Source organism: Rhopalosiphum padi, chromosome 2 (genome assembly GCF_020882245.1).
Source record: "Rhopalosiphum padi isolate XX-2018 chromosome 2, ASM2088224v1, whole genome shotgun sequence".
In the NCBI taxonomy this organism is placed as follows: Eukaryota; Metazoa; Arthropoda; class Insecta; order Hemiptera; family Aphididae; genus Rhopalosiphum; species Rhopalosiphum padi.
The window spans coordinates 36,169,103-36,313,281 of record NC_083598.1 but is presented as its reverse complement, the minus strand read 5'-3'; the positions used below and the strand labels follow the sequence as shown (position 1 = coordinate 36,313,281).

Here is a 144,179-nt window from a genome sequence, read left to right as displayed (position 1 = left end):
TTTCCACACGCATCAAACATTCATACCTATATATTGCGATGCGTAGAATAAATACGTATTTAAAGCTTGGAAAACCCGTTATGCCGCCATAGTGTTGTAGGCATTGCTTATATGCATTCACGCATGACTAGACGGATAAAAGTCCACATATAGACACGCCTGAATTTAAGACATACGGTTTTCACAGGCTGTTGTTATTTTTTTTTTTTTTTTTTGTTATATTTAATATGTGTTTATAACTTTATTTATAACTATACATTTATTGAATATACTTCTTAAATTTTTTAATTAATACGCGAAAAATCCATCATTATTTGATTTGAATATTTTTAATTTATTGAACATAATATATGAACGATAAAAATTAAATTAAATTACATGAGATTTATTATGTTATATGAAATTTAAATTTTCCTGTCTCACTGTGGTCTGACTGATGTAAACAATTGTAATTAAATGGCAGTACGAAAATTCATGGTTTTCGGTACGGATACAATTTAATCTATTAATTTAGCCGCAGTCCCACATAAAATATTGGTGCTTTTAAATCACCAATCGCGGTTTTGTAGATTGGTAGACGCCTTTACACATGTTTTAATCACGGACACAGCTAGACCTTACATTTGGAAGGCGCAAAAATTATGCAAAGCAAACGATAGAATTTACTCTTTATTCTCTTAATATTTTTTAATAATCGATCACCCGAATAAAACGTTAACAGCAAAGTGATGATATTAAAGCAGTTCTCCTATTCGTGAATAATATATTCAGCATATAATCGGATTGTTAAATCTGTTTCAATATTTAACGGCGATAAGTTTGAAATCAATCGTTTTTGCGTCACACCAGTCCGATAGAGCAACAATAATGGATCCGGACGGAGACACGTATACCTATGGCTACTATTATTTACAAACTGCCGATCCGTCCATGTATTGTATATTATATAAATACGTGGCGCGCAATACCTATAATATACGTCCGCATATAAAGATGCCCTTAGGAAGGTTCTGTAATTTCGTTGGCGCCATCGGACGTTGGATTGGCTGCGAGGCGTTACTTTTGGCGAATGGTGGTGGGACTATAAAATAGTAGGTATGTATGTATATATATATATATACACACACGTGAAGAGCGGGAAAGGGTAGGCGGGGGATGAGTGGTGTGCCAGAGGGGAGTGTAAGGGCGAGGGTGTCTCGGGTGAGTAGCGTATATATATTATTATTATTATTATTATTATTATTACACACCAAAGGGCTGCCGCCGTCGGCGTCCTCGGGGCGCGACGCTGCGCCGCCCGGCAGTCAGTCACCGGCCGACCGTGTTGCGATGACGAGACCACCGCGTCAGCGAAGCGCGCCACGCGCCGCCCGGCATTAGCGCGGACCGCCGCACGCGCCGCGCGGTCGCCATGTGGTCGCCGGCCACCGTACGCCTGTTGGTGTTCATCGGCTTTTACGTGTCGTTCTTGGCAGTCGGAGCATTTGTGTTCTCTGCCATCGAGGCACCGGAGGAAGCGGCCCGAGTCAGGGAGCTCAAGGACCTCCGGCAAGAGTTTCTCGACGGGCACACGTGTGTCAGAGGTATACATCACAGGCAGATCTAGGATTTTTTTTTTTTTTTTTTTTGAGGGGGAGGCAAAATTATCATATTATTATTTATTCATCTCATATAATTTGTTAAACACAATATTTAGGATTTGATTTTATAGGCCTTACATACGTAATATAACTGCAGTCAAGGAGACGGGAGCCTTAAATCCGCCACTGCTACCTATGATGCACATTAATATTGTATTTTTTATTTAAACATTTAGAACAGTACAATATTTTTACAATAAGGGCAAATTATGTTTATAAGGTTCATAAAAAATAATAATACCTTAGCTAAAATTTCTATAGATTAAGGACTTCGAGGACATCTATTGATGGAACTTCATGACGCGGGATAGTGGAAGTTAGTCAATCAGTAGGTTTCGACACCGTGTTAGATTCGCTTTTCGGGGGTCATCTGGAATAGTGGGAACGGACAGTTCTGGGATTAGGAGGATGCGATGGTTGTGAAGATTTTAAATTGTATGTACCTAGGTAAATTAACTTTGTTTACTGTTCGGGTAGAAATATCTGTATGGAGAGTTTAATTTGAGACGTAGTACGAATGAGCTTTGGTTATTTGATGAAGGCATTTGGATATTGGAATAATTTAATTTTATTGATGTTGGTGGGTTTTGTTTTTCATCATAGCTGAATACCATGTGATGGTAGTTTTCTGTAAAAAAATGTGAGGTAACAACTTACGTACATTATTTTTATAGGTATTAGGTATAATAGTGTATAGTGTTTTTATTTCATAAATTTAGGTATTAAGAAAATAAGAACTTAATAATTTTATTATTTCATTAGTTATATCAGTTAATAACCAGTGAATATCAATATTACTATTATAAATTATAAATATATTAACACGCTTGTTATTCTAATATTATCTTAGTTTACCTTTATAAAAATATTATGTTACACCTCCACTTGTACCCGTGGTCAAATGTTATTAAAATAATGTTATTGTACACATGAAAACAACTGAAAAGAGAAATTACTCAATTTGATGGTAAAAAATATCGTTAAAATATGTATGTAAATTAAACTAATCATTAGAATTTGCCGGGTAAAATTAACGAGTTTCCATCTCTAATTACGAATCCATATTTATTTGAATAAGATTCTTTTATAGAAAAGGTTTATTTTTGAGACTAACGGAGTGAGGTGAAGACGTATTTGACGAGAACGGTTGTTTAACGTGTTTAGTGTGGATATTAAATACCTAGTTTAGTCTACAGTCTAAGTGTTAATCTAGATAATATTATAATATATTTTATACTAAAATACTATTACCATATACAATATACACAATTTATTAACACATTTAATGCATGTGTATATTGATTGATGTACTTATGAAAAAATATTTAACGTACTTATGTTTTTCATCATATACTGCATCAACCGGTTCAAACGGTTAATAATAGTATTATGTAATAGTTTACAATAATTTTCAGTCGACAGTCGTGTATTCAGTAATGTGCATACCATTATCCAGTGGCGCTATTTGAGATATCAAAATTTAATCAGATCAGTTTTTTTCATCATTTGCTGGTTGCTCTTTATTCATCGTATTTATTCAACATAGGTATCTATTTTATGTATAAATGGCGCATATATGCAGAAGTTATTTATTTAATATTTTAACGGATTAAAAACAATTTGAAAAGTTGGATGTTAGAAATGGATTTTTTCATGCGTATGTGTAATAAATATCAAGTAAAGTAATATACCTGTATATGTAATATATATCTATATGAATAATAAATATATATTACCTCTAGACATATCATATTAAATTCTACGCATTATGGTTTTTATATAATATTTTAACTTTATCACGTAGGCCTTCATCACGTTTGTATATTTTATGGCAGGCCAATAAGATGCAGTAAAGTGCATTGCAAAGTATACCCTTTACCCCCTCAAATGGCGCCACTTCTATTATATATATATACGTCATATTATACAGTCATACGTGCTGAAAACGGACGTCCGACGGAATCCTATACCTAAAAGTTCAGTTATTATACTTATTATAATTTATAAGGGACAATGATACGATATACACATCGTTGAAAGTTGTGTTAACAATTTTTTTATTTTTGAATTCACGTTTATTTTTTATACACATTATCTTCTAATGATATTATTGATCGTACTCTATTCAAGTACCTATCGACTATAATTAATAAAATATGATATTTAAGTTACGCCGATTTACTTGAGCATTGCAATCTTCTACTCTGTTTTATTAGACATTATTAAATGAGTTAAATAAATCGAAAAAAAAATACTTACTCTCATTATATTTGGCGTTAGGAGTTAAACGTTTAAATTATATACAATTTGTATTGTATTATTTATTATAATATTATTTTATTTGTATCATATAAAACACATAATATTAGAACAGACGATTTACAATGTTAGTTATTAGTTATTACAGGTAATATCGTTTTTTAATATGTATTATATTTACACGATATGTATCTATAAGCCTTATGGTATAAGGCATTTTTTTATTTTAAAAATACCCTTGAGTCTTGACATCAGTGGCCATTGGTAGTAGTTAACAGATAGTATCATTAACATATTGATTACATAAAACATTATTATCACCATTAGTGAATACATGATATTAACCACTTCAGTGATCAGTAAGTTAAGAGATACTATTTAACATATATACATTATATTAATATATCATATAATGTCCTAATGTAATATCCGTCGTAAATATATCATTGTATAAAATATGTTATGTGTCCGGATTGTCAAGTTGTACGTGATAGACTATGTTATATTGTACGTGTATGGTGTATACAAGAATCAGCCGTCAGCAGCAATTTGGACTTTTGAGAAACAAAAGTGTATTATGGTAGGTATTACTGTTTGATATAACGGATATTGCTATAATGCGTATTGCAGACATTTTGGACAAAATTGTTGGTTTTTGTATAAAATGTCAACAATATGATAGATTTTTTTCCTTTTTTTAAAATCATTTTTATATAAAAAAAAAGTGAAATTCTTTTGAAATACAATGGGTTTTTAAAGAAAACTTGATAAAACCACTAGTAAGTTCTATAGTATGTATTATAATATTATAAAACTTATTTTATATTATAATTTACATATTAAAAAATATTAGGGTATCTACCTACTATACATAAAAAGACATTTTCCATTTTTTAAATGTACTTAATACTTAATTTCAACTTTATAATATCATTATTTTATTTTAAGTTTTTCTAAAACAAAAATAATAGGTTGTTATTATTACAAAATACTTCTTAATAGTTGAAAAATCAAATAAGTATTTGAAAATAATATAATATTTAATAATTAATTTACTTTAATATATTTTGTTTTATAATGTAGTCTGTTTTTAGAGAGATTTTGGTTGTTGACTATTAAGTCTATTACGAAAGTAATTTTGTATCTTACTTAGAAAATATTATACTAGAATATAAATTGTAGTTAACATAGAGTACTTTTTACTTTTTACTTTACATTTGTAAGTTTTAGGTAACTATACAACCAACGCATAATTCTAACTACTGCATTCAACTACTTTTTTTGTAGAGTTATTATATATTACATCAAAATTAACTTAACAAAATTAATAACTTCAAGTTTTACTCATAAAAATAATATGCCGATATTTTCTTAACGTTGTATATATTATAAATCATATCTCTAAATCACACCCACTGGCATCTTCTGTCTAGGGTATAATAATAATAAAAAAAAAATGTATACAGATATTCAAATCATACTATATCTCAATAAAAGTTGCCGAAGATCAAATATTTCTTTTAATTAAGGTATTAATATAAAATCACTAAGAAGTAATAATAAAATTAATCAACACAACATAATAATATTGTGTAATGCTCAAATTGTTCTTAAAATAATACGTCAATATAATATGATATATTACTAAAAAAAAATAACGATTTAAATAAAACATTTTTCAATAAATTATATTAGTGTACAAGATACCACTAAATAAATATAATATTGAATTAATGATGTTAAAATTTTCTAAAGTTTTTCAATATCCATTTCTATTTATTATTGTTAATAATCTGACACAATGTTGGAGTAGTACTATGCACATTGTATAGTTTAGATTAAGTCAGAAGAATTTAAAGTTTACCACAGCACCGGGATAACTATTAAATATAATATATTATGTAGAGTTAAGAATCGCTTTTAATAAATCGAAAAATATTCATAAATTAATAACTTGATTTTTCTTATACATTTTGTAAATTTTAAATACTTAATCCATATAAAATGAAAAATTATGTATTAAATTATAATAAATATATAAATATGCTTAAAATAAACAAATGCGTAATGGCTGATTCGTGAATATTACGTAATTTAAAAAATTAATTTGGAACATTCAAAGTTAACAATAATATTCATTAGTATATTTTTAAAGTAAAGGATAATTTTAATTAAATACATGTAAAAAACATGTTAAAAATGTAAAAAGGCCAACCAGTGTATTTTTAATTTTTAACAAAATAAGTATTATTAATTAATGGTATAGTTTATTTATCTTATATATAAATACATAATGAAAGACATTAATCGATATTTGAGTATATATTTTTTCTAGTAATTTGAAATGCAATGAAATATTAACAAATCTATTTTATTTTATTTTATAAAAATGAATAATTTTACAATTTTGAGCTTAATTTTTGTATCAAGAAATTTATCATTATTGATTTTCATAATAAACCGATTTTATATCTCACATCTTTGTATAACAATCAAAAGATAAAAAATTAGGATAATTATCAGTGAATGAGGAATAGTAAATATTCATAAACATTCATTTATATTTGCAAATAGTCAAAATTAATAAAATAAGAAAAGCAAAATCCAATTTTATTTATTTATTTTGCGTAATATGAATCAACTTTGTAGCTGAAAAAGATTCGTTTTAGACAAGAAAACGTCAAAAAATCCTATAAAGTACGAACTTTTATTATCAACTATCAAAATTAAATGTACATTTTATTATAAAATCAGCAATAACAGTAGTATTTATATGATAATTTTTTTAACGACTGTATTTAAAACTACGTGATGTTTTTTTTTATATTTGAGTATGAAAAATGTGAGTTTAAATTTAATCGAATTATATTATATTATATTGAAAGCATTTCTTTTATCTTCTTTTATATTTTGAGCAGACAATAAATGTTTTGATTTTATAATGATGAGTTTTTTTCTGATGTTTGGAAACATAAAAAGCAGAAATAATGCTTAAATTTTGAATGTTAAGTGTGGTATTTATTGGAAAATTAGATCGAAAAAAGTAGAAAATTCCCAGTACTTTTTTCATTAATTGAGAAAAATAGTTGAAAAATATCAGAAAAACATAAATATTTTTAATTTTTTATACATCAACTTTTAAAATAATCTATCTTGTTCTTTTATGTAATTCAAAATGAAAATATAATCGAACTTAAATTGTCCATGAAAATCTTTATATTAATTTTCTAGACATAATCTAATTTTCAAAGTATGTTGATACTTTTTGAGCTATTTAAAGATGTTTAAAATATTTGATTTAAGTACAATCTTGATCAAATTTTTATTTTTTAAAGCTAGTTAAAAATTTAAAAAAATATAATAAGTATATGGTTCATTATATATTTTTGTTAAAGTAGTTAAATATTTTTTTTATTATAATCATTTGTAGCTCAAATGTTGATAACAATTATTATTTAAGCTCTATTTTAGCTTAGTTTAGATAAAACATTTAAGAAAACTCTTAACTGAACTCTTTCAAAACCTTTTATAATAAGTCTTTTTATAAATAATTCATATAAAATTAAGATGGTTATAAATATATAGGTACATATATTATAATATATATTATGTTAAAGTGAAAATAGTTTTGTCATTGTAGCATACACGCGACGCCTTAAAGTGCTATTTGTTTCTAAACTTTTTCATTATATATTTTTACCGACAAAAATTCATAACACGTAGTATAGAATGTTTACAAAAGAATAGTTCATTAGAAATATCTAAGATGCCTTTTGTTAAAAATAAGAATTATATCAAAGTCAAAACACATTTTCTATGGCATATTTCTTAACATACTGTGTTTTGGTAAATATTTTCAAATATAACTCTAGTATAACTCTTAAAGTAAATAAAAAAAATATTAAACATTCTTAAAATATTTGAATAATAGAATTTTTTTTTTTTTAATTGTCTATTTTCCTATTTAAAACGGAAGTAAATTTAAATTTATCTAACGAATATATTTGGATTTAATATTAATTTAGTTTTTTTATTATATGTATAATAAATGAATACATATAAAAACATACACGTCATTGTATAATCTATAAATTTATTGCTCTTCACAGAATCTAAAAAATAGTCTTAGGTTAACTCTTTTTTATGAAATAGCAAAAGTGTAACAAAATCTTCGATTGACTGTTTGGCAGCATAAGGCTAACTAATGATTTAATAAGTTGACATAAAACTTTAAACGTCAATATGTTTCTTTTATTATCATAGGTAATCGTATTTAACTTATAAGACTTATACTATTTTTTTTGATATAAGCCTTATTTTAAGTTTAAATTCTGTTTATTAATAATTTATTTTTAATTAAAGAAATAGTTAAATGATTAACAAAATTTAAAGTTTTACGGGCATAGAAATGTATTAAAAATATGTGATTTAGCACACTCACTTCTACAGTATAATGTTTAAATGCTTGTATAGTATAATATATTGGTTCAATATTTTACTTTAAAACGTTTTGAAACATATTTTCCTTTAACATTTTAAATAAAAAACAATTAATTAATAAAACTCAATGATAATAAATCAGATTTTTTTTATATTATTTATGATTAAATTATATTATAAATATTAAAAAAATTTTTTTTTCAGAAACGCTGATTATAACTGTTTTCTCATATCATTATTTTTATTATTTAATATACAATATACATTATACATATGTAATATAATGTCCATTAGTTTTTATTAAAAATATTATTAATTATCTACTTCAGGTAAAAATCATACATATTTAATTTATTTAAATTATTTAAACAATTGTTGATTTCTAAATAATTTTATTTTCAATGAAAATTTAATATTTTTTTTTATCTGTAAAAAAAGATATATACATAAAAATAAAAGAAAAAATTATAAATTATAATTAATTAAAAGATACATATTTTTAAAGAAAATATTTGAATAATAAAAATAATTAATTTTTCAGTACACCAGATATTTTAATAAAAATATGCTAATATAATATCAAGACATAATTATTTATTTCTATTAAATGTTTTTAAGATCTAAATTATATTTATTTATCAATTAAAATTAATCAAACTAATATGGATACTTTAGTTTTAGTCCCTTAAGACGATCAAAATAAAACAGTGAGTGCTCTGCTTAAAAGTTTACTTGTTAAAAGCTTATGTTTATTAATTTTATAGCTCATAAATATAAAATCTCACAGAATAATTTTGAAAATATCTTTATAATTTTTGAAATTTTATTGGAATAACATGTCATTGTGGATTAATAGTATATTTTTGTCGTATAATGATATATTCTATAACTATTTTATTTATTATCATAAACACTAATGAAGTATTATCAAATACTCGAGTTTTAATAATAAACTATAAATTTTTCTATAATTTTTTTTATCATAAATGAAAATCACAAGTAAGTATTGTTATTTATTATGTAATGATTAAGTAGGTTATAATATTATATATTTATATCGTCTTGCTTATATATTATTATACTTATTATAATATATTATAATTTTAATAAATTAAATTATTATTACCATTTATTTTAAATTCATTTTTTGTACGGTCAAAGTTTAGTTGTATGTCCTAAGTGTTATAGCTTGAACCTCAAGAGCTACAAAGTATTATCATTCTCCTGATGGTGCTAGGGAATAGGTATGTTACTATGTTACATAGATTCCCAACAGGCACCACCTCTAGTGAAGTAATCAAAAGTGAAAACGGTGTGAGTGTGTTTTGCCACCGTAAATTTAATTACACAACAAAATGAAACTTTAAGCTATCGCAATAAAAGAAAACCTAAAACCTTAAACCAAAAATAAATTCTCGACACTTATTTCATTTAATAAAATATATTCTATGGGGATCACAAGTGTTGATTTCTTAGATGTTTTTAGCATCGATCGTTAATATTAAAGAATAGCAATATTAAAAGTTAATAATTTTCGGTAGTGTAAAAATATCTTTTAAATTGACGGACAGTTATAAGACCTTATATTAATAAATCGTATTACTTTATTCATCTCTGCTCAATATATAGTCTTGTGTTTAATGATAGTTTTAAAAGTAACAAATAGTATTTAAAAAACAATTTTGAGCGTTGGAGCTTAGTTAAAACTATCACTTCTACAGTTTTTCATAATGTTTTGACATTTATCGGTAAATCTTCTTAATATTTAGTAAAATATAAATATAACACTAAAATTTTTGAAAACTTTTGAAAACTTTTTTAAAACAAATTACAAATATACAAGTATTCTTCACCTGCTCTGAATCTACAAAAAAAAATTAAATATTTTTAATTTGTCAATAGCTAGGTATATATTATTATATTGTAAAATAACGTTTAATATTAAGTAAATGGAACAGTACCAATACAAGTTTTAATGGAATTTTATAATAAGTGGAGAAGATTATTTAATTTTTACAATTTTTAAATATCAAAGTTTTGTTATTAAAAATAAATTGAAGTTCAATTTCGCTTATATTTATTATACTTAAAAAACTTCTAATTTTAGGATAACTACAAAGCTAACTAACTACAAGTATTTAAATAAAACTAAAAGTTTAGATCACTGAACATTTTATATTGTCATTAATAAAAAATAGTACCTAATGAAATATTTAATTCTAAAGATTGTGAAATATACATTTTAATTTGTGTGATATAGATTATAGATATAAGATATAATAATATTAATGTTAACGATCATAATTTAAGATAAGTTTTTTTTAAACTTAAAAATATGATAAGCATTATTATTTATAAAATATTTTAATGTTAGTAGTTTGACAGTTTTTAATTTAAAAATAAAATATCTGAACATTTTATAATTTTTAAATATTACAATTAGATCAAGATAAAGTTATTGGTATAGAATCAATAATAGTACATTATTATAATGATAGCATATTATTATTTTTTTATTATTATTATTTAGATGCTCCTCGGAAAATGTGACTTATTGGATTGATTATATAATTTCACATTCATAATTATAACATTACTTTAAATAAGTACCTATAGGTTAAGTTTCATAATTTATTCATAATATATTAATATGTATAATACTATAATTAGGCCTTAAATTAATTTAAGTAGTTTGGATATTCTTAAAAATTATAATCTTATTATTCACATATAATTGTTAAATACGTCATTTTATATTTTTATTACAAACAATTAATATCCTGATATAACTTAAATCTGGTCGATTTTAATTTTATATCATTAAAATAATAATGCAATTGTAGGTAGATCATTGAACAATTATCATAATATATGTTAATAAATTATGTGTTATAGACTTAAGTCAACCATAATATTTCGTATTAATTAATCTTAGCTTATGAATCATAAGCTTATCAGATCATAAGTTATGATCAACTGATGTGTTTTGAGTTTATTGTAAAACTGCTGCAAAAGGCTACGCCTACTCTCTAGTATAATAATGTTATATTCGATTCTTTTTTAGGTTACACTTGTAAAATATATACATTTTGAATAAAAGAAGGACTAGAAAATCGTAGAAAAATGGTTAAAACGAAAGATAAGTCGATAAGGTTAACAGTGGTAGTGGGTAGAAGGTATTTCTCGTGGGAATTGATGACTTATAAAAAGTGAAATAAAAGATGGGAATAGAGAGGAAAGATATTTTTGTTAGGGCATGCAGTAAACATAACAAATTGCTGTAGCGCATTAAGCTACTACAAACCAAAAATCTTAAAGCTTCAAGCATCAATATGCTTAAGTGAGATGAGTATACATAAGCACTTCTGAAAATTTTCAGATTATTTGACTATTTTAATTAAGAATCGAATTGATATTAAATAATAATAACAATAAAATATTTTTAAAATTTATCATTATCTAATAAACTTAAATTTAAGTTTAATGATACTAAAAATAATTTGATTAACTTTAAAATCGTGTTATCATTTATTAAATCAAAAGGTGCTACTATAATGATACTATTAAGATATAAAATGCATGTATCATATGTACTATATTCAATAATGAAAATTAAATGAGTATTTAATATTTATATACATTTATTAATTTATATCATATAATATTATACTATGCTAAATATTTTTTTCAGCGCACGAACTAGAAATTAATCATTTTTCTATTATTAATTAATAATTTGTCTCTTAGTGCCAATCTTATTAAGCCTTTTATAGTGCAAACCCGAATCAAATTCAAGGTCTTGCATTCGAAATTCAACTATAAAGGTAACACAAAATATTCATGTTACCTTTATATAAAAGCAATGAATATGTAATGTATTTGAATACGTACCAATTAATTTCTACTTTATCTCTCAAATATGGTTTTTGTTATTACACCGCAGATTCAAGTAAAAATATCTGTAATAATATTATTGTCAAAAATGTTTAATTATTAATAATTATTTGCCCCTATATTTATAATAAATTCAATCTAAAATGCAAAACTAGTTTTATAAAATCTAAATACTTGTAATTTCTATTAAAAACTAAAATGAAACAATTTAAAAGTAATATAATTATACATAATGGGTACCTATGAATAACATTTTCTGCAAAGTTTATAATATTTTAATATATTTATATATTACAATCATTCAATTTATTAAACTTGCTCTATTATGTTCTAAAAATAAATTATAAGTAAAAGTTCTTTATTTTATCAAATTTATAAACATTATTAGTTTGAAAATATTACATTCTTAGACTATAACTCAGAGATTAAGTTTTTTAAATTTGTATAATTTTTTGTACGATATAAATGAGATAATTATTCGGAAATCTTCACTAAACTTGAAGATAAAATATCTCATTAAATTAAACCATGGCAATATCCGTGTAATGAAAAGAAATATTAAATTAAAATAAACTCTTTATTTTATTGTTTTAATAATGTAAGGTAAGAGACAAATTTCACTCTGTCTAAAGTAATCATGAAGATTGGTCAATTAGATGATGAGGATTAAATATAAATGATTCATTAATTTTAAAATGTGTATCTTAGCAACAATCTTTTGGCATAAAATAAAAAATAATACTTAAAAAATTAAACAACATTAAACCAAATAGTCTCATTCCAACTACTTCAGTCGATAAACATATTGTATATCGTAGTCAATAAATAAATAAAGATAAATGAATATTGCTATTGTACTTATAATAAATACTTTTGCAATTAATTTCCCTAATATATGGTTTTTTTCCAAAAGATCCGATAAAAAATGTTTACACATAAGGTATTTATACAAGCATTTGTGTTTGATGATTAAATTTCTTAATTTTTCATAATAATATAACATAATATAGTAATATGTCATTCTATAAAATGAAATAATATTGTATACATAGTTATACAAAAGTAAAATATGCATGTTATATAAAATTTGTTATAAAGAATATTATAATATTATAGTATATTATGCAAATAGTTAATTTTTGTAGTTTAATTTCAAGTGTTATACATCGAATCGAAGGATTATAAGACAATATTATAATACGGTAGGTACATATAAATAATAAAATAAATTATTATAAATGATATGGCATTTGATAAAGTGTTATATATAAATGTCTCTACCGCCAATGTGGGCTTTTTACACAACTAAATATAAAAGATTTTTTTTTATAGAGTTATATATTTTGAAAGAAGATATAGCCTTTTCTTCAGCATACACTAAAAAAATGACTCCATCTCGGAAAGTACAAATGTCATGACTTGAAAAAGGGGGTGCCAGAGAAAAAATGATATACATATATTTTAATCTATTAAATATAGGGTAATTTTTTTCTTCGATTTCAAATAAAAATTAGATTCCCAAAAACCGTTTGTCGTGATATCGGTGGTTGAATAATTCAACTGTTCAAGGAATATCTAAATATTGATTTTTTTAAATTTTTGTATAACAACATTTTAACCATGTTGAGTTAAATATTAAAATCGTAACATTTTAGTCAAATTGAAAAACTACATTTTTCAAATCTACTATATATTCTATAAATATAAATAAAATGAGTTGAATCAATTTATTTAAATTTAAAATTGCTGTTCAGCAGAATTTTTATGAATGTTTTATCGGAATTTGAAGATTTTGTAACAGTAGCTACGGTATAATATATCCATTTAGAATCCAAAAGAGTGGTACCCAATTAACTGCTCTATATAACGCCTCTTACCCAATATAAACAACACAAGCATAGTGGTAATTGCTAAGTGGATTTGCTTATATTATAGGTTAAGTTATTATTAATCATATATTTCGTTTTATGAATAATTATATAGTTATTAGTTACACTATTTATGAACAATTACCTACAGGTCATAGGATATCTATTTATATGCCGTCCATATAATCACACAATAACAAACAACGACATATTTTATTTTGTTACTTATGCTAAGTGTAGATTTTAAGAAATTTAATATGTGGAAAATAATTATTCATTCGCACACAGTCCTAAAAAAAATATAATTAACGTTTCTATTATATTTACATTGATTTATTAAAAAAATATATTTATATTGTTTAAGATTATAATACATATTGCTAACTACATTTAAATGATTATAACTATTAATTATAACATAATTTCAATTTTAGATTGCTAGCTAGAGTTTGGATTATTGAATTAAAAAAATGTAAAGCAAAAATAATATATTTATATGTATATTAAATTAATAATTATGAGTTATGTTTTCATCTATCATCAGTTTTGATGACGCGTAATACAATTAGACATACGTTAGATATATTAGTAATAAGAACTATTTAAGCTTACATGCCCGAAACGTTCTATTTTATCTTTTCAATTTTGTGCAACTTAAGATATTCTTAAATTTGCCTACAACCATGTTTCGTATAGTTAAACTATGTGGTTAACAAATTATCATTATGTAGGAACCTAAAAAGTTGTTGAAAAGATTCAATTACTTAAGTTAGATAGCTATAAGAATATTTGATTATTAATAAATGATTATTAGTGAAATTGTTTTACCTTAATAATATGATTTAATTGGGTGAGCAAAAATAAAAATTCAAAACGTATTTATCACAAAGTCAGCAAAGAATTTTGTGGTAGTAGTCGCACTTTAAGAAATTAAGAGCCTAAGAAACTTATTTATTTAAAGTGATATAAATTAATAGGTAGGTACTACACTATGAAATGCATTAATATTATTCAGTAAAAACAAAAAAACAATGCCTATTTCATGTTTTGGAATAAAGTAGGTATATTTAAGTTGTTATTTTATGATAAAATTAAAACGTAGACAATTAAACTTTATAATTTATAACTTATTATATGTATATAATATATATGTATATTTTTTGTAACTTTAAAAACTGTTCGCCGTATATACAGTTATTCGAATTTCGATACATATTATTTCATGTATTTTTTTTTTTTGTTTCATTTATTCTTGTTATGTACGTTTCGTTAAACCACTACCAAATAAATATATTTTTGCCAGTCTACCGGTTTTGGCGATAAAACTCACGCAAACATAACTTACCGTGTAATTTCTCTTTACCACTTGAAAATATGCGCCATTTCAAAATTATCGAAGCGTTTAGCTAATCGTAACGACCCACGGTGCTATGAATTGAGGCATTATACAATTTTCTATTCAGTATTTACTTTATTTTGTTTGAAGTGATAACAACGTATATCACTATTCCAATAGAAAGGTTATGAAGTACAAATAAAGTTTATCTGGCGGCTACTAATCTATTGGGGAATACCTATTAGGTACACTTGTGCATATATCGTAATAAATCTTTTTCAACACACTTATTATTTGTTATATCACGGACATCTCATTAAAATTTGACACTTTTGAATAATGCGTACAATGTATCTTTCTTAATGTTTCGAAGAAGAATAAAACCAATTTAATTTACAGCTGCTTTTCCTTCTATTTAAAGTCCTACATATGGAAGTCGGAAAATGACGTTTGAAATCTATCTAATATATATATATATATATATATATATATATATATATATATATATATATATATATATATTTATATATATATGTAAATTTATTGATTAGAAAGTCAAAAAATGTTTCTTATATCAAAATCATTATAAATGAAAAAAAAAACAAAATAATTGATTTTAACAACCACGATGTCAAATGTTTATACTTCTTATAGTTTCTGATTTGTAATACGTTGTCAGAAAAATACATATTTGTATATATATTATGTATCTATTTAAGTAAAATTATAACTATGAATAAATTTAAATTATCATAAAGTTGTCAATATTACTTTATTAAACTTAATTTTATTAAAAATTTTAAAAACTGTATAATATTATGTTTTATACTTTTATCAATTATTATTACTTTTAATTTGGGTTATATCCCTGAATGGCCTCTCTCCTTATATATACAATCATATTCTTTATTGTTTTATGTAATATATATATATATATATAGTTTTCTTATTATGACTCGAAGCATAGTTTGTAAATATTCTTTTTAGTAAAAAAATAAAAATAAAAATAAAAAATATTAATTACTATTTATAATCATTAGTTTGATTAATTTTTAATTTAATTTCCTATAACTATTTAAAACCGTCTAATAAACACAACTTTTAATGAAATTATCAATTGTATTTTTATATTAAATAAAATATTCTCTAATAATATCGTAACAAATAATGCAGATATGAAATAAAAACTTATTAAAATATATTTTATATTTGTCACATATTTTCTCGTGGGATGCATCATTTTTATTCCTACAATCTTACAAAATATAGTATACTAAATTTAAGTAGGTACCAAAATGGCTGCAGTAGGTAATAAAAATGTTAAAAAGATGTTTATTAGGTACTTTTTTGATATAAATATTAAAACGACAGAAACTTCACAGTTAAACACAATTTTAGAAATGCCAAAGACCAGTAAATTTGAATCAATATATATTGGTGTTACATTATTTATAAAAAATGTACTTATAATTTTAAAGTAGATATTGAAAATAATTGTTACCTGTAATTGAATACAGGTGAATCACTACCATTCATGTTTATTTTCTTTGCTTACTTCAAAAACGCATTTATTCAAAATTGTATTTTAGGAACATTTTAATATATTTGATTAAGATAATAAGATAATATATATTATTTAAGATCATACATTCAATTATTAAGAATTTTTGTACTGGAGTGTGTTGTTAAAATGCAAAATTCTGTTTTTTAAACGAAAACTTCCCTTTTGGCTTTTTTAATGTAAATTATTTAGCGGACAATATTGTTATAATTGTTATTATTCGTATAATAATATTGTTAACGGATCAAAATAAAAATTCAAACGACAATTTAGATATTTCAATTTATGTACCAAGGATAACATGCCTATGATAATGGGTTTATTGTGATATATATTTATATAAAAATATACATTTGTATATAAAGGAAAACCATTTTTAATAAATAATATTAATCTATAAATATTAATAATTTATAAAAATGGTCCAAGACTCGAAGTATGATAAATAATAGATACAACATTACATTTATTAAACAATTTTTTTAAATATTTTTAAGACTTATCCTTAGTACAAAACATTTAAATAAGTAAGAAACTATTCGTATGAATTTTGAGTAGGTACATTAAAAAATATATTCAATAAATAATTTACAGTAAAGAATTGGGATTTTTATTTGAAAAACTAGAGTTTATATCAATATACACTCCTTAAGTACTACCAAAAATCTAAAAATGAATTAAAAATATAATCTTTATGTGCATTTAAAAATTCTAAAAATTCGAATCTGAATAAATTAAAGAGAAAATGGATGTGACAATGCTTATATATTATACAACTAATTATATAGTATATATGTATATATTTTATTGATAAAATATTTTGAAAAAAATTTATGTTTATGGTCGTGCTTATTAATTATTTATGTGGATAATAATATAATATATTATTTATAAGGAATACTAATATTGATAATATTATTCAAGAATATGTTTAACAATTAGGTTTATGTACTATATTCTTCTAGTAAAATATTTTGAACATGTAATTATTATGGTACTTATGTAGGAACATAATAAATATAATATAATATTTATATAAATATACATTATATATTTTGTAATTTTGGAACACGTTTAATTAAATTTGACAATTTAAATAAATGATATCACATAATATAATAAAATCAGCTTATTAAAATTTACGTTTAAGGTTTTAATTCATTTCAACTAACTATGCTACATTAGATATTCATGTATTCAAATGGTTTACGGCGAATATCCTTGTATTAGGTATTTCTTACCTGCAGACCACGGATTTAAATCCATGGGTAAATTGATTCTAGAACCTTATATTATCCTGGATGATATTTCATTGCTATTACACTTTTTCTCTTTGCATGGTTTTTCGTCATATTTTATGCGTATCCGCTGGGATATTAAATTGGATTTAGGTAGGTAACAAGTGTTTGTCTAAACAATAAGCTCAACAACACGTTCGAACCCTTAATTCTTGTTAACCACTGTTCAAGTAGGAAATGTAATCAAAATTTTGATTTTTTTTTTTTTTTACACCTCATAGTAAATCATTAAAGTCAAAGAAATATTTATAATATTTATGATTGAAGTTATTATTTAATCTTGATTGTAATCATTTGTTCCATTGTAAATTTGTAACCATAATAATTGGGATGGGAGACATGAAGAACAAGTGTTATTAGTGTTATCTATAAAAATAATCCTTTAAAAAATTTATGTTCTGGAACTTCAACTGGTAATGAAACTTATATAAAGTATAGTTACAATAATACATATTATAACTGTAAAATTTGATTAAGGTCGAATTTCAATTAATACGATTTGACTCTAAAGCAACATCGTGTATCACAGACTAATTAATTTTCCTTATATTATAACACGTTAGGTATTCGATTTCCATGGACTAAATCCATAAAATTAATATTTTAAATCAGTTCTATAATTAATAAGTTTTTAGATTTATTAACAAATTATTGTTTAGTTGAAAATGCATAATACTTTAGGTTTTGGTAGCTAAAGCTTGAAAATTCTATAAAAGTTGGCTTTAAAAGTTCCTTATAAGTTGTTTTTAAGACAAACCAAAAATATCAAAAATATTTATAATGCACAAATTTTGTTTACAGTTATTTCAAGTTAATATTTTTAAACAAAAAATAATGATTTTATAATTCAAAAAGATTATCGTTGGAACTTTTCGCTATTCCGTACGAATATATTATATTTTACCATACATGATAACATTTTCAAGATACTTGAAATGATTTTATTATAAAATTAAAATGTATATTTAATACTTTAATCACCAAAACTTAAAAAACTTGTTAATAGTTGATTATTAATGCATATAGTGGTTAGGTTGCCACATAACCCATAGAGGTATTGCTGTTTTTCCTATCAATTATTTAAAATATTAATTTATAAGATGAAAAATAAATAGCAATTCATAAAGATGTACTTACTGATGAATTTAAAAAATACATGATTATAGAAATTATACGAATTGATAACCCAAATTTTTTTTAAGGTACTCAAAAGAATACGTGACGTATTAAAAACAAATTCCACATGGTTTTACCAAAGTTTTGACCTTTAATAGAGCTTATCTGTTAATAGAGACAATTTATATTTTATATTTAAAATGTTGTTAAGATACTAATCCCAGATGTTTTATGTTGGCTGTTGAAGAAATAAAAAGCATTCATCATACATTATGATGTTATACAAAAGACTCATTTATTCCATTTGTTTAGTTTGCCATGTTATTTACGAACCATATATAAGTATACAATGTAGTTATATTGAACCGTATTTCAATACATACAACATGATAAACAATGTGTCACTCCAATAGCGCTGATTAAACTTAGATATTCAAATCCCACCGTATATACTTTAAGTAGAATGACAAATGATATGTAATAGATAGTAAACATAAATAAATTATATACCACCATATTCGTGGAAATTCCACTGTTATTAATATATTATTATGTTTTAATATTATTCTTTTCAATGGAAATATTTAATTAGAAGTAAAAATTAAGGTAAACAATAAAACAATAAGCTTAATAATTAATTACAAAGTTCTTTACATGTTTTTATTATTGATATTTAAATGATAAAAAACCATCAATATTTTTCTCGGGAACTTAAAATGGTTACGTACATTATAAATTTAACTAAACACAATGGCATTTTCAATATATATGGATTCATTTTAAGCTATAACCTACTATATATTATGTACTAATATTATGAATTATTCCCCCGCTATTTATATTTTAAGGTAGTATTGACTCAAAATGTAATAACAATTATATAATATAGTATAATTAAAATATTTTATACTATTATAATAATTAAATATTAATATTAAAAATGAATTATTATATAATTTATATTAATTAATTTTTTTTTTTTTTTTTTTTAGTACAATAATTATATCAACAAACTATAGTATTAATAGAAAAATAAATTATTTTATTAGCAATATCAAAACGTTGTCCTGAAATATATTTATAAGTTGACAGACCACCATCTCCGTTCAATTGTTGTTCATATTATACATATTATGCTTATAGCAAAGCGATACCCACCTACTCAAACTTATTAGAGTGAATTTATCTATAATGAAACTTAAAAAAAATAATATTATCTAGAGTACCTTACATTAATTTCTGTAATGAATGATTTAAATTTTAATATATATATTTATATTTGGGAGTCTTCATGAGAACATAAATTAATGAAAGAAATTTTTTTATTTATAGACAAAAATTTCATTATCCAGTTTTTACTTAGATTCCTGAATTACTTAATTTAATTAATAATGTGAGTTATGTATTGAAAAAGAACGTCATGTTTCCACAATTTAAGCATTTAAAAATTAATATAAGACAACGAATTGTAAGTTTTAGTTCGACAGAAGAGAAGATTTTACTTTTAAATAAGTCCTAATTGTTTTTTTCGCCCAAAAGGACAATAAATCAATATGAAACTGTTCAAAAGATATATAATATACACAAAAAATATATGTGTATATGTGTATTCATCGACATGCTCAGATTTTAACTCTAGATTAAATTTCCGTTAATCCTATGATTTATTTTTTTTAGATTTTTAATTGTGTAATTCATTGATAATTTCTAATTGAATTGATTACGTTATTTATATCCAAATCAATATCAATTTTTATGTGATTGAAATCAAACGTATCAAAACTATTCATTCTTATAATTTTAAAAAGTTAAAAAAATTATTAAAACAATTATTCAACAATTATTTCAGTATTTATTTGATTAATTTTACCTCACCAACAAAATATATTAATGTATTTGTTATTTGTAATAAAACGTAAACAATATTATGGTTATTGGCCTCAAAATAATTCTTTTACTTCATAATTATTTACTTAACAAAAAAATCAATACAAATAGTAATGTTTTATATAAAAATAAAAGATTAAAAGATTAAAAAAAAAAATTTTCATCAAAGTAATCGAAGTTGTTCTACGAGTTATACAAGATACCTAGTAGACGATAGGTATAGTAATATTAAAAGGTATAAATTTATAATAAATTAAATACAGCAAAAAAAGAATTATAAATAAAGTGACTTAAGTTATGAAGCCTGGGATTTAAAAAAAAAAACATATAACATTATGCTTAACAATAATATTCGTTAGAAGAGTTTTTTAAGTAATTTTAATATGTAGGTATAGGGAAAACCACTTGTAATATTTGAAAAATTGTTATAGTCGTTCACAAAAATAGCTGACTAAGAAACAATACATCATACTCGTATAATCGTATGTTTATCAAAAGAAAATAAGATTCAAACATTCTTTTTTTTGCTTTTTAGTTATAAATCTCTTATTTTTTTAAATTTGTTTGTTGTTACATATATTTTATGAGTTTGAAAAGTAATATAAATTGTAAAAACAATGATTAATTTAATTCAATATTTAAGTTATATTTAGATTTATTCTAGCATCGTACCTTCATAGTGGTTATAATATGTGCCGTTGTATGATTGATTTTTATAGATACACAAATTATTTTATTAACTTATGGAATTGTTAAAAATAATATTTGTATAAAATCTTTTATTTTCATGTTATTGTTTGTTAGGTTTTGAAGTAAATATTATATGCTCTTATATATACTGAAATATCTTATTGTTATAAGTCCCTCGCTCTAATTATAAGGCATCTAAATTGACCCCAATTTGAGTCAACATTAAAATAGATAAATCCTGTTTTAAAACAAAGGATACAACTAAAAGAGATTATGCGTTTGAAGTTGCAAATGTTGACTATCTGGAATGGTGACAGAAATTTAGCGGGGATGGGGAGGAATTCAAATCAAAATGGTAGGAATGTGTTGACAGTCTGTTATGATGGAAATTTATTAGTCGAATTACTTGAATTCATATAGGTACACACATTAAAATATACATTCTAACCACAAATACAATATTCAGCTGCATTTGGTTAGAAATTTTAATAATTAAAATTATAAAACAACAATTAGTTAACACTATTATATGTTACATGGCATATTGTATACGTCAAATTAATTATAGTAATTACTTCATTAATTTTAATAAAAGTTATATTAAGATCGATTGAAATTAAACATTCTATAAACTATTTTTTGTTTTACAGTGCAACTTTTATTAGTATTAATTTATCGTACCTTCTTTTTAAAAAAGAAAAAAAATCGTACAACAAAATGTCTAATTAAATTAGTTCAGAAAGCCTTACTAAAAAACCTTTTATATTTTTTCAACTTCCAACGAAAGAATGGTTATTGCATTATTTCTCACCCCGTTACCGAGTGATCCTATAAAATTAAGGTTTACCAAGTTTGGCGAAAACATTTCGGCACAACTATTATGACGATATCGTTTTGGTAGATTGATATCTGAATTATAAATAAATTCCGATATAGTGCTGAAAGGTGATAAACAGATGGAATTATAGAACTTTGATTAATACACTGATAGCAACAAACATAGGTTGTATGTATAGACTATACATATAGAATATCGATGGTTTATTAGTGTTACACAATATACGTATATAGTCCATGATATTACATAGAATATATTATATTTACTATTCATATATACAATATAATAGTATATTCATTGAAATTGAAGTTAATAGATAATTGATGTTGAAATTATTATATTTTCGGAGAACATTTTTAAATTCAAAATATTTAATTTTCCATTAAATAACCAAAAATTAATTTACATATTATTATTTAAAATATTAATTAATTAATTTTTTTAGAATTCGGAGTGATTTTATTAAAACATTATTATAACCGTCATGGTGTAGATTCGTGGTGTTGATCTTAAGACCATCAAATATTTTGAATACAACTTATAATTACATAATTAATTTATTATATAATACTGTTACCTATATATTCATTAGTTAAAAAAGGTATTTATTAAAATTCTTGGACACTTTACGAATATATTTAGTCTTTTTTTTAGACATTTTAGCTGATTTTTTTATTTAAATAAATAAAAAACCGATTACTTTAAATTATTATTGTGTAAAATATTAAATATATTATGCTGACAACCTTAATTAAATTTCATTTACATTACAAACATAAGTAAGCAACTTAATTATTATTAGAGTCTTACATATAGGATGTACTATTATTTAATACATTTTCTTTATGTATCAAACTTTATTTTAAAAAGCTCATAATATAGTAAGTACCTAATACCTCTAATAAAAGATTTTGGTTAACATTTTAGAAATTTATTAATAATACAATATAAATTATTATCATATATAATATTGATTTTTTGTATTGTTTTAAGGTTCAACACTATATTATACTATTACTATATAGTTCAATAAATACCAAATAAAATGAAAATCAACTATATTGATCTGTATTCAAACCATTAAACACTAACTAAAAACTGAGTTTAAAGATAATAGTCTATTTAAATAAGAACACAACGGCTCAGTAAATATTTCATTCAAATATAATACTTGAAACTTTATACATTTTCGGATGCGTAAATATAAGGAAATTTAAATATATAATGCGTTTTTGATAAGAAATGTATATGCAATATCTTATTTTAAAAAAACATCTAGGAATAAGATAAATATTATTTATGAATTTATCATTAAACCTAATAGTAAAATATAAACATAAAACATAATATTTATTAATAAATACTTATTAAAAATAATCTAATAACATAATTTACGTATAATATATTGTTTAATAAAATTTAAAAAAAAAATAGATTTGATGACTGGTAACAAGTAGCACACTAATATATCATAACATTTTGGGTCACTTATGCCCTCTTCAAATCTTTAAATAGAGTGAAATATCCTCTAACGGACACCTCCTAATAGTGGACGTTTTTTTGAAAACGGTGAAATTTCATTGTTTTTAATGGGAAAATCGCCGAATACATTTTAATCTTAATTTAAAAACGACAACCGATAAATGTACTTACGCTAGTATAATGATAACAAACTCGTTTAAAGACCAAATAGAATTTTATTTATTTATAAATGAATATGCATTCCTTTTTTGTTTTTTTTTTTGATATTTAATGAAATATGTATTGTTAAAATATTAAACTGTTTTGCTTCAAAATATTAAATTAAAAATTAATGTTTTCAATTAAAAAATTTAAAAAAACTTAGAAAACTATAATGATGAAAATTGTAAAAGTATAATTTTTCTCCAAAACATTATTTTCCAATGACATTAAATTATGTCAAAATAATATTAAAAAAAAAATATATCCTTTAGTACTTGAAAATTTTAAAAATTAGGATACTTCAAGTAATAAATGGGGATAAACATGGTTGGTGAATTACCTTACATATTATATACTTTTATATAAGTGTAATAGTATTTTGTTATTTAAATTTATATTATATTGTAAATACTTATTTGTGTACATTAATTGTGTGATATTTGTTACAAATAGGTAAGTTTTAAACCTTAAAAATTATGTAGAATTGTCTAAGGTAACAATTTTAAATTTAATTAAATGCATTCAGTGAATTTTAGAGTAATCTTCTATGATAACGTAAAGCTATTAGATATATGAATATATGGGAAATGCCTAACGTAGGAATTTAGGCAATTCAACTTCTCATGATGATGTAAATACTTTCTCTGCAAAAAAATGTAGTGTTTTCAAGTAGATATTTTATTATTTCTAATAGGTTTAATCAATTTCCAAAGTTCTTCTAGTACCTATGTTAGTAATCATGCCTTCATAAATGGTAATTCTCAAGAATTAATTATTGTATTCATTATATTTATAACATAAACAATTTCACAGCATCATAATATTATTTATGATAGATTCTTTAATTGTTGTTGGTTTAATTTTTTTTAAATTAATTTTATCATAAATTCAATTAGAAACAATATTAATATTAAATCCTAAAATATAATTATCCTTCGTTTACATAATAAACCGATTAGAAACACAATCTATAATATTATATAACATATCGTTTTGGTGACACTTTGACATTATCTTCTATAAACGATTCTCTACACATTTTCAAATCAAGTCATTATAATTCATAATCTATTTAACGCAGAAAACCTGTTGCTTTACTTTTGATTAATAATATTATTCATCAAAAGTAAATAATATTTGAAACCTTTTCTGAAAGGGGTTTTGACATGACCACAATATAGGTATTATAAAAATAAAACAAACAAAAATATGGTATTAGTACTATGTATAATGAAAGAATGTACCAATATTGGTTTATCCAAGTAAATTTTTCCAAGGGAATTTATTATTTTTTTTGTGGTGGAGGGGGGGGGATATTTTGATTTTGTAGTAAGTTTTTTTTCTGGATTATTTTCCAAAAGTTTTTTAACTATTGCTTTAAATTTTGTATAATATATTTGTGAATAGAAATAAAAACTTTTACAAATTATTCTTATATACGCTTACATATTTCTATTTATTATAGAAGCTTCCTATTTTTCAATTATTTTTATGATTATCAATAAACAATTTCAATCCCCGGCTCAATAACATCTGAAACAAAATAAGAATTAATTTACTAAAAATAATATATACATATTAATATATTATGATGGGAGTTAATTTGAAAACTGAGAGTTCTATAGGCATACTCAAGCTTTTCCTAAATCATACAAATGAAAATCAGTATTTAAATTAAGTAGGTATGAGTGTGTGATCAATTGAAATACATTATAATATTATTTTATAATATTATCATCAAATTTAACAAAGTTAAAAAAGTGTGTATTTACATAGTCAGAGATTACACGACGACTATCATGATTTATAACTCGTGACTCCATGAGCATTGGTAAATTCACTGGTGACTACTGTTTCAGTGTTTTTACTGAAAATTCGAAACTATTCTTAAAATAGTAATAAATCTAATAACTTAATGTAAATAATTTAATATAGAGTAATGTATAATATTTTTTTCATAAAACGTCTATAATAATAATTAGAAAATTGATATTTTACTCTGCGTGAAAATACAATAAATCATTTATATATTTTTGCGAATTAGCTTGGTCGGCGCAGAAACGTACACAAACGCGAAAATTATAGAAAAAATTGAATGTAAAATACATGATTATTTTATATTTATTTTACACTTGTTTACTTAAAGTAATTATATTCATCAATGAAATTAGAATACCTATATACCTATTACATTTCTCAACAGTTCTTTACATATTCATGAAATACTCTCTAAGAGTATTTTTCTTTTTTTCCTTAAAAAAAATTGGCCTGGAAAAATTAAGATCTATCAAACCTTTTATAAAAATATTACAATTTACTAGTTACTTGATACCATTCCTGATACAATTTGTATTTGATAGAACTTTGTTGAAAATACTATTGTAAAAACAGTCATTATATAGTTAAATAAGGCTTATGATATGGCAGTCCTCTAAATTTTATTTAGCCATTTCAAATATTTTAAGATTTAATATACGTCAAATCGTTTACAACAGTGTACATTTTGTCAGAAGTTTAATGGAAGATAATTAATATTAAGTAGAATATGAGGAGAAAAGTATATAACGTTAATTTTAATCTGTAGTACCTTATTTTTGTTATATAATTTATTATTATACTTGGTATAAAAATATTTAAATCAAATTATTCATAAAAAATAATACACTTTTTTTATATACAAAGTTTGTATTGAACGAATCATAACTAATTTGTCATTTTAGAAACAGTTAAAAGTCATAAATTGTAAAATGTATTAAGGATTAAAATGAATTTTAAAAATCTAGAAAAAAATTCAACATATTATTATTCAATATTGAACTTAGTATAATAGTATAGAAGAAAGCATTATTAAATACTCGTCTGATTCATTAAAAATATTCAATATTATATTATATCTACCCAATTTAATTATTAGTGTACATCAAACAACATTTTAAATTATTTTAACCGTAAAGGTGAGTGCAAAGTTTTAGGTCAAGATATAGCTAACATTTTTATAGTCCTCTATTCATCATACACCGCTTAGTTAAAAGTTTTAATTTGATCAACTACTAAAATCGTATAATAGCAAACATTGAAAAGTTCATATTTTCAATTTTATCATGGCTATCGCGTAAAAAGTGACAAAACGTGATTTTATAATTTATTTTTAATATTTAAATAATTATAAAAAAATTGTTTAAAAATTTTTATTTTAGTTATTATAGTTTAAAGTAACATAATGCATAATATACATTAATATTTACAGTTGTAATTATTATTTACACGTATGAGCGTCGTGTTAAAAATTAAAATGTCAACTGTGCGACAGTTCTCTCAAATCCAATCATTTACTGGCCGCCCAATCAAAACCTGCTGCCAGCGCCTAGGAACCGTGTGAAGTTAATGCGGTCTGCAGGTGCAACACATCTTAATATGGTTTATAATATTATGCTGATTATAATACGTTAATTCGCTTAATATATTTTCATCTACTGAATATATCAAAGTATTGAGTGTCTGATTATACCATATCATTATTAAAAGATTATGATGCTTCAACAATTATCTAAAATTAATTATGAATTTTGTCTTAAAGCCATAGGATATTTCAATGATAACATATTAGTATTTCTGCTTTTATAAGTATTTTGTATAAAAACGATATTGCATACATTTATATATTTTTTTATGCTTGCGTGCAAAGTAAGTCAACGGTCATTTGAACAAATCTTTAAAAGAGTGGAGCTCGTGTATATCTAGCAGTTGAAAGTATTTATACACAAAGACATAAACTCCGAAGGACTAAACGTTTCATCACAATAGTTTATAGTAAAATAGCTAAAGAAAAAAAGTACAATGAAATCTGATTTAATTCTTAAAAAATTCAAAATAACTTAAAAAAAAAAACAAATTGTATACTCATATTATATTTTATATGTACACAAAATACATTTTTTTTTGTAATCATATTTTGTATGAAAACGGAACCATTTTTTTTTTTTATTAAAATTTGATAATAAAATAGATATACCATATTATGAGTATGGTTAAGTATATGCTATATTTATTATGTTATTTACATCATTCCCGCAATAAATAAATATATGCTTTTAATTATTTTAAAGCTAAAAAAAGGATACATTATTAGTTTATCCGAGCAAAATTCCAAAACACTGTAACTGAAACTCAATAAATTAATTATATTTTAATACATTTACGTAATCATACCATGTACATTGTACCTTGTACCTATATAAATTTATTTGAATATTGGGGGAAAAAATATTAATAAATGAAAACAGTTAAAAATCATCGTAATTTTAAATTAAATTATAAAAAGTAAAGTCTACATATTTACATTAGAAGTTTTGTTTCAAGGAATTTCTATTATACGAAAATGCTTATAAGTTTAAGTTATGAAATTAGATACTTAGGTAACTATTATTTATTTTGAAACAATTTAAAAAACATTTTATAAGCAAATATAAAATAATCATACTAAAATTTGTAATCGCCTATTAAACTATACAATTTGGGCCTTGGGGTAATCAAATTATATAAGCAACTTAATTTCGTTTAACCTAATATTACGATATAAAAAAATAAAAATCTTCGTAAAAACTGCCACCTTGTGTATATTTAGCAAGGACGAAGCTTTTAACTAATCATACATTCATACATTTATATTTAATAATGGACTGTCAATACAAATCTATCAACAGCTGTTCAAATATACAGAATAAATATTATGATACTTATCTATATCTAGAATATAAAATGGACAAGGGTTTATTCGTTGTTGATATTTAAAATGCCTTTTTTGAAAAGTAATTGTATGATAATGAAATGGTAGAAATAACTTAAGAACTTCTGTTTTATAACATCTAAATTATCGGTAGGAAAAAATAAAATCGAGTAAGTCTCTCGGTTATTACAATGAATTGAAAGCATTTTAATTTAATTTAGTTTTGGATTTTATACCTGCAATATTAAAAAAAAAAAACACTCATACCTACATATACATCAAGTGCTATAAAATCTAAAAGTATTTAATTGTATTCCGTTGTTCGATATATATCATATAAATACATAAACATTATACTCAATATACTCGTAAAAAGTATAAATATTATATGAACAATTGAAATGGTTGTGAATAAATATCTTATCCCGACTGTAATAACCATATTTTTCATGTTCTATAAAATAATATGAAAATAATAATGTAATTTAGTTGAAAATAATATTATATCAACATTTACCGTTTACAATAAATTATGCATAGCAATTATTTTGTCTCGTTTAACGATGTATGTATATTTTACACTTTATTGAACTCGTTATTTCAAAAATGAAAACGTAAATTAATATTTTTTTAATATACAATAATCTTTAACAATTAACAATTATATATTAAAAATTGTATTAACCATACAAAATATTATCTATAATTATATTTGAATTAAAATTATTCTAAAAATGTATAATAAATAATACCTATAACAACTAAAGAATTTACATCAGTACTTATTAGAATATTTCTTATGAATAGTTCGTCTATTTTAATTTATATTGTACTTGAGGAATAAGACTAATACTAATAGTTTATTTTTCTTTCCACTTCAAAAGTCAAAACTTTCACCTTTCAACCAAAACGAAATAGTTTTTTTTTAAATACTGTAGTTTTTAAAAATATATGTTCAACAAAAATGATGGATCATTTTTATTTCATAAAAGAAATAAAAGTAATAATAATGATATTTATTTTCCGTTTATTATTGCACTTTTATACAACTTGTAACTACTACGATATTAGTTGATTATATTTAAAAGTTATATTTTATACAAATAATTATAATATTTTTATAATAAAAGAAAACAATTGACTTTTATAATCGATAGGTCCATACTACATAGGTAATTAAACGATTCTATTCATTTTATTTATAAATAAATAATTTTTTAGTTATTTCACCTTAAACTTGTTTAAAGTATTAAACCTCTCAATTAAAACTATTATTAAAAAGTTCAAAATCGTACCAAAATAAAATATTCTTCCAGTTTCATTCTTTTTATAAAAAATAATTTGGTTCCTTAGATATTTTACTATGGTAACCCAATCATATAAATTATAGATTTTTCAATTTTCCAAACACAATAGTTAAAATAATTAATTTACTGTATTTTGTAATATGTCTAAATTGACTATTGTTCAACAACACTTTTTTGATTAAAATGAGGCTTTAGTACTATATTATATGATTTTTGTAAATCTAGAAAAAAACTTTTAAATTCATAAATAAAACCAAAAATTGTTATACTTTGTAATAATCATCACTGACATCACTATTAAATCTATTGAAATGCATTTTATTTTAGAATAATGATTATAGGTATACTTATTTATTCAATAAAAAAATCTAAGCAATAGTAATTAGACTAAATTACTACCTTCATTCAATTATTTCTGCAAATATACCTGTTGAGCAAACGTGTTGCCTTGTAAAATGAAAATTATAAAATTCAACAAATTGTACTTTGATGAGTAAGAATTGAACGATTTATTCATTTAATTTGAGAATTTTAATAATTCAAATTATTATAAAAGTAAATAACCACTGAGCTATTAAATAATATAAAGATTATTATGAAGAAAAACACAGATATAAACTTAACACAAATGTAATTGGGTACTAAAAAATAAATAATTAATGAGTACTGTAAATTATTTTATAAACTATCTTATAGAGTTAAAAATAAATTCTTAAAATTTTGAATAATTAGTATATTAAAAAATATTTATTACTATCACAGGTATTACATTATATTAATATACTAAACTTATTTAGAAAATTTCACTATCACGAACCTTTGTTATCGCTTAAAAAACAAAAATAGCTAGCTGAGTTAAAAGAGTAAACCAAAACCATATCTATTATTATATTTTATTAAAATTATTTTAATGAAATAATACCATTATAGACATTACTATAGGAAACCACACGACACACTGCACACAAACCCTGCTTACTTGAGAAAGATTTATCATTCGGTAAAAATTTAATCATGTATAAATATAATTATGAAAATAAAAAAAAAATAATTACCTATATTTCAGTTATCAGAGTATAATACTATTTATATATTGTTATCAATAATGTCGTCTATACATTTTTTTACATTAGTTTTTCTTTTATTTCTGGTTATTCAAATCTTCTTTTTTATTCTTTTTATCTGTTTCTTCACATTTTTTCATATCTTCTAATAGTTTTTCTAACAATATTTTATCCTAAAAATGTATGTTATATTTTCACAGTATATTTTATAGTATATTTTGTGCATAATCATATGATAAATTACTTTTTTGTGAAAATAATCTTCTTCTAAAAAAGCTCCACGCTCTCCAATTTTTCCACCAGCTCCTCTTATAGTACCATGGTGCCCTCTTCTTTTATTTGCTCCGAAGACAATATTTAAACTTGATCGTTTAGCGAAACTATTTCATTTGAACGTTTTAATTGTTTATACGATTCAATCAATTTAGTTCATAATATAATATAATGTTTACCGTACAATACGACTCAAATTTGATATCAAAATCATGATTTGTATTTTAGAATACCGAAACTGTTTTATAAGCAAATAGAATATATTATTACATAAACGAAAATGGTAAATACAAAACTATATGTGCCTATAAACAATATAGCAGTTGTTTTCATTAGTTACTTGGTAATTAATTATTCAAATAAATAAACAGATTTACTTACAATTATTAATTTATAAAATTAATACTAGGTAGTAGGTATAACTTAATTATATTAAAAATGTTAAAAATATAAATAATAAAAACAAAATATGTTTGTGGTATAATGAAGGCAAAGTACTGAATAAATGAAACCATTTAAGTAATTGTAAACAAATATTGATATAAAACTTCAAAATATAAAAGTAATATCTGTCAGATATTTTGATAGTTACGTGATAATTATAGCATACTATGGTACCTATATATATATATATTCTGGTATTTTATAAGATTAATATGCGATCAAAAAAAGTATAAATGTTAGCGTTAAAGTATGAAATTCCGTAATTCTATTAAATAACTAGTTATTCTATAGAACTACCGGAACTTTCAGTTAATGTATTGAATGGATCCTAAATACATACTTCAACTAGTCATTCTACATACTAACCAGATATTTTATAAACTAACAATAAGGATTTAGTTAATGTATTTAAAACTTTTAATGAATAAACATTTTAATCAAATTATAAATTACAAAAAAAATCAAATGTTAGTATCAAGTCAAAGACGCTTTACATCTTTATATAAAAATAAATATAAATATAAATTTATTTCACGTCAATTTATTGGAATAATTATTATAAAATCTTAAACAAATTACAAAATAAAAAAAAAAAATCTATTATTATAGTTATAATTATTATTTTTTTTTTACAATTTACAATTTATTTATTAGTACAGGAACTTTTTGGATGGCATTTAGAGTTACAAAGTAAATTTTTTTTTAAACATATGCACCGTTTTGTGGACTTGTGGTACACTTTTGTTGGCATGTGCATTTGAAAAACCCTCGAAGTCTAGTTTATGCCGAATGGTGTGGTTCATTATCTTATCTTGTTATTATTTATTAATAAAACGAAAACGGTAACAAATCTTGTATATTATCTAATCCAGTCCCGGCCATCTATCTAATTATATAAATTTCATACATAAGCAAAAACCCAATCGGTATTTTATATATTAACTAGTAAAACGGTGTAATTTATATATTAACGAGTATATTTAGGAATTTTATAGAATAACTAGTTATTTAATAAAATAACGTATTACATACATTACCGCTAACATATTGTATCTATATATAGTAATTTAAAAAAAAATGGTTGAGTATTGTCCGCATTTTTATGAAACTACTTTGTAAAATATAATGATTAGTACAATTTTAATTTACTCTTTATACGCGTAATATTTCATGTAGGTACTGTAACGTATTTCAGCAAATCTTACTTACAAATTACTGGAAAAATGCATCTACAACAAAAATCTCTTATTGAAATACATCAATAATATATTAAGCTCACCTATTAGTTATACCGAGAAAATGGACCGCACAAAAACAAGGTTTGGTACCTATCTAAAAAGCCCTTATATATAACTTATACATTTTATACTTTCAAAGTATCAACTTCCGATACTATAACTTAATATTATGATTCAAATTAAAAGTTTGTAAGATAGAACACTGTTGTTTTACTGGAGTACTAATGTATAACTTAGAGTTTGTCACATTCAGTTTGTTAAACTTTTTCCTTGTAGCTTAATGGAATTTCTTTAGTCAATATACCTAGTTTCTAACATACCTACTCTTACTTACTTGAAAAAAAAATACAAAAACTGTGGGGCATATATTGTATTAAAGTATTCAAATGACTTTATTTAATCAATTTGTTATTCCTTTCAGATGATTCAATGGAGAATTTTATAAAAGAAGTTTTATCTGCTAGTAACAGAGGTGTTTCAGCAGCTAAAAATGTTTCAGGAGAACCAAACTGGAGTTTTGGCCAATCTTTATTTTTCGCTTGTACTGTAATAACAACTATAGGTAAGCATAAAAGAATATGACTCAAAGCAAAATGAATTTCCTTTTAAAATATTTTTCTGTTAAAGAATATTTTGTTACTCGTTATAAGATATTTTCGTTCTAAAAATAATTGTTATTCACATTGACATTTTACTTTGAATTGTATTAATCGATTATTATCATATTTATTTTACATGATATGGACAATATTTTAACGTAACACTCGTTAATAAAAAAAACTTATTTAAGATTAAAAATTATTGTTTTTATATAACTTGAAGTCAAAATTAAACAAAACTTTTAGAAATAATAAAAATAAGGTACCTATCTTTTATCAGGTATATTTTTAAGATTTTTTTAATTACATTAACATGTGACACATATTTTTTTCAGCATTTTTATTCATGGATATCAAATTTCTAACGAATTATTAATTCAAATTTAGATGATTTAAGTGGTGTGACACTAAGGTTTCTGAAAAATAATAGTTATCTAAATTTTTATAATGTCAAATTTAAATACTCCTTATAAGTTATAAGTTATAATTAAAACTAATTAAATAATCATTAAAAAAATTGATTTTTATGTATCAAAATACCTGAAGAAAAATATATTGCTTCAGAATATGAAACTAAAACTATATGTTGTCAATTAAAAAAGTATAGAACTTAGAAAATAAAAAAATAGTAATAAACATAAAATTACATTACATTTAAAAAATATATATATATTATATTAATGAATACAAATTATTAAAAAAAATATTTTAAAAATCTTATACCTAGTTTTGAATTAATAGGTGTTTCACGTTAATATGATAAATCGATAACCAAAAACTATAGAATATTTCGAAATAAATTTAAATTTATTTTTCTTGTTAATATAATTGGTATAATTATATTATTCAGGCCATTCAGGGTTAATATCTGGTAAACATAACTGCTAATTAGGAATTAACTAGGTAAATGTAATATACTAATAACTTTTGTTCTTTTATCAATATCGTTTTTTTTTTTTTAAATACCATTTTAGTTCATAAAAATTAAATTTGAAAAATATGTATTAAAAAATTATTAATAGAGACCGGAATTATAATATAATAATATAATTATAATTATGCATTTGCATATTCGCAATGAGTATATGCTCGATTATAAGGGTATGAAATGTGGGCGTTTTAAATCAAACTGATTTCATAGACCAAATTTTATTTTGCATATTAATGCATATTTTGTTATTAAAGTATATATAATTTGCATATTTTATACACTCTTAATAAATAAATGAATTCTTTCCTCTTTTCAATATAAACGAAAATTACTATGTCGATCAACAATTAATTAAAATTATCATGGAAAAATGTTTGATAATCGAAAATAATATTTTTTAATTTTGTAAGAATATTTTTTTATTGCAATTATAATATCTATTGAAAACAAAATTATTACATGGCAACTAAAATGGTTTATATTAGGGGTCACCAAATTACGGCCCGTGGAAGAACTTTGTTTAGTCCACAGAAAATAAATTTTTTTTTTTTTTATGGTGAATTAATTGAGGTTTTTATTAATTTAAATTAAAATTTTTGTTTTTGCGTTTACTTTCTTTGGATAAATATGTACATACGATATTTTGGCTTTTTGAAAACTTTCTAAATTCTTAATGTGGCCTTTAAAAAATATCAATTGGTGATCCCTGATTTATATGATAACTAAGCTTTGGCTGGCCCTTGGTATACTTGTCTTGTTATCAATATTTATTTAATATTTTTATTAGTTTTGTATATACACCATTTCTTTTAAATTTATATGTTTATTGTTTAATTCATAGTTAATAACAGTTATCATTTATTTCTATTTCATAATGTATACTGAAATACATAGAAATACATAGTTATTGTGTTGAAAATTATCTTTCAGGTTACGGGCATGTTACTCCGCTATCTCAAGAAGGCAAATTATTCTGTATGCTCTACGCACTTTTTGGTATACCTTTGACACTAGTGCTATTGACCGCACTGGTCGATCGGTTGATGATACCCACGACAAAGTACCTACACTTCCTCAACAGCCGTCTAGGACATTTATATCCACCGTTCACTATTCGGTTATTACATTTTGGCACTATACTCGGCACACTGATATTTCTGTTTTTATTGTTGCCCGCGGCAATGTTCACATACTTGGAACCCGAATGGAACTACATGGATTCATTGTATTATTGTTTTATATCACTTACTACCATTGGTTTAGGGGACTACATTCCGGGCGACGCACCAGATCAAAAGTACAGACCACTCTACAAACTAATGATAACCGGTAATAATGTCGATAAAATTAAAATAAATCGTAGGCACAGAAACGTAATAGCATTATTACATTTCTATATATACATATTAATATATTATCTAGGCTACTTAGTTGTGGGACTTGTATGTGTGATGCTAACGTTGTCTATTTACTACGACATCCGGCAATTAAATTTTGGCGTGCTTTTCATGTTGGAAAACGACGAAACCCGTTCAATTGATCCCGAAAAAATGCATTTACAAGAACCCGGAACAAACAGGACCAAATATACAAATGAAAAAGATTCGCCCACAAGCTTGGAGGATACCACTCCAATACACAGCATCCCTTAAAATTAGGTATCAATCACTTACGAACATCATTGAAATTAATTTTTATAAGTTAGATAATATACATTTATAATATATATACAATATACATAAATAACTAATTTATGTTTTTGTTTGTTTTTAAGGTTGAAAAAATAATTATAACCAACAATTTTTGCTGTATACAGTGATGACAATTACCTATATTCGACCAAAACCAAAATTTCTATCCAAAAACTAATTATTATAATAATTATTAATTATATTATATTAATGTATTATTATTGTTATTACCTTTAGATTATAAATTAATAGATTAAAAGATATATTGTTATATATATTATTGATTTTACTGAACGAAACAATTATTAATCCAGCCACAAGATAATATTTAAATATGTAATTATACTTTTAATAGTTTGAAAAGACAATACCATTAAATTAGTTAAGACATATAATATAATATAATTAGATAAATAAAAATATATTTAATGAAGAATTTAAAAAGGTAAAAGTTTTATTTTTCTTCATATCTATAATTTAATATAACTGTTTATGACATAATCTACTATGAAGATAGGCAGTAATATAAAATGTCGTATATTTTACATGAGTAAGTATTCTCATAGGTAACACTTATTTTTCCATACATTTTTATTATTAGAATTTATACATAAAAAAAAATCAAGTATTTTTATCAATTAAAAATTAAAACGTTGATCATCAACTATGGTATAATTATTACAATGTTAAAAACAATTAAAGATTTTGTATTTTAAATTTAACAATAAATATAATGTTTTCGCATTCACAAAAAAAATATTAAATAATTGGTATAACTTGTTCAATATAATTCACTTTTAAATAAAAAGTTCAAAATTTAAAATAGAACTTTCTCACTTTTAACTGAAAACTATTACAATTGAGTATAGATTTTATGCTGTAGCGAGTACATAATATATTGCATACAACTTTTGTTGTTTGCTCTTTAAAGTTTACTGTACAATGTACATTTCAAATCTTGTAGGTTCTATATAAATAAATATACATAAAAGGTAGGACTAAGACATTTCGAGCCCAAGTGCAAGTATTTTTTCATTTAAAATATAAACGATAATTTATATACAATATTAGTTATTATTACAATTTATTTATTCAATATTTTGTTTATACAATAAACATTCATAAGAATAAAAATATATTATTAAATACTGAACCATCTAAATTTTGTTTCAAAAAAATTTTAATAGTAATATTCTTTAATAACAGACAATAAAATAATTCAAATAATAATAATACTATTGGTAAAATATCTTTAATATAAAAAAAGTATTTTATTATTCAATGTCTTATGCCATGTAACACAAATTATAATAAAAATTAAGTACAATAAATAAATAAATGATCAATAATAAATACTGAAATATAAAAAAATAGGTATCCCTCTACCGTATATAATATTTATGTTGTCTAATAGCCAATAGGTCATTATTATAGGTGTGCTTAATTTGAATTCAATGATACACCATTGTTTACGAAAATCGATTCAATATTTATTTTTACCATATTACCTATATCAACTTGTTGATTAGTGAATATGTTATTACCACGGTAGATTATAATCTGCCGTGGTTATTACTGTTACTGTTATTGATTATTAATTAATAACAACTTTCTATAATTACCGTAAAACAATAAAAATAGATTCGTATTATAAATAGATAAAATATTATAAAAATATCTCAAAAATGTAATTGCATATATAGTAAAATCCATAATAATATTATAATATACTTACGTCAAATTTTTAGGTTGGAATAATGTTTTAAAGTTATAAAAAAATAATTAACAACGTTATTTATCGTTTAAATAGGTAATTTCGTCTAAATTTGATTTTAAAATGTCTATAAAAAATAATTGCCAGTATATATTTCCAGTATAAACTACTTACCTAATATAAAAATATTATTTAATTTTCAAAGCTTAGATATAAAACGTAGTATTTATTAATTTTGAACTACAAAATAGTTTGCAATCCTATACGATTTTGAAGAATTTCATCAAAATTTTAAATTCAAAAGCGTATAAAAATATTATGCATATATGTATATTTTAAATATTTTCATACTTCACTCATAAAAGAACGACATAAAAATTTGTATTAAAAATTAAAGAACTTCGATCCAGTAAATAATGTATTGTCAATATATATATATAAAAAAAGGAAAAAAAAGGAAAAAAATTGAAAATTTGACATGCCTATAAATGTTTTCAAAATGAGTTAAATTAATTTTTAATTTTTTATATAATTTTAAAAAATAATATACAAATTTTAAGTATTTACACTTATTTGTTTTTAAAATACAAAATAAAAATTTGTTTGGAAAGAAATAATTATTATACGGTTGAATATCCTACTGTAAAAACTTAAACTTCAAATGCTCATAAAAAATTAATTTTATTTCCAGTAAAATTTATTTGTATATACATGATGAAAACCTTATAAAGAACTTTGTATTCAATTTTTAAATCACTAGTAAAAATATAACATTTTTTATGTATTTTTAACTACAAAATAACTTGTATTTTTTTCGAGATTTTCACTATGTAGGTTATCATACCTACATATATATACATAGAAAATTATGAATTATGATATAAATTTTTATTGAAAATTTCAAGTTTCTGTGGTTATCTTCATAAAGACCACTTGTATAATTTTAAAATTTCAATAAAAAAAATCATTACTAAATTCAAACATTTCAAACCAATAAATTATGCTATGGTACCTAATAAATATATATTAATTATAACTTAAATTTACCATTAGGAATTTCACAACTGTAAACTATATACATATATATATATATATATATTTATCATAAAATATAATTATATTTTTATTCTCATAACAAAGCTTTTCTTGACTTTTGTTTTAAAGATTGGTCACTACATTCATCTCATGAAATAGTTTCTAACAAAGAGTTTTCAATATTAAGAACAACGAATAAATTTAATTGTTCTTATACAATTGAAATAATTCTTCATATTTTTTTAAGTTGAAAATGATCTCTGTTAGAATCACAGAATAACTATAGATATATTATAAATATTTAAAAATAAATCTCTAAAAATAAATGTTTCAAAAATTTTAATTACCAATAGTGTTGAATAGAAATTAATTTTAAAGCAGTTAGAAAAATAATAATTGAACACAAATGAAATCACGGGTTCTCTCAACAGGACATACAATTGAAAAAGAAACGAAAAAAAAATATTTTTTTTAAGAATACAAATTCAATGTCTATAGTAGTCGTTAATTTGTTATCAATGGACTATCTATATGTTTATGTAGATCAAATACGTCGTAAAATTAGTAATTAAACTCTAACATAATAATAAAAATAAAAATAAAAATCCACCCTGCTGATGTTTAATAGGTTTAGAGGTAGTAACTGACCAATTAATAGGTCACTTTTATTATACAAATGAGTTTTATTTGAATTCATTGATAAATCATTTAACGATACAATAAACAATTCTGACTGGAGACGGTTAGTAGTAACCTTGTTTGACTGTATTTCTAAAGATATTATAAAATGTATTAATTTTACTACTGTCTACTGGTAATTTATTTTTTCTATTAACAATGGGATAGATTAAAATAATTTTTATACATTGCATTTATTATAATAATTATGGTAGTCATTAGCATTTATATAATTATTAATTATTATTGTTATTCATTTATTAGTCAATAATAATGTACGTTATGAATACATGGTGGTATTGCTTGGTAATGGTGAATAGATTAAAATCTCAATAATTAATGTTTCTTGAATTTCAGAAAATAACTAAAATCATTAAAGGAATAAAGTACTATAAAATATATTATTATCATTATATCATTAAAGAATCGTTAATTTTCTTAATCTGATCTCAAATGTCTACAAAAAAAAAAATTCGTAAATACTCATGTATGTAATTTCAATATTTTAAATTATTTTAAAACAATTTACGAAGAACCTTATGCTCTTGTAATCTTTTATAAAACTTTCAAGCTTTAGATATTTTTCTATAATCGAATATTGCATGATTTTTTTTTAATCTAAAATAATTTTTACATTTTCGTAATTATTTTAATACATTTATGAAAATTTAAGGTTTAATCTCATATAATTCATACTTAATAGTGGTATTGTGCAGTATAATTTTTAAAACACAATATCGATGCAAAACAATTCAATTTACCTAATTGTGATTATAAATATTATTCACGATATACTTTTGAATTAAAAAAAAAACATGCATTTTTTAAATACAATAAAAAAATATACTGAAAATCATATTACCTACTATTATTAACGATAGCTATAAAATAGTAAATTTAACATTTTCATTTTATTTTTTAAATTAATCTTAAAGTAAATAAAATAAAATATCTAAATTGTACTTAGTACTTACGAGAATAATCTTCAAGTCGAACTTCACATCCAAACCATTATTAAATAATTTAGATGAAGATCTATTTTTTTAAATCACATAATAATTGAGAATGTAATATAAAGACTATAATATCGTTTCCCTTAATCATCAAAAAATGAAATAGCACACAATCTGCAATCAAAATGCACACGTATATTATATTATGTTAAATAAAATAGGGGTGTGTGAAATTTTAAATCAGCACTAGCCCATACCGCCGATTTCAACGTTAAGGATTAGCTTTAAAATCTTTCACGTGGAATTCCATTCATTTTAAAGTAAAACCACTAACGTCTGGCAATTTCATATAAAATAGCCTTTTCTGTACGAACATATTGGGTCCCTTTTCCGGGTCTTGTGATAAGGTAGTGTTGAAAGGATGATTAACTACTGTATTTCATGTGCTCATCGAAATGAAAATGTATTTGGCATTATGACGTCTACTTATCGTATGTTGAGGTAACTAAGGTATATTCTTATATTTTTTAGAACCAATAAAAATTACGAATTAATGAATTACAAATATTGTAATGAATTTTATCAATAAGAGCTTTAAAGTCGTCGAATAATCATTGTTATTAAAATATCATTAAGTTATCATGTAAACTTTAAATGATTAGTTCGTACGTTTGTCCAACTGTAGGTCAGACATATTAACCTGTGAGACAATACGCCATGTTATAAATTATAATATCCTTAAATCAGTAATGATATTTTGATTTATGTCAAGTTTACAAACAATCCACAGCCGGCATAAGTTAGTGCCCACAGATATTATATATATATGAAATCTCGCAGACAACTGTCATAATGTCACTAGTGTTATTAGCAAAATATGCAAATCATGACTTAACTTTGTTTTCCACTGCAACACCATCAGCCACGAAAACTCACGGACTACATGAAAGCATAGTTATCGATATTTAAGGCCCATCTTTGAAGGAATAAGATGATTTCTCATAATATCTAGCCACTTTAAAGTGCCCCGATTATTATTCTTAGACCACATACTTCTGTAATTATTATCTATCTTGATATTATACTGACTTAGTTGCATAACTATGCGCGCATTTTCGATTTCTAAAAATAGGCTTGGTCAACCCGCATAATGATTAAAACTTTAATTTGCCTACTTAGTGCGCCGTCTTATATTAATATTGTATTAATATGAAATATTATATTTTATTTATCTCTATCAACGGGCGGAGCCCTATACAATAATTAAAAACATAATATAATTTATATAATAATTAATACAAATAATAAACAAGAGTTTATGTAAGATAATAATTGCAATAATAATATAAGTATAATAGTAGTATATATAATAGAAGCAGTAACACCTAATTTTAATTTTATCAGTTATGAAAAATAGTGCTCTCATTGGCCAACCGCATCATGTGGTCTAGTGGATTAGCCTAGTGGAGCAGGAACTACGAAAGGAACATGGTTTATTGTAGTGCGAGAAGGAACTCTGAAATTAACTGACGAAAGAAGTGAAGTGATACGACCGTCCATCAGTTATATTAAAAGTATAATATCATTGACAGGAAACTTATAGTACAACGTGCTAGCGTGCTTCTTTCTTTCATATCAATACATTTTTTGTTTTATTAAAATACTTTTATAATGTAAATTATTTAATTTACAAGGTACTGTTTATTTTATTAAAACTTGATGTAAATTATAAACGATAAGCCGGGGTGGATTGGCCTATCCGGAAATCGAAAATCCTTTCAATAGGCCGGTTCTTGTGAGGACCGCTATACTTATAAAAAAAAAGATTATATCTTTGTAAAATATGCATATTAATTAAAAAAAATCTTTTATAAAAGTATTATTTTGGTACTTATTGGTACATTCATAGTATTACTAGTCAACGGAGTTAGTACGATAACTGAAAAATACCATTATTTTATCCTTTGAATATACTTTTACGACGATAATAATATTAATAATATAAATATGAATGTAATCGTCAAACAATAATAATATATTTTACATCGATAATTATAATATAATATGTGATATTAAATCAAGATTTAAAGATAATAATACTACCTATAATAATATATTAATATGTACGACCGTTTTACAGTCACGCATATGTAAATATAATATAATATTATATATTCATATGCGAGTTTTTCGATTTATATTGTATAAGTTCGTTTTCGCCGACGGAAAAATTTGCAAAATGTGTATGCTCACGAACCTCGATTTAAATCGAAAAACACGAGGCTGTGAAACGGGCTTAAGAATGATATTATTACAAACCTGAAGCCGGTGACAATTATCCACGTATCAGCAACTCAGCCACTTAATATTTTATTGTTAAAAAAAAAAAATTAGTCGCAAACAGCAAAACGATACATTGTGATGAAAAATGAAAACGACGAGCTGAAATTCACATCGTACGAACAACGGTGAGTTAAATGGCGGTGATAGACATAGAACACTTAGCAGTATATACACTATATACATTTACAGTGTCTTATACCGATTACCGATGGATTGTTGATTGATGTCCGCAGGTAGCGAAGACGTTTCAAACTAGCGATTCACATAATATGACGCCATAATCCGCGATCGATACGTAGTACAAAAATACATTTTTTATGAATAATGGAATCTACGAAAAAAAAAATATTAGGAAAAATGTATATTTTATTATAGTGGACATTTACTTAATATCCCTTTAATAATATAGGTGTTTTAATTGTTGTATTAATGTTTTTCATTATTTATTAAATTATTTCATAACATTATATTAAATTATTATGCACCTAATTTATTATACTAGGTATTACATTTATTTTATTAAATTATTACATACTAGTATATGTCATTTAAAATATAATAACTATAATATTATAACAGTTTAAATAATACGATATTATATTATTGATATGGTTATATAGATATGTTAAAAAAAAGTGTTACATAATCATTGAAATAAAAGTTTATTGTTTAAAATATTAAATTTGTAAATACAAGGCAATATATTACGAACAGGTTAAATCAATAAGTTAGATTTTCTGTATAGATGATTAGGTGTTTGTAGGCATTTTAATTATATAATCATGCTACATATTTTTAAAATAGAATTAAAAAATTTAAGCGTTATCGTTATCTTTTATCATTTACCCAATTCGAACAAAACATATCAAGTCAAAGTCCATTTCAAAGAAAATGTTTTATAATGACATTCAAATTTGAGATACATTGACGTTGCTAACACCTATACTATAGTTAAATAAATTGATGTCATTGCATAAATCAATCCAAATTTAATATCAAAAATGTACTTTTTCTATTGATATTTTAGTGTATCTGTAAGGAAGAGTGTCTGGAAAATTGATTGCGTGCACTCATATGTGAATAAATAAAAACAAAATCATCGATAATGATCTAAAATATAACGTTGTCATCTTCAAAAATGACAAAATTCTATAAAGTTGATAGCTTTTTCTGAGTTTGGTTATTCGTTTTATTAGGTTATAATATTTATTCGGTGTATAATAAGAAAAAATTAAATATTCATGTTTTCATAAAAACAAGATTAGTACTAGTTATTTCTAGGAAAAAGATTTAATGTAAGCCATTTTCATGGACTTTTTCATCACCGTACCTACTCCCTGCAGGTGTGTGTTAATGAAAATTTACTGTTCTTGGTATGTTTTGAACATGTTTCCTTAATTTATTTTATGTACGATAATATTTACAAATGGACTTTTTACTTAGTAGAGTAATATATTATACTACATATTATTACTTAATATTAAGGTCACAATAAAAAAACAATGGAAATTAGTTCAATATTTTATGTGACCTGACTTAAAATATCAATACAACTCTTAAAAATTATTTTTTCAAAATGTTTGTAAGCTATTCTTACATTAATAATTAATTGGAAATAAAATTAAGATGAAAAAGATACATTAAATTTAAATGCTTGTTAGACCTATACAATCTAACGTGAGACGTGGATTAATATAATTTATTGTCTTCGTTATGTATATAGTATATAAGAAGTTGAGAACTTAGAAGTGATTTATTTAGATTAGTAATATTGATATTTACTGCCTTAAGTGTATTATGTTTCATAAATTCATAATACATGTTTATTAATCTAAAAAAGCTGACTTGATTTATATAACTACGAATAATTAATACTGAAAATATTTTGTAAAGTTGATGAGGAAAATATTAATTGAATACAAAAACATTGTAGGTTAATTTAATAGTGCAATACAACTAATACATCCAAATTTGTTTATAAATCAAAATAGTTGAAATTTATTACTGCGATAAATTATCCTACAAAATTAAAATTACGATTTGCATAATGATTAAACTTTGTCTCGAGGGATAACAAAAAACTGTAAAAAAAATTAGTTATTGTATATCCCATTTTCTGACCTCTACCGGTACCTACCTATATCATCAATTATTGCTTGTTCTGTAACGATGCTGCGGTAACTACCAAATATTTCTTGAGTTGAGAGATTTAAATGGCCAGCCAGCCACTCTAATTAATATTCTACATTATTCCATATGCTCAAAATTGTACAGTTTTCTCATGAGATAACTGACAAAGTATACAATATTATATACTGTGTCTGCCACTGTCTACAGCAGTTTCTAAATCATCGTTAAGATGAGAGTGCTTATATAGTATAGTGGCTAAATACACATAAACGACGTTCCAGGTGTATTACAATACACGCTAATAAATATTATTCATTTTAAATGTTCCTCAAAAATACATATACACACAAAACCAACTTAATCTATATATTTTAATGAACACGTTATTAATTTTAATGCTTATTATGTACAAATCTATCTTACTATTTCGTAAGTCGTACATAATTTTACATTTTTTTATCGTTTGCATTTAGATACCACAACTGTAAAATTGTATTTTATTATTATTTCTACTAGTCACTAGATATAGGTAGGTCATAGCTACATATTAACTATTTATTTAGTGCCAAACAATTTGTATTGTCATTTCCATAACAATTAAGAATATTGTATAAACAATTGGCCATATAAATTACATTTTAATCAGAAAAAATTAAAAACAAATCGAATTACACGTTTTTGAAAGTTTTTAGATTTTCTATTTCACCATACAAAAAAAAAAAAAATATTTAAATATAAAAATGCATTATCTTTTTCAAGAGAAAGTCTAGTCTTTGTAAACCAGAAGTAGATTTACATATTAAAATATTATTATATTTGTTTTAATTCAACTTTAAAATTATAGTTTTTTTTGGAAATTTACCAATATAACCAAAAAGAAGGTTAAAATAATCATCATACTGTACAATCCAGTATTGCCGAGTTTTGATTATTATAATTCAATATTTCAATTTAAAAGTTATAGATTTTTTTGGCATTTAAAAAAATACATTTTTAATTTTAGTTAAATGATTTTATATTTGTTCAATCTCATCATCTATATAATTATTATTAAGTACTAATGAGATAATTCCACACACTTTTTGAAATAAAATTAAAAACATAGATACATATTAAAATTAAAAATATAAACTTTATCACAGGTATAATAAAATGTTATGATATATAAAGTAGGTAAGTAATGTAGTTACACGATACGATAAATTTGAGTTTTTTTATTCAATGAAACACTGGCCATGTGAACCACGAGAAACATCTATAAACAGATAAAATTACATATAAATAAAATTATAATAATATAGAAATTAAATAAAAATTATTATATTTTTTAATGGCATTCGCATTAAAGCTACCTTTAATTATTTTATTTTAACACATCCGCTAAGCTTAATGAATATAACACATAAAAGATAACCTATCTAATTTTTTTTTTTTAAATATTTAAGTGTGCAGGTACGACTTTATAGGAACATTTTCTATATTTATTTTTATCCGAATTTAATGAAATATTAAGCTTTCATGTACTAAACTTTTATTTGAAAAATATAATATGTGTTTTCAATTAAAATATGCTGTGGATGTATTAAAACATCTAAAAATGTAGATGAATTTATGTACCTGTAACATAACATATTCTATAATGTTTGTCAGTAAAAGCAAAAATAGTAATAGTGGTTAATATTAATTATTGCAAAAATAATAACTGACAAATAGCATTCAAAACGACTAATTAAAACATTAATAAAACAAATCTATTCAATTTAAAATGATTTGCTTTAGTTTATTTTAATAGTAATGCATATAGACACAAAATTGTGGCTAATCTATAATTTAAAAAATAATTCATATTATTTTTTTGTTATATTAAAAAATAAATAAATAAAATCACATGTATGATATTATGATAAAATAATAATAAAAGACATTCATAATAATTACAATTTTATTTAGAACATACATATAATATAAATAATAATTAATAAAGCAAACAAAATATTTAAATAACATAACATTAATAAGTAGAAAACCTATAAGGCTTGAAAAGCAAAATATATAAATAAAAAAAATTAAACATAATATTATGAAGGAAATAAATTGCCAAGAATAATACTGGATAAAATAAACATATTGTAATAAGAGCATGCCTAAAAGAATAATGACGTTATAATATATAAAGTAAGTCATAAAATGTACCTACGATTATTAATAAGGCCAACGAGGGTGCAAAATGTACTAGTCATAATATACAATTTTGAAAAGAAATTTTCATTTTTTTTTTTTATTAATAAAATTATCTGTATTACATTTATATATTTATTATTATTTTATTTTATTTTTTAACTGGTTCAAAGTAATAATTTATTTGGTATTTTCTATTTGAAGTAAGAAATACCTACCCATAAATAATGGATTTTCTTGATGTAATAGTACTACTTAAGTATGTTAATTCCATAATATAGTTACATTATTTTATAAACGTGAAATAGATTGTTAAAAAGTGACATTATTTTCACATCGAAATAAAAAAATTTAGGATCTATGTATGTATCGATACCATTTTTTTTTATATTTTGAATAATAATAATTTAATTTATATTCTAGTATCTGTTTGTATTATAGATTTAATTTTTTTTCTTTTACGTTGTAATTAATAGTTGTTTTATTAAAAAACAAAACTGTAAATTGTATTTACGACTATTTCATATTAAAAACAAATGATATAACGCGTGGTACAATATGCAATAAATGATTATATTTTAAAAGGTTTAAAACAATGACAACACTATTTAATTTTATAAGCACACATGCATTTCTATTTCAATTATTTATTTTGAGTGGGTGAATACTTATTTATTTTTACTAACCGTGAATTATTTTAGTTTAGAACACGTAAAGAGAATTGAATTACGGATAACTTAAGTAGTGCCGCTGACACAAACAACATTTAAAACAATATTCTAACTTGTAAGTAATAAATAGGAAATTCATAAAAACAAAACAATTTATAAATTTTATAATTTTCGTACTTAAACGAATACATCTACAAACTTTCTGTCAGTTAGAGGCTATAATATAGGTATGTATACGTATTCGTATAGGCAAATTAGCTATAAAGTTAATTTATATTAAAATATATTTAGAGTTAAAAATTAACATATATAACTAAAATTTTTTAACTTATAGTACACAATGAATACAAATGTATACCTTTGACCTTGGTATAGGTATAATTACATTTTACATTTAAAACCTTCAAGTATAAATTTTTTTTTTTTCACAATATTTGCAAACTTGAAGTTAAAAATTATTTAGTTGTTTTTTACATTTTTGCTTTAGTCTTTGGTACAAATGTCTCTACTCTAAACTCTCAAAAAAATAACAACATTTTTTTTTTAAATTATAATATTCGAGTTTTCTCATTGGCATATAATACGCTAATTCACAGTAAATTAAAATAACTTAAGTATTTTTTAACCACATGAGTATTAGTTTTATATTATAAGATTGTGAAATTAAATTATCAGGAGTAGATGTTTAATGTGTATAATGGCAATACTATGTACATATTATAATAATCATACATTCATACTAATAGATTAATATACCTATTATATAATTTCATTATCTACAGATCGAATCTCGTTGTACCAAAGAAAAATAAGATGTTTTAAATTCTATTTGTTTATGCACATTTAATAACAGCTTAAAAGCCTTTATAAAAATCTTTTTTTTTTGACAGAAGGTACCTATAATACAGGTGTCGAAAAATTTCTTAAATACATTTATCATTTCGGATTTCACGAATTAACGATATAAATATTATCAGTATATAATAATTAGTGTTAAAAGAAAATAAGTTTATATCTTTATGAATTTCCACTTAGTTTTCGCACTTGAAAAAAAATGTGTATAAGTTAGCTACAAACAAACCTAAAACAAGAACAATTGCGCGTTTACCTCACGCTTATAATAATAATTTCTACGAAAAAAATGAATAAATAGTATAGGTACAGGTGTGTTACTGTTTTTAAATTTTAAAGTTTTTTTGCACGACTAACCCATTTATAGTATATGTAATTTCGTTCCTTCCCGCCGTCGGGTCTGGGAGTAGATATGATATGTATATACCTATTTATTACTATGCATGTATAATGTATATATACATATATTGGACAATTATCACTGGCACATTCGCTGGTAGTTTTCCAAAAATGAAAAATAATAATAAAATATCATCGTAACACAATATGATGGTATATATATTATAATTGTATATTATTATACGGTCATGCCCAAACACACGCGTGCAGCAGTAGACTTCAGCCGTCGTATATCGCAATCAGAGCGGCTGCTGCGAGAATACTTCGTACGTTGTTCTCATGGAACTGCTGCGACTCACGCTCGTGCTGCCACCGTTGGCATTTTTTTTGTTCTTCGGTCGCAAGCAGATAGACTTTACTAACGTCCAGTGCTGGAGCACGTACAGGTACGGGTCCAGTGTGAAGTGCATAGCCAAAAGCATGTCTGCAGCCATGGTGAACGGTCGAATCTTTGTCTCATCATCGATGAACCTGGATAACGGTATCGATATCTGTGGAGAAGTACACAAACGTATAAATGTATATAGTTGTCTACATAAATAAATCTGACATGAATTATTTACTACCTAATTGTAAGTTTAAAGATTTCTGGTCCCGAACTCAATAAAATTATATCAATAGATTTTTCGAGACTAATATAAAACGACTTTATAGCTTCTCTTTTCAGCTTCAATAGCACATTGCTATTGGGTGGCTAATATATGAATTCCGTTTTGATTCATAAAAATCGAATAGTTTTTTATTTATATATTGGTTATAAGATAAGAATACAGTTTTAAAAAAAATGAACCGTATGTAGCCGTACCTATGTAACTATGGGATTTTTTTTTAAATAAAATTTATTGTTTAACATTCGAAAAGCAATATCCTCATTTTGTAGCTTCTTATAGATTAAAAATGCAAATTTTTAAAAATTGGCTTTACATGAGGACTGAGGAGGTACAGATTTTTGGGTATAGGATTAGGTAGTATACCTATAAATTCTGTATGAACAACATTTTAGAATCATGAAAATGAAATACTTATCTGTGGATCGCTCAGCGTGCTTACAAAAGATGAGTAGAATTTTGAAACATCTAAACGTGAAAATTAGCAAACAATACGAGACTGGCATCTACCATTATGTAGGAATAGTAAAGTTTAGGAGTTTTTATAAGATGCCGGTAGATAGCTCTTAATATACTATATACCTGCGACGAGTAAACGAGTTTCTGTTTATTTTTATCAGTTCCTAACGCGATGATAATATATCTCGACAAAAAACATTTTTCGTATATCATACTATATTATAATAAGTCTAGTGGAGATTTACATAAAAAATGTATAATGATGTTTTATGCCCGAAAAATACTCTAGCAAATTTCTTGTTCACAATTACGTTGTTGCCACTTGCCATTAGTGGCTTAAGTCGTCTATTCTGTCAAAATACCACGTTTTAAAACAATAATAATTTAACAAAATTATAATATAATAAAACTAAAATATAAAATATTTGACGTAATATTCATTTAGGAACTCATTTTTTAATTTTAATTTAATATTTAAGTATTTTTTTATATTTTAAATTAAGAAATATTATCTTAGAATAAATGTTTTCAATCGTCTAATAAACACAATAGAACGTTTAAAAGAAATTTAAATTAAAGGAACGATGTCTGCAATTTATAATCTCCAATAAGTATTAAGATATTATTATTATTTAATATTCATATTATATGGTTTTTGACTTTCTTATTAATGCTATAATTTACTAATTTAAAATATCAAATTTAACAATAATTCATAATATTTACTATTACTTATATATTCACTTTTAATGCTTTGATTATGTATATTTTAAAACATCCTAAAAACTGATAAAATATGTGGACATGCCATGGTTTTATACTTTTATGGTGTATTCAAAAAGACATAGAATTCATTTAAGTTTAGGACACCTTCAAAACCTTCATTCTGATTTTGTTCAAAAGTCATTTTTTACTGATTACCAACTATAATTTAATAAATACACACATTTTTAGGAATGCAAATATAAATTATATAATCAATTTAATGTTTTTATTATCTGAAAATTATCAAAACGTGAAGATAATTTTATCGAAACAAAAATTCATCTATTGTTCAATTCAGGGTGTTAAATGAATACTGCAATTCTTGACGATTAAAAATTGTATTTAACGTGACATTAATATTCTTTTATAACAAGCGTTGTAAAAAAATAGGCATAGGTATACAGAAATTCTTGTATTATATATTTAGTAAAACCTAATATTAAAAAATAACGCCAAAAAAAATAATTACGCAATTTTAAATTTTCAGAATGCAATTTTACTCTAGAAAAATTCACGGAAATGAGATAAAAGTAATCTTATAATAATTAACGATTTATTAGGAAGATTATAATATAAAATTACATTATTCCACAGAAAAAAAATAATTAACACACAAATAATGTCAAATTTAGTTGTACTAAATTGTTTTGTCCCTCTATAAAAGATTGTGTAATTAATCGCGTTCGTAATACCAATATAGTTTCTATATAATATTATTATCTGGTACACAACAACAATAACTGATAACAAGAACATTTGTTAAAATTATAATTTCATTTGTACGTCTTTTTTTGAATAGATACGTCAACGTAGGTCACAAAAATATTGTATATTTCGTGTTTTTTTATGTATTTAATAAAATATATAAAATATAATAATATGTAACAACAATATTTTTTGTCATAAAATAAAATCTTCGAAATTGTATTTTTTATTTATGAACACAATATAAAAATATAGATACTGCATATTATATAAACTATATTAACCAGGACCGGTCACATAATTTGTTTACAATACTAGCTGGCCTCTCAAACAGGGTAATAATATTATAACGTATTATAATACTTGATTGAAATTCAACTGTTATGATTGAATGTGTGCAAGGGTCGACGGCAAATATGTCAACTCGTAGGTCGAAAATCAGAAATAACTATGTTTTTTACACTATATAACCATTGATTAAATATACATTAAAAATATATTCATTAAATATTTAATCAATGTTTTTATATTATATTTGTAACATTTTGTAATTTTGCTGTTCATAACTCCAGACTTTTTTGCAATAATATTGTTTATGCCAATTTATACACTGTACAGTAGAGTAATATTCTAATACTTAGTTCACACTATAAATGTAGAATTCTATTATGTATTGTAGTATTTACCATTTGCGGAACCCAACATATAACAAACGCGACACACAGCAAAAACATGAGCCAGCCGAACGCTCTTTCTTCTTTGGTAGCAGCGTTGCAAGTCAATGACGATCCTCGACTGATGCGTCTCATTAACACGTTGTGCTTGTTGTGAGGACTGTCCTTCATGCACAGAGCTTTCATTACGGCTAAGTTCGTGTAGACTATTGCAAAGCATAAAAATACACCTACAGCAATAAAACAAAAAATTTTATTTTTATTATGAATTGAAAAAGTTATCAGGAATCTTGTATTGAGCTTTTAAAACTCAGATATAAAAAAATGCTAATGAACTCGAAACTACAATTTTATTTGTAAATGTTTCAGATTTTGTGGAAAATTATAAAATCTACTATTATAATTAAAGTCTAAATATATTTTGACTTTGTATTTTTTAAATTTTTAACTGATCAACAATAATTTTATCGACAGTAATTTAAAAAAAATTTAAAAATCAAGAAATTCTCAAGACTTAACTATTGACTATAGCTCAAAAATCAAAATATTTTGAATATTTTACTATTTATATTGGTAAGAAATTAACTTAGAATACACTATAAACTTCAAAATATTTATTATAGTATAATAAATTATTATTTTTGTTAGGTACCTACCTGTATTTTATAGAAATAGGAAATTAATTTATTTTATTTTAAATAATGCCAAATCATTAGTAAAGGTTTTAAATTATTTGTAAATTTATAGTTAATTAAATGACCTAAAACCCGTTTTAAAGATTACCTACTTACCATGACCGAAATATAAGTAAGCGTATAGCACATCCAAAGGCTTCTTGGCATTCCGGTAACGCACACACGTCGACGATTTCTCATCCCAGTAGAGACCAAATCCAAAGTATGGTGCGCACACTAAACACAGTACTCCTAACCAAAGTATGACCATCATTCGTTTGAGTAGACGAAGGCTAATATGCTGGAATCACATTGGTTATTTAATTAGAATATTATATTTAGTTGAATATATTATATGATAAAAAATTATGCTTGATAGAAAATGCACAAAGTATTTACAATTATTTGGTGTTCTCGTCAATCATCTATTAAACTATTATAGTTTTTTAAGAAATCTCTGTCATATTTATATACTCTATAACCATTTATCTAACCCGATTAAAAAAAAAAAATAAGAATTTCTGTTTTCTATAACGATTATTTACGACTTGGAATTATAATACATCGATATTATTTATACATAATTAAAGACATATGCATTTGTTTATTATTTATGATTTTTAATAACATCAATGACAAAGAACCATTAGTTATATTATATATATTTTTAAAACCACTAAATAAGTTGTGGTTCGCATTATTTTATATATATATACATAATTATACAGTTTTTATAAAATTTTTCTCTTTTAAAAAACAAAAAAATTATCATATGATTGTCGATATTTAGGTCTGGTCCTAATGTTTTAAATTTGTTCGACATATTGAGGCTGGTGAGGTTGTTAGTGTATTAACGGAATTATTTGTTATTACATGTTTGACTAAAATTAATATTATTCCGCAAATTTTACATGTTAATTGGTAATTGTTTTCCACTAGGAATCCATGAGTTAATCATGTATGACAAATATATGAAGGTAGACTTATGAGTATATGGATTTTAATTGTCCAATTACATAGCGTAGGCTCATAAACCTAAATACTTTTGTACTTAAATGTTATAAAGTTAACTATACTTATAAATTATGTTGGCCTAAACTCACAAATATATATGCATAGGCATAATTATCCTCAAAAATCATCTTAATTTAAACGAGTACACATTGTACACAATATTGTGTAGGTAAAATGCAGTAAATATATCAAACTCGTCCAATACAGTCAGTGTTTGATGGTTATACAAGCATATACTATTATAAACTTCTTATTATAACACAGAAGACGTATTTAATAAGCAAAACAAACATTTGCAATAATATAATACATCATACTGTAGGTCCCGCTTGAAAATCAAAAGTAATATACGTTAAGTATTAGTTCACGTATAAAGTATAGCAACGTCATGTATAATATGCGCCTTCGCAAACAATATATTAATAAAGTGAACGGCCGATAAATCGATTTAACTTGTGTATAGAAATGCACATAATGCATATTACTATATCGTAATACATTATACTCGTATTTCTGTCGAAACGGAAACAGATTTTGACTCATCAAGTCGTATATATATGTATATGTATATATATATATAGGGCATTGACGCATATATACATAGTATGATGATATCAAATATATACGAACTATAGTAATAAAACACTATCGCTAAAATCATGACTACTTTTAGGCAAATATAGGACGTATACTTCACCTATATTTTATATTAATTAAAAAAATTATATTTATAGAGTATAGGTCGTGGCTATAGAAAATAAAATCCTTAGTAAAATTGACAAATCTGCCTGTGCCCAAATACATAAATTTCATTATTATTATTATTATTTTGAAACACGAGTATTTTTATGACAATTTCAATACTTTGTTAGAATGCGTGTTAAGATTTTTAAATATTAAATAAATCTTATACGACATTTTAGTATGTGATAAAATAGAAATATTTTAATAGTTAGGAAGAATAAGCTCGTGTAAAAAATTAGTGTTTGAAGAAGTGAAATTTGCGTTATTCGTACAATTAAAAACTATATTGTAATACTCCACTAGTCATTTTTAACGAAAAAAAAAGCATTACACTAAAATGTCTGAAGTGACGCATTACTTCCAACCACTGTGTATACATATTCACCCGTCTGCTGGTGACTCAACGGCCACCAACTCGACCTGATGACTTCGATAACTGTTGGTGATGCAACAGCGTCTCGCCATGTAACTATGTAACTATACCAAGGTAACTATTATGTGTATATATTTTTATATTATATTGCTAATTATACGCTCATCACAGCTTACCAAGTCTACGTGATCTACGCCACATAAAATAGATTAAAGCCACTGCTGTTGCGAACTTAACTATTCCGGTGTAGCGTTTCCGTCTCGCATTAAAATATCAATAGGTACTAGTTTAATATTGGCATCACACTATAGTGTTATTATTATTGTTATTATTATTACTACAAAAGCAAACAATATTTTTATTTATTTTTTTATGCCAGAAGATATATAATTAGATACTATTTATCTCAACGATTATGGTTAGGTTAGGACATTGTGTGTATGTGTTACTAAAATTCCAAGGTGGTCACCCATCCGGGAACTAGCAATGGAGCCGCTCGCTTAACAGCAAACAATATTATAATCGTTAACCGTTCGCTTGCGCGTGAGCAATTAAAACATTTCATAGATACACACAACGTAAAACACGTGTCATTTTTTCTTTATCGGATACGAAATGCAACACAATATTCATAGGCAAAGGTAGTACATTATATGTTAACCTCGTACAATAATAATATAACATTGTTGTATACAGGCGCCTATCATATATAATGTTATACATGTAGTTAAACCTACAGTTTTATATATTTATAGACATACACATTACACATAACTCTACGGTCTCTACGGTATTATTATGACGACTGAGTCGCCGTTGCAACGCCAATACTAACGAGACTAGCATATTCGCAATATGAATATCAAACACGAAAAAAGTCACACACATTTTCTTACTGTCATATTATTATTATGACTTGTTAGAATTTTTTTGGCGCAAAAATAAAAACTTTCATAATGGATAAGCTGATGTATCAAAACTTTCAGCGATGCTCCATCCAACTAAAAATAGCAAATAATAAATATTATATAGCTAATAATAAGCATAACCGAATCTTTTCAGAGCTATATCTTTAAGGCTATAGAACACGATAAGTCTATGGTTAGAAAAACAAATTTTTTAAATAATATTAAACAAACGTTTTATTCTTTTGAAATATTTTTTTAATGTTTTTTTTTTGTGATTTTTTAAACATGCTTTAAAAATTATAAAAATGCTTTGTTATTGGTGTATATATAGTATATAGTATGATCTACAAATAAAATATATATTTTACAGAAAAAATTCCTATACAATTTATTTTTTTATAAAACTTTTATTAAAATGTTTTAAATGTTTATTAAAGCGTTTTAAGCACATTCCAATCCTGAGTCAATAACTATAATCTATAAAACACAATATTATATAGTAAGTGAATAAAGCAAATAAACAAACTAAAGTATAGAAATGAAACGTTATTCGATAAAATTAAACACGTTATATAGATTTGAACAATAATTATATTGTATAAAAGTTACAAGTTATTTTAATGGTCAGTGACAAAAATTGATTCTTCCGTTCAAAATTGATTTGATTTAATAAAAGTCAAACGCCACAAATATACACGATTTAATTATATTTTTAAATAATATGTGCTACGACTGTAATGAGTCAATTTTCGAATTCTATTACAAAAAGACACGCACAGTATAATATATAATATAATATAAGTGTCGTGACGAATTAATTATATTTAGTTCCTCCTTCCTGCCACGCTAGGTAAACGGAAAAGAAAAGATTTCTGTGCGTGTGTATCTATACACCTTATATAAAAACACATGTATATAGAATATTTTGTTTTTACTAACGACCTTCAATATCATTAATCCAAGACTTTGCAGCTTGCTTGTATATTTTATAGTGTCACAAACAGAATAATAATTTTTAATCGGCAAAAATAGAATATAATAATTGCGTTGTTTTGTTTTCATCGCTTTATGTATCTATACGTAATGCATGTCGTGTTTTCATCAACAGACATTTTCTCAAAAAAAAAAATAAAAAATTACGCGTCGTCAACCGTACACTGTTTATCTGTTTTTCCACACTGGTGGTCTATATATTATATATATTGATCAAAGGTCGTATATAGACTCAAATGCATCGAAACGTCTTATCAAGATATTTGAGATATTTTTTTAGCAGCTCCCGTCCATTGCTTTTTCAATTAATCCCCCGCGGGTTAAATTTACCAATTTCAAAAAAAAATAAGCCAATTGATTCGATAATAAGGTCAAATGAAACCAAACCCCAATACAATATATTATATATATATGTATAAAATAGTGTCGTATTTTAATAACTGATAAAATATTGCAAAATGTAAACAAAATATCAAATAATATTGATCACATCGTAGTTTATTAGTTTATTACGAATGATAATTATATTTATTGTATTATGTCACAATGCTTCTATTATTTATGCATATGTTATGCAATATATGATAGATATTATTTAATTATTAAACACGATTTTAATTAATTAATAACAAATTATTATATTATTTTAATATCACGCAATAGGATGTATAAGTACTAAGTACCTATGTCTACGAGTATAAATTTAACATATTATTATATATTTTTATTTATATTAGTTAATAGGTAAGATAAAATATTGTGTATACTTACTCACCTACTTGTGATTTGTGATTTTATTTTGTTATGTTATCTTTAATAACTATTGCAATTATTTGCAGTATTGCGTGATAAATTGAAAAACGTAAAAATTAAAAATCACAACTTTATATAAATGTAATGTGACCATTAAAAAACCTAAAATCCTTAAAGATATAACTTATCATATCAATTTTCATAGTTTAATTTCCTCGAGAAGAAAACATTGGAATCTACAAAATATTTTTCAGTTAAACTTGGATAGAAAAAATAATTGGTGTTTAAGAGATATTATATTATATTCTATTGAAGTCTATTAATAAAATATTTCTAATATTTTCATTGAGCATTTCTTTAAATTAATTGATCTCAAAATATAATATTACCTGTAAATATTTACTATAACATTGTTATACCTTGGCAACTTTATACTTGAAATGTAATTTCTAAAATATTGTAAAATACTAAATTTAAGGGGTAGTATTGGTAGTAATAATTATTCAAATATATTGATTATAAGATATTGATAAAAGCTGATTATAAAAGTAAAAATAACTAGATACCATTACAATAAATATATTTTTATTTTTTTTTTATTTAAAATTATAAATAAAGCAAGAAAATAATTGGTTTTTGTAATATATCTTTTTCTTGTGGAGCATTTTTTCGGGGGTAAAAGCGGGAGTGTTCTACACTTACAAGTAGTCCTATTGATTGTAAATCGAGACTAGTTGGTCATTTTTCATTTTTTTCAGCAATTCTCTAATAAGCTCAAAAAGAAACTACAAATAAGTTATAGTGAATTTATGTAGGTTTCGTTTTAACCAATCTTCACGTGGTCAATATAATTTTTTTAACATTAATGTTAAATTTAATAAAAAAACAAAATATGTTATACGTTCACCGCTAATAATATAATATGTATTACTTAATCATTATCAAAACATATTTTTCGTAATAAATTAGTATTTGTGATTCATATTACATTTTTTCAGATTTAAAAAAAAATAATTATCTATAGATTATTAATTTTTTTAAATAATAATCGTAGATACATGTATAATAATTTTTCGTTCAATAACCATTACATAATTCACTGTTCTATCTTATACATATTCAATTTGAATAATATATGATCACTGTAGGATTGAGATACTTTTCAAGTCTTAAATTTTGTTTTGAAGTTAAGAATGATTAATAAACATAGATTCATGCAATTATAATGACCCACGAAGTAAAATGAATTTAATCGTATAAGTTTACACTAAACAATATTATACAACGAATTAAAAATTAATTGATTTCCATTTTACTAATAACCGAGTAAAATCGTTTGAACACAAACATATAATATTTGGCATAAGTATATTTTACAATTTAAAAATATAAAAATAATTACATGATGCGTATGAACATCTGAAGAACTATAGTTGTCTAATATACATTTCTGTGTAATTCATGAATAATCGAGCATACTCGTATCTTTAATATCATCTATATGATAAAAACTTTTATGAAAAATTATGAATAAATTTGTTTTTCAATCGAATATTACGAAATTCAATTACTTTTAGCATTTTATGTTTATTTTTTTTTCACTTAGCACAACGAAATACGGCCGTATGTACATTCTCTCAAGGTCTTTTAGCATACGTCTCATTAGAGTAACCGAATCGAGGTGCCTCCTATATACTATTCAGACTTTGAAGTCTCCTTTTCAATCACCATTATTCAATGTTTGTAAATAGTATGATAATAATATATATTTTACATGCAGGATACCAATGTAATATAATATTACTAGCAAGTAGCAGTATAACTCGGCTTCGCCCGGAAAAAAATGATCAAATATGAATTATGGTGCTATAGCTATACAGATATAATATCTTGATTTTAGTATGCTCAGTCAACGTTCAAATCGGCGTTTCTCGTTCTGTGAATTAATACGATCGGGATGGGGAATCAATTTAACTGTAACGAATTAAATATCGCACTTGGTATGTTTTCGAACGCGGTTCAAACTACTTTTTCTACACTTTTTGTTATCTCAGGGAACAATCTCTAACATTTTCGTAAAAAAACAGTCGAGTTATGGTTTTCGAATATATAAGCAAAGTACACATATAATTCATGTAGGTATATATAATATATTATAAATTTCTTTTATTCTTTCGACCGATCACAAAATATATTTATATGAATATATGAACAGAAAATATTCGATTTTTATGAACCAAAACGAAATTCTCGTGTGAGCTAAGATTCATTTAGGAACCTACATGGGTATTGAAAAACTAAGTTATAAATATTCCCCCGGGTATCAAGGAATACATATGTATGTAAAATTTGATGCAAATTGGTTCAGCAGTTTCCGAGATTACCGGATACGAATCACTAACAAAGCATAACTACTTTCTATGTACAAAGGAGAAAAATATATAGCTATCTGTATTCGGTCTGTAGTCTGTTATAAGCAATATCGAAAAATATCTCCTGCCACCCCGAATACGTGTTGTTCGCGTAATGCCGCAATTATATACTGAACACGGACACTGGACGACGTACGTTTATAAATTATAATATAATATATTATTTAAGTCGTATTTAATATAACGCTGTGTAGTATCGGTTGTTATTAGTCGAGGAAACGACGACGCGTTTGTGTTCGTTCGGCGTTAATATTCCAACAGGCACGCGATGGCCAGTTGCAAATTCTTCGCCATTACATTCCGCGGGCGACAACAATAATATATTAATGAAAATAAAAATATCGGCGACGTGGGATCGTGGTTGTGCGCAGATTTAGAAAATATGCTTGGCGAATATTATAGGTATATCGTATAATATATCAATATATACATGTCATCGCAGCGTGTTATTGTATTATTATTATTATTATTATTATTATTGTGCATGGTGTCGATGAGCATTGTGTCAAACATACACACACGACACACACTCCCTCGTTGACTATACACAATGTGAACGGGATCCGTGTCAGCATACGCTCATTTACCCGGAAACGGGACAAAATAACTGCGTGTTCGTTTCAGGGGGGCTGGCAAATATTTGTTCGTTTACCTGTATGCAATTTTATAAATACGATATTTTTTTTATTTTTTTTTTTTATTACTAATAATTCGCCCAACCTTGAAAACTGATACGTGAAATTGACTTGCATTTATTTTTCGTTATAGTGCGATAACAATCGTCAATGTCAATGGCGATAAGAACACTGTCGTTCGGAACAAAAAAAATATTATTCTAATGCATTGACTATTTCATTTGAATTCAAACGACGTAATGACTAATGAGTATATAAGTATAATATATTATATTGCGTATATTTTTTTATTTGTACACCAGATCCCATCAAGATTATATTTGTTAAGTTCGATATTCTTTTGATCTTACTAGATCAATCGTCAAATAAACGAATTTCATACATGTAATTCAAAGTTTAATATTCTATATATTTATATTAATTATGTAAATATATGAATTTGTCATCAATAAAAAAGATGAAATTTTATTTTTATATGATTTAATAAACACTTTAACGTCAATTTTTATTGAGATCAATAATTATACAACGATAGAAAGTAAATCATATACGATCTTTGTCAACTTACAACCAATTTAAGTCCTATAAGTACCTACTGGTTACTACCTACAGTCTAATGAAATAAAACAATTACATTAACTAAGTGAAATCAATATATACTATGTACAGAGTGATTCACCAAGCATCGTGGATCCGTTATTACTTTAATAATACATTTATTCAAATCATGATATTTTTTTTTCTTATTCTCGTAATTTATGAAGATAACACTATTTTAAAAAACTTATATTTTGTGCCATTTAAGGAGACATTATTGTGATTATTCAAACTTATTTTTTTCAAACAAGAACAGACATTTTTATCGTAAATTTGTAGACAAATATTTTTTTTTAATATTTAATGTAGTGTTAATTATATTCAGAAATTGTTTACAAAAAATTATAAAATGTTAATGAACTGCGTAAAATTAATTAATAATGATATTAAAATCATCACAGCATCCATATATTGAAGATCTATTATCAAAAACATAATATTTATTATTCTTAATACACCAAAAGTTAAATAACTTAAAAAATACTGGGTTAAATTTCAATTTAGATGCGTTCATTTTTTTTTAAAGTCATCTGCTTAATAATTAAAAAACAAAATTAATTCTCATTTGAGAAAAATAAGAATTTCCTCAAATGGTATAAGAAAAATCAAAGTAAATATTTGAAAATATAGTACTCAAGTACCTATACTTAAAAATACTTACTTAAATAAATTTGTAATTAAAGGAAAAGCGTGAGTATGCTTGATGAATCACATGTTGTATATTAAAAAACGAAAACCAATTTTAAATAGTATAATTCAATTAATTAATTCAGATTGAATAACAATAATTATTATCAAAAAACCAATTAGTTAAGTTAATAAATTCATTTTAGTAAAATAATTTAATTACATTTATGAAAATATTTTTACACTAATGCTGTTGTAGGTATATAATAAGTGTATTATATACTATACATATACTCGGGAATACACTTAAATAATGAGATAAGCGTCTAAATCCAATGACGAATATTAAATTAGTAGCTAAAATAAAATGATTCAAAAGTAAACATAACACATAATTTGTAATTTGTTTATTACATTTAAACAACGTAAATGATTAAAATTTCTTAATTTGACTTTATTTTAATGTTTTAATTTATTACATAATTAATATATACATTTCTATAGTTAAAAATGTTTATAAGTATGATATTTATGATTCTTATCAATTTATTGTAAACTATAAATGTATCACTGAAAGTTGTCGAATCTAAAAACATTTAATTAATCTCGTTTCAAATATGTTAAACATTTTAATGTTATAATGATATAATAATATTTGTTTATGATCTTAAACATGTTCAATATAAATGATAACTTATTTGATCAATATATATATTTTTGTTAATATTTGGCCATGGGCCAACCAATAATTTTACAATATGTTTTTTTTATTTGATAAAAATTCATATCACAAAATAAAATAAAAAAACAATGAATATCTAAAATCTAATTAGTATCTGACCTCATAAATTTAGGGCATAGTGTATGACTTATCGAGTCGCAATAGAACATTTTACAAAATAATATACTTCACATATAATATTATCTATATAAAAATGAATGTAAATATATTATAAACATCACAAATGACAGGTTTACGACTTTGGATGTATACATTTATTTCTTTTGGATATTTAAAACAGCTGCATTATAAAGTTCAATAAGACAGTGTGTTATAAATTATATTTAAAAAACGATTGGGTAAAGTATTAGGCAATTAATCAATGTCTTAGTTAAATCTATGACTTGACCCTTTGATAGACAACTGTTGTAAATAAAAAAAATTATCGATTTCTGTTTATATTTTTAGTATAATAAACATTGTTCATATTTAAAATCATATTAATGAATTAATTAAAAGTTAGTTAAAAAATAATGAAAATTAAACATTAAATATTTATTATATATTGATATCTTTCTGAAAAGACAAAATTAATAATAAATATATTTTGATACTGTATCACTCTATACAAAAGAAAGTATACTAATAATAATATTATACATTAATAATAATAATAATAATAATAAATATATATACAAGTAGGCAAGGCGCAATCACTGATATTGATGGGCGGAATGGGTACGGTATTATAATTAAATTTATGCAACTGATAAAACCATTATTTATGTGAAAAAAAAACTTAAATGATTCCCAGTGAATATTTTACGTCACATTTAATAGAAATTAGTTACATTCGCATTAAAAGTCAAAGAGTATAATGATTGATTATTTATTATAAAACTAAATGTTTGTGGTACACTTTACAACATAAACGTTTTAAAGTAAATTTTAATACTGCAATAACTATGTATAAACCTATAAAATAAAAAAAAAATATTTCGGAACATGTTTTATTTATTATTTTAAAGACATTTAAAAACTAATTGTTAAAAGAAAGTATATTCGTAGTGTAAATTCCAAAAAATTCCCTACGTTTTAAGTTATACCTAGTAAATAAAAAATTCAATATTAATAAAACGAATTTCATCAAACTTGTGTTACAACGGTTTCATTTAGTTTTTTTGACTTTATCACAAAATAGAACAAAAGAGTGAAAAATGAAAATATAGGTTGTGCAAATTGTATCGTCTTTCAGAAATATCAAAAACCTATTCACAGCATTTTTCATCAAGGAAGTCATCTTTTAATGTAATATAGGTATGTGTACGTAAACATACCTACGAGTATTTTCCACGGATGAGTTTTCTTTAGAAGTGTTAATTCAATAAAGACCAATTTTAATGGAATTTTCTACAAATTTAGTATCATTTTGTATCACGAACGTGAACTTTGTATATATCATGAATTCAAAACATTTTAAATATTATTATAGTTTTGGTCTTATGCAAGTTTTAAATGTTTACATTGATACGGTAAAAATATAATTAACTATATTATTGTCTACTGTTTTACATTATTGACTATACATACGTTTTACTACTGAATTTTTATTTTTAAATTTTATTATTTGAGGACATTTCTGTTCTTCATAATCTGAATAATAAATAAATATGGGGAGGGACATCAAATCCGTATGACACAAAATTATATCATATTAATTACTTGAATGTATACTTGTCTTATGTATATGATTAATAAATAGTAATCGTATATTTTACCTATCAGTCACGCTTAGTATACGTACAATTAGTATAATATTATAGTCTATTTATAAGTTGAACAGAATATTATTATAAATAGTTATTCACGATCAATCATACTCGCAATTTCGTGGTAAGCCAATCGATTTATTTATATTTTATACATTATAATATGCAGTTCTGTCTCTATTTAAATTTCTTCATTCGCATATTTTAATATAGCTGTCTTTAAAAATGTCATATTCATATAATTGATCATTTATACACACTCAAAAATGTATATTCTAATCATGATTAAATTAAGTGTATACTTTAAATAAGAAAAAGTGATTTTTTGAAAATGTTTTATTCAGTATAGATTTTTATAAGACAATGGAAATGTATTTATTATTTTTTTTCTTGTTTTAATATTTCTTATCCGTCAACTAGAATATATTTTAAGCCACTATGACAATTTTTAATCTAATAAAATTATGTTGAAATTGAAGCAAAAATATTTTCTTTTGTTACTTGGAAATATTAGCTACAATGCACATTGTACAGTCATATAGTTAATAATACACTTTTACCTATTGAGAATTATTTTGAATGTAGCTTTGCTTACATATAACTTTCGTTTTGTTTTAAACATTATACCTTGAAAAAAAATGTTCAACTGAAATTTCAATAATTCCCCTAAATATAAATAAGTAATTGATACCATAAAGCTGGTAATTGAAAAAAAAATGATTATTTACAGTTTGTTTGTTTTATCCGCGTTTACAAAGGTTTATAAATTCCTAAAACGTTTCATCATAATTAATTGTTACTGACAACGAGTTAAAAGTTTTTTTGTTTTAGTTAACATAATAAATATACGTTTAAATTAAAATGTCATACTATAATATATGGTAAATTATATAAAAAATGTTAAAAGATAAAATATAATATAAATAGTAAAAAATGTTAAAATTGTATGTAAAAACAACGTCATTAGACACATCCATCCTATAATATTTAAATATTTTGCATAATTTAATATATTTATAACATATTATAGTTTTGACATGTTATACTTAGTTTATGTAGGTGAGAGTTCCGGGTACCTTCACGAATTCAATGCAATTTTTAACTCAGTGAATATACTACCAATTAATATTTACAAATAAATTAATGTTTACAAACTATGTAAAAAAAAAATGTTATTATCAATGCTTTTATGAATCAAAAAAAAAAATTAATATTCAGTTTCACGTTTATTACGATCAGTTTTGGTTACAATCAATATGTAATAATAGAAAAAGTAAGTACTTAGGTATACTGTTTATTATGAGTAATGTCTCATCACTCAACAGGCCGCACACTCGGCTTACAATCTCATTAATACCTACTAAACATCATACACAAGTAGAAAAACACTCACAATGCATACGTCAATCGTATATATAATATTATATATGGTTATTGACTTCGACGTTTTTGATTATTAACCTAATATGCGTTTACAAAATAATAACAATTTTAAATATAAACATGACGGGGTTACATCTGTGAAAAACTTAGGGCTTGGGTGTTGTGCTATTACTGCTATTAGTAAAGTTTTAAAATATATTTACAATATTTTTATTACGTTAAAAAATTCAGTACATTAGTGCTGGTCTCTTCATTGAAAGCTTCTTCAAGGTTGTTCGATAAAGACAGTAGTTTTGTATATTTCGGTAGGTTGGAAATCTTAAATTAAAAGTTAAATTGTTAGATCAGTTTGGTATTCATTGTATTTGGGTGGATACTAAAAAATCTTTGAGAACGAATGGTTAAATAGGAATATCTGATTTTGTTTTTACTATACAGAGATTTCATGTCATCTTTTTTCAAAATTGTAGTTACCTATTTATTGGCATTCGAAATTTTCAATTTTTTTAGTTTTTATTTTTATAAATGTCGATAAAAAATTATTCTCTTGGTCAGAATATTTTTTTAACGACATTTTTCAAAATTTAAAATTATTTTGTAGCTAAAAATTCATAAAAACTACTTTTTTCTTATCTAAGTTTTGAAAATTGAATACAAGATTTTTCATAAGCATTATTCATATTACGTATATTGAAACCATAAAATCTAAAATATGTATTAAGATTATTAATTTATATCGACATTTTAAGATCCGATTTGGATAAAATTACTTATTTAAACAATAAATAATGATAATATATTAATTATTCTGTTAAAAATATTATTCTTTGGAACTTTAACTTTTATGTATTGTATATTATTATGAATTTTATTTTATGCAATAAAATTTTTGATTTATTTTAAAATATTGTATATTTATAGGTACTAAACGAATCTATTTTTACTGTTTTGTAGCATTTACAGAACGAAATTAAATTGTGAGTTATATAACTTGATATAATATGGTATAAATATATTTTTTTATAATAATTAATTATTAGTAATATAATAGATAAAATATTTTCGGAAAAAATAATATTAAAAGTAAAATAAATTTCTTTAATAGCTATATCCAAAAAACACATCACTTGGTGATATAAGCTGATAGATCGTTTCCACTCAGAGTCGTTTTTTGTGTATAAGGATATGTATCATTGAATTCAAATTTAACACACCTATAATAGTGACCCACTCGACACCTAATATACAGCAGAGCGGTATCCACTTTCTACCTTTTTGTTTGTAATTATGTGCGCCTAAGCCATCCATACAATTAACAGTAGTGAATCAAAGAAAACAAAATCTTATTATTTTAAAATATAAATCAGTCACCTTATGTCCTTATCATATATCTTAGACGCTAACCACGGTTTTAATAGGCAAGTCGCTACAAGGATCGGAGAGGTAATATTAATAAATTATAATATTATAAGTAATTGATTTAAAGACAGATAATCGTCCCCGATATTTTTTGCTTGATCCAAAAACTTTAATGTCATTAACCGGTATTATAATGATTGTTGGGAGAGGAATTGTTTTGGTCGCATGAACTAATATTTTATTAGCCATCTCTCGTTACCGGTTATACCTACATTTGATAGAATCTTTACGATTCAAAATATAATATTTTTTTAAAAATTGTTGAAAATTCAAATTGCTAGCTACAACCTATAGCGACACGCAACTATGCTATCAAGAGTATTCAATGAAAAGTTAACCATCTACGAATGTCTACTCTGCATGCGAAGTAAATAATATTATTGGTATCTATCCAATTGCATTACATCAACATTTAAAAGTTTAAAACACATTGAGGTTGCCAATACGTTATTCAAGTTAATCGTATGTTTCGAATAAACCATTCCTCATAAATTAATATAATATAATGATAAAAATAATATTTACACTATAATAATAAATATAGCACGATGATATTTTAAAAATTATTTTAACAACTATATCCCGATGACTATATGTTATTTATACATGATATTATTTACCCATTAAATACGTGTAACTATTGTATATGGTAAAAAGTCGTCTAAATCACCGAGTCCTTCATCGAAGCGATTTTAATATCAATTTATCTATTCTACTGATTTCTCTAAATGAAAACGATATCACGTTATTATACATTTTACATAATACCCATTATAGAACTCAGAGATCGAAGAAGATAATAAACGCACTTTAATAATTAAAGTTGCAGTAGCTGTACAGTCTCTAAACGGAATAAGAAACCTTATAATATTGATAAATAAAAATATTTTAGAATATTAATGGTGTACAATAATTATTGTGATTTATTTATATAATTATTTGTTTGAAGGACATTATGCTGAGTATAATTATATTGTACATACTGTTACGTTATATCATATTTGATGCAATTCGCTTGAAAATATTGAACGTAATAAATATTTTTTCATTTTTAATTACATAGAATTTATATAATATATATAAGATATTATATGTGTATAAATAAATCAAATTTTGAAATTCAAATAAATGCATTAGTTTTACATCCACGATTGATTGATTAGGTATTTGGTAAACACACTCGACATTTAATAAGAAATAGCCAGTAAAGTGTACCTTACACCATATACCTACTGGTTTAATCAATATTATGCAGTAAAAATTATAGATAAAAAACAAATCAGATTTCATAAAACTGATGTTATTTTCATTTTATCGAAAATACCTATATAATCTAGAGAAACCGGAAAATGATCATGAACATGAAATATCGTTTAAAAGCTACTATTAAGTAAAATAAATATTTTACTATAGACTACATTATAAATTTCATCTTTCAATACACATTATTATTAATATTCTATTTTTGTTTTTTGTTTATATTAATCCTTATGGCTGTAAAAATATTACATTATTAGTCAATAGTCGTAAATCATAATGTACCAAACAGTTATTTTAACTTATCAACATTGTTAGAAATTATTGATCTATAATATCAATTAACGAAATCATATTAATTTGTTACTACTCCAAAATAACATATTATCTAATAGTTCAAAAACTTTTGTCACTATGTGTTACCATGTGTTACTTAAAATAAAATTATATCACATAATAATTTTTAGTTTTTACTATAACCCATGTTAGATTATATTAGACTAACTTTTGTCAATATAAAATTATAGTAAATTATTCGCTTCAGTTTTCATATACTGTATAGACATGTACTCTTTTTTTTTTATTCTTTTGACCCATATAGCTCGTCTCAATCCCCATCTTCTTAAAAATGTACTTATTGAAGGGTTCGTAATTATAGTTTTTCATTTTTTCAAAAGAAATAGCATAAACACGCATTTTGTTTTGATAAGAAAATATTAAAAAATAAAACCATTATTACGTCTTTTACAAGTTAGAAAATTCTGAAAGACTTACACTATTGCCTTTTAATTTTTAGCTATAACTACTAAAAATAGGAAATAATATTATTGATTTATTTAATAAATGTAATCATTAAAGTGATTTTATTACTTATCAGTTAAAATACATTTTGTTTAAAAACATTGTCTATAATATATTAATATATGCTTAATTTTAAGTAAATAAGCCTATAGTAATTTAAAAACAACAATTTATTTCAAAATTGTTTAACGTATATAGGTAGCTAATATTTAATCTATTTATAAAATAATAAAATTAAAAAAAATTATATAATAGGTATTATAATATTTATTTAATATTGAACACAATTTGTTCAAATTTTTAGTTTTCATTTCCATTTATTTATATTACTATAATGCATGTTATAAGTTATAAGTTTATGACTTAAAACTACCTAAGTAATATAAAAGATTATGTTAAAAATTGAAATAAAAACATAATAGATATCTGAGTATCAAATTCACCAGTAAGCATGCCTATAAAAAAGTAAAATAATAAGATCACATTATTACACTATTGAATGTTATTAACGAAATTGGCATATAAATGACATAAAAGCATGCGATTTTTTTTTTTGTTCGAATCACAATAAATTACCAAAGAGAAAACTAAGAAGATAGTCATCAAATTATTTCATTGTATAATTGGCACACTTTTTTACACACACATTTATTTTTGTTCTCCATTTACACCTTCTACCCTTCCTTCAATTCAGTCATAATATTATTATGATAAATTATGACGGTATTTTGCTATTTATTATTGACAGTTCTTAAACTATGGAAATATATTCTTACTATAGTCAAATGACACATATTATTAAGTATACCAAAACTCAAGAAAATTGCTTAATTAAAATAATTGCTGCATATTTAGAGCTAAAAATGTTAGAAAATCTTACCAAAGTATATTATAGTATATGATTTATAATTTCTATCCGTTATAATATTAATATTGTAAATTAAAACTGCAGTTTGAAATTATATAATTTTTACAAAGCTACCTTGAAGTGAGACATAAATACATAATTATTAACAATTTAACTACCTATCTCAGTTTTACGTAATTTTAACACACAGTATACAACTAATAATTATAATTCATAGTTGCTTTTACTTGTATTGACTCTTATTCGACTATTCGAGTTACATAGAGATTTAAACACAGTTTGTGTAATGATATATTAATTTATAGAAATAAATAAAAGTTTTTTAATATTTTCTTTAAACGATTAATTTAAAAAAGAAATGTATAAATATATATTTATATAATACTATCATTTTTATACATTATTTGTAAGATAATAAATTTAAAAAAAATTCAAATTATAGATAAAAATATTATCGTTAATATTATATTAATAATATATTATAATACATGATACCCTATGATTGATATTAATATTTTCTTGTTTAATAAATATTAAATTTTATATGTTCACAATTCATTATAATAATTACTTCATATTATTCAACACATTAAATTTAATATTTTACACCTACGGGAATTCCACAAAATTTCCTTATATTATTAATTTCTTATATTTCAAAATTCGGCAAAAAATATTTTTTCAAAGTATAAATTAATCTGAGAATTAATGAAATTTATGACAAATTTTACGGAATAAAATTCAATGACATCGAAATACAATTAACAAAATATGATGATCGAATTTTTAACTCAAAATCAGTTTTGAACTATGATGAAATGTATATTTTACCTTTCCACATTTTAGGATTAATTCATTTTGTGTTGATACACCAACGAATTTAATAAGCTTTCATTGTGTAAACAATTTTATTAGACAAGCGTGAGAATAATTTTGAAAAAAACACGAGTATACTGAAATCAATCGAAAAGAAAAACGAAATTCGATGAAAATTTCATATTGTGACTATTTTACTGTGAACAGCTTAATTACACACGATAGGGCCATAGGGGTGCGTCAATAAATTATTATTCAATTAGATAAAAATGATCTAATTTAACCGTCCAAACTTTGAACAATATTTTTTATGATATGTATGAAAGGTATTAATAAATTTGAATAGCTCGAATTACTACTTGAAATGATTTGCATAAGTCAAAATAAGAAACTTATTTAAAAATGTGATTTTTGACAACAAAATAGCCCGACGTTTAAATCTAAAAAATTAGTGGAAGGCATCGACAATGTTATTACTATTGTTTATTACGACATGGGGCTTTTGAACGATAACTGAAATTCAATTATTGAAGAACCTTGCCAATTTACGTATTATGAGGAAAATAAACCAATAACACGCTGCACGTGTAATCGTATAATAATGCACTTTTGATTACGATTTTATTTCATTGCTCGATTATGGTTATGACACTTTGAAATGACTTGTTTGCATCCTGATAACCAACGTGTATAAATCTGTCTTTGTTATCACGCGTCGCGCGTCTCGAACATAATGATACGAAAACACGATTCGTGCACAACACCGCTCACCGCATTATAGTAATAATAGGTATAATAAATTTTAATATGTTCATGGAATTCGTACGTGTAATATTAAAATTGGTCCAGATGAGAACCATTGACTTTTATGATATTAAATATTGTTATCGCAGACGCAGAAGTGCGGGAACATTGCGTATATTATTTAATGTTATTATGTACCTACTGTGCTTGTCCATTTTAGCTAGACTCGCCCCTAGCGAGTATACTATTATGTGTTCGAAGTAACATATCATATTAGGAGTATATTAATTTTCATTCCCTTGTTCGTCTAACTTAACAAAATTAATCAACTAAATAAGGTTAATATTTGCCAGAGCTGGTCGTGATTTCAAGTCAACAATTTAAATATATAATATATATACATAACTTATATTGTATATATTTCTTTCCTCAGATATTTCGATTTTTAAAAACAAATATCATAATGACTATTTAAGCCCACGTGCCGAACAAAATTATAAGTATATATAGTGAATTTAAAGTTAAAACAATTAAACATTAACCCATTTATTTAGTAAGCCGCCTGCTAATAGCTACTATTCACAGCGTTAATTTGTTGACAAAAATGTATAAAAAATATTTTGAATCTTTTTAAAAATTGAAATAATTGAAAATCGTAGACAGGTATTTTACCAATTGGGTACCAAATGAAAATATTAAGTGTTTCGTCCCCCCTGTTGCAGTTCTAACAATGCATTGTGAACTATAAATTAGAACTCGACAGTTCTTAAACATGTTTATGTAATGTATATGCACGTTGGTATAAACAAATTAGTGATGTGTACAGACAATTTTTAAGGAATTTCAAAACTACATTATATATCAGACATATTTACAGACCATTATAATATGCTGTGTGTATTGTAATCTATTCGATGTATTTTCAAATTGGCATTTTTATTGATTCCGTGTTAAAAATGTACGTCTAGCGTACTATGCTCTTATAAATTCTTCTCTCAAAATCGTCAAACGTATCAAAAATTCACTTTCGAGCAGGTGATGTGTACTATTACAATAGGGTGACGCGCGTGGATAATATGATATAGGCGGGGAGTGAGCTGCAGGGGACAGGTGTACTAATAAGTTCCTGCCTATACAATGCAAACCCGCAGATCGAATGTACACGGTTATGCGCATGCAGCAGCGACAGCAACAGCTATACTATACGATGGGTATTACGCACCTTTTGGTAAAAAAACGGTTTGGTGAGCGCCAGCCAGCGTTCGACGGCCATCACGATGGCCACGCACCCCGAGCCCAGCCCGAAGAACCGCCACAGGACGCGGATCCGGCACGACCACACGTTGTTCTTGGTGCTCGGCCATTGGACGCTCACGAACATCTGGATCAACATGCCAGCGAGCGCGATGCAATCGTTGGTGGCCAAGCACCGCAACATGAACCCGTGCTTCTGGTTGCTGCTCGACCGGGTCCGGTGCAGTATGAAAAGCGCCAGCAGGTTGCCGAATATCCCGAACCCGTACAGCCCGGTAACACCCAATTGCACGCCCGGATTCTGCAATCGGCTGCCGGCCTGGACCGGAAGCACCAGCGTCGCGGGCGACGACGACGCGGTCGCGTTCGTCACGGCCAGCTCCATCGGATCGCGGTCGTGTTCTGCGCCGCGGTCGCGTTCCGCGCGCGTGTCGACCGGCGCGCTATCTCCCCGCCGCCCCCGTTCCCTTCCCACCTACGCCCGGCACAACATAATATAATAATTAATATTATTATAATAATACCAATATTGTACGACCACCTCTATTCTACACGTGTGTGCCGCGTATTTGCAATTATCGTTAATATTATTAAGACATAATAGTATAGTATAATATTATGTTACGATATATTATGGTTGTCGCTATAATAGGTATGTTATCGTACGCGATATTTATATTATTGAGCGAGTGCACTTGCAGGTGCTGCACCGCGCACTCCACGGCCCGCCACTTACTGTCACCGCTGATGGGATCTTTTTGCGTGCATTATCGTTTTTTTCCTCTCGAGCGGCGAGTGCATATCATATTATTTAATTTTTATATTATAATATACAAATTGCATTATTAGGTGTCGATATCATACGTAAAACGGTGTGCAAATAAATCAAAACGGAAAAGTTAGATTTTGCGATTTTCATAAAACTTGCTTTGTTTCTGACGGTTTTCTCGAAAGACCCTTAAACGCAATATAATATATATATATGTGTGTGTGTGTGTGACAAAGTTTTTAAACGGTCGTCGTCACCCCGCCGGCAACAATTAACGACTGTTGTATTCGTATTACTCGAAACTCCGCCGATTGTTTGCAATTATTACGACACGCGTCCCGTTATTGGAAGTTGTATATTTTTATGACGACGTTCGCGGTATTACACTATACAAGGTTTTTACAATACTTAAAAACTTTCAGGCGGTTGACAACGATGATAATAATAACACAATATAATAATTACTGTAATGATAATGATACGCTATACATAATATATATATATATATAAATTATAATACTCGATCGATAATATGATTTGATTATGATATAACGATTAACGACGGATTTATTGGTTTATACGAACACAGAACGGATAAAAAAACAATAAATTCAACATTATTGTCACAAAATACATGATATGAAATTCGATGTACGCACAGCAATCTCATTGTCGTCGTCACATTGTTTTGGCAGAACATAATATTACCTATTATTGTGTACGAAAAACGTGAATTTAGCGTTATAAATACTATAATATTATGTGAAAGTATGTCTTTACGCACGGAGTATATTACAACTGCAGTCTACAACTGGCGTTAATGCTAACCAAATTATGACTGACCATCATCATTATGATTATAATATATTATGCTCATCGATATACAACAGTATAGTAACACATTACGCGGTTTTCGTGCTGTATAATAATTATGTTCGGATTTTTATCGTATATTATTACATAGTACCTACCTATATATACGTACATTATTAAAAACGCGCCTTATCTCTGACGACTGCCCAACTGCTGAACCCCGAGAATAGCGGTGATAAGGTACGAACTCTAAATCACGCATCATATATTTATTTATAAGTACACAATACAGCCTCACGTAATTCGCGAAGTCACCACGTTGCATTATTATGATATCACACATATATCCATTATATAAACTAACACGATCGCAACGTCACATTTTGAAAATCGGGATTTTAAACTATAGGCTTAGTAGTAAGTATTGGATGTAAATACCTACGATCAATTATAAGACTTGATTTTTGAGTCAAAAGCCGACCGTGACTGCTGTCAAGTAATAGGTTCACGCAAAATCTTTTTACACTAAATTGAAACATGTATGGCTATAACAAATATTATATACACTTCACCGCTTCACTCGAAAAACATTATATTTTTTTTCATCAAGGATATTCACAAATGCAAAAATTTGAAAATTAATTTGTATTAAAAATGTATATCATTTTCAATTTACATGGCTATACAAATCTTAAAAATTGAATAAAAAGGTTAAATTAATTTATTTTCATTAAAATTAAAAAACTTTCAGCGAAAAAACCTATAATTAAAATGTTTATGAGCGTTTAAAAATTTTATATTCAAACAAAAAAAAAACTATATACACATATATCAAATTATTTATAGATAATTTTCGTTATTGAAAATTTTTATAGTAGTATTTCGAAAATGTCTAACAGCTAGACTTGCTTTCATTATTATTTCCTATACATACACAATGCAATTTTCAAATGTTTAGCTAATTTTAAGTTTATAACGTATAAGTAAGCGTACACATTTTGAATTTATTTAGTTTTTTACCGATATATTAATACTTTAAAATGTAATATATTATAATGTTTCAATAGCAAGTTTTTCTCAAAATAAATAAAAAATATCAAAAATGTATGTTTTATTTTATGTAAAATATTAATATAACATAATATCAACTTAGATTACCATTTATCTCATGTTATATTATGTTATGTTATATTGTTTAGTGTACAATGTTGGAACGTTAATAGTCGGTTAAAAATTAACTACAATTAACAAAAATATCTAATGTTTCAAGTGTTTCAACTACTTTCACCGAAAAATGACATGAGTGGTCTGCACTTCTTTATTGTTAAAACAAAGATGTTTTAGAATTTTCACTCATCAATAGTTATGGGATGGCAAGCCACGAGCAAAATATAAATTTGGGCCCGAGCACAGAAATTAAAATAGTTAATCTTTTGAGGATATTTTACAAATTGTTGAGTATTTTTTTATAAATATTGTCTTGTTAGGTAGATTTTTACTTAGGCAAGTACTGTACCTATAACATAGATTATATAGGTACTTAATGCTCAATTATTTTTATTGAACTCGACCATGCACATTATGATTTGTTTAAAAGTGAATAATTAATACTAATTGTAATGAAAAGGTTTTAAAAATATATTTCTATAACCTAACCTTTAAGAATAAAAAATATAAGTATAGTTTTTTTTTATGTTATTGAAAATGTGAAACTGTTTACAATATCCAACTTTTTCACAGTATGATTTTACTTTGGTGACCAGATGATGAGTGTCGTCATAACGTACTTTTATTTTGATTTTAATACACTTTTAATGCACTGTTCATATTACAGCAATGTAAATAAATAAAGAAACCAGGTTTAATTACTACAAATATTAAAGCTCAATGCTTCAGAATAATCCATAATAGCATACAATATTATACTTTGTTTTCAATATAAGATATCATGCCAAAATATGGGATAATGGATAATAATTAATAAGTAAATAAGTAAATTGTATTAAAATTAAAAACTAATGCAATATATAAAATAAAATTTGAACAAATCAATTAGAAATATATATATATGCATATAGCTTTATCGTAAAATAAAATTGAATACTTTTTTTTTTTTAAAAAAAGGGTTATTTATTTATAATTTTCTTATATTCTATATTTCTATGTATTATACTATATTTTTTGTGAATACTTTATCAATTTTCGCTTCTAACCTATATGGCTTTATGCTATAAGAAGTTACCAGCTATAACTCAAATAAATAATTCAAATAATATTGTTTATTCTCTATAACCTATATTCTATACTATAGATAGATAATAATATAATAATATAATTATTTTATTACTAGAGACTAATAGGAATTAGCTATAAATAATAACTATAATCTTATATCGTATACCTACATTATAATACCATTAAAACTGAACCCAATGATTCTGATAATAATATGCTTACAAATTTATATAGTTTTGTTTACTTATGAAAATCGAAAAAACAACAATATTAGGTATTTTCCCAATCTACTGCAGGCTACAATCCATCAAACATACATACAAGACTATAAATATGAATTATATTTAATAACTTATGATGTCTACTTACTGACAATTTATATTTTATAGCGTTAATATGATTCGATTATACCTATGAAATAATCATCGAATTATGAAAAATATTTACTTCATGCAATAATATGATATAATGAAGTTTGATTTACTAATTATATTTTGTATATTAATTAAATGTCCAACGATCAAACTAATTTAAACTGAAGCATTAAACATGGTCCACAATTTGTTGTCAAAAAAATAAAAATTATAATTATAATTATTCACTTTGAAATACATTTTTAATTTAAATTATTTATTAATTCATATCGTATCCATAATCATATTGATCCTAGATTTTCTAAGACTTACACAAATAAGAATTTCACTTAAATATAAATACGTAAATATTAGTACCTATAGTATAAAATATGGGAATGTAGATAAAAATTAAAAATTAAAAAAAAACTTTTATAACCTAATTAAATAAAAAAAATAAATAAATAAATAAACAAATATTCATCACAATATTAAACGAACAATCTAAAGTTTGCTAACACATATTTAAATCATATTAGATTTTTTATTTATCAAAATACTTCCCCCGCGAAACATTAAATAAAAACTTTTTTATTTATGAATTTTAATATTTAATTTTTTAATTTATTTTGATCATGACGTACAAACTCTATTACTGATTTTTTTCTGTGTACGTGCAATTATTACTATTCATACAATTGCAAGAGCAGTCGTGTATACGATTCAATAGATGCGCTTCATTGTAGGTAAAAAATTTGAATATTTAAAATTTGAATCCCTTTTGAATGCGATTTAATACATAAACATAAGGCTGCATATTTAATCACGAATAGAATTTAAAATTCAATGTACCAATGCTATACTATAAACGGATTTCAGTTTATAAAATACTAAGCATTCTGAAAATTGAATTGAATAGATACTGTAAAAAATTATTTATTATTCTTAGCCCCTATATTAGTGTATATACTAATAACTAGTAGTATACCTATAGTATGAAGTAATACGAAAATTAAAATTTTTAATAAGAGTTTAAAAATGAGTTTAAATTTTCCAAAAATGATTTATATAACTTCACCAAGTCTACACCATAAGTCTTATTAATTAGCCAAAAAAATGATGAACTGTTTTTTTTTAAATACAGACTAAACAACTAATCAATGGGAGTTTTAGGAAACTTTCGTTAATTAAATTATAAATGTTTGTAATATTTGGTGGGAGGTTTCATCCCCATATTATTATAGACTCTATAAGTCTTGGTTACTATACGTCCCGGTTTACCGGGACACTACCGGTTCATAATTAAGTGCCCCGAGAAAATGTTTCGGAACAGTGATTTGTCTCGGTTTATAAATTTAACTCGATAAAATACCATTTTTCAATTAGGAGAAAACATTATCATCCTTCACATTATAGTTATAACAAAAAAGTTATTAAATTTAGTTTTGTTTTTCCGGGTTCAAATGCAGCTGTGAAACGTGTATTTTCACTCATGAACAGCACATAGACAAATTCAAGAACGGTAGAAGCTTTTCTTATTATAAAAACGTGCTTCTTGTAAAAATTCTTTATTAAAACAAGTTCATAGATCAGCCAAATATTTAGTAAAATCCTCATGAGAAACCCGACTCCGAAAGTTTCAAAAACTGATCAATGAATTATTATTATATTTGTTTGAATTTTTTTTACTGACCGTAAAAGTTCAAAATTTGATTGAAAACGAATGTAAACCATAATTTATAAATAATACGAATAGGTAATGGGTTTTTGTATAATATTACTTGCATACACAATTCATTATAGAAAAAAAAATGTAATGATCAAAAAAAAAATTATTTATTTAAATATATAATATATATCCATTCAAAATGTCCCGGGTTTAGGAAAGCATAATCTAGTAACCCTGTAGTATAAAGTCACCAGCAGGACTGATAACAACAGTGCCATCTACTAGCGTCATTTAAACTATTCTGCACTCTTGACGTCTACCGCTCTTTTTTGTCACTACTCGATAGAAAACACACCATTAAATTTTTTAATTTTATTCAGATTTACTAATTTCCTAATATTTTTCTTCCGTTTAAAGGATTCGGGCCAAACAATGCGGTTTACTAATTACCACAGCGACATTGCATTTCTTTTTCGCGGTCAACATTAAACGTTATTTTGAAAAAATATTATATTTAGAGTACCTATATAAAGTACATAATTACTTTACATAGGTTATTATATTACAACTTTATTTGTCATTGGTCAGCTAATATTTTTTTATATTAAACATTTCAAATGTTTAATAATATATGTCATTTAAAATACATCATTTTTGTGACTAAAATAGGTAAAATTCCTTTTTATTTATGTACCTATAATTGTTATCTATCTATCTTTATATATATTTACTCCACTAGGCCACTAAAGGGTACATACAGTGTTGATGAAAATAAGAGATAACATTTTTCGTACCTAATTAGTTATTAGTTTATTACTAATCTTAGATTTTGAGCATAGTGATGAATGTATTGGTTTTACAATGACTTATGTTTTTTTTTTGTCTGTCATCAGTCATCACTTTTGGGCCAACAAAAATGCTCTGATTTCATTTACTGAATCAAGAGGATACTTTTGCAGATTATAGAATTTATCCCCAAGGCCCCAACTATACTGAACTACCAAATACTAGTCAGTATTTTTATTGTTAAATTATTTTGGGACTATTATGTTATAACTTAGAAGACTTGTAGTTATAAAATTAATTTAAGCTTTTCTTATAACTGTTAAATTTACTTTTATAATTATTACAAAATGTACGTAAATTAAGATTTAAAGCATGTTTTTTAACTTTTTTTTTATAAATCATTTTTACTATCAACATGCAGTAAAAATGATAATATTTAATATTGTATTAAATTAGTAGTGGGAACTTAGATCTATTCAATAAATGTATTATACTATGCACTAATATTTTTAAAATAAGTAGATTATTCTTAAGTTTATGAGTTTATCTATTTATTCTTGTACGCCGTTACAATGGCATACGCACAATTTTACAATGGGGGGGGGGGGTGAAAATAAATAATTACTCAGTTGTCACAGGCTTATTGGCTTAAAAAATAAAATAGTGGCTTTTTATTTCTTACTTAAATTAATATTTGTATAAGGCTAAACATAAAACTATCGGAATGTTGGCTAGCTTAACGATGTTTGGATTGTTGGTAACATCAGTTTAGTTGTAATTATAGATTATAGATATCTATCTACGGACTATTGTCGTAATCACAGACACGTATACACGTTTTTAGATACTATATTAAATCATGGTTAGTTTTAAAAACAAAAATAATATTACAGGCAATAGGGGAGGGGGTTTCACGCCACTGTACCGTAACCAGTCACGTTTTTACGGTTAAAGTGATATTGACTCAAAAAGTTAAAAGTTATAAAAACAATAAAAAAATATTGTAAAAATATATATTATTCCGATAATTAAATACTAATAGTATAAAAAAGGCAACTTTTTCAGATAAAATTAAATCCAACCAACTATTAACCAAACAATTATATTACCCTCATTAATGTAAAAACATCTTTATATTTATTAAAATAATAAAAAATATAATTCCCATGAATTGCTATGACGCAAAGAGTTATTTATATGAATAAATATTATATACATATATATATGTGATGATTAACATACTTTAATACGTCAATAGCATAAATTAAGATAAACATCTTAATATAAATAGATAATAAAATAATAGATATCTAGCTTATTATCTTAACTCATGGCCAATAGTAAAATAAATTTCTTTAAAAGCAATATCATAAAATGTACTTATATTGATAAGAACTGACAACGTTTTCGCTTAGAATGGTTTTTTGTATGCACTAATATATCATTGAATTCTACTCGATACACCTAGACGCATTTTTCATACAGCTTGCCCGCCTTTTTTTTTACATGCATATTGACTCAAGATAACTACGGCATTTATAATGTAATGCTAAAAGAATTTTTTTAAGTGAAACAATTTAAGAAATGTGCCGAATATTATAATACTTTCATACTTTAGCAGGTGACACGTGTGAAACGGGAGGGCTGAGACATTCTGCAAAAATTGGTTCTCAACTATAACCTAACCCCAACCGATCTAATGAGACCGCGGGGTATCGTACGGTATAAGCTACAGATGCACAAACACGTACCTTTCGGTAAAAAAACGGCTTGGTGATCGCCAGCCAGCGTTCGACGGCCATCGCGATGACCACGCACGCGGAGCACATCTCGAAGAACCGCCACACGATGCGGATCCGGCACGACCACACGTTGCTCCTGGTGTCCGGCCATATTTCGCTCACCAACATATGGCCCAACACGCCGATCATCACTATGCAATCGTTGGTGGCCAGGCACCGCAACATGAACACGTACTTCTCGTTGCTGTCTGACTGGGTCCGGTGCAGGATGAACAGTTCCAACAGGACGCCGAACACGCCGATCACGGTCAACCCTGCGTAGGCTATTAGCTCGCCGAAGCTGGGTAACATGAAACCGTACCCGGAGTCCGGAAACTCCACCACCGGTGTCGCGGCCGATGACGACGCGGACGCGTTCTCGACGGTCACCTCCATTATCGAATCGCGGTCGCGTTCTGCGCGCGTGCCGGTGACCGGTGCACCGTCTGTCCAACGCCGACTTCAACTCCTCTCCGACTATAAACACGGAATATAATAATGATTAATGGCAATTGTTGTTATCGACCGCGTCTATAATATGCGCGGATATCACTATATAATCATTATTAAATATACTTATATACGTATTGCGTGTGTACGTCTATATCGTTGTGATCGTGCACCTACGACATTTATATTATAATAAGCCAATAAGCAAGTGCACTGTACTACCAGCCGGGCCTGCCGAGAAATATTTGCTGGCTTCGGGACTAATATAATATTCCTATTCCCTTTACTTACACTTATTTGGTTATAATTGTATTCAAGTTTGATGATATGATATATAGTCTGTGTACCTATATAACAAAAACATACTTATAGTATTTGGTTTGATTAAAATACTTTTTTATTATTTAATTATTTTAATTAATAATTATTAATTATTTAACAATCGTAAAAAAAAATAAGGTCAATTTCGAATGTCCTCTCACTGGATTTTTTCACGGTAAACTATTGACGACACCGTCAAAATTCGTGGTTTTGGACAGTTCTTGTTCCACAACTAACACTCTTAAGCTTAATAGTCTGCCTTGACACGTAGTCTCACGTAAAATATTTTTGGCTCTTTTTAGTACTGAGAGAGATCATTATGCACTTAATACTGTAGCAGATATATCGATAAATATTTGGAGAATAAGGAATACATTTTCTAGATTTAAAGTTTTTATGTCATTCAGATTTTCAAAAGATTCCAAATTTTCTGTCTTTTTGCTAAAATTTAATGAATATATCAATTTTAAACTTTGCAATTCACCTGTAAGCTCATTTTCTAAGTCTTTTGAATATAGTTTTACCGGAATAATAGCTAAATCTAGTCTATTACAATTTTTTTACTCGACCATATCACAGAAAAACTTTCACATAAAAAATACACTGATTCGAACTAATCGTGTGATTATGTCTCCTACTATAACCCTATCTAAAATAAGATTGAAAATTAAAAATACCTACTGATATTAGCACTCTAAAATCTTCAGTATCCACAGAAAATAGCTATCAGGAATCAGAACACGTGGATATTTCAAGTCACAACTTATGATAAAATTAGGATCACCTATGTTAAAATATCTGTTTAATAATGGCTGTATCTTGGACGCGGAAGTAGATTTTTCAATAAAAATACCAGTTTCAGTTAGTACGTTCTCATCAATATGAATAAACTTACTTGAATTAGCACTATTGCTATCAAATATTATTACATTAATCTTATTATTACATTTCAATTCAATTGATTCTAAAGCCGGACTCATAGACTGCTTAGGTAACTCAAAGAAAAGATATTCAAAATATTACTCGATTTATACTAACTAGGGCTTCAAAACGTTATTTATAACATGAAAACAAAAAAAAAAAGAATACCATTAAACATTATATCTCATTAATCATAATTAGAGATTAACAGATTTAACAGATTTAATAACGATATTCAATTATTTTTTTTGGAATTAATCTAAAAACCTGACCATCAAATTCTATAATTTTGTAGTTCTTACATTACAGTTACCGTCACGTTTTTCTTTTCTTTTTCTTTTTTTTGCACAGCATTTGTGTTCATAACTCAATATAGTTTTATAACTTTTCTCAAATATGCACTTGCAAAACATAACATTACAAACACATGCAAATCGTAACATCAAATATTAGGTACTAATGACTAAGTATTAAATTATATAATTTACGCGATCATACATTGTTTTATTTATTTACGTGCAACGATCCCGGAACACAGTGACTATAGTGAGCTTGTTGTAACAACTAATAGTGAAAATTTTTTCTACATACTTATCTATTAGATTACCTATATAATACGTTCTATTATTATTATTATTATTATTATTAAACAGTCAGTCCTTATCGACAAAATATCATTGAAATAACCCTTAACGATCATAATACTAGTGACGAGAAACGACTGTTTGCGTGTTAACAACTGTTAAGTAAATTAATTTAATTGAACATTTTTCTATTTGCTCAAAGAAAACAAAAATAAGTGTTCTTTGAAAATTATCATAATATTGTTTCATTTTAGTAAATCAAAATTATCCAATGATTAAAAAAATTGTTTGTATAAACGACCAGCATAATAGGCCCTCGAGGTATAAGGTCCCTGGGTAGAGCCCGTGGTAAACCCTCTCAGTAGCCATGGCCATCAATTACTGTATCGAAACCTCCATTACGGACGACAATCGCTTAAAATTCTATGTTATAATATTAGTATATAACTGTACAATTTTGGAACCTTTACAGAGAGATAATAATTGGCAATATGTATAAAATAGAAACTTTTTATAAAGAGTTTAGAACAAAAATCTAGATTAAAATGAAAATTTTACATAATTTTCTATATGATTGTGAATATTTTGTTTTTTTTGGAAATAATAAGTAGATTCAATTTAAGATATTGTGTATTTATACTATGAAACTAAACACATTGCTTTAAAGTAAGGTCTGATAAAACAAAAGTTAATAATAATAAAATTTAATATGGTATAATGTATAAATAATATATATTATTATTTATTATAGTAATTCAATACTATAATAATTTAATAAATTCAATGTTTTCGGAAAAAATACCTTGATACCAATAAAGTAAAAAAAATTACTTTAGTAGGTTTATCAAAAAACGTATCATGAAAAATATATTCAGTTATATTGAAAGACAGTCTCCGTAAAGAACCGTTTTTTTATTTAAAATAATAAATTATACATTACACGATATAAGTATATTATAATCATTGAATTTAAATTTAGGTTCGGTTAAATAGCCCAAATACACGCGTGCAACAGCAGACTTCAGGCATCGAATATTGCAATCAGAGCGGATAGTCTGATAATACTTTGTCCATTGTTTCATGGAACTGCTAAGACTTACGCTCACGCTGCTACCGTTGGCAGTCTTCCTGATCTTCAACTTCAACCAGATAATGGTCTTTACTAACTTCCAGTTCTGGAGGACGTACAGATATGGGTTAAGCGCAAAATGTATAGCTAACAGCATGTCTGTGGTGATGATAAACGGCCGAATCTTTAAATCATCCTCGATGAACCTGGATAACGGTATTGATATCTGCCGAGGACCACACAAACGTATAAATAAATATGAAATAAGTTATTTACTACATAACTGTTGATTTTCAAAACTACTAGTTCAATTTAAATAAAGTTATATTAATAGATTACTCAAAACTTCCAGACTAGGTGAGATTTTCAACTATAGATTGCTATACCATAAAACCATCCAGGCTAATATATTAATTTCGTCTTGCCTCACGAAAATCGAATAACTTTTTGTTTTCATAGAAATAAACATTGTAAACATACTACTAATAAAATTTATTAACATATGATTTAGATAGATAATACAAGGGCATTACGGCTTACAAAAAACGGGTGGAATTTGAAAAATCTTATAACGGGAAGTAAGTCATCTATATCCGAGAATAACTCATAACCTTTTGTAAGGATAGTTCGGGAAAAATTTTTCAATTGCCGGTAGATAGCTCTTGGTATACTACACAAGCATGATGAGAAAGAATGGTTTTGTTCTTATAAATCCATAGCTCAATAGCAACACAATTCGACGGAAAGTATTTTTTGCGTAAAAATTGTGCGTCTTTATAGGATCTGGTGGAGATTACATAAAAAATGTCTAATGATGTGATATACCCGAAAAATATACCCGCGAATCTTTTATTTACAATAATTATTGTTGGTATAAACGGTTTATGTAACGCAATTATTTTTTAAATTCTCATATCTTTTGTAAACACTTTGAATATTGTGTAAAATAGTAATGAGATAGTATTATGTATTTGATTTACATTGTAGAACTGACTTAAAATAAAGCTGCCGATATCCCCAAATTCGGCATTCCTAATACTAATACTCAGTAGCACTATAAATATACTATATATTAATTATAGTCATATAATGTATTATTGCATTTACCATTTGCGGGACCCAACAAGTGACAAACGTGACACACAGTAAAAACATGAGCCAGCCGAATGCTCTTTCTTCTTTGGTAGCGGCGTTGCAAGCCAATGACAATTCTTGGTTGGTGCGTCTTATTGTCACGGTATGCTGTTTGTTAGGAATATTCTTCATACACAAAGCTTTCATAACGGCTAAGTTCGTGTAGACTATTGCAAAGCATAAAATTACGCCTATAGTATAAAACAAAAATTATTATTTTTATTTTGGATCTATAATATTTTATTTGTAAATTTTATTATTTTATCGAAATTGCTCAAATTTATAAAATCTACCGCTCATAAAAATAAATTATGACTTCATATTATTAAAATGTTGAGTTGGCATTTAACAACTTATAAGGAACCTTGTAATATATATTTTTAATATTTATAACCGAGCAAAAATATTATTATCGAAAATTATTTAAAAATCAAAAATTTCTCAAGATTATAAATAGCTCAACAATCAAAATATTTATATACTTATTTTATATAATATATAAAACTTTATTATAATCATTTGGTTCAATTTTTATTGACGTATTTATCATTATTCGCTTTTGAGTTAAATTAAAATAACAAAATTAATTTTTTCAAAAACGATTTTTACTTAAAAATTCAATTTTAGTTTTATTTTGAATATTTTTTTGAAAAATATTGGAAATTTTTATTTATAACTCTCAAAAGTACAAAGTGGAACCAATTATCTATCCAAAACTAATCTCAAATATAAGAATTTAAAATTTTTTTTAACTGTTTATTTTATATACAGACAAAAAAAAACATTTAATAATTGATATATTCATCGCTCAGCTAATAATTTCAAATGTTAATTATTGCTGTGCATTGTTAAATATTTTAGTTAATTGTAAAAAAAAATTCAAATCTATTTATTTTATTTAAATGTTTAACTAAGTCCTCAATCTGTAATCAATAATAATTGACATTTAACTTTCAAACTATGTGTTGTTTTTTTATAATGATTATTTATTTTTAATTAATAACATGACATAAGGCCAGAAGATAATGTTACCCACTTACCATGACATAAATATACGTAAACGTGTAGTACGTCCAAAGGCTTTTTGGCATCTTTATAACTCACACACGTTGACGATTTCTCATCCCAATAGCGACCATATCCAAATCCAAAGTATGGGGCACACATGAAACACAGTACTTCTAAAGAAAGTATGGCCATCATTCCTTTAAGTAAATGTAGGCTTATGTACTGAAATTACATGAATTTTACAATTAACAATAATTTAGGTAGATTTATTATAAGATAAAAACTATAATTGGTAGAAAATGTGCGAAGTATCAAGTATTTATAATAAACAATTATTTGGTGACCTAGTCAGACATACATTAAATTATTTTAGTTGTTTGAAAATTATTATTGTTTATTAATTGTATATTGTATAGTTTTTGAATTAACCGATACAGTTAAATATGAATTTCTATTTTCTAAAATGATTATTTACGATTAGGGAGTATAATAATATACCTATCAATATTATGTATATATATATAATTAATGACAAATATATTATGTTGTATGTACATTTTCAAAAACCTTTAGATAGGTTTTAGTTGACCTAATTTTAATTACAATTCATTTAAATTTATAAGAATTATACATTTTAACTTTAGTATATTTCTTTGTACAAAATAGTTTTATTAAAATTAAAAATTATTTGATTATCCATATATTCCATGTTATAAATCTAGTCATAGGGTTATTCTTCCAAGTTGTGTGATATATTAAAGCTGTAAAGATCGTTGGTATATAAATTTATATTATTTATTATTTTCAGTCACTATTTTAATGGAATACTAATCCATACCTATTGTAGAGTAGAATAAAAATAAAAATTTGTGATACGAGTTTAAAAATTGATTGTTAATAAAAATTAGATCAACATAAAATTATTCATATTACAATTTCACTAAGTCTACGCTATAATAAAGTCTAATTTTTATGCAAAAACAATGTGTAACGCTGGTTTTTTTTAATATTAGCTCAATGGATTAACTAAGGTCAATCATGGTATGACTACATATATATATGAAAAACTAACGTTAGTTAAATTATTATTATTATTATTATTATTTTAATCAGATTCCTAATTATTTCTTCCATTTTCAGTATTTAGGCCATCCGACGAAGTTTACTGTTTACCATCACAGCAACGTAAAATTTCTTTTTCGTAATCAACACCCGAACACAATTTATTCTGAAAGGACGTTCCAAAATAAATATTGAATTTATTTAAATTTAGAGTACTACTATTATTTTTTAAAACTGGAAATTCTTAAAATTATTGAAAATCTCATTCAAGATTCCTCATAAATTATTCTTATATCTGTAAAAAAAAATCAAAAATACATATAGGCAAATATATATGGTAAATATTAAATAATTGTTTTTAGAAAACAAGTTTAATTAATTTTAATGTATTACCTCTATGTTTTTACTATGAATCTAATCATATTATTTAAAAGTAAGATGTTATCAACATAAAAATTAATAACAATAATATAATATGATTTAAATATATATTATTATAATATAATAATTTAAATGTTATCGGAAAAAATTAAATCAGCTCATTTTAGCACCAATGATATAATATATGAATAAATTAAATTTTAATAGCAATATTAACACATGAAATATACTTATAACTATACATTACAATAACTTACTCAATGATGGGGTAACTCCACTTTAAAATAGTTATAGCAGAACGATTATCTAATTACCCTTTTTTTCCATGGTTGCCAATTATGTCTAATCATTTATTCAGTGAATTTTGCATAACAAGCATTTTATTATTATTGATAGCCATTTAGCATTACCCAGAGGACACCACGAGGAGGCGACTATCACTGTCCTCCAAAAATTATTATTTTTTTTTTAAATTAAATAATATAGGTGGATATCGTACTAGGTATAATAAAGTATATTAAGTTGTTACAAATTGAAATATTATGTAGTAAAGATCAAGATATTGTTTAATTCGCTATATAGAATAAAATTAAAATATAAAAATTTAAGTTTTTTAATTCACTATATCCGAGTGACGGAACAAATTCCGTTGAGTATAATATTTAAGTAGGTATACATTTCACCAAATGTAATTAATGTAGTGTAATTACGCGAAATAGAGAAATCACGGATCTATTTTATGAAATGGATCGCAAACGTCCAGTTCGTGACACGTATACTAATGCGATATGGATACGATATAAATATACATAAACAACGATTGTAGTTAGACCAATCTAATCTTTATGTAATGTTCAAATGGCACGATATATAAATTCAATAAATTAACAGTTGATATCTAATAAGCGTATTAATGTATTATCTACTATACATTTTGGTCAAAATATATTATCTATAATATAAAAAACAACCAATAATGATCGATTTTTGTTAAAATAGTGTTATCCTAATTCGAATTGTACACTACAAATACTGAAGATTATTATTATAAAATACTTTTTTTGAAAATTGTAATAAATAAAGTCTTGTGTTATCTAATAAAATATTTTCTATAACTCAAATTATATTTTGCCCACAATCGATTAGAGTTTACAAAGTCCCTCTATATCCATTGTCTATTTGGTGCAAAATAATATAATATTAAATTTATTGAAGTTACTATGTACAGTATTTGTAAACTAAGTTAAAAAGTCCATAATTTCTAGATTAAAATTACTTTTTTTATATTAATACATATCGCATGCACCAATATATTTGTTCAATTAATTATCGATAAATATTAATTATAATGGACTGCGACTGTATAGTAAACTTATATTATTTAGAATTTATTTTACTCAAATATACAAATACAATGCATTTGTAAGTTGACGGAAGTACAACGTTTGAGTAATGACTGACTAGTAAAATATTATAAATATATAGTACCTATAATGGTCATATGATCGCTATCGTCGGTCGCGACTATCATGAGTGATAATATTTATTACAAAAAGATATTATCTACTACTCGTATAATATTATAAGCTCAAACATTATGTAATTAATAAAAATGTGAAACATTTACATGTTTTACTGACCACAAACATTATTATTTACTATAGCATACTTGTACAATGATATTTTCAAATGTAACGCTAAAAAAATAATTTAACCAAAATTATTAAAAATTTAATTTGTGATAAATACAAAAGTTACATAATTCTATAATTCCAAATAATAATTAACGCAAAACGTGTAAAAAGTTTAACTTCTAAAGAACGAATAACAAAATTAATATTTCAATTACAATCCTTGATGGTATTTTTTATATTATATCAACTTAGATAGATGGACATTTTAGTTTTTCTTACCACTTACCATTTAAGTAATTATCTAATTGCCAATTATATCTTTTTTTTATACCTAATGTACAACTATTCCAAATGTTATTTATGTATATTTTTTTAAACTCGATCTGTAAAGCCGAGTTCACAGATACGTCGTGTTCCTATAGTATCATATTCTAATCATGATGAAATTTACTAACCGCGATTTACCAGGAGTTGGACCGAGCTTAACTCTTGGACTTGTGCAATAGTAAACATAACTATTTACACGCCTTGAGAGTTAAGACTGTGTGTAGTGCAGCAGCAATAACAGATAAATACGCACCTTTTTGTAAAAAAACGGTTTGGTAAGTGCCAGCCAACGTTCGACAGCCATTATGAGAGCCACGCAACCAGAATTCAGCCCAAAGAACCGCCACAGGACGCTGATCCGGCACGACCACACAGTATTTTTGGAGTCCGACCATCTGATGTCCACAAATAACATATGAACCACTCTGCCTACGAGCACAATGGAATCGTTGATGGCCAGGCACCGCAACATGAAGACGTGTTTCTTGTTGCTGCTTGATCGAGTCCGGTGCAATATGAAAAGCGCCATCAGGTTACCGAGTATGCCAAACGCAGACAACCCGGTAAAGGCTATCTGCACGCCGGTACTCGGTAAACGGACGACGGACGGGACCGGAAGCACTGTTGTGGCGAGCGATGACGACGCTGTCACATTCGCCACGGCCAGCTCCATCGAATCGCAGTCGTGTTCTGCCACTGCGCGCGGTCGCGTTCTGTGCACGTGGTGACGGGTGCACTATCTGTCCAACGGCCACGATCCCTCTAAGACTAGGTTAGATACATGGCACTACATAATAATTTTTTTAATTATAAATATTAAACTATTATACGATTACAAAATACAAATAACAAATACAATTTATGATTAATAATCTCCCTTAAGCCGAGCTTGTGTTAGATATTGAGAGTATAACATATTAATAACTAAAATTAATGCATATTAAAAATAAAAAGTAATAGTAAAAAAAATAAATAACAATAAGTTATTGTTTCTAAATTTTATACATTTTTAACACTACATAATATTTACTTAAGAAAATTAAATTTAAACCAATACTAAGAATAACCATTTATAATATTTATATACAGTATATTTTTAACTTTAATTTTTTATATAATGACCATTTGTATCTTCATTATACGTGCGTGTATCACTTATTATTTTATATGAATGTATAAACATATTTATTTTGTTGTTATATTTATTTATATTTATATATATATATAAACTATGCCAATCGGCAGTTATCGTCATTGTAACCGCGTACGCATGTACTAACAAACGATACCTTCATAGGTTAGTATTTATTTAAAAAGTCAATATTAATAATTGTCAGTATTTTTCTATAGTACAAATTAGATAAATTTTATATTAGAAACCACCCCTATAGTAATTATACTTATTTCTGATATATAAATGTACTTAACTCTTGTACCTGTAAATTGTTGTACTTATCGTATTATTTTTTAAATGAATTAATAAATTAAGTATTAAATGTTAAATTATTATAAAACATTTTTGCTCAAAAAAGCCATTAATGCTTCATAGTTATAATTTATTTTAAATGCCCAAAAAATTCAGAGCTTAAGTACCCTCAGTTTTTTTTAACGAAATTGTGCCAATGATCGTATACCTACGTTATATAATACCATTAAAACTGAACCAAATTATTCTGATATATGCTTACCAATTTATATAACTATTTTACTTATGAAAAATCGAAAATACTCAAAGGAAGGATATTCAAAATATTACTCGAGTTCGAGTAATAGCTGACTTTCTTTGCTTCGTTTTCTCCGTCACGTATTTCTTTTCTTTTTTTTTGTCCACAGGATTTGTGTTTATAACTCAATATAGTTTTATAACTTTCCTCAAATATACACTTATAATATAACAAACACACACAATTCTTAAAATTAAAAAATTGACTATGTTAGGTAGGTACTAAGTACCGTAAGTAATGACTAAGTATCAAATTATATAATTTACATGATCATAATATATTATTTTATTTCTTTACGCACGACGATCCCGAAACACAGCGTCTAGTGAGCTGGTTGTACCGACTGATACGTGAAAATCTGTTCTACATACATATAAATTATATTACCTATGTAATATATTCTATTATTATTATTATTATTATTAAACAGTCAGTCGTTATCGACAAAATATCGTTGAAATAACCCTTAATGCTCATAATACGAATAGCAATTATTAGCAAACACAAAATAAAAACAATTACACCTGTACAAATGTAGTACAATATACAATCTTATCTTTTATCATAATTATACATTGCATAATATAAGTATATCATAATCGTTGAATTTAGCACTCTCTTTTTTTTACTAAAAAATGATTCAATAATATTCACATTATTTAGTAAAAATTAAAACAAAACGTATATGAAATGTAAAAACTAAAAATTGACATTATTAACAATAAAAATGAATAATGCTTACCACAGAAAGTTAAAATTTACAAGAACACACAATCATAGGTCTTTTAAAATACAACGTTTTCGTCAAAAATGAATTCAACTCTCTTACTACTAATAGCAAAATAAATTATTTTACCTGATAGCAGTAACAACGAATATAACATAAAAACATACTCTTAGATTTAGTGATATAGGCTAATACACGGTCTCCGCGCGCTCAAAATCGTTATTCGTTTACAATGTTATATCGTATAAAACCTTAAAATAAGTATAAACTTTATCATAATAGGTATGATAAAATGTTATGATATGTAAACTGTAAAGTAATTAATGTAGTTACACGATACGATCAATTTGAATTTTTTTATTTAATGAAAAACTGGCCATGTAAACCAGGTAGAGCTATCTTCCGTCAAAATATTTATGTTATAATACTTTATCTTCATCTCACATTTGTTTACTGTTTCATAGACAAATTGTAAATATCTTAAAAAATTAAAAAACGAAAACTTTTTACATGTAATAATTATTATACATGTACATATTATACATATTATATTTGGCAATATTCACAAGTACATATATTAGCTGGTTATTTTCCAAAAATGAAAAATATTAATATAATATCATCTTAATACATATGAGTGTGTAAATACATATGTATATATATATATATATATACATATTACAATTGTATATTATTATGCAGTTATATTCCCGAATATATGCTTACAACAGCAGACTTCAGGCGTCGTATATCGTAATCAGAGCGGAACCTCTGATAATACTTCGTCCGTTGTTTTCATGGAACTGCTAAGACTAATGCTCACGCTGCTACCGTTAGCAGTCTTCCTGATCTTCGGCTTCAAGCAGATAATGGTCTTTACTAACTTCCAGTTCTGGAGGACGTACAGATACGGGTTAAGCGCAAAATGTATAGCTAACAGCATGTCTGTGGTGATGATAAACGGCCGAATCTTTAAATCATCCTCGATGAACCTGGATAACGGTATTGATATCTGCCGAGGACCACACAAACGTATAAATAAATATGAAATAAGTTATTTACTACATAACTGTTGATTTTCAAAACTACTAGTTCAATTTAAATAAAGTTATATTAATAGATTACTCAAAACTTCCAGATTATGTGAGATTTTCAACTATAGATTGCTATACTATATAACCATCCTGGCTAATATATTAATTTCGTCTTGACTCACGAAAATCGAATAACTTTTTGTTTTCATAGAAATAAACATTGTAAACATACTACTAATAACTTTTATTAACACATAATTTAGATATATAATACAAGGGGATTATGGCTTACGAAAAACGGGTAGAATTTGAAAAATCTTAGAACGGGAAGCAAGTCATCAATATGCGAGAATAACTCATAACAGTCATAACTCATAACCATGATATCCCCAAATTCGGCATTCTTAATACTAATACTCAGTAGCACTATAAATATATTATATATATAGTCATATAATGTATTATTGCATTTACCATTTGCGGGACCCAACAAGTGACAAACGTGACACACAGTAAAAACATGAGCCAGCCGAATGCTCTTTCTTCTTTGGTAGCGGCGTTGCAAGCCAATGACAATTCTTGGTTGGTGCGTCTTATTGTCACGGTATGCTGTTTGTTAGGAATATTCTTCATACACAAAGCTTTCATAACGGCTAAGTTCGTGTAGACTATTGCAAAGCATAAAATTACGCCTATAGTATAAAACAAAAATTATTATTTTTATTTTGGATCTAAAATATTTTATTTGTAAATTTTATTATTTTATCGAAATTGCTCAAATTTATAAAATCTACCGCTCATAAAAATAAATTATGACTTCATATTATTAAAATGTTGAGTTGGCATTTAACAACTTATAAGAAACCTTGTAATATATTTTTAATCGATCAAAAATATTATTATCGTAAATTATTAAAAATCAAAAATTTATCAAGATTATAAATAGCTCAACAATCAAAATACTTGAATATTTTATTTTATATATATAAAACGTAAACATTTCTTTTTATTAACATTTGGTTCAATTTTTATTCACGTATTTACCATGATTAATTTTTGAGTTAAATCAATTTAACAAAATTAATTTTTTCAAAAACGGGTTTGCTTATAAAAATTATTTTTTTTTTTTTAATATATTTTTGTAAAATATTGGAAATTTTTAGTTTTAACTCTCAAAATTACAAACTAGATTCAATTTTGTATCTGAAACTAATCTTCAGTATTAAGATTTTTTTTAACTACTTTTTTTATATACAGACAAAAAAACATTATTTAATAATTGATACATTCATCGCTCAGCTAATAATTAAAAATTTTAATTATTGCTTTGCTTAATTGGATTTTTAAATAAATTGTAAAAAAAATCAAATCTATTTATTTAATTTAAATGTTTAACTAAATCCCCTAACTGTAATCAATAATAATTAACATTTAATTTATTTATTTTCATTTGTGTTTTAATAATATGTGATTTACAATCAAACATATAATTTAAAATAAAACTCATATTTTTAATGAAACATCATATAAACATTCTTTATATTACTTTTGATAAGTCATCAACTTAGAATATACTATAAACTACAATATATTATTTATAATATAATAAATTATTATTTCTGGTTGGTACCAGCTTCCTATATTTTATAGAATTGAGGAAGTGAATTAATTTTATTTTAAATAATATCAAATCATATATTGTTTTTTATATTTATTGTTTATATATTTTTAATTAATAACATGACCTGAGGCCAGAAGATAAGGTTACCTACTTACCGTGACCTAGATATATGTAAACATGTAGTACGTCCAAAAGCTTTTTGGCATTTTTATAACTCACACACGTTGACGATTTCTCATCCCAATAGCGACCATATCCAAATCCAAAGTATGGGGCACACATGAAACACAGTACTTCTAAAGAAAGTATGGCCATCATTCCTTTAAGTAATTGTAGGCTTATGTACTGAAATTACATGAATTTTACAATTAATAATAATTTATTGTCCTAACGTTGTTTTATATTTTAGATATATAAATGTATTTAGAGTTATACTATTTTATATTGTATCGTGGAAAAGATTTCTGGGATGAGTTTTCATAAACTTTCATAAAACTCGGGGGCCGCCAAAAGAAAAAAATTATATTTTTATTATTTATATTTTATTTTGTTACAAACATATTATATAATGCACAAATTATCACATTACAGTTTAATATTAAAATATAATAATCATGATGATTAGGTAACTTATATTTAAAATTTAGAATTTAGATCGTAAAAACTAGACTTTTTAAATATGTATTCTAGGGAGGGGATGGGCAAAAATGTTTCATGTGCTGCATGCAGCCCACAAACTGCGGGTTGGACCATCCTAGTTTAAACTATTCCGCATCATTCTCAACATCTGTCGCTCTTTTTCGTCACTACTCGATAAAAAGCTCAACATCATTTTTTTTTTATTTCATTCAGATTACTAGCTTACTAATTATTTCTTCCATTTTCAGGATTTAGGCCAACCGACGAGGTTAACTGTTTACCACGGCAACGTAACATTTCTTTTTCGTTGTCAACATCGAACACAATTTATGCTGAGAGTACGTTCCAAAATATACTGAAAATAAATATTGAATTTATTTAAATTAAGAGTACTACTATTTTTATTTAAATTATAGAAATTCTTAAAATTATTGAAAATCTCATTCTAGATTCCACATAAATTATTCTTATATCTGTAAAAAAAATTAAAAATACATAGGCAAATATGTATGGTAAATAATTGTTTTTATAAAACAATATTCATCAAAATCTAAATAGTTTAAAGTTTTAATTTCATTATTTCGTTATAGTTCAAAATTGTTATTCATGGAACTTGAAACTTTAACATATATTATGAATTTACAAAACTCAATGATATTTTTAGAATAATTAGATTAATAATTTTATTGTATTATATGTTTCTACTATGAATCTAATCATAATAATTTAAATGTTTTCGGAAAAAATTAAAAGTTATCAAACCAACTACATTTTTACAAGGACACAATATTTTCTATATTACTGCACAATATATAAAAACATTACCAAAAATTACTGAAATCTGTAATATAATACGTATACATTAGATGGTTATATATATCAGGGTTGGCCAACTTTAATAGACTTGCGATCGACCTCCGAGATTTTCTAGGTTGTCAATGTGTATCACAGTTCTTTATATATATATGTGTATAATCTCGTTTTATTTATTGCTTTTTTCTAAATATAATTTTTATATTCCTGGGATATACAAAAATATACAAATTTACAAAAAAAAAAAATTTTTAATTGTTTTCTGAAAAAAATTCAAAATTTTATGAAAATGGGAAAAGGTGTCGCGATCGACTAGTTGACCACCCCTGATATATATCATATACATATGTCGCATCCATATCACGAAATGGACAACATTTGCATCTATTTTACAAAATGGAAAGTTATTCCTCGACTTTGGGTAATTACAGAATATGCATTTAATTTTATGAAATGGATACTTACATTATACTTAACAGAACTTATTCAGTCATTTAAGTCCATAAAGTGAAAAAAATACTTTGATTTTTATATTTTAATATTATTATTCATAAGAATATATTTTATATATAGGTACTTTAAAACAAAATTATTATCAATTTAAATAAGTTTTTGAATAAGTAACGAGAATAAAAAATAAGAAAATATTTTGTCTACAATTTATTAAAGGTTGGGTAAGATTACTTAGATTTAAGAATATACTTTCAGTGTATCTTGGTATGACAACTATTATCTGTTTATCATAAAAAAAATAACAGTCATAACATTATTTTTAGGTATTATTTGTTGTATATACATTTATTGTCGGTCAATAACCGTAGATAATCCGACCAACCAATGCATAAAATTCTTCATGTTTCTTTACTTTGTATTTTTAATACATATTATACGTGTGTTTATAAGTATAAGTGCATAAGAGTGGGCAGTGGTCGTTTGGGCGAAGGTAATCATTTTGACCAAAAAAATAATAGTCCGTTTGGGCTAGTCATTTGTATCGTTTCGGCGAGTGAAATTGTTTTTACATATGCAAGATAAAAACCTGGTGACAAATACGGATGATATCGTTGCTAATCATTATTAATCACTATTATTAAAAACAAGATTACGATTCGGGCATGATTTTGTTTAATTAATTGTTGAGTATATAATATTATAAGCATTTTCAAACAAAGCCAATAGATATTAATTTAAAATGTACTTATTATATTATATGTACTTTTATTTATTATTTTTTGACTGTAAATTACTACCTACCTATATAATAATATTACTAATATCTATACCAACATTTTTTTTTTAAATGGTGTTCATTAATTATGTTTATTTTATATTATTTTGTTTAATTAATTATTAAGTGCATATTATAAGCATTTTTATACTTATTCGCCCAAACGGTATTTTTAGTTGAATAAATCCTCACCCAAACTGTAAACGGTATATATTTAGTCGCCCAAACAGACCATATTTTGAGTCGATTTGCCAAAACAATCTACGCCCCAATGGCGGATCCCCCCTTCCCCATTCTCTCAACAAAAAAAATAGTTTGAAGTCCCTGATTTTAGTTTTTGACGTAATTATATAATTGAAGTATTTCAAGGGTAACAAAATTATAGTGATATATTTTGTTATTACTATTACTATAAAAACTATTTTTTTTTGTTCCGTACGAGACTGTGGAAAGTAACATATGTATGTACCTAAATAAATACATTATCAAAATTAATGTGTGCCCTTTAAAAATCGCCCCCCCCCCCCCTGTTATCTTGATCTGGATCTGCCTCTGATACGCCCATTATAGTGGACTACCAAATGTTATCAAATTTAAGAACTATATTATATGTAATAAATTAGAAAACATGTTGTTTCACAATAACCCTTAGACCACCCGTACAAATCGTACAAACATAAATTGCGCCTGACGAAGGAAAAACAATTGCAAATTGCGTCCAATATATTTCAAGTATAAGTTTCTATATGTACTATATAGTACATTTCGCCCAGCAAGTATATTATTTTTGATAGCCATTTAGCATAACCCAGAGGACACTATGTAGAGGCAACTATCACTGTCCTCTAAAAATTATCATTATTTTTTTAATTAAATAATATAGTTGGGTATCGTACTGAGTATATTATAAAGTATATTAAGTTTTTAAAAATATTTTTTTAAAGTTAATTTATATTGAGTAAATAATAATTATAATTTATTATTTAGTATATTTTTATCATAAATTTGTCAGTTAAATTTTGGTTATTTTTGTCATTCCACACCCCAGTTACCATCACAAAATATTAAAATAATAATAATAGAAAATTGTTTAAACATTGGAAATATTTGATACCTAATAAGTAACTAATTTAAACTTTTTTATGATCAAATTTTATAAAAATAGAAATTATAGAAATATATCATTTTTTATTTCATTTTAATTGTATAAAATAAATTGTTAAATTAATAAGTTATTTTCCATTTTTATAATTTTATAGAAGACTGAAAATTAATTATTTTAATTTAAATTCATATGAATAAAATCCTTAAGTATTTTTAATATTTTAATATAATATAATTTTATTATGTTATTTAATTAGTATTGTCTTTTCATTGTCCTTAATTTACTATACCAAGTAACTAAATTGTATATATAGTACATGAAATAACGTACAAATATTTTATTTTATTTTATGAGTTTTAAGATAGCTATTTTAGTATTTAACACTTTTAACATATAAATATTATTTTTTTATTATCAACATTCCCCCTTCTCTTTGTAGATTTTTTTTAGAACATTTTTTTGTTTTGAGGGCCCCAAAAAAAATTGTGCTCTTAGCCCTAATTTTATTAAATCAGGCCCTGATCAGCATAGTAATGCGACATCATTTTTACATATTCAATCCTCGTAATGTTTTTATTATATTGCTGAACAATCTTTACCATCTGTTGAAATGTTTTTCTTGATTTCGTGTTTTAAAATTTATAATGTTAATTTACACTAAAAATTTGTATGTAAATTTCGGACTGCAACTCTAATATGTTAACCATAAAATTATAAATATGAGGATAAGGAGTATAAAAGCTATTACTAAAATGGCCATAAATGATTCGCAGCCATTAGTTGTCCAAGTTATATTGCGGAAGCTAATGCTCAAATATTTGGAGGAATGTCAGTAAATCAAATATATGTGTTAAACATAACAAGAAAATTCTTCGGGGCGTATAATTATCAAATAAATAAATAAATAAATAAAATTGTCTAAGTTGATCATCTTCGGGCATCGTAATAATTAATTCACAGTTAAAATAATCGCAAACATTTTCTTAACTCTAAAAATACCATTCAAAACATGCACAAGTAATAAACATTCCCTAATAACAGCAGATTCTTTTAAATTATACCTACTCTAAACTTAAACCAATTTTTTTAATTTGTTCCACCAGGATTGTGCTAATTGAAATCAACATCCTATAATAATTATAGCTTCAGGCCAAACATTTAGGCAAGTAAAATGAATTGCTTTTTCAAGTCAATAAACCATAGATTTGGGTTTCATTTATTTATATTATTATTTTCTTTTCTCCCATCGTTTTCAAAAATGCTCAACACGTTTTTACATTGCATGCCACTTTGTTTCACCTAATGACAATTTATTATCGTTTTAACTTTGAAAATTTATAATTTTTGTACATAATAACCACATTTTCTTTCTGGCAAAATCTAGTACCTACGTAGTACGTATATCCATGTTGTGTTGTGGTACACTGTTGCTTGCAAACAACTTACAAAAATATTACCTTCGTTCGGCTTTTTCACTTATAAATTAACAACAGTATTTAAAATAAATACAATGAATTCAAGGTCACTTAGATACTATGGGCGCAATTTACTATACTATTTTTACTACATGTTCAATGTGGGCGCAATTTACCATCGCCCTATGAATCAAGATGTGCAAGTGTATAATCAAAATCGTAATTACTATGCTGTTATACACGAATAACCACGTGTTTGACATATTCAACATAAATGGTAGTAGCTGTTATAATCATACGAGCCCACACGAATTGCACCTACGAAGACAATACCTTTCAAAGCACACAACAGCGGGGCCGTGGTCAAATCATGGACTTCGGGTATAGGAAAAGAAGGCCAGGATAGCCACATATAAGGAAGCACTCAGCACAGCATATAGCCATATGTACCAGCTAGAGTTCATATGTTTAAGTTCAAACGCCACACGCTATCACATGCTTCTGTATACTCGTACTTATATTAAACTAATAAAACACCATTTTAAAAGTATCATTGACTTTATACTTATTTCGAATCAACGACAGAAGCAACGAAAATTAGACACATACTGCATAATGTTCCTTTTTTTCGTTTTATATTTTGCTTGTAAATAAATAAAATAATGTCGTAAGACAAATAAAATGATTTTTATATAAAAAAAAATATATTTAAACTATAAAAAAATAAATCCAGTAAAAACTAGATAGCTTTAACAAATTAAATTCTATTATTCGAAATTTGGTATAAACCAATAAATATGTAAGTTATTTCATTAATTCAATATAATTCTACAGATATAGATCATTATAATTCATAATAAATATTGATTGTCCCGAATTTAAATTATAAACTTTATATATTTTACAATTATAACTAAGAAAATGAGACAGAAATAATACCTCTAGAAAAGATTTATTGTTTTGAACATAATTGAAAAACAATTCTAAATTAGCAAACAAAACGACAGTAACAAAGAAGGAAAAATAAAAATAGGTATGCTTGAACCTTAAAATATTTTCTTAATAATAATAATAAATGAAATTTGTAATATTAAATAGAAAAGAATCAAATTTATTGTTTAGTTCGCCATATAGAATAAAATTAAAATATAAATAATTAAGTTTTTTAGTTCACTATATATGGACATCCAAATGATGGAACAAGTTCCGTTGATTATAATTTAAGTATTCATTTCACCAAATGTAATGAATATGGACAATATGGTGTAATTACGCGAAGTAGAAAAATCAAGGTTTCATTTTATGAAATGAATTTTAATAAAATGTTTATAACGTTATGCATTTAATATTTTCATGAAACGTACATTAACGCAATAAGGATACGACATAAATATACATAAATAACGATTATATAATTAAACCAATCTAATCTTTATGTAATGCTCAAAAGGCACGATCCATAAATTTAATAGATTGACAGTCGACATTTAATTAGCGTTTATCTACTGTACATATTATGAAGTAAATTTATATTTTAATCAAAAAATATTGTCGATAATATAGATAATATGTAATAGTATTATATATACAAGATTATTATAATAAAATACTTTTTTTGAAAATTGTAATAAATAAAGTCTTGTAAAAATATTTTCTATAACTCAAATTATACTTTGCCCACAATCGATTAGAGTTTACAAAGTCCCTCTATATCCATTGTCTATTTGGTGCAAAATTATATAATATTAAATTTATTGAAGTTACTATGTACAGTATTTGTAAACTAAGTTAAAAAGTCCATAATTTCTAGATTAAAATTACTTTTTTTATATTAATACATATCGCATGCACCAATATATTTGTTCAATTAATTATCGATAAATATTAATTATAATGGACTGCGACTGTATAGTAAACTTATATTATTTAGAATTTATTTTACTCAAATATACAAATACAATGCATTTGTAAGTTGACGGAAGTACAACGTTTGAGTAATGACTGACTAGTAAAATATTATAAATATATAGTACCTATAATGGTCATATGATCGCTATCGTCGGTCGCGACTATCATGAGTGATAATATTTATTACAATAAGATATTATCTACTACTCGTATAATATTATAAGCTCAAACATTATGAAATTAATAAAAATGTGAAACATTTACATGTTTTACTGACCACAAAAAGTTATTATTTATTATAGCATACAATGATATTTTCAAATGTAACGCTTTCAGAAAAAACTAATACGACATTCTGTATTACTAATTGTAAACTAAATTAGTTTTTCCTAATAGCTATACATAAAACAATATAATGGGAAATATACTTAGTGATATAGACAAATAGACTATATTTCCTTAGAATTCATAATCACATTCTATGATATATCATTGAAATCAAATTGTACATATTATCTATCTCAGTGACCAACTCAACACTTACTATATATACTAATGTACTCAACTTTTTTTAAAATTTTAGATGTGAATAAATAAAAGTATCAAAATGTTATCATTTAATAGGTGATACTCAACACTAAATTTAATTATATATATTGTTGAACATTGTGTTAGGTACAAAAATAGACACTCTGGACAAGAATAATTTATTAATAATTAACTTATATACCAAAATAATATTGAAGGGCAGCCGTCTAGAACCCAATGACTCTAAATCGTATTAAATAAATATATTTGCAATATCCACTTACCCATCTTTTTAAAATCCGATTTTTCCGTCTATTTTTATATAGTAGGTAATCAATTTGTAAAAAAATAATATAACCAATATTACTAAAAACTACTTTAACTTGTAATAAATACAAAAGTTACATAATTCTTTAATTCTAAATAATGATTAACGCAAAACGTGTACAACGTGTTTAACTTCTAAAGATCGTAAGACAAATTTAATACTTTAAATGCAGTCCCTGATGGTATTTTTTATAAATATTGACTTTGATAGATGGACAATTTAGTTTTTCTTACCACTTGCCACTTAAGAAACTATAACATCGATCATATAGGTAAACATTGCCCATTTTATTTTTTAATGTGCAACTATTACAAATGTTATTTATATATTTTATTTTAACTCAATCCATAAAGTTACCAGGTTCACAGCTACGTAGTTTTCCTAAAGTATCATATTCTTATCATCGTAATATGGTATAATTTACTAACCACGATCTACCGTGAGTTGGGCCGACCTCAACTCTTGGACTCGCACGATAGATGACATAACTGGCTTGAGAGTTAAGGCTGTGTGCAGTGCAACAGCAATAACAGGTAAGTACGCACCTTTTTGTAAAAAAACGGTTTGGTAAGCGCCATCCAGCGTTCGACAGCCATTACGAGAGCCACGCACCCAGAATTCAAGCCAAAGAACCGCCACAGGACGCTGATCCGGCACGACCACACAGTCTTTTTGGAGTTCGGCCATCTGATGTTCACGAACATATGGACTACCCTGCCGACAAGCACAATGAAATCGTTGATGGCCAGGCACCGCAACATGAAGACGTGTTTCTTGTTGCTACTTGATCGGGTCCGGTGCAATATGAAAAGCGCCAGCAGGTTACCGAGTATGCCGAACACGGACAACCCGGTAAAGGCTATCTGCACGCCGGTACTCGGTAAACGGACGACGGACGGGACCGGAAGCACTGTTGTGGCGAGCGATGACGACGCTGTCACATTCACCACGGCCAGCTCCATCGAATCGCAGTCGTGTTCTGCGCGCGGTCGCGTCTCGCGTTCGGTGCGTGCGGTGACAGGTGCACTATCTGTCCAACGCCCACGATCCCTCTCAGACACGGCACTAAATAATAATTGTTTTTTATTGTTATTAAATTCGCATATGGTAACAAAGTACAAACAACAAATACAATTTATGATTAATAATCTTCCCTTAGCCGAGCTTGTGTTAGAGATTGAGAGTATGACATATTAATAGCTAAAACTAATGAATTTTAAAAGTAAAAAGTAATAGGTAAAATAAAAATAACAATAAGTTATTGTTTTTTGCATTTTAAACATTTTTAAAAACTACATAATATACACTTAATAAAATTAAATTTAAACTAATACTAAGAATAACCATTTATATACAGTATTTTTAACATTACTTTTTTATATAATGACAATTTGTATTAACCACGTCGTCCATTATACGTGAGTATATCACCTATTATTTTATATGAATATTAAAACATATTTATTTCGTGGTAGTTACCGTTATTGTAATCGTGTACCTACAAACGACATCTATATATAAGCAAATTAACAAGAGGTTACAGTAATTTAAAAAATATATAATTTTAGTTTTTAGTGTTTTTACTATTTTAATAGTACCTATTTTAGAAAAATCAACATAATAATTGCCAATATACTTTTCTATAGCACAAATTAGATTAATTTAAGAAACCACCCCTAAAGTTGAATATTGAAGAACTTTTTTAACTACTTATCGTGCATGCATAGGCAAGATAAGATAATTTAATGGAAATATATTTTAATAAGGTTTATACCTTTTATTTTTAATATACAATATTATTACAATCACTTTTTATTATTATTTTTTTTTTCTAAATTGTTCTCTGTGGCTGTCAAAATAGTATATAAAATTTTTATTCATAACCATTATTATTGGAAATGGTTTGACATTTGTTATCTACAAAATATTTAATAATATATTATTTAAATAAAGTTTTAGGTTTCTGTTTTTGTTAATAACCTACGTGAAAATTTAGGTTTTTCCGTTACTATACTTAACTATACTATTTCATAGTTGCATACTATAATTGTTTTTTATTTATATTTACTTAATCACTTTAGAATATATTAAGTTTGTTTACTTTAAATTTTAAAACTTTATGTTTGTATTATGGATACATATTAATATATTATATTAACTAACTTGTTACTGTATACAATTAAAGTTATTACCTTATTATAGAAATTATAGTAAATTAATTAAAAATGTTTAATAAATACACAAGAGGACTATGGGTAAAACAGTTTGAGAACTACTGATATGTGGAGAAATATACATAATAATTAAATGTTTAAGTCATGGAAAGTATCTATTTTTTGACCTCTACACGTAAATTTCGTGTTTTTTTATGATACAATAAATTAACCATACATCACTGCAGATCGCATGATTATTTAAAATGTTTCGAATGCGTCCCAAGCAAAAAAGGTCATATTTTGATGGTGCATCATGAGATGGTGAACTGGCTTACACCCAATAAAATATTTGGTTATTATTATATTAATTTAATTTGTTTGGCTTACAACCATTTTTAAAATGTTATGCAGGTGTACTATAATATTCTATAATAATTATATTTTTATATTATTTATTAATTTTTATTCGATTTTTCAATGCCACAATTTTCACATAAATGAATCTAAAGATTTTTTAATTTTGGTAAATATTCTAAATTCTGAGGGGATATATAAATGAATTGATTCTACAATAATGTGTTGTTTTGTTTTTGTGTTTATATACACAATAAATAATCGATAAAATGCTTCGTTTTTAACATTATGGGTGATGGTCTTAGAACTAGTTTGTACTTTATGGAGGTCAAAAATAAAAATTCCCATTACTTTTTTTTTATATAATCGGGAAAATAAACAAAAAAATTTAAGTAAAACGGAGTGTCGCCGGTTTCCGCCAAAAATAAACTGTCTGTTCAAATGTTACCGCCAAATTAAATAAAACAACATTTCTTTTTCCATCAGTTATAAATTAAAGAATTTTAAGTATAGGAACTCTTATGTAAATATTTAATAATATTATATTTTTTAGTAATTTTAATGTGTATATGTGTAGGTACACACTATACAGATAAATAATAACTATACACCTACAACAATTTAAATCATTACGCACTACTTTTTTTCTAGCTATTATATAAGTACAGTAATTTATAAAGATATTGTTTAAATTTTTTAAAAAAATATCGATGCAAAATATATGAAAAAATGATCACATTCTAAAAAACTAAAAACATAGTTGTAGACACTTATTAGTTATCTTATACTGTTCTTACACTTACGTTAATTATGGGTTATTTTGAGGTATAATACTATAATATTGCTTTTTAGAATTTAATTTCAATTTTAACCAATGAATCGATCGATGACATATTGTTATCAAAACGATGCAAATATAACACTATATATTCAGTAAATAAGTAAATATAATAATAATTTTACTTTTACACAATAATATATGCATTTTATTTATTTTTTAGTTGCATGTAACTATTTTTTTAAATTTATTTCTATTGAATAATTAGATTTAAATTAGTGATTACTTAAACAAAAAAAAAAAAAATTTATAGAAATAAAATAATTTTTAGAAAAACTAATTTTGTCGGTATTTTTTCATATTTTTATAATATTATTGTACTTATATAAAAAATAATTGTGCGTTTTGATTTAAACAGTTGTAGGTGTACAATTATTATTTAACTGTATAATGCGTACCTGTTATACAGAGTGATTCTTTTATCATGAACCACGTATAGTTCAAAAAGTATTCATATTTTTAAATTTTTTTTATCCTTATATTTTTTTAAGTTGTTTACTTTTTTTGAATGACAACATAGTTTTAATTTCATATTCCAAAGCACAATAATTTTCTGGCGAGTAGTTTATGAATTATAAGTATTTAAAGTTTAGATGCGCGGAGTGGAGTGGTACGGGGTTACCCCGCAAAATGTTTGTTCACTACTCCGCTTGTCTAAATCTTTAAACACGTACAACTCATAAACTACTCGCCCTAAATTCGATTTTTATGTATCAAAACACTCAGAAAATTATTCTGCTTTGGAATATGAAATTAAAACTATGTTGTCATTCAAAAAAGTAAAAAACTTAAAAAATATAAGGATAAAAAATATTTAAAAATATAATTTTTTAATAAAAAAGTTGTTTTTTTACAACTTGAAACTATGTGAAAAAATATTTTCAAAAACATGAATACTTTTTGAAATAATGAGTGGTTCATGATAAAAGAATCACCCTGTATACACATAATAATTATTAGTTACTAAAAAATATAATATGAAATCTTTACGTAAGGGTTCCCAAACTATAAAATTTTATAATTTATAGCTAGCGGAAAAAAGAATGACATTTTTCTAATTTGGCGGAAAAAGATATTGGCGGATACCGGCAATACCCGTATAACGAGAATTTTTACGCTAAAAACCAGTTATTCAATAACGAATAAAACTATAGAAACTTGAAATTTTCATCAAGTAATAATATTATTGTTTCTTTATATCTATATGATATAATTTTTTAAATATTTTGACCTTTTGTTGATAACATTTTATGACTAGGTAAAAATACGAGAAATTTTAATTCAAGATTCTTAACATAAAAATATCGAAAATTAATAATTACAATTTTTTTTAAGCAATTAAATTTAAAATTTTGACAAAATTCGTCAAAATCTTGAAAATTATAAATAGGTCTTGAAAACTTAAAACAAGATTCATCAAAAGTATATTATATTATCATAAATTTGACTATACTCAATTAAATTTTTGATTTATTTAAAAATATCTATTTATACTATGAATCGATTCACATGTATTTACAAATAGGTGTTATTAAATTTTATAAGTAAAAATAAATAAATTTTAATATTAATCTGAGCTGCCTAATTGTACATCTTCTAGAATCTTTAGATGCGTATTTAACACTCGTCAAAGTCGATTAATTTCCTATCTTCTATTTAGATACATACCAATTCGAACTCTAGCTTTTACCTTAATAATACTTGACATATATCCAAACATATTATATTGTACATAAAAATAATTTTAGTGCAATAAAAACAATATAACATACATATCATGTAATATATAAATACAACAATTTTCATACCTAGGGCCTCGCCAAAAGTCACCACTACGCAGTAGGTACTTCAGTTGTGTGTGATATACTGATATTTAATTGCATGGTCTTCCAAGACCACGTTTATCTCCTTGAGTTTTTAGTGATAACCATAACTGATAAGTACGAAGGCTTGATTGTGATAACAGTAATAGTGATATATGAAACAAATAAAGCTATGATAATAATAATTAATAATAAAAAAATAATGTTCAAACGTTATAATTTATTAATAGATTCATATTACAAATAGGGCCCGGAAGTTCATGCATTTTCATGTTTTTACTGAGTGCATCAAAAAGTTGCAGGATGAGCTAAAAATTTGAATCACAATCTAATAAGTTCAAAAATGAAATTTTAGTGTGCATATTAAGGTTTTTTAAAAAGATACGCATATTTTGAAATAAAATTGTATTTTACTGCATTTTACTTGTGTTACTTATTTTTTTATTAATATTTCATGAAAATGTCGGACTGAGTTTATTTCTAAATTTATTTGTTGAAAAATATGTCTTTAAAAAACGTTACTAATATAAAAAAAACCTGATTAAAATTAATGTCATTGCTTGGTTGCAGCCGCTGCAGGGTTGATTATTGCTGTAATGCTGTTCGTTTGTAATTATATCTTATTAAAATTGTGTATATTTTTCCCTATCTTTTAAATATTATTTTTACCAAAAACAAAAAAAAAATTAAATGCATATTTAACGCTTATTTAGTGTAATTAGGATGTATAAGGTGTAGGTTCCTAATTTATAAAGTTTTGACCACCCCCCCCCCCCATCACTATAATATTGGAAAATAGTAAATACTAATCATTTAAATATTTCTAAATATAAAACTTTCTTAATTTTCTCTATTATGAATATTTATATGATAAATTGGTTGTACCTAATATAAAATTTAAATTACTCCGTATATTCTAGAGGCCGCTACACCAGCATTTGTTTTCTTTGTCTATCTCACACATAAAATAGGAACAAAGATACTCCGTATTTCCACGATTACGACTTTATGGTTCAATTTAGTGCAAAAGCGCCTATTATATATTTTATAAAGAAGAGTATTTCCTTGTGCATTGACCGGATAAAATTTTTATATTTACATTTTTTATAAATATAAGCATGTTTTAATTTAAAATAATTTCGATTATTTTTAACCATTAATAACTTATTCAAAAATGTAAATATTAAAAATCTATCTGGCCAATGCACAGGAAATACTCTTTTTTATAAAATATATAATAGGTGCTTTTGCCCTAATCTGAACCAGAGAGTCGTAACCGTGGAAATACGGAGTATAAAGATACTCAACAAAGGTTCCTATTTTATGTGGGAGATAGGCAGAGAAAACAAATGCTGGTGTGATAATAGCATTCAAATTTTAGATTCATTGACAATGCTAATAGATTAGGAGTGAACCAAGTGAGGTGTTTTAGTTGTCTATACTGTTCAACTTGAACCGTTATTTTAGAAATAATATTGTGTTATAAATGTTGAAATGTATTTGGCCTTAGTATACTGTATATACTTGAATACTTCTCTTAAAAAATACTGGTTGTGCCATAGGATTGGAAATACTATTACTAGTATATCAATTTAAATTTAATATAAATATATATTTTTTTATTGATATTGTAGTGCATCAGTGCATGGTGCACCTGCAAAGACACTAAAGTATAAGCAATACTAGTATACACTATACTTAATGGTATAAGTGTCTGGAAAATTGATTAAATTCAATATTCACTCATATGTCAATAAATAAAATCATTAATTGGTAAACTTTTTATTCAAATTGCACACTTATATATTTTGTTCAAATTCATTGACTGAATTGCACCCTGCGGTATACTAAAAAAAACCTTTCTTTAGTTAAACAACAGAATACAATAATACATAATTACACACTTACATTAATTTAATTTAATTTAATCTGTGATAATGGTTATTAATATTTATAATAGATTAATTTCAACTGCTTTCAATTATATGGATATTATGAATTATGATAATAATACTAAATTAATAACTAAAATAATTAATTAGATATGGATATCTTTTTCATTAAATGCTTTACTCAAACATTATATTGTAAATTTGTAAATACAATAGGTAGGGAGATAAGAAGTTCAATATATATCCCATGTATTATCCCAATCACTGGTTCAAGTTATGTTAAGATATAATTTTAAATAATGAACATAATAGTCCATCTCTCCTTTTAACCACATCTGGACAAGGTACTACAGAAGTTATAATAATTGTATAGGTTTAACAAAATAAACTCGGTTTATTCACCAATATAAATAATATGTAGATAATCATTTAAACTACTAATACCACTAGTTTAAATTTAAAATAGTAAAGTTAAAGTAGAAACTGAAAAGGAAAATAGTTCAAGGATAATTTTTATAATTCGAGTTTATTTAATAAAATATAACATACTTTTCACATATATCATAGTTCAATATTGTTTTCGGCACCATTTAAAAACACAAGCTTATTAATTTGGAAAAAAAAAATTTGTTTAAATATTATTTTTATTATTTGTTTTTCATTTTACGATAAAAGCAAAATTGGCAAAGCTATATAAATAAATGATAATAGATATTACAATAATTACAACGTATAAATGAATACCATTATAATAATTAATAATAAAATTTTTTTTTCATATATTTAACATATATATATATAGCTTAATTTAATTAAAAATTAAAACCGATTACAGGTAATAATCTTTAGATAAATAATGACTTGAAAATAAAACAATAATAAAAATTTTGCTTATAAGAAACATCCACTGTTTCACAAAAACAGTTGGCGGTTTCAACTCATAAATTTAGTATTAGTGAACTACTACGTGTCAAACAAAGACAAAAATTACTACGTTTTCTTAGCCTTCCGTTTTGATTGAGTTTCCTGAAACACGCAATTGACAAAATTAAATATAGCAGTCAGATGAGTAATATACAGTTGATTTATTTTTACATTTGGCATTGTATAAGATAGACAGGTCAGTTTTTTTGGTAGTAAAGTTCAGTTCAATATGTATTTTAGATGGATGGTAAAACAAACAAAGTGTGACATATCAATTCAAAAAATATTTATTAAATTTATAATATAGTTTTCAAATTTATAAATTAACACCTTTATAAAAAAAATTAGAATTTATTTAATTTACAAAATAGTGATTAAATTAGGATGTATTGATAGTTTTTTACAACAGTGGTTTTCAACCTGGGGGTTACCAAAAATAATAGACAAAATAATTTTTCCATAATATTTAAAAAATAAAATAAAGTTATAATTGTTTATTTTGTTCTATATCTATACAATAACATGCCGAGGAGTGTAATTTTAGCTCAAGTATCCCATTAACAAGTGAATAATAAGTTAAATAGTACATTTTTAAATTGTATTTATGTATTTCTTTATATTTAAATTTATTGTGTATGATTAACAATGCATTTTAAAATAATGTTGCATTATAAATTAATTAAATTTTTAAGTGTAAATTAATCAAAATTATATACCATATAAATATTTTATCAGTAATTAAATCAAATTTTGATGAATAAAACGTTTTTATTGAAGGGTGTGCATTACAAAAAAATAAAAAATGGGGGGGTTGCAATCCAAAAAAGGTTGAAAACCACTGTTATACAATATTTTCTTTTTTTTTTATATTGAGATTTTCCTAATTTTTTCGATATTGTGTCAACTTTAAAAGAAGTGTTTCTATTATACCTACATTATATCTTGCAGCAGAATTGCCATTTGCCAATATCACAATAATATTACAATTTTGAATTTATAATAATTTATTATCAAACTAATAACTATTGAAAAAGTTGTAATATATTGACATTAAGATTTTAATATGTATTAATTTAGAAAACCTAAGGAAATACTACATAATATTTGTACATTATTTTTATATAAAACTATGAAAGATATATTTTTAATGCAGTTATATTAACCCGATGTCTCTTAAATCTTATTATATATTTATTACAAAGGAATAAATTACCGATATTAAAATAAATGTTGTATTAGTTAAGTAATTATAATTACCTTGGCCTTTTTAATGTCAGCCTTTTTTGACTCTTGTTCATTAACTGACTTATTTTCAATGTTATTTTCAACGACACATTCTACTTTATCTCCATTAACTGACGAACTACTGCTAACACCAGTATCATAGGCAGGTTCATCTGATATATGCGATTGAGATGATGAAGGAGATTCTGGGGACATAGTATCTTCTCCATTTATAATTGATGGCTGCTCAGTCGAGTCCTTGGTCAATTTCATTTGGTTATCAATGGCTGACTGTAGTGTTTCTTTAGACTGATCCGCTGAAATGCGACCATGACATGAGTATTAAGTTGGCCAAAAATTTAGATTTATTTACGTTTAGATTTTGCATTATCTGTGCGTGCAAACCATTCCGCCATTGCACACATGCTGACCTCTGTGAAACGCTCAGCCATTTCTCCGGATATCACATCTGGTGGCAATTCAGGCATTTTTTTTCCGTGTTCCAACTTAGATAAAAGTGCCTGTCGTTCAGAGTGAAGAGTTCGACATAATTTTTGTAAGGTACTCAATTGTCGAGTTGCTACAGATAAATCACTTATCATTCTAGTACGTTCAGAGGTCATTTCATCTAAAAGTTGTTGACAGCGCTCATAGCGCATTTTCCAACTAGCAGACTCTTTTTCTTGTTTAACTATTTTTTTTGACATCTATAAATAAAAATATATATTCAATACAAATAAAGCTTATATTATAATTTACTTTTTATTTTTTGTTACTCACTAATTCCATGTCTCCTTTAAATCCAGCAAAAACTTTATTGCTTCGTGCTAGAGCATTTTGAAATTCTTCATATTTTTCATTATATAGAGAAATTTGGTTTCGCAAGTCTATTTCAGTATTTTGCATTTCCTCGATTCTGGTTTGATATAGTCGTATTTCCTTTTGAAAAAAAAAATTATTTTGTGCATTATAATTTTAATACATTTAAAGCAAAATTAAATACAAACCTTTAATAAATGAGTCTTCTCGTTTAAAATAGTTTCTCGTTCTACACTGATTTCCATATTTGCTTTGGCCAGCTTAGCATCACATAATTGGGTCTCAAGCTCAATTTGTTTAGCTAACTTAACTACTTGCTACAACAATTTACAAGTTTTCTATACTATGAATTAATTCCTAGTTAAAACTGTACAATAATAGTAGTAATAAACTTGAATGTGCTTACAGCGCCATTTACCTGTTCTCTAAGCTCATACTGTTCGCACACATTCTTAAGCCTAGAAGACATATCCATATTGTCATCACGGAGTTTGTTGTTTTTCTCACTATTTTGTTGCATCACTGAAGCTATTTCACTTAAAGTGTTTTGAAATTTATTCGTCATTTCCAAGCGTTTATCTTCAGCTTCTTTGACACGTTTCAGACTCTCTTCCTAGAAAAAATACATAGGTTTTATTAAATAGGTTTTAATAAATTAAAATTAATATGTAGAAATTTGATTATTACTCTTATTGCTTTATTTTGTTTCTGCAATTCCCTACATAAACTCTCTAATCGACTTCTTGTCATAACTGCTTTATTCATTTCACCTCTGACTATATCACGTTCTGTTAATGCCTGAGATACTCTTTTTTCAGTTTGTTTATAAGCAGTCTAATATTTCACAGAATTAAAAAACCAAAAATTAATACATTTTGTAAAAAAAATAAATTTTACTACTTCTACATTTTTTAAATTGTATTTACTTTAAGCTTAGTGTTTTCTTCCATAAGATCTGCATACTTAATGCATAATGCTGCTAGTTTTTCTTCAGGTGTATTTAAAGAATTCATACTATTCAAAACAGTTTTCAATGCTTGAGCTAAATGACGGTCTTTTTTTTTACGGTTCTTATCATTAGACGGATGATTTGAATCTGCTATATCCAACTCGGAAGCTTGAGTGGCTACAGATGTGCTATCAGCAGCATCTGCCTGTTTGGGCAAGGATTCTGTAACTGTACTGGACACACATGATGCATCTTTTTGATTACTTGGCTGCAAAATAAATTATGATTAATAAAAAAACTACAGTGACACTAAACTTTAAAAAAATATACTAACCTGAGTAGTCTTGTCAATAGAAGATTCTTCTGACACGGTAGATGTAGCCTCCATGTCAATAAAATTAACCAAGTATTTTGTATATTACAATAAACTTCAATAGTGCATTTATTCAAATGTTTTTAGACTGTAAGAAAAAAATACTAGTTAATATAATTTTATATTATTTAAACAAGGATAAGTACCAATATTAATTTAATAATAAGTTTTATGGATGCTTTAACAATGTGCTTGATACTGTTTGATGCTCTACATAAATACATTATTGACAAATTCTTGATTATTAGGTATGTGTAGATGACCACAATTTGATATTTAATCGTACAGTATTTCTAAATATAAATAGACGGTACCTATTTATTTGTATATTATTTCAATGAACACATAGTATTTCGGAAGAAATTACATGCACAGTGGGGAACTGAGTTTATCTACACATGTGTCATCAATGTGTTGAAGTTGAATGTGACAGTGATATATTAATTATACAGTTGAGCTATTCTCACAGAAATTAATTGGAAATTACAGTAACTTAATTAGGTATAGTGTTTAGAACTAATTAAAAATACATAATATATTTCAATAGTTGATGGTAATAATGTATTATTAAAAACAACAGTAACATGATATAGGTTCAATTTTAGATTGTATACATTTTTATTAGTTCCTTTTTTTTAACATTTTCCAGAAATAAACTTGGTGTAAGTATTCTCTTATGTGAAGCTATGGACAAATAAAACTACAGATTTCTGTAAGTACATAACATTTAATAGGACTATAAAATACTTAATAGAGTGTGTGGATTGTCTGCGAACAGGCTACAGAATCAAGACTAACAGGGAAATGGGACACATGGTTTCATCTAACAACGAAAGATGCACAATTCCTTCGAGCTGGGACGGTAATTTGAATGGATTACAAGAACTAAGAAGACGATGGATATATGTGCTGGTAAACAGCTGCCGACGACAACACCCAAAATTCAGTCCGGGGGCCAGAGTGGCGAGCAGAACGCGTGTGCGGTCAATGGGGACACGACTTACCGGTCTCGAAGAATGAGCACTTGCGTGATGCCAACAGGATGGACGATTGTAAATAACAATAATAATAAATAATATTATCGGGTATCGCGTTCACTGACCGAAATGTAAGCACGTTGGATGATTAATGTTTGTACTTTGTCGTCGTCGTCGTAGTCGTGGACGGGCGGTGGCGGTGCAAACGACTGGCGAGAGGCGGCGGCGGAAGCTATGTTATTATAAATGCCAAGTCCGGACTAGGTATACAGCGTTCGGCGATAATGCACTAGTAAATGACCTAAAACGGTAATCGGTCGGTGCGGGACGACCCGTACGAAGAAACGGGACGGGTAACGTCGGACAGAGTAGAAAATGCAATATATATATATATATAAACATACAATATATATATATATATAGTTACTAGTGTATATATATTTAAATATATGTATAATACAGCAATGTTGTGCGCGCTTGTATGCGTTGCGTATCTAAAGGGTCTGCGGTTGAGGTGATGGTGGGGAGTGGACTTGTAGACATGTAGACTGTAGAGTGGTAGCCGCGGCGACTGGTCCCCGGTGACCGACGAGAATCCTGAACCGGCGCGCCGGTGCCCAAGATACCGGCTCGTGAAATGGTAACACTGTATGCAGCCACCGCTTTTTTTTGAAATTCAAATCTATCGTATTACCATAATAGGATCATAATTGATAATAATATTATCTTAGACTGTGCCACTAGCCTCGTGGTATTAATAATAATTTAGTTGACTTTATACGACGTTGTGAGTTGTGACACGACTGTAGTTGTACCAATGATGGGCTAAAACGTAGCGAATCAGTAACAAAAACTTGTAACGAATGTGGGATTCATATAGGCACTCGACGTTACAATTACAACTTGGACATTCTAACAACCCATTAATGTTTCATTATTCTGTATGCGATAGTACTCCAATGCCCATAGCTGTATTATATATTAATAATAGGACCTATTTGTGTATAATACATAAACGATAAGGACAGCTCGTCCTTAAAATTTTTTAGAGGATTAAGAAAATAATAATAACTATGAGGCCCAGCAGGACTGGTACAATAATAATTTAGAAGTTCGACATTCATTTTTATTTATTAAGTGTTTAATTATTATAGTAAGTATTATTTTATTATTTTTATTGGTGCTTTATTTTAAGTTTTATTTTTTAATGTTAATTTTTTTTAAATACTAAATTCTTTATTCTTCATATTAATGGGTTTTAAATTAAAAAACTTATTTCAAAAGAATTTTCCATCTTAGAAACCTAAACCAAAAAAGTAATACAGACTGAATTATACCAAAAAGTCATACTTAGCAGTTGCCAGTATCCAGTTGGTATAGATACGAAATAATATATATTATATAGGTATATAAATAACCAAGAATCAAATTATGGCTATGAGCTGTACATGGAACTAAAGAAACACATCTCTACAGGGTTTTCTGAAAGAATTATTGTATTCCTTAGTTTTGTCCTACCATATTTATCTCATTGTCCCTATTATTGTTATAGGAATTTCCTCTATATGAAACATTCAATTTTAATTTCTATAAAATAATAACATTTTTGAAACCAATTTTTCAATTTTATTTTTTATTTTTGGAAAGTCAAGGCTCCAAAACTAAAAAAAAAAGTGCCTAAGTCTGGGCATTGATGTTCTGCCCTTAAGGATAGCTCAATATACATATATACTATATAGTATATATTATATACGACAGACTGCATACACCAGCCGTACTTGCAATATTACTGAAGTGTTGAATAAATAATTAATAGATATAATAAAATTAATCTATTAGTGTATAATCTTATTAAAGATTCTTTTATAACTAGTTGTAGAACAAGTTGATCTATCTTGTAAAGTATTTGGATAAATGTATTAAAATACTATTTTGAATGTATTAGTGTTTTAAAATCAAATACTTTTATAATTTTATGTTGATAAATACTTTTCAAAAATTAAAATCAAATTATTAAGCTTGCATTTTATATTCCATTAACAGTACTTATTATTTAACTAATATTAAAGTATTTCAGAATTAAAATAAATATAACAAATTAAATAGATACCTCGTCAAAGTTCTACATTATAATGAATAATGATACATAATTTCTAATTACATAATTATTTTTTTTAGATAAGGGTACAACTAAAAAAGTATTTAAATACTTACCAAACATGAATTTTTCTCTTGAAAATGATTGTAAATATTTTCTTATGGATATATTAGTAACTGTAATCTGTATTTAAAATTTTTAAAGAATTTTGTAAAAAACTAGTGGAGATTTATTCTGTGATTTAAGTATAATGTAAAATGATAATAAATATAAATAATAATATTATGAATATTTATGATTATGATTTATGGATGGCGTTGATAGTGGATTCCTGCTCAGACTAAGCGCTATCAGCAGGCTGTCAGTAGATGCAACATGAAATATCTTTACAACGGGCATAACCTACAAAAAATATCAATCGCGAAATCATCACGTACTATAGGGTCATTATACGCTCGTAGCTCTGCAGGACTGTGGAGTGGACAAGATACATAATTTATCATGGCTAGATGACGGATGTAAACAAAATTGTAAATAGTTACGACTACGATTGTCGAGTATAACAAAAAATAATGTGTATAACTGTATAAGTATTAAATGCAGTGCACTGTGCACAGACTACGATCGAATGATGTCTGTAAATAAAGGGTAATTATTTTTTTCACGTACCTTCTAGTTTTTTAAGTTAATGATAATATTTAAATTGATTTATCATTTTCAAATATTAATATGACCAGTGTTGGGTATAACATTTTATATACCTTAAAGACTAAAATGAAAATATCTTAAAAATTATTTTAGAATTTCCATTTGATACTTAACAGTGTGTTAGATTTCTATTCATTTTCTAGAGATTTATATTTTTCACCTTTTAGTTTTATTGGTTACAGGTGATGTGCAAAACGTTGGGTTGTCATTATGGACACCGAGTCTATAAGGTCCATGAGTGAGTACAGTTCCAAATCCAAATACAAGAGTCACTCACTAAAATCTGGTGGTAATCATAGATCTAACAGTTATAAGTAAGTTTTTTAATTTCTTGATTCACAACTTACAAAACAACTATAACTTACAACTATTTTCAACATCTTTATGTGTAGAAACAATACTCGAACTGCTCGCAAATATTCTGATAGCTTAAATAATCCATACGAAACAGCTATGGCACCATATCAAACTACTGTGATGTTAGATGATACAAGAGATGGACAAGATGTTGTTGAAGTGCAAATATTACCTCAAGTAATTATTTATGTTATTATTTTAGAGCTCAAATTATTTTTTTTTTCTTCAATTATTAATTATTAGTTTATTACTTGTCCAACATAAATGTATACATTTTTCATTCATATTTTATAAAATATAGATGCCTAAGTAAGTTTAATACTGATGTTGTTATGAAATTAATTAACTTGTTCAATATCTAATACAGTTTACTTTATTTATTTTCAATAACTTTTAATCATCTTGAGAATTTTGGTTTTGTGAACATACAATGAACTTTAATAACATATTATAGTAATTTAGCATTGATTTTATAATCGTATCTAATCAATAATAAATAATAATAATATTTTTATATCACATCAATATCTATGATGACTAGTACATAGATAATGTTAAAAAAATCTTAGCTTCTCCATTACCTATTAGATTACATTACATTACATATTACATCTTATGAAACATCACGTAAAATAAGTATTCTAAACTTGATCTTAAAATTATCTTCATTTCACTATATCATAAAAATTTCTCACATAGTTATGTTTACTAAGCTAGACAAACCTCTGAACTCTATAGGCTCATTAGCCTAATCAGATCTTTACCTTTTTTCTCAAAAATATGCAAAAGATTTATTTTACTGCACTTTTCCCCTCACACTATCACGAATCAAATACTCTATAAACCTCAATTTGGTTTTCACTCCAAACAGCACAATTCATCAAGTTCTCAGATTGATTGATGTGATTACTACATTACTTCAACACAAATAATGTTGTATTAACTAATAAGGAGATGTACTATGACCCGGACTGTTTAATATTCATGTATCAGGTGAACCTGTATTGCAAGATACCCTTGTTGCTGATTATGCAAATGATAAATCCATGAATATTCTTTAATAGCTTTGATTTTAAATCCAACCTCAATTTTATTTTATTTCAATATGGTTCTCTAAATGGAGAATTTAATTAAACAGCCAAAAAAACAAATATGAATAAAATCACTTGTACTTCATACATTTTAAATCAAACCCTTTACAATGACTTAAATGCCAAAAAATGTCAGTATTTTAAAGTGATTTTTCTCACATCTAGATAAACATGAAAACACTAATCAGAAAATTAAATTCCTTAATTCTTCTTAAAAAAAAGATAATATAGAGATCTTTTTCTTTAAGCTATATTTTTTTCTTTTCCTTTTTCACCTCCAAACTAAGTATTACTAGGTACTTGGTGACTTCTTAAACTAGTAATCTCTTTTTATTTTTTTCCTACTTTCATCACATATGCTTATTGTACCATTTTATATAGATTATATAATTCTCTTAAATAAATAAATATATATATATGTATAAAACTTCGTTGTTTTATTATTAAATAACATTAGTAATAAACTAATAAATTGTCATTATATTCATTTTTATGTTTATATAGGATGAAAATTGGGGTGAAAATACCACAGCAATTACTGGTAATACTTCAGTACAGTCAGGATCCATGGAAGAAATGGGTGCTCTATGGCCAGATACTGAGCAAAAAAGTGCTTTTCCAATATTGTGCCATCGTTATATAGCTACTACCTTGACTGGGCTTTTGTCTCTAGTCGCTTTTCTTAGTCCATTAGCTATGCTAGTTTTACCAAAATTAGGTAATTTATTTGTAACATATTAAATATTTAATAAACATTGAATATCTATGTACTTAATGTCTTCTAATGAACTCTAAGGCATCAAATATAATTTTATAATTTGAATTTTTTTTTATCTAAAAACATTTATAGAAATAAAAACAATAGTTAACATTCTAACATAACATAAAATATATTATATTAATTAATGTTGTTATTCTTTTAATTAGGTGTTTTTAGTCCTGCAGCTACAAATCTTAGTCCTCAACAAAGAGAAACCCTATTAAATTGCGGTGCAGAATGTAAAGGAGTGTTAGTTTCATTAGCATTCAAAATGTTTTTATTGGCTGTGGCATCATGGGCAATTTTCCTACGTCCCGTGAAAGCAACCATGCCCCGCATTCATGTTTTTAGAGCAATCGTCTTAGCATTAGTGTCAATTTGTTGTGGTATTTTTTGGCTTTTCTATGTAGTTCAAGTCACGGAGGGTAAGTTTTGATCTTTATTACTCAATAATATCCAATATAATATGTATTTTAAAAATCAAGAAACTTTAACCTCCTTTTTTTATGCAATGATTACATTAGATATCAATTTGTATTATATACCTAGGTAGTAGGAATATATTTAAATATTTTTTTTATAAAGAAAAATATTATTTTTCTTTCTTGAAAATAAACATAAAATCTGAGAAGAATAACATGTTATATAAGAATTTTTAATAGAAAATTTTCATTGCAAAATCTAATGGTTTTAATTATTACTCAATTTTGTAAACTAAATACCTAATATATGATTTATTACTTTATTAGAATAGCTCAATTTTTAAAAGTATTTATTATTTTATGTCAAATATAGCATTAGTATTTTTCATTAAGTTTATTAATAGGTGTAGAAAATACTATTAATGGTCATTTTTTTATAGTTATTTCCAGTCACAGATTTGAATTGTCCAAATGAATTAGAAATTTAGGTGCTGATAAAAACATATTGTTTTTAATGTAATTAAAATTAATTTTACTCTTTAAATGGGATAAAAATGAAAAGGTTATATAATACACCTGTGCTTCTTTATTTAGTTTATTGTAGAAGTTATAAAGTATATGTTAGTAATATTAATATATATTAATTATTTTCTTGAGGTTTCTATTCATAAGACATATATTATAAAATATAAAATTTATTTTTCAGGAGTACGAGCAACAGCTACAGGTGAAGATTTGCTTGAGTATCGTGCCTTGGTATCCTATTCTTCTTCCCTATGTGATTGTCTACTTTGTATTCATTATGTTGCCATAGTGTTAATGGAAATAAGACACCTTCAGCCAGCTTTTTACATCAAGGTATATATTCAATAAATGAAGTAACATTGGCTTTAGTTGAGTTTAACCTATTATTGCATAAATGATTAAAAACTGCAAGGGACAAAATCACACATATATTTTAATATTTCCTATAACCTATTATCACATTGTCCAAATTAACATTTTTTAATGTTATCTAAATTTCACTATAGATAATCGATACAGATTATATCACTATCAATTATTTACTTATCTAACATATTATATACACATATTATAATCATACATTTGAAAATTAAAAATCTAAACAATTTTAAGTATTTTTTTATGTTTTTAAATTTTAAATTAATTTTTATTTACCTAAGATATTTTTTTTTTCAAATTTTTATGACATTTTTGTGTAATTGGTTATATTTAATTTGTTTAAGGTTTCACAATCTGCTTATAAATTATAAAACTATATAAAACTTGTTCAAAATTAAATTTTTATGCATAAAATACTCCTTAAAAATATTTAGCTTTAGAATATAAAATAAATTTGTACATTGTCATTCAAAAAATAAAATATTAAAAATGACAATAATTTTTTTTTAAATTCAATTGCTTTTCGTAAATGTTTTAAAACATAAAATTTGTAAAAAATTTAACTTTTAATTATTATTATTATTAAACACTTGAATGGATTCTTTTGTATAAATGATGACTTTAATTATCTACTTTAAATGTCTCTTTGAGTATTTTATAAAAGTAAATCAATATTTCTATAGTTATAATTTTTTTTTATTTTTTTATTAGTTATAATTTTAAAAAGTATTTTGTTTACACAATTTACTATAATTTTAACAAAGTAATCTATTAATTTACGTATATGTGTATATTGTATACTCTATTCAAAATGAGATTGCGACTAGGCGGCGACTAGTTTTCGTCAAGCGGGGGTCAAACAACACCCGTTTAAAGTTATAACCAAAAAAAAATTAATTTTTACTCTACCTATTTATTAATAATATCTTTTAATTCTTATTATAAATTATAGGTTGTTAGGAGTCCTGATGGTGAAAGTCGATCATATCCTATTGGTCAGTTAAGCATTCAGCGTGCTGCTGTTTGGGTTCTTGAACGATATTATACTGAATTTTCCATTTACAATCCCTACTTGGAGCGTTTACCAGTCTCAAAGTCTAAAAAAAAATGCTTCCAGCTTTAAATTTTATGATATTGAGGGTATTGGAAGTAACACGCTCCAAATGAGTCAGTCCAGAGGCACAATGAATGGTCATGCTAGACGTCGAGACTCAAGTCATAACGAACGATTCTATGAAGAACATGACTATGAACGAAGAGTTAAGAAGCGAAGAGCCAGGCTCTTAACAGCTGCCGAAGAAGCATTCACTCATGTTAAACGATCACATCATGATCCTGGTAATTATTTTACATTTAATATTATGCCTTATTTTTTTTACATAATGATTATGATTTATAAGTTACTAAATTCTGTGTTTTAAGGTGGTGGTTCTGCCATGGATCCATATGAAGCTGCTCAAGCTGTTTTCCCAACTATTGCACGATCTCTTCAAAAGTATTTAAGAGTAACTAGGCAACAGCCAAGGCATACTGTAGAGTCAATTTTGTCTCACCTTGCTTTATGTTTAACTCATGATGCTTCACCAAAGGCATTTTTAGAACCTTACTTGAGTGCATCTCCTGTATTACAAGTAACTTTTTAAATTAATTAATTTATATATTATTTTTGACATTGTAATTTTCTACAAACATCATATTTTATATTATTTTTTTTCTAGAATGAAAAAGAACAAAAATCACTTCAATCCTGGTCATTAATTTGTAATGAATTATTGACTCGAGCACTCAAAGATGGAACTGTGTTTCAATTACGACAAAATGATCTTTCACTTTTGTGTACTGTACATAAGCTTCCCCATTTTAGTATTATCGAAGAAGTTATCAATCCAAAATCAAATAGATTTGTTCTTAAGTTAAACTCTGAAACTTCTGTCTAAATGTTTTATTATTTTTAACATAAAAGTATTAGACTTGACCGACCAAGATTCAATGTATTTTCTAGTCTTCAAATTTAATTGAGTATAAACTACTTAATTTTTTAACAGTTTATTTGGTATGCCTCAAAATTAAGTGTAGTATTTTTTTTCTTATCAATTTAGAATATATTATATATATTTATTAACAAGTTATCTCCTTCTAAGTACTTTGGTGGTTTTACAGTGATTCTATTTCTAATGATTTAGTTTTTGGTTATAAACTAATAAACTAAGAATTGAAAGTGAATAGTTGTATTGTCATGGTAAAAACACTTAATCATCTACAAAATCACTAAGCTTGTCAAAATAATAATTATCATTGAACAATTTCACTGCTGTCAACAAAAAATATTATCATTATTTTTACTTAAAATTTATGTTTCACTATCTTTTCTCAGGCAGGATTTTTTTTTCAACATTTTCTCAATTATCTTTATAAGTGTTGTACTATTTAAAATGATTACTATTAGTAGTATTTGTAGTGATAATAAGTTCATAAGGTACAATTGAATTTGTTGTGTGAAAACTTTTAGATTATTATATATTTTATTGTGTATTGTTCAATATCTTAGCATTAGATTTAGAATTTTTATAACTTGATTAAATTTAACGTTTAACTGATATTATACTATTTTAAAGTCTTGCATTTTCATAAAATACACAAGAATAAATTTAGTACACTTACTTTTGGGACATACCTCATATATAACTATCATAGTATTAGGGCGTTTTGTATAACACATCTTATCTGCTTATTTTCAACAACTGACTACATTTAATTTATTAATTATCTATCCTATATTATTGTATGTATGTATTTAATATATAATTGAATATCCTACTCAGGTACTGATTGATCTGCATTTTTCTCCTTTATCTAGATAAATTAATAACAATTACATAATTTAAATTAGATATTCTTCCATAATATTGTTTTTAATTACATAATTTTGAGTAATTTACAAAAAAAAATTATTATTTCAAAAAGACTGTTGTATAAAATAAAATTATTTTTTCTATTGAAATACCAATATTGTAATATTTTAAAGCTCAATTCATCGGGGCCATAAACTTATTTTTTTTATTACAATAACAATATTGCCAATAATAACATAATATTAAACATTTATTCCTTGCAATGTGTCAAGATATTTTTATCACAGTTTTATTTTCAGTATTATTTTGTCATAAATTTTATTACTATTATGTTTTATACTTTGAAGTTTTATAACTCATTTAATTTAGTTATTTTTTGTTTATTAACTTTTTATATTTTAAAATATTTTAATAAAGATAAAAATATATTGTATTTAATTAGCCTACATTTAGTACCTGTTTTATAAAATTATTGTGGTACTCAATATTGTTTTTGGGCTGAATGGGTCTCTATATGCACAAAAAATCTATTCTAAATTTATTGATAAGATTATTTTTACTCAATATATGAATTAAAACCTAGTTAACTAATGACATTATTATAATACATTTTTGTAGTGCAATTTTTTTTATTTATACATATTTCAACATTTGTTTTATACCAAATTATATTTAAGTTTTAATTATAAGTCCCAAATGTAACGTATGTAACATACGTGATACTTATGAACTAATTAAAAACATATTAATGTAACATGAAATGTTAATATTTTAATATGAAATATAAAAAAAAGTTTCTATTAATTATTTTGTTTTTAATTTGTCATTTACTGGTATTCAAAACAAATAGATAAGTCATAAGTATATTGTTGCTTACAACTTGAATGATGCAATACATCATTATAATATATTTTTATTGTAATATACTTTGTGTAGAATTTGAAAGAAACACCAATTTTGAACAAATAAAAACGATATTGATAGAACACAGTTTTATGTTCAATAAGTAGTAAATGTGTAACTACCCACTGGTATCATGACCGGGATCAGTCATTTGGATAAAAAACTAAGAAGAAATTGTTATCAAAAATGCAATCTTTCTAGTTACAATAAATGCTATACTAATGCTAGTACATAATAGACCATAGTACATTAGTACCTAGTATCTACTTCATGGTTGTGTACAGATTGGTTGAAACAGTTAATTGTCATATCTAATGTTTAGTATACTTTAATTATTTACGGGCATTACACCCAATTACAGCATATAGTTCTAAAACTAGACATACAAAAATACATGTATATATAATACATAATAATAGTATAAAACATTTTTTACTGATAATATAAAAGAAGTAAAAATAAAAATATACGTAATTATATTTGCTTTAATTATAATTACTGTATCATAAATCATAATTATTATATTATATTATCACATTCTCATACATTTTAATACGTTTCAATAAAACAATAAAATTGTGTAGCATTATGAATAGTCATTTAAGGAGCATTATTGCCGTAGATTTATTTTCAAAATAATTTATAACAATGATATTTTGTTTTTGCGTGTACTCGTGTAAACTGACAAAAATAAAATAAAATAAATAAGTATCTATCATATAATCATAAATTAATAATTATAATTAGAGGTAGGTATTGAAAACTTAATCAATAGTTATAATGTTCATATAAAGTAGTTGTAAAAATGTTCATTGTTTATTTAAAATTTTAATCAATGGTCCTCATCACACAGCGAAGGCTACCTATTTTAAGTTATAGCTGTTGCAGTTTTAGGTTCTAGCTATACATATTACATATACCTATATAAATTATATGCAATATGTTTTATGTATTATGTATCACTGTTACATTCTTACATTGAGTGGTAGCTGGTAGGTATGTATTCTCAGTAGGTAGTTATTTACTATTTCATAAGTACCTATAGGTATGCAATTTGTTGAAATTTATAGCTACTGTACCTACCTACCTAGTACAATAGTACCCACTGGCCGCTATAATACATAGGTATAGGTTTTAAATAATTTGAATGCGAACGCGCTTACGGTGATAACGGTTAGGTTATTTTTCCATCAACTTGACTCTGAGGTCTTAGATACACACGTAATTTAGGCTAAGTTTGTATCACTATATTACATAAACAATTTCTACATCTCATCTAATTCTTCCGATGCGTGGTTATGGGTTGGCACTTTTTATTTGTGTAGATTAAAAACTTGGCTTAGATCGAAAGTGGGGCAAGAACGTTTAAGTGGTTTGGATTTACTACATATAAATAGACATATTGATATACCTACTAATTACTGAGCAAATAATTAATAAATTTGCAATGATAAAAAAAAACTTAGATTTTTTAATTTAGAAAAATTCAGGCTGAAAATTATTATAAATACTAATTATTACTAGTGAACTTTTTCAATTTTTATAATATAAATTAAAATGTTTAATTATTTTAATGTATTATAAATATCTAATATATGAATAATTAATTTAATAGTCTATAATATTATTTTTGTTCCAACTCTGATCACACTTGTTTTATGGTGGGAGGGGGGTGCTACATTGTAAAGAAAATAATTATTTAGAATTAAATTTTATAAGACACTGCCACACTGGGTGCTTGGCACTATAGCACCCGCCCTCCTTGAGTTACCCTTGGTTCGCCCCACTACATAACGTCGAGTCAAATACGCCTCTGAACTTAACTGACCTAAAAATGTCGCTCTGGTATCGAAAAGATACCACAAGTTTAAAGTACCTATGGGTTATACACAAGCTAAGATGCACCGAAGCTATCTAAATTTATAAAATGTAAATATAATTTCTGTTTTAACAAAAAGTTTAAAAATTATCTGATAGTGTTAACTTGCGCACGAAATCGAGAGTATTATTTTTATTATTATTATTATTTTATTGCGTATTATTAGACGTTACTCAACCTAGCTAATACTGCTGTCGCTGATCCAAATATTAATCATCTCAAACGAATACAATAATTTAAGTATACGGTAATACGTACAGTAATGTCAACAAATTATATTTTTAAAATATTTATTTTTTATAATTTATTACATATTATAACTGACAAGTTATTACCATTTGTGGGGGATTTCATAATTTCGGTTACTGAATCCCGAATAAGTAGACTGTAAAATGACTATCTACTCGTTGACGTTCGTCACCAATAAACAATTTGCAATGAAGTTAAAATGACATATAAAATATATTGATATGACAATAATCCATACGGCATACGTTCGTGGTTTCCATCTATTCGGGTGCTGCGAACTCGAGTCCATGTTCCCATAAAATAATAACTAATGGAATTGAAAATACAAAAAAATAGGTATATGTTTAGCGGAAACTATTTTATTTTGTTAGTTTTAATATTGAAGTAAATTACCTATTATAATATTCTACTTAAAAGTAAGTCGTAAGAACAATATTAAAGTATTAGTAAAAAAATAAATAAATAAATATTAATAATTATATAATATCATGTATGTTGATTTTTAAACGATTTATGAGTATTTTAATATCTTATACTTATAAGTTATAACATATTTCAAAATTAAAATATTATAGAAAACCGACATTCAGACACAGACAATATTTATATTCTTACCCTTTAGGCTTTAAGTTTGGTAATTGATCAATTCACTCTAATATAATATTATACATATAAACAAACAACAATTATTATACAACATTACAAAATTGGTTATGCCGTACCTACCTACGCAAAATCTCTACAATTTTGTAATACAACACGTGTATAAATGCCACGTCCTCTTAACAAATTTTATGATGAAATTTTTGCTTAAAATCATTATTTGTAAGATTTTAGGTCTTCTCCTTGGTAGGTACTTCACAAACAATAATCTTTACAAAGATCTAAGAATTCCTACACTTAATCAATTAGCAAAATTATATTACCTTAAATTGCATACTAACTTAAACTCTCGCCGTAGTCAGTAACCCATTAATAAAACAACTATCCTCCATTTCACTTCTCGGTTAGGTTAAGACAGTGGCCTAGAGACCAACTAAAATGAAAATAATAATAAAAAAAAAATCACAATAATACCTAAAAAGATAAAAGTATCAGGTCGGGTGAAACTGCTGAGTGCCTGCCCGTAAATGTTTATCTCCTGTCACTAACCATTATTAACTATCAAATTTGTTTATGATACTAATTATTGTATAGATTGTAAATTATTTTAAGTAAATAAAAAAAGATTTTGGGCATTCTACGAAATTGGAAAACCTAGCTGGTCCCTATATGCATGTTATATCTATTTGACGTATTATAAATATATAAGTAATATAATACATACACACTTCACAGACTACAATATGCAGGCGCTAATGCAGTGGGTGGGAGGGTTTGGGGGCTTAAACCCCCTCCGAAATATCAGGAACAAAAAATAAATTACTTGACCTACAAATTAATAGTATGATATTTATGTACATTTTTTAAAAAACCCCACCGACATTTTTTCCTGCGTTCGCGCCTGACAATATGAAATATAGTTATATATTCCATATAGTCTGTGGATAATATAATATTATAATAGCAATCACATGCTTGTCTCTGCACGGTACACATTGTCTCAGGGACTATAGCCAATTAGGAACCGTTCGACAATGGTCAATTAATCAATTTGACAAGCCGATTTTCAAGATTTAAAAGTAAAAAATATTGCAATAATAGCTACTCTTCTTTCATGAGATTGAATGAAAAAACGAATAAGAACACAAACAATATAATAATATACAAATATACAGCGCGCACTCTTTGCACCAAAACTAAAATCCATTCTAATTGGCCAAATGTTTCACACACCAACAATTTAATGATCAGACACGTTTATACAATTTTTTTTGTACTTAGCCGTTTTTTCATCTCGGCCAAGGATAATGACTATTGTTTTTTTTCGTATTCAATTTTATTATTTATGTATTATATAATATATTATGTTTATAAAATTCGGGATAACGTATTATTCTCCCGACATATTTTTATTTCATAAAATAATGACGTGTATCAACAGTGCTCAACGGTCAACATGTATGGATTATACAACTATTTTATATTTTTAAATATACTACTATAAAGCGTTCTCAGCCATTAATAATTCATACTTCTGGCTCTTTTTTTTATATTAATTTAGGCTTCGAATTTTAATACACATATATTTTTAAATATTTTTAAAGACATTCTCCCCGTCTTCATATTAATGTTTGATTTTTAAATGAACACCACTTAATTTTTTTCATGTTATTTTATAAATAATAACAATAGAAAAAAAAATAATAATAATAGAAAGTGAAATTTTATTTATTAAATAAAATTATTTTTAAAATAAACTAATTTTCAGAAAAATTTAGTTAAATTAAAACGAAATTTGAAGAGTATTATGTAGATATTAGGTAATTTGAATTAAACTATTGACTGTCGACTGTAATTAGGGAAGCAGTAAATATATTATATTATATATATTTTATATTCTGTTTATTTCTTTTTATTGTACATTTTATTTTTGAGCTACAAAAATAAAACCGTTTCATACTGCAAGAGATATCATAAAGATTAATAAATAATGAGGTTATAGGATTTAGAAATATAGTGTATTTCTTTTTAAAAGAAATATGAAATACTTCTGTCCTGTAACATTGATTTGGATTGTATTACCTGCAAGTACTAATTAATTGTAATAATTACTTTGAAGACTAAAATATTTTATTTTTAACACAATTTTTTTGTATATTATTATTATATTTATATAAAATACAATTTTAAAAATCATCCTCTTCCGTGTATATGTTCTTACTGTTCTTAGTATTGCACGACAATTTTCATATCCTAAGATAATTTAAAATCATATTCATTATTACATAGATATTAGGTATTCGTTATTAATACCAATATATAAATCTTATTAACTGCATTGACACAGATTTCGTGGCGAACCTGGTGTCCTGGTAATTTCTAAGCTTCCGCATAAAATATGATTCATTAAATTATTGACACAATTGATTTATGTTTTCTTATAATTTAATGTTTAGCTATCTTATATAAAAACAATAACTTATACTATAGATACATTAATTTATAGCTCAATAACTATTTTTATTATATACCTATCATTCTTTAATTATAATATGCATTGCATATCTGTTTAATGTTAATTGATCTGATTTTAAAACAACGATATCTTACTTTAACCACGAGTAGAGTGTACTTTTGTAGAACACCTCATTGGGTTAACAATATTATAATCTTGTCGTGTATATGTCACGCGTGTACGGTCTCTTTCTCGCGTGAATATCAGATGGCGCACCATAGAAATTATAAAATTTATATTATTTATAATTTATACTCGTTGAGATTTTTCTTATTGTAATCTACACATACCCAATTCAGCAGTAGTCTATCAGCCTTAAAACTCCGCGTCTCTTGACTAGCTTTTTTTTTTAAAAAAAAGGTTTGTAGATGTAGGTGAAAGCCATTAAAATGAAAATAATATGTCTAGACGTATTGATATTTTCAATTTTGTTTGAAATTCTAATTCGAAATAGTCACGTACATGTAAAAAAAAAAGATTGTATACTAACCTCACTTATATCTATTATTACCAATTATTAATTAAAGCTAATTTTAATATATAATATATTTATATTCAAGCAAAAATGTATGTAGTATGTGTGTTTTTTTATTATTTGTTTTTTAAGTTATGTATTTAGATTTGTGATCTCGAGTGTTACACTACACCAGAACAATCCAGTTGTCATAATTGGTAAAGTATATTGTATACATTTTTCATTACTTAATAATTTAAGGTGAACTTGAAGCTCTAAAAATGATAAAATATACCAAGCGGCAAGCACTAATATTATACTATTGTTATTTGTTATTGTATTTATTATTTTTATTTATTGACGATTTTTCGCCGTGAACCTAACTTTTATCTCTCAAAATAGCATTTTATGTCACAAAATGCATAGGAGTCCCACTTACAACACTTCTCGGAAAAACGTGATTGTTATTTTTGTGTCTGTATACAAATATGAAATAAAGATGCAAATATTGCAAATCATCTGTCCTACTTATCGTAATTCGTAGGTAAATAATACACATATTATTTCATATTCCTCTCTGCTTTAGTGTTATTGGTGTTGATAATTATTTTTGTCTTCGTATGAACAAGTTTTAAATCAACTTCCTATATAAGTGTTATTATTCAATTATTGTTTGAAACTTTATATATATTTAATATTTATACTATACACCGTAGATTGTTTATATTCTTTAATAACACGAGTGTTTATACTCCGATGAATAAAAAATAAATCCATAACATTCTAAAATCAATACATTGCTATTACCAGTATGGCAGTATCTAAGAATTCTAAGGACTAAAATCAAATAAATTTAAAATAAAAAAATAGTTATGCTATTATTATTTTATTAAGTTTCGGATGCCAAACACCACTGTAATATAATATATCTTATTGGTTATGATCATTTAAAATTAAAATTCTTTCGAGTGGTACAAATATATGTATATATAATACATATATATATATATATACACCCCATCATGTTTGTGCCAATATCGTATATAATAATTACAAATATTTATGTATAATACACAATATATTATTGGCATCTGACAAGGAATTTATCATTGATAGACAATATATATATTTATATATATGGTTGTAATTATATAGTAATCCGTGAGTTATGAGCCGATTTTAGGTTGTGTATACATTCTGTATTTGAATATAACGTATAATACGTCTTTTATTTTTTATTAAAAATAATATAAATAATAAAAATATATTTCATTTCATTTTATGAATTAAATAAAATTAAAAATTGGTCCGTTTTTACACATTATATAAAATAGTATAAATGTTATCAATTGAGTCGCAAAAAATAAATAATAGCTGAAATGTGTCAAGAGTCTAATAAAGTTTAAGAATACTGTTATAGCCACATACATATTGAATATCTTGTAGGTATAGTGTGTGTGTAATGTGTATATATATATATATCTTAGTAATTAATAGTGAAATTCAGATCACACCGACAAAATGGTGGCGGCTTTGAAAAAAAATTGCAATTTTTTCATTTATATGATTGTGTAGCCGATTGTTATATTAGACGTTACAAAAACAAACTCTAAAATTCTCATGTAGGTACCTATAAACGTTATAAACACAGTTATAATATCATATATAAGTGCAGCATTTATTTATTATATGGATTATACTATTATAGGTATATAATATTATATAATACAACAACGTGTGTTGTTACAAATTTTTCTTACACTCACATTTTTTTTCTGCCTGAATAAGTTTTTCACTATGTACAATGATACGGTTTATATATACCTATTGTATATATGAAAGTGTATGTACGGGGGTGTAATAATAACGTTATTATATACACATAAGTTGGACCGTATACTACCCGGAAGGTCGGATAAAAAAAAATATTTAATATTACAATATGTACGAAATCGAAATTATTTTGAATGCACGCGGACGGTAGGTAGTACCTACTAGGTACTTAGGTATATTATAGAACTTCTAGGCATGTATATAATCACTATAGTAACTATAATATGTTCGACCAATCTACCAAGTAAAATTTATATTTATATATATTATATAATGGTCGATATAAAGTCTGTAAAGAAAAAACTTTATCGTGGCCCAAAGTTGAAATCGAAAAACATATATAAAGGTATAATATACAAGGTATATATACATATATACATATATGTAAGTACTATGTGCATAGGTACATATGCAGCCTATACCTATACCTATACAGAAGAGTAGAAGACATTTAATCGTTAAGTTTCGACTCTAATGGTTTTTAATAAAAAAAAAAAAGAATCCATTAGTGAAACGTACATAATATATAAAAATATATATGACGCATATACACGTACAAAGTAGTACTCAAGTGTTAGGTTCATATATATTATATCTAATATTTTCTCAAAAACTTAGAAACTGTTATACGTGTAGTAGAAGACAATTAGATACAAGCTGAACACTATCTTACTGATGGCTGACAGCAGGTATATATGGACTCACTATACATATATTATACTATATTATAATTAATTATAATACACATAATCTTATTCTCTTATTGAACATCTGCGAATTGAAAAATTATTATGTATTTCGCACATATATCTTCTACTAAAGAGATATATAATTGCATTATTTGTTCGTTAATTTACGTATATTTTCACAAAATATGGTAACTGTAGTTATAATACAGGAGTAATTATGAGGGAGGAAATGAATTATTTCCTACGCTTTCCTTCTTGTAGGGCCTTGAATATTCCTTCTGATACCTATATACAATTAATAATATAGTAAATATAAGTTTTAAAATATAAAAAGTATAAATGTAAGTATACACTTAAACAGTCTTTGGCAAGTGAATGTAAACAATTTTTTTAGTATATTTTCTGCTGTTTAGTATTTAAAAATTACAGATATTTTTTAGAATGAAATATTTACAAACGTTTAATTCTCGCGAATTGTTTATGTATTATAATATAACAGTTTAGGCTACCAGCAAAATATATCGTGTTTGGATGTGAAACGTGAAAGGCAACGTGAACGTTTAGAAACATATCGAAGTGTCAATCCACTTTTAACAATGTTAATAATTGTCATTAAAGACTATACAATTCAGCGAATATATAAAGCGTAATCTTCGACATATTAATCGTAGACGACAAGACGACTGCACAAGAAACGTGTAGGTATATTATATTTATTCAATGTCATTGGTTCTCGATAGTAAAGAAATAGCTCCAATGTACGCTCGATGGCGTAAGACTGTCTTGAATTATTGATGGTCTCCACATTCGTATACATAGTGTAGATAGCAAAAAGATCCCTTAATCCTAATTGGTTGTTCAATTTATATTAGAAAGTTAAACCACAATTCGCATGGCTGTATATAGTGTATATAATATATTATAAATAACTATAAACACACCATTCTTACAATAAGAATATATTTTTTGTTTTAACTTGCATCTACGCTGTAGTTATATTATAGTGTATTTTTGATTATTAGTTATTAGTTATTACGTTATAAAAAAAAAATAAAAAGAATAGTAATACCAAAAAAATCAACTTAAAATAGTGTATACATACTAGGTATACATTATTCATAATACTCGTATTATGCAAAGATATTTTTTCTCCTATTGATTTTGCTTTTAATAAAAATGTGTCAAACTGTTAATCGTGAATTAGTTTCCTGTGTTATTGTTTTTTTTTTTATTCGTAATTCTAATTATAAATTAATTTTTCTTTAGCAAAAATTTTAATTAATTTTTAAGGAAATTACAAAACTCTATTATCTCCAATATAGTTACAATTAAAATATATACGATTAAAAACATTTAGTTAGTATCAGTGCCGTAACTAGATTAGGTACTATTCAGGCCTGTGTGCAAAACAAAATCTAGAGACCGTGTTATACATCTTTTTGAGGCCATGCAATATAATATATGATGCCTGTAGCCCGTGTGTGGTATACACTCTGCACACCCGGTTTTTACGGCACTATGGTTAGTGTTACAAATTCACCAATTTTATCATTTTGAATTTTAGCATATACTCATATACTGTACGTATATCTATTACATTTAATTATAACAGATTGACAGATAGTCACAGAGCGACAGAGCCATAATTTAATTATTATACGATTTTTGTAAACATATAATATGTAAACTGTAAAGGTATCATTGACATTAGTCATTAGGTAAAATAAACCTAAAGTATATATATATTTGTATATATTATAGGTAATTATTATATTTTAACAATAATAAAATATAAATAGGTATACTAATAAAAAATCTAAATATTGAAAAAAACCTTTTTGAGTAGATAATTGGCTCAAACGACTTATATTTTATAATTGGATTCTTTTATTAAAAAATATATATCACTCGTGATGATGATAACGTGAAACGAAATTTAAAAACTTTAATCCAATTATGTCTTATCTATAACCTTAATATTATTGTATGCAATATAATATTACAACATTTTAATAACATTTACTTCACGAGGTTTTAGCACAGCAAAAATTGTTTCAAAGTTAAATAACCGGACGGTTGAAAAAAAGACGAATATAATATAAAGAAACCAGTTATTTTTTTTTATTATTATTATACTACCTATTATATGTATATTTTTTTTTTTCATTTTACCGCATTTTCGGCGGTAGCGGCATCGCGTTTATGAACCTTTGATACGAGAACCCTCGGAATTCTGTCAACCTAATTAGCGCACCCCATAAAACAAGGACGGTATTTTTATTTTTTTCATTTTTTTGTCGTTTCAATGAGCCACACGAACAGGTCCTTGTGCAAAATATATATATATATATATATATATATACCGCACGTCGGTACACGAGAGAGGGTAAACGTCACTGCAGGCGTTGAATTTCACAAATGATTTAAACCGAACGATGACTAGTATAATAATAATATATACACAATATATCATATGGTATATACATATTTGTTCGAGAAATATGTATATACAATAAACGGAAATGTACATCGCGTTCGAAATTAATTAAAATTTGCGTCGGAAAAACGACACTTGCCTGTTAATCGCAGGATAACAGCGTCGAGCGCGGGCGATAAATCCGGCGGGATATATAGGTATATCCTCGTACGTCAGTTCATACTTACACAAGCATCGCACAATAAACATAATATTATATAAATATATAAATAATAATATACTGTGGTGGTAATAATAATAATAATAATGTGGTATCGAATTAACGATAACAATTTCACCGTCGTAGATACAATTTTCGTCCAGTCATTTTTTTTTTTTTGTTGTTGTCGGTGAACAATAATAACAATGATAGTGATTAAAATATATTATATTGTTTTAGTATCCGTACGCCATAATATTATATTATACATATTGTACACACTAGTCGGACACGTGCGCCGCCGTATATATATATAATATTAATATTATGTACTATGTACACTGGTGTACACTGTACACACTTGGTATGTGCCTAAACCGAGAGGAGTGTTGTCCGTATATGTAGTGTGTACTATATATATACCTATACAATAATATGTAGGTAGTGGTTATAGTGTGTACAGGTACGATGGTAATAACATCATACCTTGCCTGTTTATTATTATGAACGATGATAAAAATATAATTTAATATAATATACTACGTCTGTATATAAAAACACATGGCGTGTTGTAAAAAAAAAAAGAAAAAATAGTTTCCGGTTTGAGTAAGGTATCTAGCTATACGACGCGACTTACGTATGCAATTTAACAGCAGAGCCACAGAGATACCTATATACAAGGAAAACTATGTCTGTGCATAGGATTCTATAAAACGTCAATTTTGACGACGGACGGAAATAATAAAATAATTGCAATGGTATTGTTGCTGTTAGAATGTATGAACAATATTCCCGCAATAATGTGTATAACACGCAACCGATATTGTTCTTGTGTTGGAATTCACAGTGGGTAAAACTATATAGTGTTATTCGCCTAGTGTGATCACTAGGCTTTTATGTTTCAATAATGTATGATTTTTTGAAAAAAAATTTCAGTACAGTTATAAGAATTATATTTTAATATACTTAGAATTGTTATACCGTTTAAGATGGGTCCTAATCGTGGCGATACAAATTTATTTTCTTCAAATACAAATCTATTTGTTTAGTGAACCACTCTATATATACGTGATAACATAGTACTATATTGTATTATTTAATATAGTATATACTATATTAAATAATATATATAATATGTAACGTAATAAAATCTGCAAAAATGTTTTTTCGTTGAAACCTTATTAGGGTATTTATTATTGGCTTGTATATAGTATTGTAAGGCAAGTCGACCATAATAGGCGAACGCAACAATATATGAAATACATGCAGCTGCAGTAGTATCTCTATATTATAATACTAATATTACACTATTGCGAAATTTGGAAAAACGCATTGTTTATGTGTTACACGATTTTCAGGTGTTCATATACAATATATATGTGTGTGTACCTACGTTCAGGTGGTGTATGGTGTATTATATGTGCATTTCTACGGATCTACGCGTAGACTAGGTATAGTGAATATTACATTTCAAAACTATATTTTTCCGGAATCCTCGAAATCACTGAGGCCATAGATGCTGTTATTGCGTTCTAGTCCTGGAGTACAATTTTGAATCGCCATCAATCTTTTATTGTGTTCTATATTATGATAAAAAAACTTTCAATGAACTGACTTTTTGTCACTGAAATCCGTCGCTGTTGTATAAACGGGTATACCATACAATGCGATGGCTCACAGCATGTACCTTACGAGAAGTTTGTTTGTTTTATAATAGAGTTATACTTTTTATTTCTATACCTACTTTTGGCTGACGAGGATTTCATCTTTATATAGACTATGGTCGACCAAACTTCGGTGCACACGCATCATATTCAAATCTATGGATACGAATAGATAATAGATATTTTGTATTTACAGTACCTATATACAATCATTTAGAGGGTATAATAGGTCAACTTAAGCAAAATTGTCTACAGAATACTCAGATAATTTTTAAAATAACTTTAGTTGATTATAAAAAAATAAAAATAAATTTAAATTTAAATGATATTATACTTTTATACGTCTTGTACTTTATCTTAAGCCACAAAACATAAAAAATATTTTTTTTTAATATGATTTTATTACTACCATATTTAACTTAATACCGTGTAAATAAAAACAACAACATTACATTATAATATAATTGATAGTTACTAGGAAATTCTAAGAAAAAATATATAGACGATACAGTAAAGAATTATCTTATTGTTAACGATAAAAAAATGGCCGTTTTTATTATCAAATAAAATGTTATAGGTAAATCTTTTATAAACTATCTAGACTTGATCAAGTTTACAAAATATATATATATATACATAGATAATGCAACGAACATTGGTAATGACATATACACGTATCTAGTCAGAGTAAGCACGGCTGACCAATTGACTTCGGACAGCACTGCAAATCAACGGCCGCAGACAAATTGGATTTAATATTTAATGTCTCGCGAGTGTATACAGTATGGTTACATACACTATGTGCACGAGGGTAGAAGAATAATCGCAAGATAAGCGTACACGGGCCGCAGGGAATAGATCAGGTGGTGCATTTTTAAAAATAATTTATAAAACAACTGTGTTGTCGTCGTAGTCATTCATTCTTCTTATAAAGCGCACGGCTTTCGTGTATGTACATGCTGAATATAATTTAATATTATTTATATAGACGACAGGACAACGCACTATGCATAAACAAAACGGTTACTAAAAATTAATAATAAAACCCTATAGCTTATTATAAAGAAATTTACCTACCTTCTTCACTATCCGTCGCTTACTCGCGTTCGTATAACGTATAATACAATATTATATTTTTACATGAATCACTCGTCTATCGATATTATACCGAAATACCCAAATGTATTAAATTGTTTTGTAGAAACTTGGTTGCACAGACTTTAATGTCAGCAAATAGCAAAAAATAGTAAATATGTGACAAAAGTGCAATTGAAAATAAGTCAACCACGACTTTTGTCTTGATTTTTTTATATATTTGACATCTCCTTCATAATATTGACTATAAATTACTGAAAAGATGTATTTTCAATAAGTAAGTATTTTATTTGCCTATCCAAAACGCCGTTAAATATTATTTGTGGACGAATTTAAGAATATTGAAAATAAATGTCTTGCTATTCATTATCAGTGACTATTTTATAACCGTGTCTTTCAAACTTTATGACATTTTCATGATATCTTAGGGTTTCTAAAAAGAAACACTCACATAGACTATAATCATTTTTTGAATTTCCTAAACACTTTATAACAAACAGGTAGGTGAAATAGTTATACTCATGTCATTAAGATAATAATATATCTATTGTATGTCGGTTACCAAATACCTTAATTATTAATAGTTATATGAAGCTAGGTTAAATAAATAAATATTTTATTTTATTTTCCAATTCATGTTTTTGATAAATGTTTTAATACTGGATATTATTATATATTTTATTCTACTCTTTGAATAATATTTTCAATAGTATTTTTTATTCGCTTATTTGTACATGAACTCATATAATATAATATATATTATTATGCATGGTATATTCAAAATTATGTAAACTCTACATATTTATTACAATATATACTATCCTCCCACCACCACTGTGTGGTTTCGTTTTCGCGTGACAACTGGTGATTCGAGAAAATAGTTTCATAATGAGATACCGTGGAGTATTCTATTTATTTAGTCTTGTAGATAAAAGTTTGAAATTAATGACAGTTAGTTTATATATACTACACACATACGCTACCCGCCCGTTGGTAAACCACTAAAATTTCGATGATTTTCAACTAGTACCTACACTAAACAGTAGTCAGAAAAAAAAGCCATACTAAACGTACCACTCTAAGTAAAAAATGTTTATTATATTTAAGTGTTTATAGTTCTATATACTTAGCTTGAGTATATTTTATTATTTTATTTACTAGCATTTTTTCTGTGTATTACTGTACTACTGACACATAAAACGGTTTTCAGATGCGATTATTTAAATGTTTAACGTTTTTTTTTCTACTGACATTAGAAATTATACTATTTTGACGAATTTTACATATATAATTTATTCTAATTTGTATTCATTGTCGTATAAAAATTCATTTTTCAGTGTATAGCTGTACAAATACTATACGAAGTCAAAATCAATATGTATATATGTAATTATTGAAAAAAACCATTACATAGTTAGAAAACATTTTAGTAAAACAATAATTTCTATATTCTTCTGGATATTGTATCTCTTATTTTTTTTTGTTTTTGAAAAAGATAAGTAGTTATAATAGTAAAATATTATTATGAAACAATTAAAAGAATATATCATTTAACTGTTAAATGCTTTGAAACTTATTATAGTGCCTATAAAGTAATCGTTTCAATAAACTCGTCAGTCGTCAGACATTATTGCAATATCGCGTGTCTCGTTTATTGTTTTGGAATCGAGGCCAGCAGATGTAGAAGTGAACGAATATAAGTATTAAGTACATTTGACGAGCACACGATTTATTTTCAAACGAATTCTCTTAAGTTATAATAATGATATAGTAATATAATAATATATTAATATCATGTTATACAATATATATTTTGCGTACCAATATGAAATGAATGTATATATTTTGCCGATTAAGATCAAATTTACAAAATATCTTTATGCGTGTAAGAATACGGGAAATGAAAAAAAAAAATCGCCACTCACTACGTGCATGATATATACCAAGCAGCGGTGCAGCTGTACACGATATGTGGTACTCTTTTGTCAAAGTAGGTACGTTTCCGATTTTCTGAACTAATATAATAGTGGCGAATCGCGACATCTGCGTAACAATCGTCTCTAAATTGAAAAAAGTAATAACTGCACACCACTTATCATTCGTTTATGTTGTGGATTACAAGACTGCTTTTTATAATAAACATTTTTTTTTTTAAATTGCCATTTAGTTTCGTTTCCATTCTTGTACGAACGAAAATAAATAACAATAATAATGATGATGATAATAATGGTAATAATGGACCGTCGACGACAACGGCGGGCAAATGTCACGCACAAACATCTTGCATAAAATCGTATATTGAAAACTCGTTGAAGACGAAACGTATAAACGGACGACTTCGTTATAATAATATATAATATGCCTAATAATACGACAAATGTTATACCTATTAATAATATTATAATTATAATTGAATAGTTATTATTATTACTATATGACAACATCGGGGACGTTTCGCAATGAATTTAATAGTGTTTTTCCATTAACTCTTCGGCCGGATTGCTGTAAAAGTTTTGCCGGTGTCGTGACTCTGCACCGCCCGGGCGTGTTTTTCCGACGTTCAAGAGGTTCGTGCGTGCACGTTTAGTTGCGTGACCGCAAATTACTAGGGGCCGCACGCCAATTCCTACGTTTCACTAATAATATAATATTGACACAGAAGAACACACGCGCCCTACGACAACCCGGTGACTGGTGGGCGCGCATGGATAAAACTTTACGAAAACGACGACGGTAAGGTTACGACGTTTACGTCTAAACGGTGCTCGGCGACGTCGTTTCCGCATATTGTCATTGTCGTATTATTATTATTGTATGCACAGTGCATACTATCGATACGTCGCGTACCGTTGCGTTGCGAGCGTCAACGAGTGATCGCGTGGTAGATTATGACGTATAATTAGACATCGCGACAGCAGCGAACGGGACGCCCGTTGTGCCGGATATCGTCACGATATCACGGGAAATGCGTACCGGAAATCCGACGAGTCGGATCGATTTCGAAAATCGCGAAGCGGCCCGACGGTATAGGTACGCGCGGCGAGACGTATCCAAACTGCTCCGATCGGCGAGAGCAAAAGAAATTCCGGACACAATGAGGCGCACACAACAATATTGTTGTTGCGGGGTACATGATGCGCCCGTGTACCGCTCGAAATCAGGTGGTGGCGGTGGTCAATAATATCGTATATAACATGATATTGTATTTTTATTGTTGTTTTTATTATATATTTGTACCTAAAACCTGCGGGTCGTGTAGTAGATGTAGTAGTGATGGTGAATAATAATAATAAAAAAAAACCCCCGAAAGAAAACATAATGTTACCCGAAGAGAGCCCATTGTGTGACCCCGCGTTATACGACCGACCCCTGTGTCTATTGTCGGCGCGACACATATTTTCGACGGCCCGCGCGGGGGGTGTATGGAGGGTGGGTAAAGAAGAGAAAATACAGAACCGAAAGAATAATATCACTCGGTGGCGGCGTAACCACCGCTGTTACTTATGCACAGAAGCCGCCGCCGCCGTTGAATCCCGGTGGGGTGGCCGCCGCCGCCGTCAAACAAGTGGTTGCACTTCGCGCGCCAGCGCTCGGCGTCGGCGGCGGCAGAGACTGCGAACGTCCGGCGCGCGCTCTTACGGCTGAAATGCGGCGGCTGGCCACAGGCCGACACACACGCACGGACGCCGCCGATCGCCGCGACAGTTTCTCGCCGTCGACCGTACCGTTCGGTCCGTAAACGTTTTGCTCGATTAATCGTGCGCCGCGAGTATCGCGAGTGTCCGTATTATTTTTTTTCCGTGTCCGTGCCCGTGTGTATATTTTATGTGCGTGCGTTGTTTTACGCGTTTGTGATTTTTTTTTATTTTTTGGCCGTACACCGTACGCGAACGGAGACACGCCAGTGTCAAGAATATTATTATTTTTTTTTTCGAAGAAAATTTCAAAAAAAAAAATTATAACATTTTTTGTCGGTTTTTCTCACGCGATGTGCGTCCGGTGACGGTTTCGGGTGTGACTTTTTTTTTTACCCCCCAAGAACG

General features: G+C 25.7%; 7 protein-coding genes and 1 long non-coding RNA gene across 16 annotated transcripts in view; 4 read left to right on the top strand and 4 right to left on the bottom strand.

The window, feature by feature from the left end:
• Positions 1–1,317: 1,317 nt before the first annotated feature.
• On the top strand, positions 1,318–37,203 carry LOC132922709 (potassium channel subfamily K member 1-like). Its single transcript, XM_060986361.1, has 5 exons — positions 1,318–1,583; positions 33,984–34,124; positions 36,023–36,421; positions 36,515–36,750; positions 36,867–37,203. The coding sequence occupies exons 1-4, from the start codon at positions 1,412–1,414 to the stop codon at positions 36,742–36,744; spliced, it is 942 nt and encodes a 313-aa protein (XP_060842344.1). The 5' UTR covers positions 1,318–1,411; the 3' UTR covers positions 36,745–36,750; positions 36,867–37,203.
• A 9,423-nt stretch (positions 37,204–46,626) lies between these two features.
• LOC132920695 (prostaglandin D2 receptor-like) lies at positions 46,627–82,531 on the bottom strand. 3 transcript variants are annotated; one of them, XR_009660760.1, is made up of 5 exons: positions 82,106–82,531; positions 53,739–53,922; positions 52,960–53,177; positions 49,695–50,227; positions 46,627–46,891 (listed from the first exon to the last, which is right to left on the bottom strand). XR_009660760.1 is itself a non-coding variant. In XM_060983330.1 (4 exons), the coding sequence occupies exons 1-4, from the start codon at positions 82,529–82,531 to the stop codon at positions 49,976–49,978; spliced, it is 1,080 nt and encodes a 359-aa protein (XP_060839313.1). In that variant the 3' UTR covers positions 47,391–49,975. The 3 variants fall into 3 exon arrangements, 2 of the variants coding, with proteins under 2 accessions (XP_060839313.1, XP_060839314.1); XM_060983330.1 differs by lacking the exon at positions 46,627–46,891 and having other exon boundaries at positions 47,391–50,227; XM_060983331.1 differs by lacking the exons at positions 46,627–46,891; positions 82,106–82,531 and adding an exon at positions 73,698–74,150 and having other exon boundaries at positions 47,391–50,227.
• Positions 82,506–91,780, bottom strand: LOC132920694 (prostaglandin E2 receptor EP4 subtype-like). 4 transcript variants are annotated; one of them, XM_060983328.1, is made up of 6 exons: positions 91,280–91,777; positions 87,655–87,844; positions 86,588–86,805; positions 85,512–85,706; positions 82,877–82,932; positions 82,506–82,612 (listed from the first exon to the last, which is right to left on the bottom strand). In XM_060983328.1, exons 1-5 carry the CDS (start codon positions 91,697–91,699, stop codon positions 82,879–82,881), a joined length of 1,077 nt encoding a protein of 358 aa, XP_060839311.1. In that variant the 5' UTR covers positions 91,700–91,777; the 3' UTR covers positions 82,506–82,612; positions 82,877–82,878. The 4 variants fall into 4 exon arrangements, with proteins under 4 accessions (XP_060839311.1, XP_060839312.1, XP_060839310.1 ...); XM_060983329.1 differs by lacking the exon at positions 82,877–82,932 and having other exon boundaries at positions 82,520–82,612; positions 91,280–91,776; XM_060983327.1 differs by lacking the exon at positions 82,506–82,612 and having other exon boundaries at positions 82,741–82,932.
• Positions 91,781–93,990: 2,210 nt separating this feature from the next.
• Positions 93,991–109,343, bottom strand: LOC132919266 (prostaglandin E2 receptor EP4 subtype-like). The gene is made up of 5 exons (XM_060980689.1): positions 109,253–109,343; positions 104,642–105,161; positions 96,288–96,477; positions 94,986–95,203; positions 93,991–94,489 (listed from the first exon to the last, which is right to left on the bottom strand). Exons 2-5 carry the CDS (start codon positions 105,056–105,058, stop codon positions 94,235–94,237), a joined length of 1,080 nt encoding a protein of 359 aa, XP_060836672.1. The 5' UTR covers positions 105,059–105,161; positions 109,253–109,343; the 3' UTR covers positions 93,991–94,234.
• Positions 105,425–116,722, top strand: LOC132919267 (uncharacterized). The gene is made up of 3 exons (XR_009660607.1): positions 105,425–105,514; positions 116,098–116,160; positions 116,227–116,722. It is a non-coding gene; the product is annotated as an uncharacterized LOC132919267 (long non-coding RNA).
• On the bottom strand, positions 111,665–118,781 carry LOC132919265 (alpha-taxilin). Of its 4 annotated transcripts, none has more exons than XM_060980687.1 (10): positions 118,640–118,781; positions 115,410–115,536; positions 115,053–115,343; positions 114,814–114,960; positions 114,533–114,739; positions 114,315–114,443; positions 114,088–114,246; positions 113,681–114,014; positions 113,341–113,624; positions 111,665–112,185 (listed from the first exon to the last, which is right to left on the bottom strand). In XM_060980687.1, exons 2-10 carry the CDS (start codon positions 115,461–115,463, stop codon positions 112,150–112,152), a joined length of 1,641 nt encoding a protein of 546 aa, XP_060836670.1. In that variant the 5' UTR covers positions 115,464–115,536; positions 118,640–118,781; the 3' UTR covers positions 111,665–112,149. The 4 variants fall into 4 exon arrangements, with proteins under 4 accessions (XP_060836670.1, XP_060836669.1, XP_060836668.1 ...); XM_060980686.1 differs by lacking the exon at positions 118,640–118,781 and adding an exon at positions 116,551–116,691; XM_060980685.1 differs by lacking the exon at positions 118,640–118,781 and adding an exon at positions 116,453–116,594.
• A 189-nt stretch (positions 118,782–118,970) lies between these two features.
• LOC132919264 (vang-like protein 2) lies at positions 118,971–126,420 on the top strand. The gene is given in 10 exon segments (XM_060980684.1): positions 118,971–119,171; positions 119,414–119,545; positions 119,624–119,765; positions 121,184–121,397; positions 121,607–121,864; positions 122,568–122,719; positions 123,717–123,865; positions 123,867–124,102; positions 124,187–124,395; positions 124,483–126,420. Coding segments are annotated over 9 exon segments (1,683 nt in total). The 5' UTR covers positions 118,971–119,171; positions 119,414–119,441; the 3' UTR covers positions 124,702–126,420.
• Positions 126,421–143,826: 17,406 nt separating this feature from the next.
• Positions 143,827–144,179, top strand: part of LOC132922430 (toll-like receptor 6) — a 25,204-nt gene continuing 24,851 nt past the window's right edge. The window contains exon 1 of the mRNA XM_060985942.1: positions 143,827–144,179. This exon is cut by the window's right edge and continues 3,937 nt beyond it. The gene's annotated coding sequence lies outside the window, so the exon portion shown is untranslated.

Bases quoted from the DNA above. Each gene is read 5' to 3' on its own strand.
- LOC132922709 (XM_060986361.1), top strand. From the start codon at position 1,412: ATGTGGTCGCCGGCCACCGTACGCCTGTTGGTGTTCATCGGCTTTTAC. The intron at 34,125-36,022 runs GTAAGCATAAAA...ATTATCTTTCAG, and splicing joins TACTGTAATAACAACTATAG to GTTACGGGCATGTTACTCCG. The intron at 36,422-36,514 runs GTAATAATGTCG...TATATTATCTAG, and splicing joins CTACAAACTAATGATAACCG to GCTACTTAGTTGTGGGACTT.
- LOC132920695 (XM_060983330.1), bottom strand. From the start codon at position 82,531: ATGGAGGTGACCGTCGAGAACGCGTCCGCGTCGTCATCGGCCGCGACA. The intron at 53,923-82,105 runs GTACGTGTTTGT...ATGTGATTCCAG, and splicing joins AGCCGTTTTTTTACCGAAAG to CATATTAGCCTTCGTCTACT. The intron at 53,178-53,738 runs GTAAGTAGGTAA...TTATTGCTGTAG, and splicing joins TTACTTATATTTCGGTCATG to GTGTATTTTTATGCTTTGCA.
- LOC132920694 (XM_060983326.1), bottom strand. From the start codon at position 91,699: ATGGAGCTGGCCGTGGCGAATGTGACAGCGTCGTCATCGCTCGCCACA. The intron at 87,845-91,279 runs GTGCGTATTTAT...ATGTAATTTCAG, and splicing joins AACCGTTTTTTTACAAAAAG to TACATAAGCCTACATTTACT. The intron at 86,806-87,654 runs GTAAGTGGGTAA...TTTATACTATAG, and splicing joins TTACGTATATTTATGTCATG to GCGTAATTTTATGCTTTGCA.
- LOC132919266 (XM_060980689.1), bottom strand. From the start codon at position 105,058: ATGGAGCTGGCCGTGGTGAATGTGACAGCGTCGTCATCGCTCGCCACA. The intron at 96,478-104,641 runs GTGCGTACTTAC...ATGTAATTTCAG, and splicing joins AACCGTTTTTTTACAAAAAG to TACATAAGCCTACAATTACT. The intron at 94,490-94,985 runs GTAAATGCAATA...GGTCCTCGGCAG, and splicing joins CTTGTTGGGTCCCGCAAATG to ATATCAATACCGTTATCCAG.
- LOC132919265 (XM_060980687.1), bottom strand. From the start codon at position 115,463: ATGGAGGCTACATCTACCGTGTCAGAAGAATCTTCTATTGACAAGACT. The intron at 114,740-114,813 runs GTAATAATCAAA...TATTTTTTCTAG, and splicing joins AACAAAATAAAGCAATAAGA to GAAGAGAGTCTGAAACGTGT. The intron at 114,015-114,087 runs GTGAGTAACAAA...TTTTATTTATAG, and splicing joins TTAAAGGAGACATGGAATTA to ATGTCAAAAAAAATAGTTAA.